This window comes from Notolepis coatsorum (genome assembly GCF_963971535.1).
Source record: "Notolepis coatsorum genome assembly, chromosome: 15".
NCBI lineage: Eukaryota > Metazoa > Chordata > Actinopteri > Aulopiformes > Paralepididae > Notolepis > Notolepis coatsorum.
In genome coordinates, this window is record NC_140179.1 from 39,968,461 (window position 1) to 40,112,639 (window position 144,179).

The 144,179-nt window shown below is 44.1% G+C and overlaps 1 protein-coding gene across 2 annotated transcripts; it reads right to left on the reverse strand.

Moving 5' to 3' along the window:
- Positions 1–31,599: 31,599 nt before the first annotated feature.
- On the reverse strand, positions 31,600–107,126 carry rassf8b (Ras association domain family member 8b). Of its 2 annotated transcripts, none has more exons than XM_084330362.1 (9): positions 107,020–107,126; positions 79,924–80,094; positions 51,551–51,901; positions 50,822–51,030; positions 41,835–42,038; positions 41,059–41,133; positions 38,796–38,918; positions 36,097–36,202; positions 31,600–34,873 (listed from the first exon to the last, which is right to left on the reverse strand). In XM_084330362.1, exons 2-9 carry the CDS (start codon positions 80,033–80,035, stop codon positions 34,758–34,760), a joined length of 1,296 nt encoding a protein of 431 aa, XP_084186488.1. In that variant the 5' UTR covers positions 80,036–80,094; positions 107,020–107,126; the 3' UTR covers positions 31,600–34,757. The 2 variants fall into 2 exon arrangements, with proteins under 2 accessions (XP_084186488.1, XP_084186489.1); XM_084330363.1 differs by lacking the exon at positions 107,020–107,126 and adding an exon at positions 106,943–107,012.
- Between the last annotated feature and the right edge of the window lie 37,053 nt (positions 107,127–144,179).

Here is a 144,179-nt window from a genome sequence, read left to right on the forward strand (position 1 = left end):
CATATGAAACATATGTGTATTTTCTTTTTTTTTTATCCACTTTTTCTCCTCATTTTCTATTTTTCTCCCATCCCAATTTCGTATTTCCAATTCTTCCCTCCCCTGTCTTGAACGTTGCTAGACTATGCCTCCCACTGGTTGGCTGTAGTGAGGATAGAAGCCTTGCATCACGTGTCCCCTCCGGTACACGAGGAGGCAACCTGTCGCATCTTTTCACCGCAGCAGCTCGAACTCTCAGTGGCGAGGAGTAACGCGTGGGAGGCTCACGCTGCCCCCGCTACTTCCTGTTTCCGCCGCACCGGCGTCACCAAACCGATCTGTAGGAGTCGCTGTCCACAACGTCCAATCCCCACCCACCGGCTTTCCCACCCTCTAACACTGCCAATTGTGTTAGTATGACGGCCGGCCAAGCCGGTAGCAACGCAGAGAGCTGGGCTCGATACCAGCATCTCCTGTGTTAGCATCTCCTGCCTTGCCCACTGCGCCACTCAGCCGCCCCATATGTGTATTTTTTGTAAGAGCTTCAGTGTCTCTGAACCTGTTTCCTCTCGTAGCCCACAGCTCTTTAAGACCGTAGTCTACAGCTCTATAAGACCATAGCCTACAGCTCTATAAGACCATAACCTACAGCTCTATAAGACCATAGCCTACAGCTCTATAAGACCATAACCTACAGCTCTTTAAGACCGTAGCCTACAGCTCTATAAGACCATAGCCTACAGCTCTATAAGACCATAACCTACAGCTCTATAAGACCATAGCCTACAGCTCTATAAGACCATAACCTACAGCTCTTTAAGACCGTAGCCTACAGCTCTATAAGACCATAACCTACAGCTCTATAAGACCATAACCTACAGCTCTATAAGACCATAACCTACACCTCTATAAGACCGTAACCTACAGCTCTATAAGACCGTAGCCTACAGCTCTATAAGACCATAACCTGCACCTCTATAAGACCATAACCTACAGCTCTATAAGACCATAGCCTACAGCTCTATAAGACCATAACCTACAGCTCTATAAGACCATAACCTACAGCTCTATAAGACCGTAGCCTACAGCTCTATAAGACCATAACCTACAGCTCTATAAGACTGTAGCCTACAGCTCTATAAGAGCATTAAAAACCCACCTGGACACAGATTATCTTTAATCTGAGTTATCTGTGCTTTTTTTTTTTTTACTCCATAAGTAATTCATACTTGTCTGTCACTTAGTCTGACAGGGCTGCTGTAGGCTCCCGGGCGTTCTGGAGGAGGGAAAGACACTTAATGAAAGTTGCATGATGGGAGAAAAGGCTGTGTCAAGACCCCGGGGCTGTGGAGACGGCCTGTCACTCCTGAAAACAGGACAAACAACAACACTGTAATAACAGTGACATTTACAACAGGCGTCAGATATCATATCCAATTTCTCCTCCACCTCCTTAATTCCTTTTTAATTGCCTTTCCACGTTGGTCCATGAATGAGACTGTCTCTCCTCATTTATGAACAGGAGGAGATGGGACAGAGGAGTGTGTGTGCGTGTGTGTGTGTGTGCACGTGCGCACGCCTTGTGCGTGTGTGTGTGCGTGTGTGTGTCAGGAGAGGAATGTCAGATATTACAGGTTGTCGGGTAGATATTACAGGTTGTCGGGTAGATAATATTATGGGTTGTCGGGTAGATCAGAATCAGAGTCAGAATCAGAATCAGAAAGGTCTTTATTGCCAAGTAGTTTTCATATACAAAGAATTTGATTTGGTCATTTTTGGTGCAACATTAACCCACGCAAACATGCAAAACTCCATGAAGAAAGCATTCCCCCTCCCAGAGACCTTCTCACTGCGAGGACACTGAGCCATGTAAGCGAATCCCATTCATGACGCCATTTCACGATACTCTTTAAACTGTGAAAGTTGAGTGAGTGAGTGAGTGAGTGAGTGAGTGAGTGAGTGAGTGAGTGAGTGAGTGAGTGAGTGAGTGAGTGAGTGAGTGAGTGAGTGAGTGAGTGAGTGAGTGAGTGAGTGAGTGAGTGAGTGAGTGAGAGCGAACTCACTGGAACTCCCTGATATTCTATCAGTGAGTGACTTGACTCCTGGCGTGGCCCGGTGCTCTGAACAACTTGGCACCCTGAGAGTTCCTTTCATCCAGCAGGCTGTGAGCCGCTTAATCAAAGACCATCATTTCCATAATTCATGGATGCCCATCTGTTTACCAACGCTGAACGCACCGCTGCCCAGCGCCCAGGAAACACATGCAGGAGAGCCGGCCAAGGGGCCATTTAATGACAGCTCTAGCCTCTGTGTGTGTGTGTGTGTGTGTGTGTGTGTGTGTGTGTGTGTGTGTGTGTGTGTGTGTGTGTGTGTGTGTGTGTGTGTGTGTGTGTGTGTGTGTGTGTGTGTGTGTGTGTGTGTGTGTGTGTGTGTGTGTGTGTGTGTGTGTGTGTGTGTGTGTGTGTGTGTGTGTGTGTGTGTGTGTGTGTGTGTGTGTGTGTGTGTGTGTGTGTGTGTGTGTGTGTGTGTGTGTGTGTGTGTGTGTGTGTGTGTGTGTGTGTGTGTGTGTGTGTGTGTGTGTGTACTCATCTCGCCACTGAACACACACGCATGCGTGCACACAACCCATCTTCTGGTCACACGATAATTTATTCTTAAATACAATCATTTAATCCATGTAAGGCACTGCATTTGTATTGTAATTTGGGAATGGTGTGCAGTGATGTCATTTTATTTCCATCATCGATTGTCCGTTTCTACTGGATGTCGTACAGGAGAGGTTCGGGATACAACTGTCTCTCACACGACGGTAATTCCCTTGAAAATCCCTCTTCTCTCCAATCCAACGGATTTACCGCAAAAGTGTTACGTGTCAGACCACCACAGGATCACAGGGATTTCCTCGTGATAACATCGAACAAGTCTGATCTCTAATCACAAGAACCTGCTGCGCCTCAGTGATTGTTGGCAGAGCTTAGGAAAGAGGTTTTTCTCCCAAATATTGCCTGAGAGGTTTAGAGGAGTTTGAGGAATCAATTTTCACACAGCGTTTAAACTTTATACTGAACTTTGAACTGGTAGAACTGTGTGTTGTATTGATTCTTCAAACTACTCTAAACCTCTCTCAGGTAATATTTGGGAGAAAAAGACATACATGCTAGGTTTCCTATACCGTTGCCCTTGACCAAGGTACTGGTGTTACAACTGGAGCTGGTCCCTTGACCAAGGGGATTAATAAAGGTACAACTTAAACGTATAACTGTCTGCCCAGTATCATGGTATTTTATGGTAGTTACCAAAATTATGGAAATACTATTGATATTACCATTAGTATCATGGTTTAGATTAGATTATACGACAGTATTATTTAAGTACAAAATTGGTACCATGGTGCATGGCCATAAATGAACAAGGATCCTATTAAAGTGAGGAAGGCCCTGTGCTCATTCTAGTGTAAACAAACCACTTAGCTATGCAATGCAACGTTGGAGAGAACGACTTCCAGATAGATGTACTGCTGCAATGTTATATAAAACATACAAAACAAGTTGTATGAACACGCCAACATAATAGGGAGATGCAGGTCTTCCCTATATGGTAGTACAGTATGGAGACATCTTGATTCAAGATTCAAGCGGTTTATTTGTCACATACATACCAGGGCATACAGTGAAATGTGGGTGGCCATGCCCGCTTTGATTGTGCAATAATACTAAATAATAAAATAGACATAATAGGGCGGCTGGGTAGCGCGGTGGAGAATGCACTCGCCTACCACCGCAGAGACTCTGGGATCTAATCCAGCTGTCAGCGGTACCCCCGGCTTGGTCAGTCGTCCCTACTAACACAATTGGCAGTGTTAGTGGGTGGGAAGCCGGCGGGGTATGTGTCCTGGTCGTTGTAAACTGCGGTTCCTACTGGTCGGTCGGGGGCGCCTGTTCAGCAGGGAGGGGATCGGGGGGAAATAGTGTGAACCTCTGCACGCGTTACATTCCCCCAGTGAGAGTCCTCGCTGTCAGGTGAAAAGAAGCGGCTGGCTGACTCCACATGTATCGGAGGAGGCATGTGGTAGTTCTACACCCTCCCTAGGCCGACAGTGGGACAATGCGCGCAACGACCAGGAAGGGAATTGGCATAACGACTAAATTGGGATGGGAGCAAAAATACAGAAAAAGTGAGAACAAAGAAATTATCAAAAATACATAGAAAATTGACATAATAAACAGGTACTAAATAGTACAGTATGGAGACATCTTGTAATACAGTATGGAGACATCTTGTCTGTATGGTAGTACAGTATGGATACATCTTGTAGAACAGTATGGAGACATCTTCAACTATGAATTGAAAATGGGGTACCCTGATGTAAACAAGACAAACGTCTTTCTCTGGTCTGCATCCCCTTAACAATTGTGTGTATTGAGCCGTACTGTATTGTACCCATTCTGCAATCTATTAAATAAAGTTTTCATTCATTCATTCATTCATTCATTCATTCATTCATTCATTCATTCATTCATGGTAGTACAGTATGGAGACATCTTGTAATGCAGTATGGAGACATCTTGTAATACAGTATGGAGACATATTGTAGTACAGTATGGAGACATCTTGTAATACAGTATGGAGACGTCTTGTCCGTGTCACTGATGGAGCCACAGAGTTCTTCATGCTCACCTGGACACTCCATGAACAGGTGATGTTAGAGGGAGCGTAGATATGGGGTGGGAATCATACGATATGATAGTATCACGATATTGTATCAAGATATTGTAATATTGCAATATATTACCTTTTTTCAACAGCAAATTATGTCCCCAACAGAAAACTTTTACATCTGCAATATAAATATTAGGGCTGACCCCTATTAGTCGAATAGTCGACTAATCGATCGAAAGGAGCCGTAGTCGACTGCCAACCTTAGTCGAATACAAAAAAATATATATAGAATCTTTTTTTAATTTTAATTTTTTGTATCATTCTTTCCAAAAGAAAAGAGGCCTAGAAGCATGGCTAACGCTAATGGCACGCATACCAGAGGCTAACTGCCTAAGAAAACAGGCACAGAGGCACTGAAAGAGGATTTCACCCATCTAATGAACACACTAGACTAGACAAATATCAAGATGTATCCATCAGTGGACCAATGGCATGCTTTTGCAGAGGACAAGAAGCCTTCTGTCGCCTCCTTCAGACATTAAGCACCCCACAGCCCAAATGGAATGATACAAAAAGAATTATAATAATTATTATTAAAGAAATATATATTTTTTTTTCAATATTTTCTTTTTTTCATAGTCGACTAATAGTCGACTAGCGGCTAATTTCGGCCAATCATAGTCGACTATCCAAATCCTTAGTCGGGGACAGCCCTAATAAATATACTGTATATGCTTTATCTATAAGATAATGTTTTCAGTCTGTTCACCTCATTCCAATCATTGTATTGTAGTAAAATGGAATTGTCAAGAAAAAAAAATATATAGAGATACTTGGCATCACCCTTTTGATATAATATATATGTGTATCGATTTCCCCCCCACCCCTAGCATAGAGCACGTTTGGACAAGATCTGTACACCCCTGCCACATCGCCTGTTTGGGGGTTTACAAATGTGCATGCTTACACTCACACACCGATGTAGGTGCACACTCACAAACTATATAAATACAGTATTGAACATTGAATTGAAGGGAGTATGGTCTGATGCAGATGGTCGGATAACTATAGCTAAGATTTTACACAAGAACAGGAAAATAGCGCTGGTAGCGGTATACGCCCCAAATGTATACAAAGTTACTTTCTTCACTACACTTACCAGAGTAATGTTAGACCTTCCCGAATACTCATTTATAATTGGTGCGGATTTTAATGCCATTTGGAATCCAAGGATGGACAAATCAAACCCCTCCTTCTCCAACGAACAAAAAAATGCATCTAATGCATTAAAGGATTGGTCGAAGATTACAGGTGTAAATGACTTATGGCGATCACTTAACCCCACGACCCGGAAGTACTCCTGTCGATCTGCGAGACATAACACATTATCCAGAATAGATTACATTTTTACATCCCCGAGACTATTTGATAACTACGATGTGGAAATGATACCCAATGCATTATCAGATCACTGTTATTTACTCCTAAAAGGAACATTTGGTATACTATTGAAGTCACAAAGGCTTCTGTTCTGGTTCTGATAAGATCAGAACCGGCTGGATCGTCCTCTGCGTTGTGAATGGTTCCTGTAACTGAGGGGTACAATTCCCTGACTGTATTGATAAGTATGGTATCATTAAACCACTACCGCTTTATGTACTTTAATTACTGGCCATACAGTACATGATATATAAATATGATGAACACTTCCCACAATAAATCGGTTCCACACAAAGTTATAATTAAGTATTTATTGCAGCAAAAGGTACATAATATACTTCTCTATTATACTTTGAATGCACTTGTAAGGCAAAGGAATGTGCGTAGGCAAATCAATAATGAATGTCCATTCTCTGGTTACGCAGGAGGTAATTATACGACCTGAATCTTAGGGAATTATATCTATGGTGCACTGGTCATATATAGCGGGAGATACTGAAGGGTCCCACCGGTTGTAAGCCAGCAGGGGTAGAGGATCTGTCGGTAGTAGAGAGTCTGGTCAACGATGACTAAGGAGACTCCAAGTACAGGAGACGGTGCAATAGTCTCTTGATCCACAGACGAATACAGCTGTTCTCCGTAGACTGTAGCTCCACAGTGAAGAAAGCTAGCCTGCCTCAGGCTCTCTGAGGCGCAGACTCGACGTGGCTCCTCACAGGGTAAATCCCACACACGTGTAGGCGTCGGCGATTCTCCGCTCCATAAATCACAGGACCAAAACAAATATAATCCAGCCGTAAATGGCTATGCAGTCGTCGGGTAGATTAATCCAGTGTACATGTCCACACGATCCTCGTCTAGGTCTCCTCGGGTGAAAGCGCCATGAAAGCAGCCCAGCCTGGATAAGCACTCTAGCTGGTACGAGGAAGCGTTGGTGATGCTGGTCACTGTAGAACTTTAGCCGCACGATACACTATACACAAATAGACTATTACTGACTTAATAGAAATATGTCGCACTCAACGGTATAGCGCCAAACTCTGACAATTCAGTTATTAATTCGCACGCGGTCTCAATGCTCTCTTTGGGGCCAAACAGGCCATACTTCACCGCACGGAGTATCGTGGGTGAGGCTTCAACTTTAGTTCCTAAGTGCTTCTGTATTCACCTGCGCCATATTTATATGCACGGCGAACAATCTAGTGCCAACCTCATTTCTGTCTCGTATTCCTGGGCAAGGCCGGGCATGTACAGACATGTCTTGACGGTGGCTTTGAACCTGACTCTGGAGGCATGGCCCTGGCGCCTGTGGACCGCTGTCCAATAGGAGAATGAAATATTATGGTCTGTACTAGGCTAAAGGGATATTCCGTGTATATGTACAAGGAATATACAAGGGATATCAAACGATATACAAATACTATGCAATATATATCAATCAATAAATATATATATTCGGTTTAATCTGATCCTTTGTAACAGTTCCCCTAAAAACCTTTGTACTTTCAATAAGACCAAATGGTCTTTGTTTGACGACCAGCGGAGCAGCAGGAGAAATGGAGGAGAAGGTGTACTGACAGCTGTTTAATCAAAGTTAAGAGTGTATACAAATTACAATAAAGAACACTATAAAAGATTCAAGGTACCGGAGCCCTATGCCGCTCGCCCTTCTAAGAAAGCAGAGTTGATAAGTTGTTGGTGGTCTTTGTTCTCTGGCTGATGAACAAAGCAGTCTGTTTTTCCCTCCAAAAGTTATTTGTCTGGTGATCTCCTCTGCCGCGTCGTCCGCTGTGTGAAAAGGTAGGTGTGTTGTCTTGGTGGTTCCGTTTCAGAGTGTCCTCCCACCGTCACAACACCCTCCTTATATCAAAAGCCTGGAGTCTCTGCGTGATGTCATCAAAGTGACGTCAGCAGCTGTGTTCCTCCAATCACGGCCTCTCTACGTTTGAATTTGAAATAGGGGGTTGTCCTCAATAGGCCAACCCCCGCTACTTTGTTTAAGACCAGAGAATAGTTTCACTTTATATCTAGCATAATACTTTGGTTGTTGAACCCCAAGATATATTACATAAACACAGAGATATCATAATTGAACAGTTTATCTTGATGCTACATGAGGCCTAATCATTCTTTTAACTTACATCAATATCTCTTTTATACAGTTAGTATTCAACACATTTAAGTATTTTCCAATGTAGATTCAGACGTGGCCTAATTTCAAACTCTGTGATTCCCCGTCATACCCATGTCATATTTCATATCATTTAATTCAGAATTATTACCACAATATAAACAGGCCCATTTGTAGTTCATATCAACCTAATCTAAGTATAGTAATAGACATTTGACAATGTACGTTGTGTTAAGCAAGGCAGGAGACAGCCAGGTGGTCACATGAAAATGCCGGTGCGTCTGTTGGGACACCCGATACTTCTTTAAAGTGAGATAACCAACTGTTCTCAGGGAGATGTTATCTCTGGTTTTACATAGAACTGGCCGACCTGCGTGACCAGTATCCTGTCTGTCTGCAGCTGCTAACAGTTAAATGCAAATCACCTCCTGTGGTGCTCCCCCGGTCTCTGTCAACACACACACACACTCTCTAAGCTTGTCATCCTCTTCAAATCAGGTTTAATGATAACCTATTTTTGATTGACATGTTTCTACAAGACTAAAACACATTAGTTTCATTTGAACACCAGTTTCAGGCAACATATGTCTATCTATGGTTACCAAATACTACCACACTATCAACCCGAGCCCCAAGATGGCGATTTAACTCGATGTTGCTCAATAACAAGGAATTCATTACACAAATCAAAGAAGCTCTTACGGTATTCCTTCGGATGAATGCGAATACGGTGCAGGACCCCAGAATATTATGGATGACGACAAAGGGAATGATCAAGGATTTCACTGATAGCTTTTCCTCCCAAATACGCAAGAATCAATGCTCAAAACTAGCTGAACTGGAAACGCTTTACTCAACGTTATTTAATTCTTTACAATACAACAACTCGGTTCGACTGGAAAATCAAGTCAATATACTAAAAAAAGAGATTAACGCCATATACAGACAACAATCTGAAATGCAAATACGTAGCACAAGACAACAGCAGTACTCCCAAGGTTCCAAACCAAGTCACCTATTAGCTATGCGATTAAGAGTCAACGCAAAATTTGCAGATATAACTACCATTAGAGCACAACAAGGACTTGTTACAGAACCCAAAGAAATAAACACGACATTCAAAGAATTCTACTCCAACTTATACAAATCAGATACGACCTTCGATCAAAACAAAATGGACACATATCTTAATCAAATTGACCTCCCTAAACTTTCAGAGGATGACGCTAAACAGTTAGAAACACCAATCACACTAGATGAACTTAGGGAGGCCATATCTGAAATGCAAAGTGGTAGGGCTCCTGGAAGAGACGGTATCCCACCAGAAATGTACCTCTCTTGCTGGGACATAATTGGACCCTTATTACTAAATATGATTTTATACTCAGTCAAGGAGGGGAACTTCCATAAGAATGACAATATTGCACTCATAACAGTCCTCCTTAAAAAAGACAAAGACCCCACCGAGTGCGGTAGTTATAGACCTTTAAGCCTCCTCGGAACAGATATCAAATTGTACTCTAAGGTATTAGCCATCAGACTACAAAAGCATATGACGTCTTTAATTCATCCGGACCAAACTGGCTTCATAAGAGGCCGCTTGATCACTGATAACATAAGACGATTACTACACGTACTAGATGCTAACAAGGAAGACAACACACCTAAGGCGATACTGTCCCTGGATGCAATGAAAGCTTTTGACAGGTTGGAATGGTCGTATCTATGGGCAGTATTAGAAAGGATGGGGTTAGGAAAAGGATTCATTGATATGATTAAAGTATTATACAAAGACCCATCGGCCATGATTACAACAGGTACAATCATCTCCGAAATCTTTCCGGTATCACGTTCTTCCAGACAGGGTTGCCCTCTTAGTCCCGGACTATTCGATCTATCACTAGAGCCTTTAGCACAATATATAAGACAATCCCAATCCATAGAACCAATCATAATCAAGGGCACACAACACAAAATTAGTTTATATGCGGACGACGTAATACTGTTCATGCAAAACCCCAACACCACATTGCCTCCTCTTCTCAAGTTGATTGAGGACTTTGGAGATTTATCGGGATTTAGGATAAATTGTCCGAAGTCGGCCTTCCTCCCACTTAACGCCCCTGCAAAAAGAAATATACCCCTCCCAAAAGAGATACCGATGGTAAAACACTTTAGATGTTTGGGAGTTGAAATATTCCCTACCATAAGCCAAACGGTGAAGCACAATTACATAAAAATCCAAAACAAAATCAAATACGACCTTGTCAGGTGGTCAAAACTTAAAAACTCAGTACAGGCACGGATATCAATAGTTAAGATGGACGTCCTACCTAGAATCAACTTCTTCAGCTCAATGCTACCGTTACCCCCTCCAAAGGGTTACTGGAAAGAATTACACTCCTCCACATACAAATTTATTTGGAATAACAAACCACCACGTATAAAAAGATCCACCGCACAGAGAAACAAAGCAGACAGAGGTATGGCATTTCCAGATTTCTACCACTACTTTAAGGCGTACACTTTAAGACCACTAACAACATGGTTTGATCCCCAAGCATTAGTATCCTGGAGAAATTTAGAAGAAAATATAGTAGCTCCACACAGGCTGAAGGGCATAGTATACACCAAATTATCAATTAAGCAATGCGAACGGAAATTTGGCCCCATAATCACTCATGCGATCCGGATATGGCGTGAAACACAAAGAAAATATTCTACCCCACATAAATGGCATAATCATACTCCCTTATTCAATAACAATGCACTCTTGATTGGAAAACAACCTATAACATTCCCTAGATGGGAAAAGCAAGGCATACACTCATTAGGAGACGTTTTCAACAAACAGGGTTTTTGTAGTTTCAATGAAATACGCAAAAAAAATTATCTCACCAAGTCCACATATTATTTTTACGCACAGTTATTGGCATGTTTGAAGGCTCACAGTGTTCCATTAAGGATACCAATTGTACACCACAGATACCACAATTTTTTCTATGAAAGAGAGACATCGAGAGGTTTTGTTTCAGATTTGTATCATCAATTACTAACGGCCTCGTATGAAACCCTCCATCTAGACTCAGTCTGGAGGAGGGATATACCAGACCTGGAGACAGACTTTGACTGGCAAGAGGCCTGGGCAAATGTACGACTTGCATCAAGGAACCCGGACCATCAACAAATCAATCTTAACTATATTCACAGGACATACTTAACTCCTATAAGACTGAACAAAATGGGTCTTAAACAAGACTCCAAATGCTCCCTATGTACAAATGGGGACGAAGGGACATTTATGCACATGTACTGGGACTGCCCACCAGTTAAGATATTTTGGAAAGAAGTGACCCAGCAATTATCAAATATCTTAACTCTGGATATACCTGTACACCCCTCTGTATTACTGCTGAATGATGTCTTTGAACATGCAGTACCTCCACAGCTAAAGAGATTGGTTTTATCCGGTATCACAGTGGCTAAAAAGCTGATAGCATCACGATGGTTTCAACCGGAAAAAATTTGCCAGAAGGTCTGGGCCCTCATTCATCAACGTGATTTACGCACAGATATGTGCTTAAGCTGTGCGTACAACCATTTCTAAGCAGAGTGTGGGATTCATCAATTTCAACTTGAACTTGACTTCGTGCTTATATTTACGCACAGCTCGGACCATGCGTACCTGGCGCCCGTTGGTAGAATATATTATTACAACAAGGAAATGAGCTTCTGTGCATTAGTTTCAACACTGGCATGTTCTGTATGAACCGTAATTCATTATAGTTCATTCATTGTAAAATAGCAACAGTAGTGTAATTATGGTCAAAACCCTATAAATAGCATTTGGAATAATAGATCTTTCTCTCAGAATGAATGCAGCATGGTTTACATAGCGTTATCGGAATATACGGGGTGTACTGACTGACTGCGCTCCGCGTAGCTCAACTCGTTATTATTTTGCGCACAGACCGCAGAAACACGGGAACGTTTTGATTATATTTAAAAGGCTTTACGTTAAACGAAACAAGTGGAATTTCGAAGCTGTAAGCAGAATACAAGTCATATGAACACCCACGATATAGTGTTCTTCCCCCTTTTTACTGTATAAGAAAGAATAAAAAACGCATTGCAATGACACCAGATAGTGGACAGACTATGTAAATATGATGATGGGATTCAAGTTCGCGTTTTTGTTGATCATAGGCATGCTGTCAGAGTATGATATCTTAATCAAACATTCTAGAACATTTGTCGTCACAGATCATGTCATAATAGAACATAGGCTACATGGCATGGTCCATCGTGATATTGAGTAGACTGTTATTATACTGTACCGGTACCACCCATTGTGACAACAGCCTTGTGAGCTCCCGCACACAAACATGATGGAATTCAAGTTCATGTTTGTATTGATCACATAGGCAGGCTACACATGGCGTATAGGCTACATCATACATGGCAGTGCGATTCATTGTTCTTGTATGCTCTCGTATTATTGTTTATATAGGCTACCCAATACTGACATCAAAATAGATTGTATGCCTCTAGAAATCATATGCAGCAGGTAGAAAATTTACGGAAAATCCGTCGCGATTTGGAATAAAATTGAGGAGAACTTTAATCCCTGGGTATTAATCAAACAAAACGGGAAAAGGCAGTCATATTCCAGCACGGTCTTTATTAGTGTTTGCACTGCCCAGGCAGCAATGGTTAATAGATATCATATCCGACATCACCGTACGTGTACACGTCTGTCAGCCTGTCACATAACACGCTTCCCTCAGCTTAGTCCATTTTTCCACATTTCATGGGGGTATTCCATTACCGTATATGGTTAATCGGGGCGGTTCTGGTATGCAAATACTTAAAACAGTGCACGAGCTCAAACGTAGGATCAAAGTCATATTTATCAAGACAGGTGTGCGTAGAACCTGTGTACGCACGTGTGATAAATCCCGTTTTTTTTGTGCATGCACAGATTCTAAATTCTGTGCTTAAGTATGGAAATAGAACATTTTCTACGTCACGTTGATGAATGAGGGCCCTGGACTCTTACATATCTCGATGTGATTTATCAAGAAATATCTACAGCAAGAATTTTGGGTCTCAATGAATCCAAAATGACAATGTGGTTAGAAGTGGTGGAGAGAATAAAAGCTAGCATATAATGGTAGTGTCTGGTTAGGAACAAGTTATAATGGTTGGATTATCCAATGGGGGGTCTGGGAGGGGGGGGGGGTACGAGCTAGAGCATATGTGTGTAGGTTTTTAGATAACAGGTATTCGGGGTATATCCTGTATAAGACATTTGACTAAATGGTAATTTCATTGGATATGCACTGTAATTAATGCTTGTATATCTTATCGTGTGTTGTCATGTTTGTTTATATGTTTGTTTAAAAAATAATAAAAAAAATAAAAACAAAAAAACAAAAAAATACAGTATGAACTGTATAATTAAATATTCTGTTGTTTTTCTTTTTCCTTTTTTTATCTCTGTAAAACTCTCCAACAAACCACATTTTGTGTGAAAGCATTTTATAAATAGATTGAACTCTATTTGGTTTGACATGTGTAATGGGAAATATTAAAGGACTAAACGATGAGCCGTTTACAAATCATTCTGAGTCATTATTAATAATAATAGGAACGTTTATTTCACCGTGGCCACAATGAAAGGACAGTTTACAGTCAGAGACAACATGTTAACACAGTAGCGTCTGGCCATAGACTGACCCAGAGCGCTGTTCACACGTATGTTAAATACACAGTTGTCAGACATAACATAATATCAGATATGATGATGAAGGTTAAAAAAAATGGTTCTCAGTCACTGGAAGCAACAACAAAGAAGTTATGGCTGGGGAGATGTCGGAGTCTTCTTAAAGAGACATACACACATTAACCAGTCAAGCTGGTCACACTGAAAGTCACGCTGTATAACATGATATCTCAACACAGATCTATAAGGACATGATAATATATTCCACGACACATGTTAACACTTTGATTGCCCAACCCAAGTTTTTTTCTGGACATAAAATATCAGTGACTTTCAACATGCAATCCTTGAGAAACTGTCCTTCTGTGAACGGCTTTCCTGCTTTGGCGATTAAACCCGACGGGCCCGGTACCGGGCCGGGATTTATTTCACATCATAAATAGATCAATACAGTCCGTATTAAGGGGTTCACTGACCACATAACTTGCTTGACGGCACAATGGAAACCTCTCACAGGCAATGTCACTGTGGTACTTTATCCTCACCACTGTAAATACCTAACCCTAACTCTGAAAGAAACAATATTACCTAACCCTGAAAGAAAACCATACCTACTGTAACCCTAAAATAAACTACAATACCTAACCATGAAAGAAACAATAATACCTAACCCTAACCATGAAAGAAACAATAATACCTAACCCTGAAAGAAACAATATTGCCTAACCCGAAAAGAAATAATAATACCTAACCCTGAAAGAAACAATAATACCTAACCTTGAAATGTCATAATCTGAACTATCGCCTCAGGAACAATCTGAACTATCTGAACACAGACTATCCTCTGCCACCCTCTGGCGCTCTGTTTGCGGTACTGCAGGCGATTGTCAGGAGCCTGCTGACTGTGTTTTCTATTGTTTTCCCCCTGTATCTGTTATCGGTCCTGTGTTCTCCCCAGTATGTTCAGATTAGTGGTCTGCAAGGGCCTTGAAATGAAGCCCATGCCCAGCCCGAGCCCGTGAACTTCAGGCCCTGCCCGAAAAGAAGCCCGACTGTAAATAACATTTTAAGCCCTAGCCCGAGTGAAAACCAGAAAAAAAAGAAGAAAAAATATTAGACTTAAAATGTATTTTTTATTTGTATTTGTTTTAAATATTCGAAACACGGTTTTATATGAACTTAATAAATAAACAAAAACGAAAATCAATAGGTCTACCTAAATAATGCATATCACGCTGAAAACTAAGAAGCATTTACATAGCCTGTTTCGCTCGTATTAGAATGCCGTCCCAGTGGCGTCTATGCTTTTACCAACGTGTTCGTGTTTCCGGGTTCCCGTTTCCGGGTTCCCGTTTTGCGCTCTGATTGGCCACTGACCTACGCTAGTACGCCCCCCTCGCTATGAGCGTAGAGAGAGAAATATTCAACAGGAAGCGATTTGCGAGTACAATACACCATCACGCCAGAGTGGATAAAGAAATGCTCCAGAAATGAATATGCATAGGGAAAGGCTTAACGAGTCAGCGCGAGAGCGCACACACAAAAGCACACACGCATGATATCTGATTTATTAATGCCAAATAATGGACGACGACCGCAATTGGCACTTGAAAAGTGTAAATGATGGATTAGTCAGTAACAATTCATGACAGCTTCTATAGCCTACTCAGTCACTATACAAACAAACAGAAAACAGAAATCAGATTTCGAGCAGAGCAACATTTATATAATGAAAGCACAACAGAACAGGGCAGCAGCGACCCCACACCAGCAAATAATAATAAATCGGACTCACCACTTCGCTGTTGATGTCAGCAACGCGTTGAACAACATTAACAAAACTTCGCCAACCGGCTACATACATCCAAGAACAAATTAAAACGTTCGCCAACTGGCTATATTCCAACTTCAAACAATGCCACTTCGGTCCGGTTCATTTGTTCATCATCCACCTGAGAGCTTCATCACTGTTCTACTCCCCTCGAGTTCTCCCTGCGGGCTGCGGTAATTACATCCAAATGTTTCCAAAAATGCAGCGTTCCCTTTACTATTTTATCTGTTAACTTATACATCTTGACTCCTCAGACACATGCTTTCACTCTCTGATGACAGCACTACGTTACGCGAAAATGAAACAGAAACTTAAGGTTATCCTATAACCCTAGTTATATGAGTATAGCGAGCGCGCAAAAGAAAAAAAGAAAAAGGGGGTGCTGCCCGGCCCGGCCAAGCCCGAATTATTTATTTAAAAAGAAAGCCCTACCCAGCCCGAACACGTCGGGTCGGGTAGGGCCCCGTCGGGCTCGGGCAGGGTTGCAGTGCACTAGTTCAGATGTCCTAGTCCAGCCCTGTGTTCCCTGTGTATATTCTTTTGTCCTGGTCTAGTCCTGTTTTCCCAGTGTTGTTATGTTTACAATGTTTAATCCCTGCCTGGCTCAAGACCTTGCTGCCTATTATTTTGTGTCTCTATTTATTCCTGCCTGTTAGTTTAGTGTCTAGTCTCTTTTCCTTGTATTCATGTGTATTGATATTCATGTGTCCTAGCCTGTCAGCCCCCAGCTGTTCCTTGTCAATTATAATTAGTTAACAGTGCTGCGCCATTGTTTCCTGTTCCAGTACCCTTCCGTGCTGTCCTGTCTACCCCTGTATCCTGCCGTGCTATTCTGTATTTCCCCGTGAGTCCTCTCCTGCTTCCTAGCCACACTTTCCAGCACAGCTGAGGTTTTTGTTTCCATGTTTGAAGTTCGGTTATATGGTCGTACCTACTGTACTACATGAACGAAAACAAAGCACCCGTGCACTTGACCAGGCCCCGCCCCAGTGACCTCCTATAAGGCACCAGGCGTGGTCATACTCGCCCTTCCTCTTTTTCGTTTTCCATCATGGACGTGCTTTGCATCCCATGTAACTAGCTGTGATGAAGTTTAGCTATCTGCCTAACTCGCGTCCAGGTAGGATCTGCGCCACTAGGAGACAACCGAGTTGTGTATTGGCGCAAGGGGCAGGATATCTGGGTAAACGTTGTTGTTTTCCCGGTTATCCTGGAGCGTGCGGCTAACGCTATGCTATATGCTGGGTTATTGTTTCTGTTTTTGATTCCCCGCTGAGGGCTGTCTTTCTAAAAAAGGTCTTCCCTCCTCTTAACACTTTCAGTGCCACTCACGAGATTTCTCTGGTTTTTTTATAGGTGGTTGCATGCCACTCACAAGATTTCTCGGAATTATTATTTTTTTTTTTTTTTGCGATCTGAAAAATTATTGCATCACCCGAGCCTACCCGAGTATAGCCGAGGGGCGCCGGCGATCACTGTGGAAAAAAGCGCCCCCTGTCGTCTCCCAGATGACATAAGTGATTTTGGAATGGACTCAATGAAAATGAATGGGGAAAAAAATCCGGTACTCCACATTTTCCAGTTCACTGATCCAGCCGGGGTTACTAGAGTTCATTCTGGAGCCTCAGATCCCCGCGGATCATGGAGTTCTACTGTATCGCGTTGGATCCATACACGTATCGATTTTTTCGAATGGTGATCAGGAATTGGAATATACCAGTTGGATACCATCTGATGTCAGGTAAGGACTCTATGTTATCAGTGGTAGGATAATCAGAGTAAGTTTGATGAAGTTATAAGCTGTTTTGTGAAATGTCTTCTTTCGGTTTCACTGTAAAAGTCCGTGAGGAAATCAACGGAGCGATTATCAGTGCGCGGCCGTAATGTGCGTGCGTGCACGTATAATATTGATCATCTAGCGTTTATTTGAAAACGATTCATAAAAAGGCAGACGAATATCAACGTTGTGGAATATTCCACTAAAAGACGATTTTCATAGAATGCTCCAGAATGAGCTGTTTTTTATATCAAAACGGGGGCTTTTCTAACTGCTCTGAAACGGCAACGACGCGATAAAAAAACAATCTGCCTTCACAGCACTGACTGGAAAATAGTCTTTGATAATGCGATGGGCAGATTAGACACATAGCCATAATTTAAAACATAGATTAGGCGATATTAACGTTAACATTGGCGCCGATGGTGGCATTCAAGCGGTAAAACGGAAAACCAGGCGTGGCGCTGAAAGTGTTAACCATTCATGCTGACGGTCAATCGGTGTCTACTGTTGGGAGTATTGACGGGGGCTTGTTTACCTTTTTCATGGGTGAATGGGCTGAGGCCTAGGGCTGGTGTGCTTTTTGTGAATATTATTAATGGTATGCGGGACTGGTGTTCTCTGGTCCGCATTCCCTTAACGTTGTGTGTATGGGCTAGCCCATTCTACAGTGTATTGGTGGTGTTTTAGTTCATTTATTCATTAAACCCTTCATGGGTGCACACCACAGTGGAGGTTGCTGGTTGCAACCACCACTGGTGCTCCGTGTTTATGAAGCAGGTGGCATCAGTCCTTTGCGTCTGGCATGTTGAAACAGTGCCCGTCCCGGCCGACGCCATGAGGTGAGTCGGCCCGGCGGGTGGCTGGTGGGCTGTTAAGCCTATACCGCCACGGTATAGAATTAGCAGCGATTAGTAACTTTGTTCGAATTGCTGTTTAAATGCTGTCTGGTGGCGGGGCCATGAGGGCCAGCCGACGTCGAAACATCGCGCGAGGTTTTTGACGTTATTAGCTTTGACCTAGCCGCAAGCTATAACCGCAGGGAGGGCTAGGATGCTATCAACGCTTGTTTACAGACATCTTGGTTGGATTAGTCTCCCTTTGAGGGGGTGAGAAGTTAAAAAGAATGTTTCCCTCCTCAGGGCTCCCTTCTCCGCAGAGGATCTTTGGTCTTCCGCTGGAGCGCGGGCGGTATTTGACCTAGGCCCCACACCGCCTCACGCCGTGCAGCCAGAGGTGAGTACACGGCCTCGCCAGCGGCTGTGGCGAGGCCCTTTACCAGTGGCCATGTTTCCCCTGCCTGAGGTACCCTGGGCTCAATGTCAACAGGTGTCCACAAGGCCGACAGCCTTGGCGGCCGAGGGATCGGCTACATTGGATGAGCATGCCCTAAAAAAACGTCGCTGTCCGGCTGTGTGCAGCCCGCTCTCCGGTCACTCCTTCCCCCAACACCAGCGGAAAAGGTGCTCTGATTTGTTTCCTTTGGCTGCGGGCCGCGTGTCTTCAATGAAGCGCAGGCGGCCCCACGTTCGCTTCTCATGGGGACAGGGGCTGACACCCAGTTGATGGCTGAGACTGGGTCTGTCCGTGAGAATGTTGTGCTGTCAAGCGGCTCCCACACCATAAGCTGTGTTTAGTTGAGCCTGGTGTTATGTCTGTCAACTACAAGGGTTGTCAGCAGGGGGGCTCGAGACTTTTTGAGGCAAACAGTGCGGGCTTCCCCGACCTCGCCTTCGCCAGGCCGGGTATCACGTTGGTGCCTCCCACTCCCGCAAGATCGGCAGTGGTCTGGCAGGCGCACGTGATTTGGGTGGTAGTAATATCACTGCAGGGCTAAGGTGTGTAGGAACCCATGGGGGCCTCACACCTTGCATGTCCAGCTGCAGAACAACTCCTCAGCATGTTCTGCCGCGTCCTAAAAGTCTGTGCCGACCAACTGGCCCCGGTATTCACTGACATCTTCAACCTGTCCTTGGAACAGGCTGTCATCCCCACCTGTCTGAAGAAGTCCACCATCATCCCTGTACCCAAAAAATCTACGCCCGCTTGCCTCAACGACTACCGCCCTGTAGCCCTCTAGCCATGAAGTGCTTTGAGAAGCTAGTGAAGGGCTACATCTGTTCCTCCCTCCCCATCAACCTGGACCCTCTGCAATTTGCATATCGCCCCAACAGGTCCACTGAGGACGCCATAGCCCATGTGCTGCACACAGCAGCATCACACCTGGACAAGAGGCAGGGGAACTATGTGAGAATGCTGTTCATCGACTACAGCTCAGCATTCAATACCATAGTCCCCTCCAAACTCATAGCCAAGCTCAGGGACCTGGGCTTGAACTATGACCTCTGCCAGTGGGTCTTGGACTTCCTGACGGGCAGACCCCAGGTGGTAAGAGCCGGCAACTGCACCTCCTCATCCATCACGCTCAACATAGGGGCCCCCCAGGGCTGTGTTCTGAGCCCCCTCCTCTACTCCCTGTACACACATGACTGCGTAGCACAGCGGAACAACAACACCATCATCAAATTTGCTGATGACACAGTAGTGGTGGGCCTGATCTCTGCCAACGACGAAAGGGCCTACCTGGAAGAGGTAGAGAACCTGTCACAGTGGTGTCAGGAGAACTGCCTCTCCCTGAACGTCAGCAAAACAAAAGAGATGATTGTGGACTTCAGGAGGTCGGGGGTCAAGGACTACAGCCCCCTCAGCATCGACGGGGCACCGGTTGAGAGAGTGAACAGTTTCAAGTACCTCGGAGCCCACATATCCGAGGACTTGACATGGACCACACACATTGACAGTGTTGTGAAGAAGGCACGACAACGCCTCTACTTCCTCAGGCGCCTAAGGAAGTTCCAAGTCAGTCAGAAGATCCTTAGGAACTTCTACTCATGTACAATAGAGAGCATCCTGACCGGCAACATCACCTCCTGGTTTGGGAATAGCACTGCACAAGACCGTAGCAGACTACAAAGAGTGACACGTTCAGCCGAACGCACAATTGGAGGGGGGCTTCCCACCCTCCAGAACATTTACAACAAGCGGTGCAAGGGGAAGGCTAAGAGAATTATTAAGGACTCGAGCCACCCGAACAACTGCCTCTTTGAACTGCTGCGGTCAGGCAAGCGATACCGGAGTCTTAAGGCGAGCACAGAAAGACTCAGAAGAAGCTTCTATCCCCAGGCCATCAGGCTGCTAAACGAACAATAAACACTATGCAACAACCATCAAATGCACACAGCACACACACCCACACTCACTCAAACAAACAACACACTGCAGCATCCACTCTCCACACTTTAGATCACACAAACACACTTTACACTTTATATTTATTGATAAAGGATTTGCACTACAACTCGTACACCTACTGTGAATTGTACCTAAATTGCACCTCGTCCCATTTCTGCCTTGCACTATATAGTATTGTATATTAGTACACTGCACAGTATTGTATATTGTATGGTAACTCAGTTACGTCTATTCTGCATCGAACATTGTACATATGTCTAAACTGAACACTGTGACCTCATTTTTTTTACTTCTAATTTTACTATGTTATTTTATTTCATACTTATCTTGTCTTGCACAGTCTCTGGAGCGTAACAGTAAGAAGCATTTTGTATAAAAGTATTCTGTACTTCTGTATGACAACTATTAAAGAAACTTGAAACTTGTTCAGTGGGGGAGCTTTTCTCACCTAGTATGATGTCAGCTTCCCCCGTATCAAACCGGCCCTTTCTGTCGGGGTCCCCCCCTTGGGTGCGATTGCCTCGTGGGTAGTGTCAGGGTCCGATGTCCCGACTCCACGGAATGCTCTGCTCGCATGTTTAGCGGGTCCAGGGTTGGCTACGCACAGCGGGTGGGACCGGGCCGCCTATCTACAGTTCCAAATGGCGGCGGGTGCGTTTGGGAGTATCATCACATATGGCTACAGCAGTACCATATGTCGAGGTGGATGGAGAGAACGCTGAGGCGGGGACTTGTGTTTACACAACCCCACCCGTTTTCAGGTTTGGTACAGACCCTATTGTCAGGGTCACCAGCAGTGACAGCTCTGGTCTACGAGATCCAATCTCTGTGGGCGAAGCAAGCCATCGTCGTGGCATTTTCCTCCCGGTATTCTCTGGTGCCCGAGAAATCGGGAGGGGGGGGTGTCAGACCCATGCTGGACCTGTCCCATGGGAAGGTTCAGCATTTTGGACCGTCTCCTACCTGTTGAACACTGTCAGGTGGGGGCCTGGTTCTCCTCCATAGACCTGTAGGATGCGGTTTCGCATCCCCGATCTTCCATCCTAGGGCTTACCTACGCTTCCTTTTCAGGGTTTAGCGTATGAGTACCAGAGGCTGCCGTTCGGCTTTTCTCTGGCTCCCCGCATCTTCACCAAGTGCGTGGAGGCCGCACTGGGGCCCCTGCGTCGTCAGGGGTTACGAAGTGTATTCTGCCCTGACGACGTTCTGGTCCTTGGCTGTAAAGGTGGATCGTCAGGTCTCATACCAGGCAGGTGGTGGAATTCCTCACCAGCCTGGGGTTTGCTATAGACTGGAAGTAGAGTACTCCTCTTCCCAGTCAACGGGTGGAGTACTATGGGCATCCTTCTCAGAGCATGTTATCGACACGCTCGGGAGGTTCCGTCCTAGGACGGTTATGGCGCTGTCCGTGATGGGCCTGCTCGGTATGATGGCATCTGCTCATTCCGTGGTCCCTCTTGGCCTCCTCTTCACCTCATGAGGAGGATACGGAGGTGGTTTTCCAGTATGGAAATAGACCTGGTGAGAGGCAAGTGGAAGCGGCTAAGGTTCCCGTGTCAGTACTGGGGGACCTCGCCCTCTGGGGAGGGCCTGGGGCCCTCACCAGGGGGGTCCCCATGGGCAGTAGGCTGTCACACGTCACGGTTTTCACCGACGCCTCCCTCACTGGGGACGCGTCAGGCCAACGCAGTAGGGGGCAGCTGGCAAGACCATGCTGCCCGGTCTGCGCTACGTTCAATGTGTTGGTATTGAAGGCGGTCCTTCTGGTCCTCAAACAGTGTTTTGATCAGGACGGACAATACGACGTCAGCGTCGTATATCGACGGACAGGGAGGAGTACGCTCCCCCCGTCTGCACCGGGCGGCGGTCGGCTGGCTATGGGCGTTCTCCATCTGCGCAGCCTGAGGGCTCTCCACATCCCCGGCAGGGTGAATGTGGGTACAGGTGTGATGTCGCGGGGCGGTCCTCACCCTGATGAGTAGGGATTACGTCCGGACATAGTCGGGCAGGTCTGGGACCGATGCCGTGGCCACCTGGGATTCTGTACGTTTTTTCCCCCCATACATCTGATAGGTCAGTTGTTGGTGCGGATACGTCGGGAGCGCAGGACCTTGGTCCTGTTCGCGCCGGACTGGGGTACAGCTGTGTGGTTCCCGGTCCTGATCCAGCTCTTGTTAGCCCCGCCGTGGCCTGTTCCTTGGTCGTCGCGGGCCCTCTCTCAGGCGCACAGGTCTCTGTGTCAGTTCCCTGTGCTGGGCCAGCCTCTGATGGTTTAGCTGGTGAGAGGGTGAGTCTGGAGAGGATGGATCCTTCTGTGGTCGACACCATCCGGAACGCGCATGCTCCCTCCACTATTGCGGGTTACGCAGGTAGGTGGCGTATTTTCCAAGAGTGGTGTAAGGTGGGGGGCTAAGAACCGGTGTCCTGCCCCCTGGACGCTGTCCTTTTCCTTCCTTCAGTCTATTTTGGATAGACTGTCGGCTTCGACGGTGAGGGTATATGCCGCGGCTATATCCTCTTGTCATGAGGGGTTTTGAGGGCGTTACGTTGTTCAGCCACCCTCTTGTGAAGCGTTTCCTGCTTGGCGCTCGGCGCCTTAAGCCGGTGGAATGTTCTCTGTCTCTGAGTTGGGACCTCCAACTGGTCCTCGGCCGGTTGTCCGAGGCCCCGTTTGAGCCTCTTGAGCAGGCGTCTTTGGAACAGCTGTCTTCAAGACTGCATTCCTGCTGGCCATCACCTCCGCTAAGCGCGTGGGTGAGCTCTGTGCTCTCTCGGTGCGGCCTGAGTGCTTGTCTATTCGTGTCAATAGCGCTGCGACTCTGAGGCCTAATCCAGTCTTCGTGCCAAAAAATATCCGGAGCTCTTTTCGCTCCAGGGATATTGTGGTTCAGGCGTTTCATCCGCCTCCTCACGCTGGTGAGTTAGCTGCGAGCCTTCACCTGTCGTGTCCAGTCCGGGCTTTTGGGGTTTACCTCAGCCGGACTCAGGACCAATGTTCCCTCTAATTTTTTTTCGGTCTGAGCAAACACTCAAACCTCCTGAGCAGACATCAGCAACTACTGAGCAACATACATCACCTGCTGATTAACCGGTTAGTTGATAAGCGGCGGTTTGTAAAAAATCTGATCATCTTAATTTCCCTCAATGTCTAACATAAAAATATATAAATTTTTCTGATACACCGAGAAATAATACAAAAAGGCATATTATATTCCTTAATCAAATATTTATTTGACCATTGATTGATGATACAGATCAAAGTCCTTACTTTGGCGGCAGCGGTGTGAGTCGCATCACTAACTTTTGTCTTTTTAGGAGGCTGACTCGTCATTATTTTATTAAGTGAATTATAATGCGACTTCAAGGGTGACCATATTGTGATTTTTTTTTAAAGAGGACACTGCCTTCAGCCTCAAGATACTTAATGATACTCAAAGTTTACTCAAAGATGCCTTATCATTATAATATATTTAAAGTATGCCTTCTCTGTATGGATATAAAATTATTGTTTATATTATTTTATATAACAAAATAATATCTCACTATAACCAAAGTTACTCAACATGCTGTATTATGCCTAAAGATGTGCGCGGGAGCGTTTTGCCATGTGCGCGCGCGCACGGGCGCAGCTTAGGGGGAACATTGCTCAGGACCTCAGGGCTACCGATCAGCTCTTTGTTTGTTACGGTGGCTCTCGCGCTGGTAAGGCACTGTCGAAACAGCGCCTGTCACATTGGTTGTGCGAGGGCATTGCCCTTTGCTACACGTTGGCTGGGCTGGCCCCCCCTGGGGGTGTCAGGGCGCACTCCACTTGTGGAGTGGCGGCCTCTGCCGCCTTGTTAGGGGGGGCCTCGGTGGAGGACATCTGTGCTGCGGCCTCCTGGTCCTCCCCGGGTCCCTTCGTTAGGTTTTACCTCATGGACATGACTGGGGGTTCTGTCTCCCAGGCGGTTCTGTGGTCTGGGACCTCCCCTGCGTCCCGCCCTTCGGTGGATTAGCAGGGATGTGTGGGTGTGTGCCACGAAGTGATGTGTCACACGTGGTCCCGCCTGTGCTGTGCGTTTTAGGGGTTTCTAGTTCCCTCTTTTTCGCACTTGGGTGGAGTTGAGTTCCGCCCCCTCTTCGCTAGGAAGGGGGGGTGACGGGACTCCCCTCCCCCCTGGTGGTAGGGCTTGCGGGTCCTCAGGGGGTACATTTGTCGGTCCTCGCGTCTGCTCTGTCCCAATATCTCGATATGGCGAAAGAGCGAGATGCGATTCGCCAGTACGACCATATAACGATAGGTTATGTATATAACCTAGTTATATGAGTACTGGCTGAGCGTCTCCCTCTTAGTGCGCCCTGAGGTCCCTTTTTTCCTGATGGAAAACTTTTCCCGAGGAAGGGCGAGTATGACCACGCCTGGTGCCTTATAGGAGGTCACTGGGGCGGGGCCTGGTCAAGTGCACAGGCTTTGTTTTCGTTCATGTAGTACAGTAGGTACTGGAGATGAGGTATATCTCGATATGGCGAAAGAGCGAGACGCTCAGCCAGTACTCATATAACTAGGTTATATAGATAACCTATCGTTTTGTTTGGTTCCCCTGTAACTTGTATCCTTGTGTCTTGCTCAGTAAAGCCTATTATTTTGGAACGTCGACTCATTGCCTCGTCTCTCTCACCCTACACTGTCCTGCGTTTGAGTCCTACACCTCTCCTAAACTCCCCATTACGACAGAAAAAAACAATAATACATAACCCTGAAAGGAACAATAATACCTAACCCTCAAAGACACAATAATACATAACCCTGAAAGGAACAATAATACCTAACCCTAAAATAAACAATAATACCTAACCCTGAAAGGAACAATAGTCTATAGTCCATCTATAGTACCATTTCACTAACAATCACCTTTAATAAAAAAAATCTGGATCATATTAGTAAAAGTCCAATCTCTGTGCAGGGTTCAGAATTCAAAAAATGTCAGATGAGATAAACAGGTCATACCAAGAGCTTGGTGTCGAGCAGGACGGAATCCTAATTCCCAAGGAGAAAGAGTCCTCACTGTTAAGCCAGTTTTGGACCATATCCCTCCTGAATGTAGAAGGTAAGATTTTCTTTAGTATAGCGGCACAGGGCGGCTGGGTGGTGTAGCGGACTAAGCGCTCGTCACCAACGCGAGAGACACTGGTATCGAATCCGGCTGTCAGCGTTGCCTCCGGCTTGGCCGGCCGTCCTGTCCCAGTGCGCTCGTCCGAGTGAGAGTCTGCGCTGCCAGGTGAAAAGAAGTGGTGGGCTGGGTACACATGTGTCGGAGGAAGCATGTGATTGTGATAGTCTCCGCCCTCCCAGACCGACGGTAAGGGGTAGAGTGCGCAACGACCAGGAAGGGGATTGGGAATTGGCATAACGACTAACATTGGGAGGGGAGAAAAACGGAAAAAGAAGGGGGGGGGAAAGATAATAATAAAAAAAAAAGTATAGTAGCACAGAGGCCAGCAAACTACCTAGAAAGCAGGAATCCCAGGGTTTGCTGGATGCATAGAACACACAAGCATGATATGGCACCAGATTCAATCAGCCAAGATGGAGAATAGAGATTTAGATGGGGTATTCTTAGACCTGGCAAATGCGTGATTTGTAGTGTGTTTGATTGCCTGGGGTGATTGTACTTGGTGAAAGTATACTTCCAAAATATTATAATGTGTTTTAGTACTACAGATTTTACAACAGCATGGCACAGATTAGAGATAGGCATTAGGGTGTACTATTTCCCCACTAACATTCACAATGGAAGTAATAATTCAAGCAGGGTGGGCTGCGCCTCCCACCAATTAGGGCTTACATGGATGACATGATATTAGTGACCAGGACAGTGCCTTGTACAAAAAGGTTACTAGAGAAGTTAAATGATGAAGATTAAGCCTTTCATTGACCAGAGGGAAGGTATAGTAGCGCAAAGGTTTTTACGTAGATGAGGAGGCAATTCCATCTTTAAAGGATAACTCCACTATTTTGGGAAATTAGCTTATTTAACATCTTCCCTGGAGTTAGACAAGAAGATACATACCTTTTTTGTCTCTGTGCGTGCATTTTAGCTTTGGGAATAGACGCTCCGTTAGCATAGCTTAGCTTCATCACTGGAAGTGAGGCAGGACAGTAGCCTTACAGTGCCTTACAGTGTATTGCAAGGTCTGACATTGACCAAACTTGATATGCATGACCTTGGTGGGCTCTAGGTCAACTCCTGCAAAGGGGGTCAATGTCAGACTTTGCAATCAAAAGTTAGGGGGCTAATAACCCTTGCCATAATTTCAGTGCGCCCCCTAACTTTTGATTGCAAGGTCTGACATTGACCCCCTTTTCAGGAGTTGACCTAGAGCCCACCAAGGTCATGCATATCAAATTTGGTCAATGTCAGACCTTGCAATACACTGTAAGGCACTGTAAGGCTACTGTCCTGCCTCACTTCCAGTGATGAAGCTAAGCTATGCTAACGGAGCGTCTATTCCCAAAGCTAAAATGCACGCACAGAGACAAAAAAGGTATGTATCTTCTTGTCTAACTCCAGGGAAGATGTTAAATAAGCTAATTTCCCAAAATAGTGGAGTTCCCCTTTAAGGGACAAGCCAGTGAAAAGATTGGATAGGTGGTATAATGAGGAGTTGAATGATAGTGAACAGATGGAACAACTTAGGAAAGATGTTATAGGGGCATAGGAAGGATGGATTGATTGATTGAAAACTTTATTAACAGATTGCAGAATGGGTACAATACAGTACAGCTCAATACACACAATTGTTAAGGGGATGCAGACCAGAGAAAGACTTTCGTCTTGTTTACATCAGGGTCCCCCATTTTCAATTCATCGGGACATATATGACATACATGACATACAGATAGACAGTACTGCTACATCTATACATTTATGACATACCAGATTTGCAAATACAGTACTGTTTGTGATACAAAAAGAGTCAAGAAAAGGGAGTATATACATTTGACGTAGAAACTGTACATTGGAGGAGGTTGGGTGGGGTTCCCTCCCCCATCTCTCTGAGTGCCCGTCTCCTGGCGCTGACTAAGGTGATGGATGCCTCGGGGTCTTGGCCAAGATTGTAGTGACTGCTCTACATGCACCTCCGAGGCCTTGGATCAGTTATTTACCGTCGTCTGTCCGTAGTCCTGTCAACTGATTAACAGTATTAACAGACTGTTAACAGATTAACAGTCAACACGGTTTCATTGCTGGGTTAAGTACTTCTATTCTATTCACATAATATGCTTACTTCATATATCTACTCCATTCACATATATGCTTACCACTTGTATCTATTGCTATGTCCGCCCACTACAATCACATGAGCTGTCTAACGCCTGTCCCGTCTCCCTGTCCCCCTATGACTTGCTGTCCTGAAGTGCTGACCGAAGTGTCGGACGTCCCGTGATGAAGGCCGGGAAGTTGCGACCCCCTCTGCGTGCCCCCCTGTCTCCGGAGGTCTCGTAGTGGTGACCGGAGTGCCGGACGTCCCGCGATGATGTCGGGGAGTTTGCGACCCTCTCTGCGCCGCCCCCTATCTCCCTGTCTCCGGCTGTCCCTGAGCAATGACCGGAGTGTTGAATGTCCCGTGACTAAGACGGGGAGGACGTGACCCTCTTTGCGCCACCCCTGTGCCTCAAATAGATCCGCTATCAGCTCTATCTTTAATCTTTCAAAATGTTCAGTTGCTATCGCTATTAGCTCTATCTTTAATCTTTCAAAATGTTCAGTTGCTATTGCATGCACTCATCTGTGTTTCACTACACACATGAGTGCATGCTTACCAACTGTCCGTCTGCAACACTACTATCACCAACATCTAAGAAGGGAGATCCTCCCTTGAATGGCCCTTCTAAGGTTTCTCTCCTCCACATTGCCTGTGGAGCTTTTTTCCCTATTGTTAGGTTTTAGTGAGTTTTTCCTTACCTTTGCGTATGTCTGGGAGTGCTTGCATTCTTTCATTTATTTGCATTCATCTAAAAATGTTTGGACCTTATGGTGTTCTTGTTCTGTTCTTGACTTATTGTTATGTTTTCTTCTTGACTTGTTTAAAGAAGACCTGTACGGCCCATGGGGACATTAACGTGTGTTGTCGGGCCTTATAAATAAATTTGATTTGATTTGATTTGTGTGGGGGGGGGCTGGGTACATTGGGATATTGACAACCATACTGGGTAATTTACATTGGAAGTGGTTGGGGGGGGGGGGGGAGAAACACTGTATAAACAAGCAAAACTGTACATTGGGGGGGGGGGGTGGTATTCACTCACCTTTGGGAAGTATTTTGATATGTACATGGGTACCTTGGTCGTTATGTTGTTATCAGCGAGCCATATGCAGATTTTGCCAAGTTCCGAGCTGAGGGTTTTTTCAACCTGTAACTTGTTCTGGTCAGAGACCAGCAGGGCTGAGTCGTCCGCAAACCGGAACAAGTTGCAGTCACAAGCTGACGACATGTCATTTGCATAAATTAGGAACAGTAGCGGTCCTAGTATGCTTCCTTGTGGAACACCACAGCTCACTGTGAGGGGGGGGGGGATAGGGTACCGTTTACCTCCACCATCTGTTCCCTCCCCTCAAGGTAGGATTGGAGAAGTTAGGGCTTCCAGGCAAGTGGAAGTTATGGTGTTTGCAGTTTGGTTTATTCCCTAAGTTGATGTGGCCATTGTCAATTAAGTGCCAATATGAAAAGATAGAAAGGCTTGAGAGATGGTTAATTTGTACATTATGAAACTAACTAGTCTAACAGAGTTTAAGTGTGTGAAGGTGAGAACAGAGTTATTGCTATCAGGGAGCAAAGATACAGTAGTAAGTTAGTCCCAAATCCAACTAGAGGGAGGCTGAGCTCCTACTGTAAGACACATGGAGCATGTTGGTGCGTCTTATGTCTATGTCTCAATAGAACCATAGGATTCAGGCAAAACGGCCCTTTATTTGCCACCATGAAATGCTGAATCTGAGGTATAAACAATCGTATCATATTTGATTGATTGATTGAAAAGTTTATTAACAGATTGCAGAATGGGTACAGTACAGTACAGCTCAGTACATACAATTGTTAAGGGGATGCAGACCAGAGAAAGACTTTCGTCTTGTTTACATCAGGGTCCCCCATTTTCAATTCATCATATTTATGATGATGACAATCATAATGTCATCATTTGAAACAATCGTGTCATATGATGATTGATGACAATGAATGATGTCATGTTGATGAGAGTTCATGGATATCTACATCTGAGCTTATCTTAATAGTCAAGACTTTGCTGCCATCCAGTGGTCAGACTAGGTCACTGACCACTGGATGTGCTTATATCCTTTGTGTAAAGCGCTCTACATGCTCAAGCATCTGCAACGCGACTGCGCAACTGCAACACAAGTTACAACACACCCTGCGACGCGACCATGGACGCGACCTCTGCAACCGTCGCAGAGTGTGTCGCAGAGGATGTTGCGTCACAAAAATCTAACCGAGCGACTGCAACAACACAACCGTTGCGTTGATGTTGCGTAGCATTGATTCGTTGGTTAGTGAATAGTTTAGTTGATTTTTTGTTGTTGTTAACATGAACCAATTACAGGAACGCTTATCAGAAGAAGTCAGAAAACACCAACATTTATATAACAGAGCATCAAATGATTATAAAGATAGTAATATGACCATGAACTCATGGAAAGAAATCGGCGAAACTATGGGGATGGACTGGGTCGATGCAATGAAGGAATGGAAAAAAATCCGTGACAAGTTTGTCCGAATCAAGAAGAGGACATTGACCCAAAAAAGTGGAGCTGCAGCAGGCGGGAGTCAATGCAACAAGCCTACCTTCTATGTCATGATGTCCTGGCTAGAGGTGTTTATTAAACACCGGGAGAAGGAGACCAATTATCCGGAGGTAACGTTAAATACAACTTTTAATTACTAACGTTAGCTAGCTCGAACGCAAGCTAACTAAATAGCTTTGTTTGTCTGGACTATCATGCTAGCTAACATACCCAACTAACGATAATGACATTCAGAATGTATTAACATAGCTTGAAGTGAGGACAGCTCCTGGGTTCAGCACTTGACGCGAGGACAGCTGTAACATAATTTTTTACAATGAACCTCGTCTGACCTCGTGTGGCGGCATAAATTACTACAATAATAAATAAATAATAATAATACATCTATTTACATTACATCAACAATGTATTTTGCCATGACTCTTTCTTTCTGGTGTAGTTATAGTAGCGTATACATTCTTGTCATTACAGGAAGACCTGACATCACTAGGGGTCCTCAAAGACGACTTCAAACTTGAAATGGTAACAAGTTAACAGTTGAGGTACTCAAAAAACTGAGCGCCCTCCAACCTAACAAGGCCACTGGCTATGACAACATCCCCTCCAAATTCCTCAGAGACTCAGCAGCCACCATCACCCCAGTCATCATACACATAATAAACCTCTCCATAAAACGGACACGTCCCCAAGGACTTCAAAATTGCGAGTGACCCCCCCTGCACAAAAAGGGCAGCAAATTATTATCGTATGTCACAAATGTAACAGTACTATACATGTCATCATGTATGTCCCTATGCCATAAATGTCATGATGTCATGTATGTTGTGTATGTCATAAATGTCACTATGAATTGAAAATGGGGGACCCTGATGTAAACAAGACAAACGTCTTTCTGTCTGCATCCCCTTAACAATTGTGTGTGTATTGAGGAGCCATACTGTATTGTAACCATTCTGCAATCTGTTAAATAAAGTTTTCATTCATTCATTCAGACAGACATCTCAGCAGGGACAGACACAGACATCGCAGCAGGCCCAGACACGCCAGACGCACCACCAGAAACAGAAGACCCTCCTGGCTCATCACCGTCTACCAACACAGAAGATCTGGGCAGCCTACCCGCGACCTCAACCCCAAAGCGGAAGAGATCCATGAAGGGCAATGTGGGGGACGACCCCTTCACCAAATGCCTGGAACAGCTAAACCAAGACCGGGGGCAAAGGGAGCAGCAGCTTGGTGACTTGCAGAAAAGTGCAATGAAAGAGAACGATCAAGTTGGCCAATTTTTAAATTCAATTGGTGGCTTAATGCGAATGCTGCCGGGAAAAGAAATGATTCTGCTACAAGCAAAGATCCACCAAATGGTGTATGAGTCTGTCCAGTTACACACCTAGCTCCAACACACACACACACGTCACACTCCTGTGTGATGATGAATATATAAAATATGAAATTTTGTTTCCACAGCGATTGACAGATCAGATATACGTCACATGTGGAAAGAGAATTTTATCATGACCTTTAACATCCAAATATAAAACAAGCTGTTATTCATTATAAAGTATTTCCAACTGTATCTGAATTTATTAGACAAAGCATATAGACATTTTCAGTGGAATTCCGTTGCCAAGGGAACAGCTTGGCCCAAGTGTATTTCCTGTCAGCTGTTGCAAACACTGCAACAGGAAGTAAACATGGGCCCATTTAACATGTTTATGTCATCAAGTTTGGAAAGGTTTCTACAATACATATAGACAGCTTTCTGATGATCAATCAAACCAAATTATCTGATGAGAAGGTACGTTTCTTTCATTCATACTTAACCCTTGTATGGTGGTCATGTTTTTGTTACTCACCCAATGTTCACGGGTCTGGTGGACCCACAACATTATTGGCATTTTAAAACAATGAAGCCATAACAATTAATGTAAAAATACTTAACAAAATGTTAACTTTATCTCAATTACAAGCTAAATAAAAGTGCTATTTGTTTTCTGTGATAAAAGAAAAAAATCCATTATAATCAAGACATGAATGGAATCTTGAAAAATATAAATGAAACGAGGTGATTGGCGGCTGGGTGGAGCAGCGGACATTGCGCTCGTCACCAACGCAAGAGACACCGGGTTCGACTCCGGCTGTCGGCGTTGCCTCCGGCTTGGGCCAGCCGTCATACTAACTCAATTGGCAGAGTTAGCGGGTGGAAGTCGATGCGTGGTAGTCTGGACGTTGTGGACAGCGACTCCTACAGGTAGGTTGGGGACGCCTGCACAGCAGAGACAGGAAATGGCGGGGGTAGTGTGAGCCTCCCACACGTTACACCTCGCCAATGAGAGTCCGCGCTGGCAGGTGAAAAGATGTGACAGGCTGCCTCCTCGTGTACCGGAGGGGACACGTGATGCAAGGCTTCTGTCCTCCCTACAACCGGCCAGTGGGGGGCATATGCGAGCAACGTTCAAGACGGGAGGGAAGAATTGGCACAGTGGAATTGGGATGGGAGAAAAATAGAAAAAGTGGACCCAAAAGAAATTTAAACAAGGTGATTCAAGATGGAGGCAGACAGTGAAGATACACCGTGAACCTTTTAGTAAAATTTTTACCATATTTACTTGTTTTCACCTAAATAAAACATAGTTTGTATATAAATGTGTAGGGGGGAGGCAAAGTGTGCACTCAATGAAAATTTGTTCTTCGCAGAAAATGAGCCAAGGCCAATGAGTCTCAGGTTAAAAAAAAGAATTAATTGTATAGTTTATCTTTTAGTCAACATTGAAAACACCACACAAGGGTTAAAGACAGTAGAGGTTCTTTCTGGTGATATCACATTCATACAAGTGCAAATACATGAGCTGTTCCAAAACATTTATAAACAAGACTTGTACTTTTGCTTGTCCGAGGGGTTCAAACTCTATTCAGATTTGACCAATAAAACATGCAGATTATAAAAAGCCCATACATTGTTTTCATGAAATATGAGTCGATAGAACCACTGATGTGAGACAACAGAGCGGATGAGCGCAGCTGTAGTCGTAGCAGCTTCACGATTATGACATCAGTTAGCGTGACGTTTAGAAATCACCTGAAGTGGCCAATCACAGCTCGCCAAATGCTGGATTTGAGTTGTACTGTATGCATATAGTCTACAGTAGCTACTTTGTGTTTTTTTGTTACTGGAAAATGTAGAAATATTGACACAGCCTCTGGATTTCAGGTTAAATCATTAACGCCACAGTAAGGCAGTAGGATATGGCTATGATTATATCATAGGTCTCAACCAGGTGTTGATATGTATATTTGTCTGTGTGTGTGTTTGTCTGTGTGCGCATGCGTGTGTACACAGTATGCATATGTGTGTGTATATGCATGTACTGTATGTTTGCGTGTGTGTGTGTGCAAGTGTATAGGTATATGTACTGTGTGTCTGTGAGTGTGTTTGCATCTGTATGTGTCAAAACTTCATCCTATTACATAATGACTATATACTGTCAGTACCATCCACATATCATTTACACAGTGCAAAAAAACACAAATCCTTCATAAGCAGTTTCCCTCAAGACCAGATCCTTCTCTCTGGACCAGATCCTTCTGTCTAGACCAGATCCTTCTCTTCTAGACCAAATCCTTCCTTCAAGACCAGATCCTTCCTTCAAGACCAGATCCTTCTCTCTAGACCAGATCATTATATCTAGACCAGATCTCTCCAGACCAGATCATTCAGGAACATGTCAGTTTCCACTCAAAGCAAAAATCCAAACGCTGTAGTTTCATTAAGTCAGAGCAAATTCAGCTCTGGTATTACATGGTGTTTGTGGAGGTTAAAGTATGCATCGACCCACGGCCCTACATACACTAGACTACTAGAGGTATGACACGTCAGGTGTTCAGTACGGCTGTGTTCCTCTGTGATGTCTCCTGGGAGGACAAGGTATGACATGATGTCAGGTGTTCAGTACGGCTGTGTTCCGACACCTCTGATGTCTCCTGGGAGGACAAGCAGGACACGAGTCCAGAAACTCTGGGTGTAGAAAGGAACGATGATAATGTCACATATTCCCAGGTGTGAGAAGGATAGACGTCCTCTGGTTGAACAAAACTTGTTTTCCTGGGATGGAGGCGATCAGGGACGGGCTCTCTGGGGAGGAGGAGAACGAGGAGGGTCAGACGTAGATGCCTTCTGGGTTGAGGCTGGACGTGACGGAGCTCTGGAGGGTGCGGAGGTCACTGGGGAGGAGGCGAGAAGACCCCAAGCGCTTCAGAGAACCAGAGTCCAGCTCTAGAACAGAAGAGGTGGAGGAGAACGAAAACGATGTGTCATTAATCATTTAGTATAATTAATTTAAAAAATGAGTCTCAGCTATGTTGTAATTTTTCAAAACGTAGACACTTGCAAATGTGCTGCTGTGAAAATGTGGCGTGTGGAGACTTGGTGACTAACATGAGTTAGTGATGGTTCACAATGTAGTATAGGACTCCCTTCTAATGAAGGCTGTAACCCTATGTAGTGTGGAGGTCCCGGTATTTTAAGGATGGGTTTCTTTAGGTCTGTGCATGCCAGTGGTTGAGATATAAAAGTCTGCTGGCCTTACCAGCCGCGTCTCTACATTTCGTAGCTCCATTTCTGCAGACCCCTCTCTGATTGGTTGAACTCCATTTCTGCAGACCCCTCTCTGATTGGCCACTACGCCCATGTGACCGCGGCAGTGCGAGAGAGCTGCAGTGCGGAAATAGGCTGCATTCTATTGCCATTCTCTGCGACAAACTAACCTTAACCAACTCCGAAACAGCGCCTAAACTTAACCCTTCTAACCTTAACCAACTGCGAAACAATGCCTAACCTTAACCCTAACCTTAACCAACTCCGAAACAATGCCTAAACTTAACATGCCTAAACTTAACCGGCGAAAGAATGCACGTAAAAAAAAAAAAAAAGAGAGAAATTGAAGGGAATCGAACTCGTCACCAACGCACCGCAGGATCCACAGCAAGGCGGCAAACCAGTTGAGCTAGTCGTCGACCTCGATAACCTTACGCGCACCTCCCTTGCGTACCTTAGAGAGAGGCTTCGCTCAACCAATCAGAGAGGGGCTTCGCTCAACCAATCAGAGAGGGGTCTGCAGAAATGGAGTTCAACCAATCAGAGAGGGGTCTGCAGAAATGGAGCTACGAGCTTACCAGCCTCAACAGCTGAGAAGACTATCCTGTCATGTTGAGGATACCCACTAGATGGCGGTACATCCACACTTATCTCAGTACTGTCCTGCTGCTGTACTGTATGTAGATTCCTGGGTTTGAACAAGGCCCTCGCCACAAACTAAAATGTGTGTGTGTGTGTGTGTGCGTGTGTGTGTGTGTGTGTGTGTGTGTGTGTGTGTGTGTGTGTGTGTGTGTGTGTGTGTGTGTGTGTGTCTCTGTCTGTCTGTCTGTCTGTCTGTCTGTCTGTCTGTCTGTCTGTCTGTCTGTCTGTATGCATGCGTGTGTGTGTGTGTGTGTGAGTACCGTGGGCAGGCAGCACGGTAACCTTGGTTCCCGTCTGTTGAATGAACTGCTGAAGGTTCACCTGCCTCAGCTCTCTGGTCAGCTGATCTAGCTCCACCTCCTTCTCCTGGATCAGGAAGAGGTTAAGAGAGAGGGAGTGAGAGAGGGACAGAGAGAGAGACGTAGGGGGGGGGGGGGGGGGGGGCGTGATTACATATGCACGCCGCATTTCTCGGAGACGCTCTCTGATTGGCCGACGCCTGTTTCTACACTGGTTAAGTTTAGGCACTCTTCGAAGTTGGTTAAGGTTAGAGTTCGTCTTAGAGCGTGACGGCAAGTTCTTTCGACGGTTAAGCTTAGGCACTCTTTCGAAGTTGGTTAAGGTTATAGTTTGTCTTAGAGCATGGCGATAGAACGCCAGGTAGTTTGCAGGCTGTTTGACGAGGAAATGGGCAAAGACACAGCTCGTCACGGATTGGGCAAACGCGTCAGTGGCCAATCAGAGAGCGTCAGTCAGTGCCAATCAGAGAGCGTCTCCGAGAAATGCGGCGTGCATATGTAATCACGCAGTGGGGGGGGGGGGGGGGGAAGAGGGAGGGAGGGAGAGTGAGAGACAGATATTTTGAGTGTCTAAAGAAGCGCTATATAAATGCAAGTAATTATTATTATTATATATAGAGGGAGATAGAGAGATGGAGGGAGGGAGAGAGATAAATAGATAGAGGGAGAGAGACGGAGGGAGAGAGAGTGTCCGGACTTCTCATGCAGTAGCACCAAAAACCTGTTTGTCACAAATACCTTTTGGGTGTGCAAGACTTTTGATGCATTGTATACAATCTTTTTATTTAAAAAATCGAACCCTAACTAACCTTACTGTCATGCACGTGTCCTAATATACTAACCCACACTGTAGCACTCAACACTTTGATGAACATTGTTACTCAGCTGATAGAGTTGTGCCCTTCCTGAAAGTCAGCTAAAAATCTAAAAGTGTCAGCTAAATGACTAAATGCAAAAAAAAAATCTAAAAGACTTTACAAATAATCTAAATTTTAACAAGGATTGTAAGATTATATTAGATAGAGCTTCTATTGACTCTCAAAATGTTATTGTCAGAAAACAAGTGAAAAAAAGGACTAATAATGAGATCTTCATTGGAACACTGGAACACTTTTAAGACCCCATACGAGATAAAATTACTAGTTAAGATAGTTTAAGATCTGTTTATACCTCTGTTCAGGCCAGATGGGTTGAAATACACATGTTATGTAACTCAAGGCGTGGGAGAGAGAGAGAGAGAGAGAGACTACTTTTATAGGCCCCTCTCTAATCGGCCAAAGAATGTCATAACACCCCACCCACCTACCCACCCCCCCTCCTCACACAGACCCCCTGCCCACCCCCTCCTCCCACAGACCCCCTCCTTCTCTCTTCTCATTACCACACACACCCTTCCCTGGACCCAGCCAGTATATACAACAACAGTGAGTCAAGCAGGGATAGCAGGCTCAAAAGCAACAAACATAATGTAGTCACGTGGTCGGTTATCAACATGGATATTATGATAAGGTCTTCTATACACTTATTGGTTCCTAAGAATCTGGAGCTCGGTCATCTTTTGTCAAAGTTAATTTGTTTTGGTTGTATTCCTGAGTTGTGGTGATTGATTGATTGATTGATTGATTGAGTGAAAACGTTATTAACAGATTGCAGAATGGGTACAATACAGTACGGCTCAATACAAACAGTTGTTAAGGGGATGCAGACCAGAAAAATACTTTTGTCTTGTTTACATCAGGGTCCCCCATTTTCAATTCATCAAGACATTTATGACATACATGACATACAGATATACAGTACTGTTTCATCAAGACATTTATGACATGCAAGACATACAAATATACAGTACTGTTTCAGAGAAAGAGATCATAAAAAAAATATATACATTCGAGGGGGAAGAAACTGTACATTGGCGGGGGTTGGGTGGGGGGGTGTTTGGACATTTACCGGGACCAGTTTCTAATTGCAGCCACCCGTAGGTGCTCTTTGAGAGCGGTTTTGAAGGAGGGTAGGGATTCACATTATTTTACGGCTGTGGGTAGGGCGTTCCACATTGTTGTGGCATAATTGCGAAATGTGTTTAGTCCCTTGTTTGAGCCGAATCTGGGTTGAACATGATTTGTGGAACAATCATAGTCGTAGTACCCTTGAATGCGTGCTCCTATTAGAGTCTTCAAGGTATTCTTGTTTCCCAGAGAGGAGATCCGGTACAATCTTGTTCGTTGGTTGACTTTTTTGATTACATTGGTTGCCATTTTGTCACTAGGTGACGTGTTGGAATGACGTGATGGATAGAAAAGAAACTAGCAGAGCCAGACCTGCTCAACTCCCCTGGAGCCACAGCCTTTCGCTTTTCAAACCAGCTGCAGCATGAGAACTGGAGTGTGAGGGGCTGTAACACTAAAGATGGCGGCAACGACAAAGAATTTTTATGTTTAAATAATAATAAAAAAATATTAAAATGTTTTCTTATACTAATAAAATATATCGACAATTATCGATATCGAACGATATGAAAAATGTTATCGTGATATATCGTGATACAATTTTTGGCCATATTGCCCAGCCCTAGCAGAGACACACCAGCGATGTAGAGCAGAGACGCGTCAGTGCTGTTGACAAGCCAAAGCAGCAGTGGATGAATCAGAAAACAATCAAACCTGCAGTCTGTTGCCAGCTTGTCCCAGCGAGTGCTCCAAGGCCCGCCAGCTGCTCTCCAGGTGAGTTGTGTGTTGGTTCTGGAGGTCCAGTTCAGCCTCCACTGAGCCCAGTTTGGCCAGTACCTGACACACAGGAAGTGACACGTTAAAGACCTCATAGTTTGGCCAGTACTTGACACACAGGAAGTCACACATTAAAGACCTCATAGTTTGGCCAGTACCTGACACACAGGAAGTGACACGTTAAAGACCTCATAGTTTGGCCAGTACCTGACACACAGGAAGTGACACGTTAAAGACCTCAGTTTGGCCAGTACCTGACACAGGAAGTGACACGTTAAAGACCTCATAGTTTGGCCAGTACCTGACACACAGGAAGTGACACGTTAAAGACCTCATAGTTTGGCCAGTACCTGACACACAGGAAGTGACACGTTAGAGACCTCATAGTTTGGCCAGTACCTGACACAGGAAGTGACACGTTAAAGACCTCATAGTTTGGCCAGTACCTGACACACAGGAAGTGACACGTTAAAGACCTCATAGTTTGGCCAGTACCTGACACACAGGAAGTGACACGTTAAAGACCTCATAGTTTGGCCAGTACCTGACACACAGGAAGTGACACGTTAAAGACCTCATAGTTTGGCCAGTACCTGACACACAGGAAGTGACATGTTAAAGACCTCATTGTTTGGCCAGTACCTGACACACAGGAAGTGACACGTTAAAGACCTCATAGTTTGGCCAGTACCTGACACACAGGAAGTGACATGTTAAAGACCTCATTGTTTGGCCAGTACCTGACACACAGGAAGTGACACGTTAAAGACCTCATAGTTTGGCCAGTACTTGACACACAGGAAGTGAAACGTTAAAGACCTCATAGTTTGGCCAGTAGTACCTGAGTCCTGACACACAGGAAGTGACACGTTAAAGATCTCATAGTTTGGCCAGTACCTGACACACAGGAAGTGACACGTTAAAGACCTCATAGTTTGGCCAGTACTTGACACACAGGAAGTGACACGTTAAAGACCTCATAGTTTGGCCAGTAGTACCTGACACACAGGAAGTGACACGTTAAAGATCTCATAGTTTGGCCAGTACCTGACACACAGGAAGTGACACGTTAAAGACCTCATTGTTTGGCCAGTACCTGACACCTGTATATTTTCCCCAACGGAGTTTCACTTCCACGTTCGGTTTGCGCGATCTGATTGGCCACTGACGTTTCTCTCAGCGTCAATCGCGTTACTCCTAACAAACTGGTTAAGCTTGGCGACTCTTTCGAAGTCGCTCTCTTTCGAAGTTGGTTAAGGTTAGGGTTAAGGTTAGGGTTAGTTAGGGTTAGGGTTAGTTGGTTAAGGTTAGGGTTAAGGTTAGGGTTAGGGTTAGTTGGTTAAGGTTAGGGTTAAGGTTAGGGTTAGGGTTAGTTGGTTAAGGTTAGGGTAACAGCCTGCTGGCGCGATTGTTAGGAGTAACGCGATTGGCGCTGAAAAAAACGTCAGTGGCCAATCAGATCGCGCAAACCGAACGCGGAAGTGAAACTCCGTTGGGGAAAATATACACGCGTACCTGACACACAGGAAGTGACACGTTAAAGACCTCATTGTTTGGCCAGTACCTGACACACAGGAAGTGACACGTTAAAGACCTCATAGTTTGGCCAGTACCTGACACACAGGAAGTCACACGTTAAAGACCTCATTGTTTGGCCAGTACCTGACACACAGGAAGTGACACGTTAAAGACCTCATAGTTTGGCCAGTACCTGACACACAGGAAGTCACACGTTCCTCATCTGGATTCTTTAACCATGTAAAGATACTGCCTGTAGCCCTCGAGTTCAAGTAACGGTAAGAATGGAAATTTACTGGAGCCTGATTGGTCGCAGATTATCAAGAACGATGTGGTTGTTTTTCATGTACCAATTACTATAGAAATACTATAAAAGAGTACTATGATAAACCATACATGGTATATGGTATTCCTATGGTAAACTATATGCTACATGACATCTCTATGAGCATGGTATTTCTATGATAGAACACATAGATACATGGTATTTCTAATATGTACATGGTATTTATATGGTAAAACATATAACAGCTATAATGTTATTTCTACGGTAAATCTCACCATCCTTTATATTTCACGATATAAATACTATGGAGAAACACGTCATCCAGACGGTCTCCTGTTCACTCATATGAACTAGCCGGTGCCATGGTGCCATGCCCCAACCCACAGGACCATATACCTCCTCCTCATTGGCCTGCTGACTGAGCTCCGCCTCTTGCTGTAGCCGCTCCTGCTCTAGCCCCGCCTCCATGCTCTACGGAACAGGAAAGAGAGAGAGAACAGAGGAGGGAAACGGAGGACAAGTTGCTTTATTCAGAATTGTACAAACACACTTCCAGTGGGCAGACTGTTTAAACCTATTATCTATCGGTCTCTGTTCTGCCGCTCCTCTGACACGTCCCCCGACATCCAATCACATCCTGCCTGACAAGCCCACAACCCTGGCAGTGTTAGTGCCTTGCTCTACCCATTGAGCTACACAGGTAATGGAACCTCTAACCCTGGCAGTGTTAGTGCCTTGCTCTACCCATTGAGCTGCACAGGTAATGGAACCTCTAACCCTGGCAGTGTTAGTGCCTTGCTCTACCCATTGAGCTACACCGGGAATGGAACCTCTAACCCTGGCAATGTTAGTGCCTTGCTCTACCCATTGAGCTACACAGGGAATGGAACCCTTAACCCTGGCAATGTTAGTGCCTTGCTCTACCCATTGAGCTACACCGGGAATGGAACCGCTAACCCTGGCAGTGTTAGTGCCTTGCTCTACCCATTGAGCTACACAAGGAATGAAACCCGTAACCCTGGCAGTGTTAGTGCCTTGCTCTACCCATTGAGCTACCCAGGGAATGGAACCCATAACCCTGGCAGTGTTAGTGCCTTGCTCTACCCATTGAGCTACACCGGGAATGGAACCTCTAACCCTGGCAGTGTTAGTGCCTTGCTCTACCCACTGACCTGTATGCTGGCTAGATACTCCGGCAGCCGAGCCTCACACTCCTGCGCGCGGCTCTGCAGCTCAGCCAATTGCTCCCGTAGATGCCTGTCGCTCTCCTGCTCGATGTGGAGCTCGTTCTGCCAGAACTCCTCCTCCTCCGCCTCCGCCTCGTTCCTCCTCACACGCTGCTCCATCAGGAGGAGCTCCTCCTCCAGCGCGCCGCCCTGCAAGAGGAGAGGTGTGGTGCGTTTAGCCATTGTGACGTCATTATCAGGGCCTCCGAGTGTTATAGTGTTGTATATCCACCAGACCTCAGAGTGTTATATGTAGGGATGTCCGATATTATCGGCCTACTGATATTATCGGCCGATATTGGCATTAAAATGTAATATCGGAAATTATCGGCATAAAAAAATAATAATAGGAAGATTTAATATTTTGTTACATTCATTTAACCTTTATTTACCCAGGCAAGCAAGTAAGAACAAATTCTTATTTTATTTATTGTGAAAAGTATGCATAATGTTGTGCTTTGGGGGGGGGGGGGGGGGGGGGGGGACCCCCCGCATATATCGCTATCGGTTGATATCGGTATCGGAAATTAAGAGTTGGAAAATATCGGTATATCGGATATCGGTAAAAAAAAACAATATCGAACATCCCTAGTTATATGTCCACCAGACTCTTGAGTGATTTATAGTGTTATATATCCAGACCTGAGTGTTAGTGTTATATATCCATGAGACCTGAGTGTTATAGTGTTATATATCCATGAGACCTGAGTGTTAGTGTTATATATCCATGAGACCTCAGAGTTATAGTGTTATATATCCATGAGACCTGAGTGTTATAGTGTTATATATCCAGACCTGAGTGTTATAGTGTTATATATCCATGATACCTGAGTGTTATAGTGTTATATATCCATGAGACCTCAGAGTTATAGTGTTATATATCCGGACCGAGTGTTATAGTGTTATATATCCAGACCTGAGTGTTATAGTGTTATATATCCAGACCTGAGTGTTAGTGTTATATATCCATGAGACCTGAGTGTTATAGTGTTTTATATCCATGAGACCTGAGTGTTATAGTGTTATATATCCAGACCTGAGTGTTATAGTGTTATATAGGGATGCCCCGATCACGTTTTTTGCCACCGATACAGATCACCAATCGTCGTGAGCCATATCGGCCGATACCGATCCGATACCGATCGTTTTTGATTAAAAAAAAATAAAGAATTATTTTATATACATTTTTTTATTTTTTTTTTATAAAATATATATATTATATAATTAGACTTGTACTTGTATTATCTGCGAGACATCGCCACCACGCAACAAGCTCCACTGTCTGTGTGTACTCTAGTAGCCTCCAGCTACGGCCAGGATTCTCCGGAGCTGCAGCTAGACCCTATACTCGAGTATTGATTGATTGATTGAAAAGTTTATTAACAGATTGCAGAATGGGTACAGTACAGTACAGCTCAATACATACAATTGTTAAGGGGATGCAGACCAGAGAAAGACTTTCGTCTTGTTTACATCAGGGTCCCCCATTTTCAATTCATCATAACATATATGACATACATGACATACAGATAGACAGTACTGCTACATCTATACATTTATGACATATCAGATTTGCAAATACAGTACTGTTTGTGATACAAAAGTGTCCAGAAAAGGAGTGTATATACATTTGGCATAGAAACTGTACATTGGAGGAGGTTGGTTGGGTGGGGTGGGGTTGGGTGGGTTGGGTGAGGGCTGTACATTGGAGGTAGGGGGGGGGGGGGGGGTTGGGAAGGGGACACACACACATTTTACACTGTACATTGGAATATTGACAAAGCCTTACTTGGTCATTTACTGTACAACTAGGTTAGGACATTTGTAGGGGCCAGTTTCGAATTGCAGTCTCACGTAGGTGTTTTTTGAGAGTGTTTTTGAAGGTGGGTAGTGATTCACATTCCTTTACAGCTTTAGGCAGGGCGTTCCACATTGATGTGGCATAATTGCGAAACGTGTTTAGTCCCTTGTTTGATCCGAATCTGGGTTTTACATGATTTGTGGAGCTCCCTCTGGTGTTGTGATCGTGGTATTCACTGACCTTTGGGAAGTATTTTGACATGTACATGGGTACCTTGGTCGCGTAGTGTATCTTGTAGACCAGGCCCATTGCAAGTTGCTGTACTCTGTCGTCTACTCTAAGCCATCCTAGGTTGTCAAAGTGGGCAGGGGTGAGGTGGGTTCTAGGAGTCAGGTCAAGTAGTAGTCTGACTAGCTTGTTTTGAGATGTTTGTAATTTGTTTTTTAGTGCCTTTGAGGTGCTTTGGTACCATGAGGTGCAAGCATAGTCGTAGTACCCTTGAATGAGTGCTCCTGCTAGAGTCTTCAGGGTATTCTTGTTTACCAGAGAGGAGATCCGGTACAAGAATCGCGTTCGTTGGTTGACTTTTTTTATTACATTGGATGCCATTTTGTCACAGGAAAGATTAGCCTCTAGGATGGAACCCAGGTAGGTAATTTCATCTTTCCTTGTGATAATATTGTCACCCACTGCAACCGAGAAGCCGTCGGTCTTGCTGAGTTTGTTATTTGAACCGAAGAGAATGGACTCTGTTTTGCCCATGTGTAATGATAGTTTGTTGTCGGCGAGCCATATGCAGATTTTGCCTAGTTCCGAGCTGAGGGCTTTTTCAACCTGTAACTTGTTCTTGTCAGAGACCAGCAGGGCTGAGTCGTCCGCAAACAGGAACAAGTTGCAGTCACAAGCTGACGACATGTCATTTGCATAAATTAGGAATAGTAGCGGTCCTAGTATGCTTCCTTGTGGAACACCACAGCTCACTGTGAGGGGGGGGGATAGTGTACCGTTTACTTCCACCATCTGTTCCCTCCCCTCCAGGTAGGATTGTATCCAGCTCACTGATAAACTATCAAAACCAATTGCTTTTAGCTTGTCAATCAGAATGGTGTGATTGACAGTGTCGAAGGCCTTTTGTAGGTCCAGCATGACCATGCCGCAGTATTTGCCCGCGTCCACCTCTTGTTTGATGTGGTCGTTCAAGTAGAGAAGGCATGTGTCAGTGGAGTGGGATGTTCTGAAGCCAGATTGGAATTCGTAGATTAGATTTTTTTACGCGAGGTACTTTTCGATCTGTTCGTATACTATTTTTTCCATGACTTTCGAGATGGATGTAAGGATAGAAACAGGGCGGTAGTTACCCGGGTCTAATTTGCTGCCCTTTTTGTGCAGGGGTGTTACTCTCGCAATTTTGAAGTCCTTGGGGACGTGTCCCTGTTTTATGGAGAGGTTTATTATGTGTGTGATGACTGGGGTGATGGCTGCTGCTGAGTCTCTGAGGAATTTGGAGGGGATGTTGTCATGGCCAGTGGCCTTGTTTGGTTGGAGGGCGCTCAGTTTTTTGAGTACCTCATCTGTAGTTACTATTTCCAGTTTGAAGTCGTCTTTGTGGACGCCTAGGTTCTTGTAGTATGCTACTATGTGTTCTACCCCATACTGCCCTGAGTGGGAGGGTAGTTTGTTTACCAGTGTTGTGGCTATGTTTGTGAAGAAAGTGTTTAAGTAATTGGCTACATCCAGCTCGTCTGTGATGAGCGTGTTGTCCGTCTTTATGTTTATGTTTGAGAACCTGGTTTTGAGTTTTTTACTGCAGCCTAGTTGATTGTTGAGTAATTTCCAAAGTTCACGTGGTTTATTTTTGTTTTCCTCGGTTTTGTCATTGATGAAATTTTTTTTAGCAGTTTTGATCATGGAGTTTACGTCATTTCTTAGTCTGTTTCTTTCTAGTTTGAGTTCAGTCACGTGGTCTTGGAGTTCACTGCTCGTGCTTTTGGTAAGCTTTGACTGACTTTTACGAAACTCAGAGCATTTTTTGTCTCTGGCTTTCATAGCGGTCAGTATTTCAGTGTGCATCCATGGCTCAGCGCGATTTTTTACCCTGGTGGTTCTTAGGGGGGCCATGTTGTTTAGTATTGATGAAAATTTGGTTTTGAAGCCAAGCCAAGTTTCTTCAACCAGTGTACCATTGAGTTCATCTGACCAGTCCAGACTCTCCAGACTCTCCTGCAGCTACGGCCAATAGGGGATATCTGCAGAGCCACAGAGCCCAGGCGTGGAGGGGTTTGAGGCGGGGCTTCGTGGCGTAGACAAGTATTAGTGGCCTGGACAAGTATTTGCACTACTGCGCATGCGAATGAGGGGGGGGGGGGGGGGGGCTCTCTCGCTCGCTCCCTCTCTCGTTTACGACACACATACACAACTTAACTTTCGTCTAGTTTACATCAGGGTCCCCCATTTTCAACTTAACTTTCGTCTCATTTACATAGACAGTAATGTTACATCTAGACATTTATGACATACCAGATCTACAAATATACAGCACTGTTTGTGATACAAAAATATAGTAATAATAGAGTATATACATTTGAGGGGGAATACATTTACATTTAGTCATTTAGCTGACGCTTTTATCCAAAGCGACTTACAAGTTCTGTACGACAAGTCATCAGGAAGGGCACAACTCTATCAGCTGAGTAACAATGTTCATAAAGTGTTGAGTGCTACAGTGTAGGTTAGTTTATTAGGACAAGTGCATGACAGTAAGGTTAGTTAGGGTTAGATTTTCTTTTATTTTAATTTTTTTATTCAGATAATGGTTGAAGAAGTGCGTCTTTAGTCGACGGCGAAAGATTGGACGGGTTTCGGCTGTCCTAACTGGGGTGGGTAGTTCATTCCACCATTGTGGGGCAAGGACTGAGAATAGGCGACTTCTCTTTGATGACCCTCCCGGAGCTTGGATAGGAGTAGGAATAAACTGTACATATACAGCACTGTTTGAACCTGGCACACAACATACTTCAGAACTTGTTCTGCCGGCGCAGTGCGCGCACACCACACTGTGAGAAAGAGTTAGGAAAAAATTGACTCTTTATACTCTCACGTGCTCCAGTCCACATGCATGCGCACACACATTGCGCACTCCAACACATACTTGTCCAGGCCACTAATACTTGTCTACGCCACGAAGCCCCGCCTCAAACCCGTCCATGCCTGGGCTCTGTGGCTCTGCAGATATCCCCTACTCGCTACGGCCAGGATTCTCCAGAGCTGCAGCTAGACCCGATCATATTCAACAACATGCCCTCAGCTCGAATACGCATCGAATGAGTGTTATAAAACATTGATATCAGGAGCTATCTGTGGCTACTGCTGGCCGGCTATATAACGTTGATACAGCGCCTCTGTGAACTATTTAGTTCAGTGGGACATTTCGTTTTGAACAGTGAGCTGGCGTCAGCTAACATGAGCTAGCTGAGGTATCATACACGTCTCTACTATACTTGCTGGAGTGTTTGTTGATGTCAGGAGCTATCGGTAGCTGGCCGGCTAGATACCGTTTGGTTAGACAATGCCTCATCATGTATTGGACTGGAAGTGAATGGTTGACTGGGTCATTTTGTAACGGTAGCTAACGTTAGCTAAGGGAGACGCCGTCCTCCCGTCCCACTAGACTAGACTACTAGACCCGTGTTTACATGCGCGCGGGAGGGGCTGGAGGAAGGAGCAGACGCCGCACAGCTCCCGGTGTCTGAGACAGAACTCAGCGAGACGAGCGAGTGAGATCGGTTTTGACAATCGGCGAAAATAAAGCATTATCACCAATCACCGATCGCATATTTATACTGATTATCGGCCGATAACGATCGGTGGCCGATCGATCGGGGCATCCCTAGTGTTATATATCCATGAGACCTGAGTGTTATAGTGTTATATATCCAGACCTGAGTGTTATAGTGTTATATATCCATGAGACCTGAGTGTTATAGTGTTATATATCCAGACCTGAGTGTTATAGTGTTATATATCCAGACCTGAGTGTTATAGTGTTATATATCCATGAGACCTGAGTGTTATAGTGTTATATATCCATGAGACCCGAGTGTTATAGTATTATATATCCATGAGACCTGAGTATAGTGTTATATATCCATGATACCTGAGTGTTATAGTGTTATATATCCATGAGACCTGAGTGTTATAGTGTTATATATCCATGAGACCCGAGTGTTATAGTATTATATATCCATGAGACCTGAGTATAGTGTTATATATCCATGATACCTGAGTGTTATAGTGTTATATATCCACCAGACTCTGAGTGTTATAGTGTTATATATCCAGACCTGAGTGTTATAGTGTTATATATCCATGAGACCTGAGTGTTATAGTGTTATATATCCATGAGACCCGAGTGTTATAGTATTATATTTTGTAACGGTAGCTAACGTTAGCTAAGGGAGACGCCGTCCTCCCGTCCCACTAGACTAGACTACTAGACCCGTGTTTACATGCGCGCGGGAGGGGCTGGAGGAAGGAGCAGACGCCGCACAGCTCCCGGTGTCTGAGACAGAACTCAGCGAGACGAGCGAGTGAGATCGGTTTTGACAATCGGCGAAAATAAAGCATTATCACCAATCACCGATCACATATTTATACTGATTATCGGCCGATAACGATCGGTGGCCGATCGATCGGGGCATCCCTAGTGTTATATATCCATGAGACCTGAGTGTTATAGTGTTATATATCCAGACCTGAGTGTTATAGTGTTATATATCCATGAGACCTGAGTGTTATAGTGTTATATATCCAGACCTGAGTGTTATAGTGTTATATATCCAGACCTGAGTGTTATAGTGTTATATATCCATGAGACCTGAGTGTTATAGTGTTATATATCCATGAGACCCGAGTGTTATAGTATTATATATCCACCAGACTCTGAGTGTTATAGTGTTATATATCCAGACCTGAGTGTTATAGTGTTATATATCCATGAGACCTGAGTGTTATAGTGTTATATATCCACCAGACTCTGAGTGTTAGTGTTATATATCCACCAGACTCTGAGTGTTATAGTGTTATATATCCAGACCTGAGTGTTAGTGTTATATATCCATGAGACCTCAGAGTGATAAGTGTTATATATCCATGAGACCTGAGTGTTATAGTGTTATATATCCAGACCTGAGTGTTATAGTGTTATATATCCAGACCTGAGTGTTATAGTGTTATATATCCATGAGACCTGAGTGTTATAGTGTTATATATCCATGAGACCCGAGTGTTATAGTATTATATATCCATGAGACCTGAGTATAGTGTTATATATCCATGATACCTGAGTGTTATAGTGTTATATATCCATGAGACCTGAGTGTTATAGTGTTATATATCCATGAGACCCGAGTGTTATAGTATTATATATCCATGAGACCTGAGTATAGTGTTATATATCCATGATACCTGAGTGTTATAGTGTTATATATCCACCAGACTCTGAGTGTTATAGTGTTATATATCCAGACCTGAGTGTTATAGTGTTATATATCCATGAGACCTGAGTGTTATAGTGTTATATATCCATGAGACCAGAGTGTTATAGTATTATATTTTGTAACGGTAGCTAACGTTAGCTAAGGGAGACGCCGTCCTCCCGTCCCACTAGACTAGACTACTAGACCCGTGTTTACATGCGCGCGGGAGGGGCTGGAGGGAGGAGCAGACGCCGCACAGCTCCCGGTGTCTGAGACAGAACTCAGCGAGACGAGCGAGTGAGATCGGTTTTGACAATCGGCGAAAATAAAGCATTATCACCAATCACCGATCACATATTTATACTGATTATCGGCCGATAACGATCGGTGGCCGATCGATCGGGGCATCCCTAGTGTTATATATCCATGAGACCTGAGTGTTATAGTGTTATATATCCAGACCTGAGTGTTATAGTGTTATATATCCATGAGACCTGAGTGTTATAGTGTTATATATCCAGACCTGAGTGTTATAGTGTTATATATCCAGACCTGAGTGTTATAGTGTTATATATCCATGAGACCTGAGTGTTATAGTGTTATATATCCATGAGACCCGAGTGTTATAGTATTATATATCCACCAGACTCTGAGTGTTATAGTGTTATATATCCAGACCTGAGTGTTATAGTGTTATATATCCATGAGACCTGAGTGTTATAGTGTTATATATCCACCAGACTCTGAGTGTTAGTGTTATATATCCACCAGACTCTGAGTGTTATAGTGTTATATATCCAGACCTGAGTGTTAGTGTTATATATCCATGAGACCTCAGAGTGATAAGTGTTATATATCCATGAGACCTGAGTGTTATAGTGTTATATATCCAGACCTGAGTGTTATAGTGTTATATATCCAGACCTGAGTGTTATAGTGTTATATATCCATGAGACCTGAGTGTTATAGTGTTATATATCCATGAGACCTGAGTATAGTGTTATATATCCATGAGACCTGAGTGTTATAGTGTTATATATCCAGACCTGAGTGTTATAGTGTTATATATCCAGACCTGAGTGTTATAGTGTTATATATCCAGACCTGAGTGTTATAGTGTTATATATCCATGAGACCTGAGTGTTATAGTGTTATATATCCATGAGACCTCAGAGTGCTTGTTATATATCCATGAGACCTGAGTGTTAGTGTTATATATCCAGACCTGAGTGTTATAGTGTTATATATCCATGATACCTGAGTGTTATAGTGTTATATATCCAGACCTGAGTGTTATAGTATTATATATCCAGACCTGAGTGTTAGTGTTATATATCCATGAGACCTGAGTATTATAGTGTTACATATCCATGAGACCTCCAAGTGTTATAGTGTTATATATCCATGAGACCTGAGTGTTATAGTGTTATATATCCATGAGACCTGAGTGTTATAGTGTTATATATCCATGAGACCTGAGTGTTATAGTGTTATATATCCATGAGACCTGAGTGTTATAGTGTTATATATCCAGACCCCTGGTGTTATAGTGTTATATATCCAGACCTGAGTGTTATAGTGTTATATATCCACCAGACTCTGAGTGTTATAGTGTTATATATCCAGACCCCTGGGAATGAGACAGAAGTGTGACTGACCTCATCCCTCTCACCGGCAGCCTCCTCCCAGTCTCCCAGCTCAGACTCACAGCTTTGCAGACGGCTCTCCAGAGCCCGGAGCTTATCCTTCTGGAGCTGTACCAGGCAGCTGAGCTCCCTGCCTGGGCTTGGAGGCACAGAGGCTACAGCACCACCACCACCAACAACCCTGCTTAGGGTCAGATTCACAGCCCGCTGCTGCTGCTTGGCTGGGGTTAGATCATAGATGGAGGGATGGAGGGAGAGAGACAGGTTGGGAGGGAGGAAGGGATGGATGGAAAAGAGAGAGAGAAAAACCAGAGGAAAGGTATACATTAAAAGACACTTGTAAGGTGTAATGCCATCAAACAGCGACCTCTAAACAAAAGAGCCCCAACTTGGTATTGCACTTTGTTTACATTTATTTTGTTTTGGTCTGATGTGTGTTGGAATTCTGCCAAAAATTCACAGTTCAAGTTACTATATAACTATAACATGGTTAATATTTTATAGTAACTTATTAATGTGAGATTCTCCAGACCTCTCCAGCCTGAGGTGTAGCGATAGCAACCCGTCCCCCTGTCCCCACTCAACTCCAACGTCAGACCAAAACAAGAAACATTTAAACAAAGTGAGCTGTCTGACGGTATTAATACAGATTCTACCTCTAAATGTGTTAAGGTCTGTGCATTTGATCAACTTTCAGGGGTGCTTCTGCTCCAAGCCCATGTTAATTAAATCCTCTCATACCGTCAGAGTCGCGGCTCTTCCCAAACATCTCCCTGAGGCCCCTGGCCCCTCCGGTGAACGTCAGAGACTTGCGCTTGGGCTCCCTGCGTTTCAGCGAGCGGTCGGCCGGCGAGGGGCGGAGCTTGGCCAGAGGGGGGAGGCTCTGGCGGTAGAGGCCACGCTCTGGGACCCGCGCCTGGCCATCGGAGGTGGGCCTCTCGCTAAGCGACGGGCCGGTCCGCTGCAGGACCAGCTGGACATCGCTGGCGTACTGTCCCCACTTGTTGAGCGACACCACAGGGTTCTCGTGAGGCGCCAGGTGGCGCTCCGTCTCCCTCCACTTCTCGATGAGAGTGTACCTGCCTGTGCGGCCTGGGGAGAGAACACAGTCAACTGGACCAGTGGAACACGGTTGCAACCACGTGGCAGCGCCACCCTGGGTGTTAACTCCTACACACACTCTGCTTCCTGAATACCCTGGGTGTTAACTCCTACACACACTCTGCTTCCTGAATTCCTACTGTTAGGCTTGTATATTAAAAAGGACCATACCATTCTGTATATTACTATACATGTATATTAAAAAACCATATGGGTCTATATATATATATATATATATATATATATATATATATATATGGTTCTTTAATATACATATATATTTCCGCCATTGGTGTCACCGTGCATGCGCACCAGGGCCCTCATTCATCAACGTGACGTAGAAAATGTTCTATTTCCACACGTAAGCACAGAATTTAGAATGCGTGCACGCACAAAAGAAACGGGATTTACCACACGTGCGTACGCAGGTTCTACGCACACCTGTCATGATAAATATCACCTTGGCCCTGCGCCGAGGCTCGTGCACACTTTCACGTATTTGCATACCAAAACCGCCCCGATTAACCATATACGGTAATGGACACCCCCATGAAATGTGGAAGAATGGACTAAACCAAGGGTGTTGTACACTGTCGGATATTATATCTATTAACTTCCTAAAAGACCATTGCTGCCTGGACACCGCAAACACTAATAAAGACCATTAACCACTGTTTTGCCGTTGCCTGTTAGTGTCATTAATGCATGCTGGAATAAGAATGCCTTTCTTAATTTATTTTTAATATTAATAATTATTATAATACAATAAAAGACAGCTCCGTCTTTTAATACACATATATTGTACAGTAACGTCAAATAAATACTACAGTCCCCGCTGAAATAAAGGTTCTGCACGCACATACCAGCAGTGATCTACAGCATAAAAGATAGCCACTTTATAATACTATTCTGAGTAGATAATTCATCTGTATCGCAACGGAGTCACGGATCTGGTCGGGGCAGGTAGCATTATGTCGGGAAAATCCTTATGAAATAAACAAAAGTGAATTAAAGAATTTAAAAACAAAGTTTAGCATATTAAATCGTTTTATAAGCTTTCTGAGTAGATAATGCATCTGTATCGCAACAGAGTCACGGATCTGGTCGGGGCAGGTAGCATTATGTCGGGAAAATCTTTATGAAATAAACAAAAGTGAATTAAGGAATTTAAAACGAAGTTTAGCATATTAAATCGTTTTATAAGCTTATAGCTTTTTTCGTGCTGATTTGAGAAGGGTCCAGCTGCAGAGCCGGAGAGCAACTCTCAGGGCCAAGATAGCACTTATACTATTTTGAGAGAGACAGCAGAGAGACAGACAGACAGACACTGTTCCACAGTGTGTGTGTGTGTGTGTGTGTGTGTGTGTGTGTGCGTGCGTGTGTGTGACTACTAGTCTAATGGTAGAGACTCAGCCCCCCCCCCCCCCCCCCCCTCTGGACCACCTCCTAGTAGAGACTTCTAGGAAGAAGACGAAGATGAGGATTAAGGCGAGACACTGCAGGTGAATAGGCAAATATACTTTTTTTGTTGATTTTGAGATTTTGTTATATTTTGCTTCCTAAACATGTCTTCTATGAAACTAGTGAAAATAAAACGTCAATAACACACATTTAGTTGTTCATTTTACTTCATTTTGCCTTATTGCATCCATAAATGTCCACATATTTAATGGGGAAGTGCCTCATTTGCATATATAAACATAAATTTCAGAAAACTTGTCTCTACTAGGAGGTGGTCCAGAGGGGGGGGGGGGTCTCTACTGGGAGGTGGTCCAGAGGGGGGGGGGGGGTCTCTACTAGGAGACTAGTGGTCACACACACACACTGTGGAACAGTGTCTATCTGTCTGTCTGTCTGTCTCTCTGCTGTCTGTCTCTCCGGCTCTGCAGCTGGACCTTCTCAAATAAGCACGGAAAAGCTTTTGAGCTCATAGCTCCAATTTGGGTCCCAAATTGCGGTACAAATGAAGGAGGTGTCTCGGGTAGTGGACTCTAGTTAATATTATGTTCTCTCTGCAATTAGACTGCCCCTCATTCATTCATTCATCCCTATCTGATGCTATCTCTGAAAACAGTTCCTGCGAGCGCAGTCAGTGCACCCGATAACGCTATATATATAAACCTGCATTCATTCGGAGAGAAAGACCTATTCCACATGCTATTTAGGGTTTGACAATAATTACACTAATATCGCTATTTCACAATGAACTATAATGAATTACGGGGGTCATACAGAACACGTCAGTCAAGATTATTTCCGCGTTGAAACTAATGCATGCAACTGATCTATGCCGTCCGTCTGCAGTCCCCATATTCTACCACTGGGCGTCAGCTACGCATGCTCCGAGCTGTGCGTAAATATAAGCACGAAGTCAAGTTCAAGTTGAAATTGATGAATCCCACACTTTGCTTAGAAATGGTCGTACGCACAGGTTAAGCACATATCTGTGCGTAAGTCACGTTGATGAATGAGGGCCCAGGCATTTGCGCATGCGTGGTGACGGCGGTGACACCAATGGCGGAAATAGACAGCTCGCTCTGTAAGTACCACTCGTTTTGTAACAATGATTTAAACTGTTTATTAGCAACTCCGAGCTTCCAGACCCCACTGTAAAGCTGTGTTAAACCCATATTGTACGCTGGGTATCTTTGAAATTCATATATGATATATTTTTGACCCAGCGCGCTCCATGTGATCACGCATGGTACCTTAAGTTGCAAATGGTCGCAGTCTAGGTGAAAGTGACTGCGGTAGAGACCCAGGCTCGCTCGCAGTCACGAAAGGGGCTAGTAAAATTGTTGCCAGTCTCCGTGACCTGCAAGATTTCAATCTACCGGACAAATGAGATTAATTCCGGTCATAGTTTATTGAGCTTTAAAACAATTGATAGGCAGGCTATATAAAGAATGTCATCCTCAAGGCATGTAGATTTATAATATTATTACTTAAAACTAGGCTACTTTTGCGTATACAGTCATTAATATATTCCAAATAAAATAAGTCCCTCGATACTCCGTGCTGCTGCTGACTTGAAATAAAATAGACCGCGTATGTGGGCAGTCGGTCCGACACTAAACAGCAGTCTGTTATAATCACATTTTTATGAGCTAACGAATTCCGTTATATTGGACATTTGTATTAATTATATCAAGCGAAGAACTGATAAAGCAGAGAGACGGCAACATTATCGTGGTTTGCGTGACGACTCTCTCCACCTCGCAACGACTTATTTGCAAAGAGTATGGCGCTGCAGAGCAGCTGATTTAGCTGTTATTGGCTCTTTTCTGGGGACCGCACAGCAGCGCCCCCCACCCAACATTGGCTGAAAATGGCTGAATTGGAGTACTGCTGGAATACTGCATTGTGCTGCTGTTGCTCTGGCTCTGCAGCTTCACAAAAGTTCGCACACCCAGCACTAAGCTCTCGCTGACAACGTCGTTGTCATTATTAGAAGCAACGAGGAAACAAATGTAATGATCGTTTCGTTCATCGCATAGGCTATTTAATTTTAGCCTATTTTAATACAATTCAAATAATCAAATTGTGCTTAGACTCAGGGAATTATTTTCACCGGACATTAAGACCGGAGAGATTAAATATGTCGGACTTCAACAGATTTTGCCGGTCAAATACCGGTAATTACCGGCTAACGGAAACGCTGATGTATGACTTAGTCCACATTGCAGCCGGCTTGTGGGAGGCAAGAAACAGCGTTCGAGACAGGGGAGGGTTGAATTGGATGATACGAAATTGGGATGGGAGAAAAAATTGAAAATGGGAGAAAAAGTGGATAAAAAAAATTATAAGTTACGGTGAGACTAATTCATGAATGAAATAAAGTTGCGGAAGGAGTGGCTTCACGCAACGGGATACAGGCAAAATCCTACTAGTAATTCTAAATAAAGCCTCCGCCGATTGCTTGATATATAAAGATGAGTAACGTGGGGAATCAGGAAATAAACTTTGAAATGGATGCAGCTGGCAATCAAACTGAAACGGAGAATGAACTTGGCAAAAGGCAGTCTAAATCCACATTTGAAGCTTTGGAGGCAAAAATCATGTTATTGCATAAGGAAAGGAATTCTGGACTAAAACAATTGTGTAAACTGGCTAAAGAATTGGATCAAATGATGGGTTCAAATGAAAACATTTCTCTCATGCAAATCAAGCATGACATGTTGTGGAAAGTGTATGGTGAAACTACAAGGTTGCATAAATCATTAAAGCCTTTATTGCCTGATGATGAAATGTCCAAACAAACGGAATGGTTTCAAAGTCACATGCATAATGCTAACCAGATAATTGACAAAATGGAAAAATGGGTGCTTGCAAACAGGGAGCAATGCACGCCCACACATGTTGAGGATCATGAAATCAGTGATGTGCCCAATGTAAATGAGGTTGTGGATGGTCCAAATAACAATGCTGTGTCACATGCAAATGAGGTTCTGGATAATGATGGTTCAAATTTCAATGCTGTGTCAAATGGAAATGAGGATGTGGATAGTATTGGGCCAAATGACAGTGTTTCTAATACTGGTGGTAAATCGAATGTGTCACGTCACGTGGTAGCTCTACTAGAGACTCAATGTCTTCAAATGTTTCTGCATGTATCCTGGCACAGGCAGAAATGGCTGCACTCCTGATAATGGAGACGGCATTAAAGGAAAGTCATGAGCTTGAAGCCCAGGAGGCACACATAAAGAAAAGAAAGGAATTGCTTGAAGTACAAAGTCAAATTGATGCTCAGGCAGCCAAGGTTACTGTCCTCAGGAACATAGGATCCGACATTGAAAGTAGAGTCACAGATGGAATGAACTCATATGTGTCAAAAGAAAAACCTGCTTTCAACCCCTCTGCTGTGCATTTCATTCCACAAACGTCAAGCTATCATGTCAATCATCCACCAACAGGAGGGAGTAAAACTGCTATGACAATTGATGCACAGCCAATGGATTCAATACGGGAATACAGACTTCCACCAACAGGAGGCAGCAAACCTGCAAAACCAACTCTATCACATCAGAACCCATACAACCAGTACAATCCACACACAGGAGCTGCTAAAGCCATGCCATTACACTCTCAGCAGCTACAGGTGCCATACAATTGGTTCAGTACTACAGCCACAATGCCAATAGGAACAGGGGCACGGTGCAAGTAAACCATTTCACAAGGAACCAGAACTAAACTGTATGCTCCAAATCTCAACGCAAGCATGCCACAAAGAGCTCAACATCTACATCACACTGTACATCCACCACAGCAATCCATCCAAAACAGTGAGGACCAAGGCAATATTTTCACAATCATGCAGAAGCAAAATGACATCACAGCATTACTCGTGCAACAGCAATATTCCCTATCACTACCCCCCAGGGACATACCAGTCTTTGATGGAAACCCTCTTGAGTACAACACATTTGTTAGAGCTTTTGAACATGGAGTAGAAGGAAAAGCTGCTAGCGGTGTGGACTGCCTGTACTACCTGGAGCAGTACACTCAAGGGCAACCTAGAGAGCTAGTGAAGAGCTGCCAACACATGCCATCTGACAGGGGGTATCAAAAGGCCAGGATGCTTCTACATGAACGTTTTGGAAATGAGCAGAAAATAGCCATTGCATATATGGAGATAGCATTTGGATGGGCACCTGTGAAATCGGAGGACATCAAGGCTTTACAAGCATTTTCATTATTCCTACGCATCTGCTGTAATGCTATGGAGGACATCAGCTACATGTCAGAAATGAATATGCCATCAAACATACGTGAAATAATCATGAAGTTACCATACAGACTGAGAGAAAGGTGGAGAAACATTGCTTTTAAGCATCAGGAGAAACATCACTGTCAAGCAGGTTTCAGTGACGTTGTCAACTTCATTGAGAGACAAGTGTCTATTGCGTCTGATCCACTATACGGGGACATTCAAGACACTGCCGTCTCACTGTCAAAATTTAAGACTGGAAATAAAGCATCACAGGGACGCATACAGGAGAAAGGAAGCAGTTTTGCTACATCTGTGGCATCTGTTGACTCTGAAAATCAACAAGAGAGAGACTTACCTGATACACCAACAAGAGGATCCTGTCTGCTGTGTGAAGAGGGCCACAGATTTGAAGCATGCCCCAAGATGGAGAAGAAGCAGCATTGTAGGGCTGGGCGATATGGCCAAAAATGATATTGCGATATATTTTGGCTATATCGCGATACACGATATATATCGCGATATTTTTACATTTCCTCTAAATCACTTAAAAATGCTTGATTTAACCCTTTGATGCATATAGTCACGCCAATATGATGATTATAATAAGTCTCTGCAACATATGTTTGCATTATTAAACCATGAAGATGCTTTAAAAAATAATTTAATGAAAATGTACTAAGAGTAGTCTACTGACACACTAATAAAAAAAATTATTTACATCTAAGACAATTTATATAAAAACTCTTGGGTGCCTAAGACTTTTACACAGTACTGTGTTTTCTATCCACTTTAGCCAAACACACACACACATATGTATATATATACACACCCTACTGTGAGAAAATAATAATCACACACAAAGGTATAATGGCATATAGCAGACTTAATGATTTTAGAATATTTCAGATAATGAAATTAAATGTTTATATCATCAACTATCCAGTTAGTATTTATACTGTCTGTAACGTTTGGCTACTTTAAATCATTGAATGTAGAGAGAGAGCGAGAGAGAGAGGGGGCGAGAATGAACAAGAGAGCCAGCCCCGCCCCCCTCTGGGTTTGTTCTAGGTTCGCATTTTGATCGTCTAAGCTGCCGTAGGTGATAACGTCACACTCGAATGTAAACAGGAAGAGATGGAGATGGAGACACACGGAGATGGAAATTGAATGATATACAGAAACGAATAACTAATAAATATGAAATTATGTTTAAACTGCTGTTGTCAAGCGTTGTCAATATAACCCACCCCATTTCCTCACGAATGGAACTAGTCTTGTGGAGTCCGCTTTGACCGTTTACCAGGGTTAGCAGCTATCGCTAGTTAGCTTAGCATAATCCTAATGGATACCTTGGTTAGCAGCTACCGTTAGCTCATTGCTCGTGTCAATTAAATTACATGTTATTAAAGGTCCGCGCTGGTCTGTCTAATGAAATTACAACCGCAACATTATATCGCACTGTACAGCCCTGACTACACTAACGTTAGCCTATAGCTCCGCCGTCCCTTCTCGAGGAAAGCACTGAGAGTGTCTCTCGGCCGCGGGCGGCGCCATATAAACTAAATACTCGATGTTCGCGATATAGTACAGTACTACATCTCGGGTAGAACAATCCGCGATACATCGAGTATACTCAATATATCGCCCACCCCTACAGCATTGTGACAAAATTAACTTTCTAAAAAGGAAGGGTGCTTGTTTTGGATGTCTATCTGTCGGGCACATAAGTTCACAGTGCCACAGTAGGCTGTCTTGCAGGGTATGTAACCTGAAACACCCTACCATTCTCCATATTCATGAAAGGGAATGGAAAGAAATAAGATCACAACAAAATGACACAAGATGAAAACGGAACAAGTCAAGTCACCACTCCCAAGACCTGTGGCCATATAGGGGCCGGAGCACAGGATTGCGTTTTGTCTATTGTGCCTGTGAAGATCAAGGCAAAGAAAGGCAGCACAATTTTAAAGACTTATGCATTCCTAGATCCCGGCAGTTCATCCACGTTCTGCTCTGAGCAACTGATGAGGAAGCTAAATGTGAGAGGAAGGAACACTAGATTCCTAATGAAAACAATGAACCAAGAAAGCTTTGTCAACAGTCATGTCATCTCAGGACTAGAGGTCGCTGCACTAAATGGTGACACCTACATCGAGTTGCCTTATGTGTACACACAACGTAAGATGCCTGTGACTCGCAATAGCATCCCACGACAGGAAGACTTGTGTGCTTGGCCATACTTGAACACTGTAGAAATACCTGCTATCGATGCTGATGTGGAGCTGTTAATTGGAACTAACACTCCAGAAGCAATGGAGCCATGGGAGGTGATAAACAGCAGGAGTAGAGGACCTTACGTTGTTAGAACCCTTTTGGGATGGGTTGTCAATGGACCATTGAGAGGAGGCAATGAGAGTGGGATTAGCTGCCCCACAGTCACAGCCAATCGTATCTCCATTGCTCAGAAAGATCATTCAAAGGAGCGGCTTTCAAAAATCAAACCTAAGGACAAGGACTGGTCTTCTGGGAAAGAGCTGCAGAGAACTGCGAAGGAGGAGAAAATTAAGAAAGCTAAAGAATCCACCAAGGAGAAGCCTGTCAAGGAGGAGAGGGAGAAACCTGTAAAAGCTGAGAAGGAAAGGACCCTCAAAGAGGAAGACAAGGAGGAAAAACCGAAGGCTCACAAAGAGGAGAAAAAGAAAAAGTCTATGGAGAAGTCCTCCTCAAAGGCTGACAGGAAAAGTGAACAGAAAAAGGAGAAACATCTGCAGGTGCACAAGGAGCAGAACACCAGGGAGGAGAAGGAGAAAACTAAAAAGGAGAAGGCACCAAAGGAGGAGCCGAAACATGAAGGCTACGACGTCAACAACCGTTTCCTGAACATAGAAGATACCAAGCTTAGTGCCTCCGATGACCACCACGACAGGTGGGCCTCAGACCTCTCCTCCGATTCCTCCCTCTACGGGGACGACAGTTGGGACGGTCCCGTGAAGGAGTATAAGGAATACAAATCCCACAAACGCTGTGTAGCTAAGTTAAGTGATTCTCCAGGCCTTTCTGACTCCCATAGGAAAGACTCAACACCTGATCAGGATGAACTGGACCACTTCCCAACAGAAAAAACAAAAGAGAAAGACCATAAAGAGAAGAAGAAGGAAAAGGCCATACTTGACACGGGTAAAGAGAGGAGGAACACAAGGAACCTAAAGACAATGTCAGTTGACTCTAAAAAAGAAACAGAAGCTGTTGGACAAGAGGGATGCCAGCGAGGAAAAGACAAAGACAACAGTGGCCAAAGGACAAGAGGAACTTTTTGCAGGAGACGTATTTCATGGTAGCGGACTTGATTGATTGATTGAAAACTTTATTAACAGATTGCAGAATGGGTACAATACAGTACAGCTCAATACACACAATTGTTAAGGGGATGCAGACCAGAGAAAGACTTTCGTCTTGTTTACACCAGGGTCCCCCATTTTCAATTCATCAGGACATATATGACATACATGACATACAGATAGTCAGTACTGCTACATCTATACATTTATGACATACCAGATTTGCAAATACAGTACTGTTTGTGATACAGAAGGAGTCAAGAAAAGGGAGTATATACAGAAAAGGGAGTATATACTCTAATGCGCCTCATGGATTCTGGCTGTCGGGCAAGGTACTGCAAACCTTTCCTGACAGACATGGCCTTGTGCAGTCTGTGAAAGTCCGGACCAAGTACAACATCCTGGAGCGACCCATCACAAAGATATGTCTTCTATTGGAAGCTGAATAGACTGAAACCCATTTTCTATTAGTGGGGTTACCAACCCTATTGGATTACCTGAACATTATGAGTTGAATACTGATGTGGACTATCTGCTTGGCTACAATAATTTGCATCTGTTGAAATTGTTATGTTTTTAGTAGCAATTAGGGGCCGGCGTGTTGTAGGTTTAGGTTACAGTTTAAATACAGAGTTTATGTTATGCTTTGCTTTTTCCACCCTGCAAGCGAAAATAAAACTTTTAAGTGCACTCAACGAGAATACCTGATTTACTATCAACAAGCACCACGCGTTGGAAAGAGCTTCGTACCATATTCCCTCACTGGCATCTTTTTGTTGTTTGGTTGCCCTTATAATTACTATATATGTATATTAAAGAACAATACCGGTCTATATATTACTATATCAGGGCTGTACACTGCAACGAGATGATCGCAAATTGCCCCTTAATTTGGCCCATGCCAAAGTGGAAAATAATATTTGGGAGCAACCTTGCGAGTAGTGATTTCAACCCTTCATTCGCATTTCACTCCTAAATTATTCCATAGAAATTGGATAAATTTTTTTTAAAACATTAGCCTACAACCAGGGCTGTACAGTGCGACATAATGTCGTGGTGCTATGAAAGAATCTGTCGGCAATGAATGAACTTACTGCGATCGCCGATAGCCTGAGTGAAAAAAATATTTGCGTGGAGTGAATCTGGGTCAAGCTATATACTTGGTACTTGTAGTCTATCATGCGATTAAATACCATGTCCCTGTCTGCGTAGAGTCCATACATCCAACACCAAATCCCAGAATTCCTAGGGAAACGAAACTGAATGTGGCATCTTCCTTTCAATAATAATATGGGCTATTGCATCGCCAAAGAAGAACTTCCTTTCAATAAGTTTAAGCTGCTAATTTTGCTCTGCAAGAAGAACGGAGCGGATATCAGTCCATCTTATGACAACCACGTCCGATGTGGAGAGATGATAAGAGACCATAGCAGGGTTTCCGTTAGAAAAAATTGTTGCCGGCCTCAGTGTCCGGTAGATTTCAATCTACCGGTCAAATGAGAGAAATTCCGGTCAGAGTTTATTGAGCTTAAAAACAATTGATAGGCAAAAGAATGACAACAAAACAAAAGAATGACATCATCAAGGCATGTAGATTTATAATATTTTTACTTAAAACTAGGCTACTTTTGCGTATAAAGTCATTATATTCCAAATAAAATAAGTCCCGAGACTCGTGCTGCTGCCGACTTTAAATCAAATAGGTGTCTGTGGGCAGTCGCCCGACATTAATAAACAGTCTGTTATAATCACATTTTTATGAGCTAACGAATTCCGTTATATTGGACATTTGTATTAATTATATCAAGCGAAGAACTGAGAAATTTGACAGAGAGAGACGGCAACATTATCGTGGGTTTTTGCGTGACGACTCTCTCTCTCTCCACCTCCCAATGACTTATTTGCGAGAGTATGTCGATGCAGAGCAGCAGATTCAGCTGTTATTGGCTCTTTTCTGGGGACCGCACAGCAGCGCCCCCCACCCAACATTGAATTGAAAATGGCTGAATTGGAGTACTGCTGGAGTACTGCATTGTGCTGCTGCTGCTCCGGCTCTGCAGCTTCACAAAAGTTTGCACACCCAGCACTAAGCTCTCGCTGACAACGTCGTTGTCATTATTAGAAGCAACGATGAAACAAATGTAATGATTGTTTCGTTCATCGCATAGGCTATTTAATTTTAGCCGATTTTAATACAATTCAAATAATCAAATTGTGCTTAGACTCAGGGAATTATTTTCACCGGACATTAAGACCGGAGAGATTAAATATGTCAGACTTCAACAGATTTTGCCGGTCAAATACCGGTAATTACCGGCTAACGGAAACGCTGGACCATAGCCGATTAAATTAAGTCGGATCTGGCAGTGATGATTGACGGGGACACAACGTTCAGTTCAGCCATGCATTGGGTGAGTCGCCCAGTTAGGACGTTTTTCATTAAATACTGTCTACTTAAATTTCCCTCCGGGGATCAATAAAGTATCAACCTATCTATCTAATAATGAGACAATATGCAAATAAGATAATACTAATAATTGTCACGGTTCCCCGTATATGAAATGAAAGTGGCTTGCAACTTACTGCTGATAAAATCACTGTTTATTTCTCGTTTTGCATAGTATTACATTCCACTTCTATAAACAATCAAAGTCCTACCGTAAGAGCCTCATACGGGTCAATTAAACCTTTTTGATTAGTATTTCCTTCGAGCTAAGTTGAACTGAACATTTCACTGTCAAAAGCGCAAACTTAAAACAAGGTTGCGTCGCAACACGGTTTTCAAAATAAAGGTCACATATACAAATACCTCTCAATTCTTATAAAAAAAAGTCCCGGATATACATAAACATTAATTGGCATAGATCTCTATAAACGGCCCAACACATTGATCACTTTAGGCACACCCTGAAACCAGTAACATCACAAATATGAAGCGGGTAATTACCCATAAAAATAATAAACCTTACATGGGGTTATTTACAATAATAATAATTCATTTGATTTCTAAAGCACTTTTCATTGTGAAACAAAGGTATGCAGAGTTTCTTGTCCTCCTGATTAATGCAATGGTGTGTGTGTTGTGGTGATCTCATTCAAGGAGCACTACAAGTGTGCGCACACACACAGTTTGTTGTTTTTGTTCTACAGTATTAGTGATTTACACACTTTCTCAGTTGGTTCATTATAAAAGATACAAACCTGAAAACAAACGCACTTAAATGTTAAATAAAAGGACCACAGTAATGAGGCAGGAGGAACATATTTTTTTAATAATGGTAAAATAGTTATTAAAAAATGTGCCCCTAAAAATATGTTTTGCCCCTAAATTTCTCATTTAGGGGCAAGTGTGCCCCTAGTGAAAAAGCTTAGCGTACAGCCCTGTATATATGTATATTAAAAGACCATACCGGTCTGTATATTGCTACAGTATATATGTATATTAAAGAACCATACCGGTCTATATATTACTTATTAAAAGACCATACCGGTCTATATATTACTATATGTATATTAAAAGACCATACCGGTCTGTATATTGCAATATATGTATATTAAAGGACCATACTGTCTAATTTAGACATATCACCATTACTGGAGATCTCCCCTGTCTTTAACTAATGTCTTTAACCTACTTTACTAAAAGCAACACACATGGATGTAAAAAGGGGTGGGAAATACTTGAGTCGTTTGAGTATGTGACTCACCCTTGTGACAACCATTGGGTTGTATATTGTCTTGTCCCCAGCGTTACTGTATTCTCTGCTACAACAAGACATTTGAATCCCCATGTTGAACATTCACTTGTCAACTTCCTGGGTGCACTTGTTATTAACTCCCGGGGGCTCCTGATTGATGAGTGGATCCGAATGGCTTGTAGTAGTAGAAACAGGCCAGTCCCTCGGGACCTCAAAACACTACAAGATAAAGAATGGAGCTCATTCACAACTCTCCCGGCGCGGTGGCACAGTGGTTAGCACTGTTGCCTCACAGCGAGAAGGTCCTGGGTTCAAACCCCAGCAGGGGGTTTCCTCCGGGTACTCCAGTTTCCTCCCACACCATAAAAGACATGCATTCTAGCTAGGTTTTCTTCCTGCCATTGCCCTTGAGCAAGGTACTGGCATTACAACTGCTGATCCCTAATAAATAGTTAGTAGTAATAGGATGGGTAAAATGTAAAAAAGAAAAGAAACATTTATTTAGGTTAAATTAGGGCTGGGCGATATGGCCTAAAAATAAAATCCCTGATTATAATTTTTTTAATCCGATTTACGATTTTAATCGATTTTCTTCTCTTGAGAGCTAAAAAAAGAAAACATTGTTTTTATTTGACAAAAAAAGTATCAAACCAAGATGAATGTCCCTATTGGGATTGAAGTGCAAACCTAACTTTCACCAATCTTCACTTAATTTTTTTTTAATATATATATAAAAGGTTACTCTTGATCAAACAAAGATGAATGTCCCTATTGGGATTAATAGTGCAATAACTAGCTTTTTCACCATACTTCACTTAACATTCAAATGAATTTCCCTATTGGGATTAATAAAGTGCAAATCGAACTTTCACCAAACATCACTTTTTGTAAAATAAAAGGTGACTCTTAAAAAAAAAAAAAAAAAAATGTATCGATTTAAATTTTTCAAAATCATCCTAAATCATTCATTCGAATTAATCGATAATATCGATTAATCGCCCAGCCCTAGGTTAAATTAATAAAGGTTAAGAACACCATACAGTAGGTAGATTCCATTCTCTCACATCATACAGTAGGTCAGGGGTCACCAACCTTTTTGAAACAGAGCTACTTCAAGGGTACTGAGCCGTACGAAGAGCTACTTGTTTGATACTAACTTCCTGAATAACAAAAGTTGCACAGATCACCTTTTAAGTTTTAAGCCTACAAAGACTTTCTGGTGCAGTTTAAAGTCACCATCATACATTACCTTTGTGTGAGAATACAACATTTGACTTAAAAAAAACACCCACTGGAAAAAAAAACTTTATTTAGGTGTTTTGAACCTCCATGTGAAATATGGTTCAAATACACCTTTTCCTCAGTGAGTGACAGCCATTTATTTGTATATTGTTCTGAGTGTTTTTTTTGCAGACGTGAACCCCCCCCCCCCCCCCCCACACACACACACACACACACACAAAGGCTCCTCCATCATATAGCTCTCCTGCTTTTCTGTTGTCCCTCTCTGCATCATATCCAAATAGCATAGTTACACATGAATAAAATATTTCAAATCTTCATTACAGCTGCACAATAAATGATATAGTTGTCAGACCACTTCAAACCATAGCTTCAAACGCATCAAATCCTTCACTATGATCGTCATCATCACTGCCCCAGCATTTATATTTTCTGGATCATCCTCAACAAGTTCCAATGATTGTTGAACATTATACCTCTTTATCTTTTTGACACAAGGGACAAGCGCCTCTCTATCCTCCATTGCATGCAACCAGCGTGTGTCTGTCTGACGGCCCGATCTGCGGAGCGCACTGGACTATTGAGAAACGATAGGAATTTTCCATTGGTTCTCCCAGCCCATGTGACCATTTCTAGCATTTCCATTGGCTATAGTGACAGACAGATATTATGTTATGTAGATGGATACTGTGGATTAGATGCAGTCTGCATTCTAAGAGAAAATGACCAATCTAGATATTTCAAGATTCTATGCGACGGAGAGATACACTTTACATTTTGACGGAGAGAGAAATTTAAAGCAACACATTTTTTTTTTAAATGTAGCTCCATGGTTAGTACTATTTTTAGAACATGCCTTGAGTATGCCTCACATGGTCCCTGCGGGCAGATTCAACTCTAACACCATGCAGTAAGTAGATTCAACTCTCTAACACCATGCAGTAAGTAGATTCAACTCTCTAACACCATGCAGTAGGTAGATTCAACTCTCTAACACCATGCAGTAGGTAGATTAAATTCTCTAACATCATACAGTAAGTGGATTCAAAGTGAGGAGGTCAGCCCCTTTTCCACTGCATGGTACCTACTCTACTCTACTCAGCCTTTTCGGTTTTCCATTACCAAAATTTGCGGATGGTACCTGGTACCTGGGTACTTTTTTAGTACCTGCTTTCTAGAGGTTCCAAGCGGGTAGAAGTGATACCAAAAAAGTGACGTGAAACACTGCAGATCACTGATTGGTCAGAAGAGAAAAGCGTCACACGTTGGCGCGTCTGCACAAAAACAGAAACCTGCCATCTTTAATGCCTCGCGTAGGATTCATTATTTGTTTGCAGCAGGAACAAGTGCAATAAACAAAAAAGGATACATTCACTGTGTATTCTGCCTCATTTATTGATGAAACAAAACCAACATCAACACAATTTACCACCGAGCGGAGAGTTTAGTCTCACAAAAATATCGCTGATTTGTTAGCTTACGTGCTAATGTGATTGCGTTTTACCATTATAATAGTTAGCATTGTGGCTAGCGTACATAGCGTGCAAAGATCCAATATAACTCGCTATTGATTGTTTGTACTAGTAACGTTAATGCTAGTAGAATAGACACAACGTGAGGTAATCATCATCATCCATTTTAAACAGGTTATTACCTAATGCTAACGTTAGTAGAATAGACACGAGAGGTAACGTTAACGCTAGTAGAATAGACACGAGAGGTAATGCTAACGTTAGTAGAATAGACACGAGAGTAGGCCTGCCGCGATAAGCAATAAATCGATTAATTGCCGCGATAATTGAAATTAATGCAATGATTTTGACGGGCGCGATTAATTGCTATTTGCGCGTTTGTTTTAATGAGGCGGAACCAGTGCCCCTTGTCAGTCACTGTCCGTGTTGGGAGGCGGGCCGCTGGCTTTACTACAGAGCAGAGAGCACAGCACAGGAGCTCCGTGGGGCAACACCACATAGCTTAACTACATTTCTCAATAGTGTTGCTCCTTTTAACCAAGTAGCGTTATTCGTAGTGTAACGTTAGCGTTTTAACGTTAGTAGCTAACGTTAAAACTAACCTAAAGTTAGTTGTTCACCAACAATCTCAACATTTGTTTTATCATTAGCTCATGTCGATCTACTAGTAGCATCAGCAAGCTAACGTTAGCTGGCCCCAGTCCACTAGCAGCATGTCGATCTACCAGCAGCATCAGCAAGCTAACGTTAGCTGGCCCCAGCCCATTAGCAGCATGTCGAAGTAGTAGTAGCATCAGCAAGCTAACGTTAGCTGGCCCCAGTCCACCAGCAGCATGTCGATCTACCAGCAGCATCAGCAAGCTAGGATAATCACAACAATACTTCCGGTCCGCTTCAAAATAAAAGTCTAAAACACCGGAAAAGACGGAGCGGTGGGCTTCAAAATTAAAGTTTTGGGAAATAAATTTCCCAAAAAAAAATTCTCTAACCGGTCGCAATAATATCGCTTATCGCGATATTTTCGGGGGCAATTAATCGCCCAGCAAAATGTGTTATCGTGGCAGGCCTACACGAGAGGTAACGTTAACGCTAGTAGAATAGACACGAGAGGTAACGTTAACGTTAGTAGAATAGACACGAGAGGTAACATTAACGCTAGTAGAATAGACACGAGAGGTAACATTAACGTTAGCAGAATAGACACAGCGAGAGTCTGGTTAATGTTATTGATTGATTGATTGAAAACTGTGTTTTACTCTGGCTTGCTCCAAGCCCCTCACGGACATAGCTATGCTCACGGAGCTCTCATGCTGTACTCCAGCGGCCCCGCCTCCCCACACGGAGACAAACTGAGTACTACCTGCAGTGGAAAACGAACAAAGTACCAGGGCCCTCATTTATCAAAGTTGCGTACGCACAGATATGTGCTTAACCCGTGCGTACGACCATTTCTAAGCAAAGTGTGGGATTTATCAATTTGAACGTGAACTTGACTTTGTGCTTATATTACGCACAGCTCGGAGCATGCTTAGCTGACGCCCCGTGGTAGAAGATCGTTACTGCAGACGGAAGGCATATGAGCTCCTCAGTTCATGCATTAGTTTCAGCGCGGAAATACGCTTTCGTGCATTACTCCCGACACTGGCGCGTGTTCTGTATGAACCGTAATTCATTATAGTTCATTGTGAAATAGCGACAGTAGTGTAATTATAACGGGCTCATGCACGAACAGTACTAAATACCTATATGTCCCTATGCCATAAATGTCATGTATGTTGTGTATGTCATAAATGTCTATATGAATTGAAAATGGGGGACCCTGATGGAAACAAGACAAACGTCTTTCTCAGGTCTGCATCCCCTTAACAATTGTGTGTATTGAGCCGTACTGTATTGTACCCATTCTGCAATCTGTTAAATAAAGTTTTCATTCATTCATTCATTCATTCATTCATTCATTCATTCATTCATTCATTCAACAAGAGGTTGGCTTGCTTGTTTGGCACGGGGGGCAGACGCAGAACACCCACCTCCAAACGCCATTAAATATTGTTTCAAATAAAAAGCGACATACTATTATTTTGTGTCATGTTTCCAAATAAGATTGGCCACAACGGAATGCTTTCTACTTCAATTTGTTGGTTAGAATAGATTACCTCACTCCGTTGAAACTTCACTGAGCTCCTCACACAGACATGATAACAACAACAACAACAACAACAACAACAACAACAACAACAACAACAACAACAATAATAATAATAATAATAATAATAGCTTCATTTTATATAGCGCCTTTCAAGAGACCCATGCAAGGTCACTTTACATAGATAGGGGGGGGAAATAACAAAGTAATAAACATAGTGGACAGACTATGTAAATATGATGATGGGATTCAAGTTCGCGTTTTTATTGATCACATAGGCATGCTGTCAGAGTATGATGTCATAATCAAACATTCTAGAACATTTGTCGTCACAGATCATGTCATAATAGAACATAGGCTACATGGCATGGTCCATCGTGATATTGTAGACTGTTATTACTGTGCCACCCATTGTGACAACAGCCTTGTGAGCTCCCGCACACAAACATGATGGAATTCAAGTTCATGTTTGTATTGATCACATAGGCAGGCTACACATGGCGTATAGGCTACATCATACATGGCAGTGAGATTCATTGTTCTTGTATATGCTCTCGTATTATTGTTTATATAGGCTACCCAATACTGACATCAAAATAGATTGTATGCCTCTAGAAATCATATGCAGCAGGTAGAAAATTTACGGAAAATCCGTCGCGATTTGGAATAAAATTTAGGAGAACTTTAATCCCTGGGTATTAATCGAACAAAATGGAAAAAGGCAGTCATATTCCAGCACAGTCTTTATTAGTGTTTGCGCTGCCCAGGCAGCAATGGTTAATAGATATCATATCCGACATCACCGTACGTGTACACGTCTGTCAGCCTGTCACATATTTCTCCATAACACGCTTCCCTCGGCTTAATAAATTTTCCACATTTCATGGGGGTGTTCCATTACCGTATATGGTTAATCGGGGCGGTTTTGGTATGCAAATACGTGAAAGTGTGCACGAGCCTCAGCGTAGGAGCAAGGTGATATTTATCATGACAGGTGTGCGTAGGACCTGTGTACGCACGTGTGATAAATCCCGTTTTTTTTGTGCGTGCACACATTCTAAATTCTGTGCTTACGTGTGGAAATAGAACATTTTCTAAGAAAACTTGGTAAATGAGGGCCCAGGTACCTAAAGCGAGTAGAGTAGAGTAGGGTAGAGTCGAGTAGGTACTAGAGTTGGCAAAATAATAGAATTCAAGCATGCATGTGCGTGTGTGTAAATGGCTGCTTTTTTATATAGCGCTTTATCCAAAGTGCTTTACAATTTGTTACTTACATTTTACCCATTCACTCACACATTCACACACAGATGGTGGAGGCAACCATGCAAGGTGCCAACCAACCTGCTCATCAGGAGCAATTAGGGGTTAAGTATCTTGCTCAAGGACACATCGACACGCTGCCCGGGAGGAGCGGGAATCGAACGGGGAACCTCCGGATTGCCAGACGACTGCTCTACCTCCCGAGCCACTGTCGTGTGTGTGTGTGCGTGTGTTTGTGCGTGTGGGAAAGCACATGTGCCTAAGTGCATGTGAGCTTGCATATGTGTGTGAGCATGTACATACACAGATAAGAGCCTAACATTGTGTCCCCATCACGACCAATAAAGACGCCCATAAAAGGCACACATTCATCACCAGAGCTGAGGCCTGCAGCAATTCACATCAAAGTGTCTCGGTCGGGACAAAAGCCCCAGGGCAGACAAAAGACGCTATAAGTCCTGCTTCAGTGTCTCTGTGAAAGACTTATGTCTCTGAGACATCTGTGTCTGTTACACTGGTTCAGTGGTAAAGGGGAATATCACCCGTTTTAGGAATTCACACTCGTTCTTCCTGTGCCCCAGGACAGTTCAGTCAGTATGTTCTTCCTGTGCCCCAGGACAGTTCAGTTAGTATGTTCTTCCTGTGCCCCAGGACAGCTCAGTCAGTATGTTTTTCCTGTGCCCCAGGACAGTTCAGTCAGTATGTTCTTCCTGTGCCCCAGGACAGTTCAGTCAGTATGTTCTTCCTGTGCCCCAGGACAGTTCAGTCAGTATGTTCTTCCTGTGCCCCAGGACAATTCAGTCAGTGTGTTCTTCCTGTGTCCCAGGACAGTTCAGTCAGTATGTTCTTCCTGTGGCCCAGGACAGTTCAGTCATTATGTTCTTCCTGTGCCCCAGGACAGTTCAGTTAGAATTTCAGAAATCAGAGAGAAGAGTACACAGTAACTATAGTGTGCTATAGATAGCATTTTTATATAGAGTAATCTTTTCATTTTGTCTTCTTTTTTTATAATACATTCACAGAGCTTTTAGAAAGGTGTACAATAAAAGTATAAACAATTATTGATTAAAGATTTAGGTACTGTAGGTCCAAAATGAATGTTGTTTACATGTTGCAGGCATGTATCCCCTCCCTAGTTCCGGTTTCCCCACGTGGAATGCACCCGATTGGATTTAATGACATGCTGGTGCTCTAGTGCAACATCTAGTGGCTGAATGGTATCTATTGCACCTTTAACATGGATGGGATGTTCCGTAAACACTGCAAGAGCAACGGAAACGCGAAGATGGACTTTGTCATACAAGGTATTCAGCTTGTAGAGAAAAACAGGTGGAAATGTGAATATAAACACAAGGGAGCCATTAACTGGAAAAGCCTGTTGGAGACATTTAATTGAACCATCAACTATGAGAGGGCAGGGCAGCTAGGTGGTGCAGTGGGCAAGGCACTCACCACCAATGCTGGAGACGCTGGGTTCGCGTGTTCGAATCCAGCTCTCCACATTGTTTTCAGTTTGGCTGGTCGTCCGTACTAATACAATTGGCAGTATTGGAGGGTGGGAAAGCTGATGGGTGGGTCCTGAGCGTTGTAAACAGAAAAATACTCCTACAGTTCGGTCTGGGCGCCTGCTCAGCAAAGGAAGGATTTGGAGGGAGGTAGTGTGACCTTCCACACGTTACACTCTCCCAGTGAGAATCTACGCTGCCAGGCTGGCTGCCGGCTGGCTGCGCATGTGTCGGAGGATAGGATGAGTCTCCGGCCTCCCGGACCAACAGTAGGGGGGGTGCGCAACAACCAGGAAGGGAGTTGGGAATTGGCATAACGACTAACAGTGGGATGGGAGAAAAAATCTGAAAAAGAGGAGGAAAAAATAAAAAAAGATATAAAAAAATAATAAAAAAAAATTTAAACTATGAGAGGGCAGCATGGTAATGGGAAGTGTGGTATCAAACGGAAACTGGAATATTCTTGTTCCCAAAAAGCTTAGAATGCCTCCGATTCTGATCCACACACCGAGAACGTATGGAATGGAATGAACAGATTCTATACGACAGGTCATAGATGCAGGCCGTACCAAGAACTACTGTATGTCTTTGCAACTGTGCGCCAAGAATACTAATGAAGTTCAGTCTGTACTTTACTATGACTTGTCTAGTTCCACACCTCATTTGTGATGTTCAGAATCTCTCCTTCTACCCGGTCGCTTTTCATTTGGGTGCAATCTATCATCTCTGTTGTCTCTGAGGAGCCGGCTGCCAACAGGGTACCGAGCAAAACACAGCAGAGGTCCCCGGAGAGACCGTTTTATAGGACACAACATCATTTACACCCCATCAAAAGGCGATACACAGCTCCCTGACCCCCGTACGCAGAGTGTGGTGGAGAAAGGAACATGCTCTCCTGGATTTTCCTTGTCAAACTAATCATTAGATTAAAAGTCATGAGAAAGAAAAGTGCCCTCAACCCCTTCTTTAATTAATGTTCCAGAATCCTTTTGTCCAATAACAGATGATCAGGAGCAATACAAATAGTTGTGAACCTGTTTTTCATGACATTGGTATCTGCGTTTTCCAGTTTGGCTCAGCAACACAGATGCTTGGTAGTACCCTAAACTTACTTTGCCACTGGGCTTGGTGATTGATGGCCCAATGGCTAGGCTCTGCCCATATTTGGGCATCCACTTTCAGGCGCACCTGCCGCTAGAAGGCCATCAAGACCAGCTAGCCAATCACGACGCGATGCACATGTTGAGGAGAGTGAGCAAATAGGGGCCAAGGACTTGCAATAAGGGGTTAAAAAACAAAACAGTTGTTGCTCTTGTTCAGCAGCTGGTACAGGCGAATCTGGATCAACAGGCCAGGCATGAATACAAGAGCAGAGGAAACAGACATCATCGATACAAGCAGAGATCCAGAGGCTGGCCTCTAGCAGGCGTGAGGAAGGACACGCAGAGACTCTGCCTAACCCCGGACAGTTCATCCCCAAACTGACAGAGCATGAGGATGTACTGTAGAAGCCTATCTCCAAGCCTTTGAGTGAACCGCCAACTGAGAGGGCTGGCCAGAGGAGAACTGGGGGGGGGGGACGGGGGGACGACGACACTACTGGCCCCCTTCCTTTCAGGTAATGCGCAAAAAGCCTACCAGGACCTGCCACTGGAGCAAGCAGACAACTATAACAGGCTAAAACAGGAGATTTTGAGCCGCTATGGCCAATTGGCCATAGTCTACAGTTCTGTGCGCAATGCTTCCATGACTGGGCATATGAGCTCCAGGCCTCCTCGTGCGACTTAGTCAGAGTAAGCTGAGCCTGGTTAATAACTGACCCTGGAGGGCCCACTATCTTGGAAAGAATTGTTATGGACCGCTTCGTTAGAGCCCTCCCGTATGACACAAAGAAACATGCGAGTCAGGCGGATCCCCGCTCCGTGGAGCAGTTGGTTAACATTGTGGAGTAGGGGTGGGGAAAAAAATCGATACATAGTAGTATCGCGATACTTTGCGTGGCGATACTGTATCGATATTTAATTATTCATAAAAAATAAATAAAAGATTTGAATTTTTTTTTGTATAAGGAAGTTGCATTGTTCATTTCAATACCTGTAATAGTACAGTAGTCCACACACACATGTGCATTCAGTTAAGTTGGAATATGACTAATACAAACAGTTCAGTTTGTCAGGTACATGCAACACAGATTACAGTGTTTACATCTGTCTGCTTGAGAAAATACCATGTTCTGCAATAGAAATGATTGAAGTGAGATGAACAGACTGAACTTTATTTTATTAGATAAAACATGTTGACAAAGTTTTACTTTGCAATTGAAAAAAGGTAATAAAAAAACGTTGAGAAAAAAAAAATACTCAGCGTATCGCAATATATTTAGTATCGCGATACTATCGTATCGTGACGCAAGTTTCGCGATAGTATCGTATCGTGAGGTCTCTGGCGATTCCCACCCCTATTGTGGAGGCACACCAAATTACGAGCCAAGCCCAAGGGGACAGGTAGAGGGCACAGACCCGAACTACCCCCGGAGAAGGCCATTGTTTGACCGGGACCAAGGCGCTGTTATGACTGTGGCGATTCCATTCTCAATTTATGCTTTATGTCTCGAGTCATAAAGGAAATGTGCAAGCTCATGAAAGTGGAACAGCTGAGAACCTCCATCTACCATCCACAGACTGATAAGTTATGCGAACTTTTTAACTCAACGCTAAAAAGCATGCTGAGAAAAGTGATGGAAAAGGATGGGAAGAATTGGGATCTGTTGTTGCCCTTTCTTTTTTTTTTTTAATCTTTTTCCCCCTCCATTTTCCTCCGATTTTCTCCCATCCCAATGTTAGTCGTATGCCAATTCCCAATCCCCTTCCTGGTCGCTGCGCACTTACCCCCCACAGTCAGATCATCTGGGAGAGTGGAGGCTATCACGTGCTTCCTCCGACACACGTCCAGCCAATCAACCGCTTCTTTTCACCTGGCAGCGCAGATCCTCCCTGAGAGGGCGTAGCATGTGGAAGGATCACACTATCCCACTCAGGTCCTATCCGCACTTAGCAGGCGCCCCAACCGAACTGTAGGAGTCGCTGTTTACAACGACCCGGACCCACCCCGCCAGCTTCTCCCACCCTCTAATACTAATAATATTAGTGTGAACGGCCAGACAAGCTGGTGACAACCCCGCTCACAGCTCCGGGGTTGGTGACGAACGCAATCTCCGCTACACCACCTAACCGCCCCAGTTGTTGCCCTTTCTGATGTTCTCTGTGTGTGAGGTCCCACAGGCTTCCACTGGCTTCTCTCCGTTTGAGCTGGGTATGCATGCAAGCCGCGGGGTCTCCTGGACATCGCAAAATAGATTTGGGAGGAGCAGCAATCACCCCACCGGTCTCTCATAGAGCATGTGCAGGTGATGAGGGACAGAATGAACGCAATCTGGCCGGTGGTAAGAAAGCATATGCAACAGGCACAAGGTGCCCAGAAGCGCATTTATGATCGGGGCGCACATGTTACTTGTCCTTTCAGACAAGTTATGTTTTTGTAGGTTTTTATAGATTTTTGACCATAGGAAGCCTATACAGCCATAACATGTTAACATATTAAAGAAATGGCATGCCCGGGATGTGTTGCCCCCCCCCCCCCCCCCCCCCCCCCCTGTGGCCCAGCAGGAAACGGAGTTACTCGATGTCCCCATCGGAGAACAACGGTCCAAATATGAATTCGGGAAAGCACAGATAATGAGATGGACACTAATATCTTTATTACACCGATATTCATATTATTATTCAGGATTTATTTTTTTATGTTATGAGCTCCATTGACGCAGCCTAGGCGCAACATCTGTTAGCCGTCAAAAACAACCCATCGGGACTGCCGTCAAAACTACCTTTAGGACCCGTGGACTGCCCTGTCTCTTCGTTTGGACCCACAGAAATATTAGTAATCACATTTTTAAAGTTGTGCGTCAAATGAGAAAGGCGTTTTCTTGAGGTTTCTCTCGTATCTCTGCTGCTCAATGACGAGCAAGGTCTTCCCTACATCTTCAAAAGCCTAGAAAGCTTGTCTTAAACCGTCATCATGAGTTATGCGTGTAGGGCTGTCTTAAATACTTCGAAGCTTCGTTCGATGGGCATGGGATTCGAATATGAAAATAAAATTTGATTATGTAAAGAAAAAAAAAGAAAAATAAAAATCATAATATGATTTTTTTTCTTTTTGCAAAATCAACTCTGCCTCTCTTTGTTAATTACAACAAGCAATGCTGTTTGTTATTTAAGATGAAGTCGGACTCGGCACTGACAGATTTGTGTTCATTGTGCTGCTTTTATAAAGCCTCAAATGACAGCTTACAATATTTCATGGAAGCAAAGTGTTTAGTTTGTCTAAGATTTAAAAAGGTTTAAACTTTACAGCACTGACAAAGTTGAACAAAGTGCTGTACAAGTCCCACAACATAAAAGTAAAAAAATAATAATTTAAAGTAATCTTTTTTTAAATATTTTTAAAATTTCGAAGCTTCGAATTAAAATCGAATCTCGGCCCCGAAGCTTCGAATTCCAAAAAAATATCGAAGGACAGCCCTATAAATATCGAAGGTCAGCCCATTATGCGTGTATTATATTTATTGCGTGCGCACCTATTTCAGAACCAACCCGAGATGCACAGCATGCTTTCTGCCTCTCATCTCCGTTACTACACTAAGAGCAGCCTTTACTTACGCCAATTCCAGGAATATGATTTATAGATATCATTTATCTTTTCAAAAGTTGTCCTGGTATTACAAATGCAGTTACTGGTAAACAGAGATAATTAATAAAAACGTTTGATCTCAAGACACGCATCATTCCAAATATTATAATAAGATATTTCCAATTCTCCAAATCAAGAAGAAAACTAATGACTATAAGTATAATTTGAAGGAGGACATGATGGTCATGTCAGTTTCACTATCAGACACGGAAAACTATGTTATGGAACCTGGGCGGCATCTGCTCGTGGAAAATAGCCCAGAAATGTCATATTTATCATTCTTTTGTAAAGAATGTGTAAACGAGACGTAAGCATTTTTTTTTAAGATTAGTTTCTGACGCTCATAAGTATCATGCTTAAACCTTTTCTGCTCTATAAAGCTGTTTTCAGAACATCACACAAATATTAGATTAAACTTTATTGTCAGAGAACAACAAAATCTTGGGCAGCCTCTATAGGCTGCGTAAAAAGAAGACACCTGATTTAGCAGGTGAGGGAAGGTGGGGTGTGCACAAAGGGCTGCTGTTCTACACTCTTAACAAAAAGGGTGCTAAATAGCACTAAAATAGGCAAAACACTTTAGTGCAGGGGTCTCAAACTCGCGGCCCGCAGGATGATATTTTGCGGCCCCCTACTTGACATCAAAGTTTAGTGTTAGTGCGGGTTAGAAGTTTTATTTATTTGATCACTTGTAGGCTATCATAGCACAGGCTCATGACAGCAACGTTACGTTAGTGACTTGGTTGAAACGTGATTCCGGAGTGATATCAAGTAAAGTGGAAGGCAAATGCATCCTCGCTATCTCCTCTGCGAGCAGTGCTCTGTCCGGCTGCACTGCCACTGTCTGTCTGTGTACGGGTCTGGTCCAATCACATTCAGCGTCCCGTCAGAGTTTCTCCCCCCCACCCACAGTCTGCGAATCAGAGGCAGAGTAGGGCGGGTCTTCACGGAATGCGTGTCGTCTCTTTCAGTCCGAGTCAGAGCAGAGAGTTGACAGCGCATCTACAGTAGCCTCGCTCCCAGTTTTTGTTAAACGGAGTGCGTTGCGGTGGCGATTGAATGGAACTCGGTTGACTCAGATCATCTTTAGCCTCGTAGGCATATTTATTTCTCAGGCGGGGCGAAATGCAGTCGTGGTGCCGCTATATATATATCAACTATATATATCAACAACAATCAATAACAAATAATAGACCGGAACAGGAATGCGAAGGAGACGTCAGTGACGTCACGTACTGGACATACTACATCGCCCTCTGTAGAACACAAATGAGTAAGGGCGCACATAATAATACATTTAACAGTTTTATCTCCGTGAGATAAATGTAGCTAGTTTCACCAGCAGGCAGGCAGCAGAAAAATATGGGATCTTCAAAGATGGCCAGTAAAAGAAAAGTCGACTGCAATTCAAAGGTGAATGGACTGAAAAATATGCATTCATCCTGAGTCCAGCACCAAACCAATGTGACTAGTAATATGCCAAGAAACGGTAGCTCTTGTGAAGAGTGGTCATTTGAAACGCCACTACGAAACAAAACAGTTATTTTGATTCAACCTTCCCTCAAAATTCAGTGCTAAGAACCACACAAATAAATGGAATGAAATCATCATATCAAGCTGTAAGCAGAATTATTGTTAAATCTATGTCACAATGAGAAAAAGCGACCATGGGTGGCATGGGTGTTGGCTAAACACAAGAAGCCATTCTCTCGCTCTGATGCATACATAATAAAATAATGTATGACTGAAGTGGTGGAGACCATGTTTGAAGGCAAAAAAAAGCAAATCCCCCTCAGATCGCACAGCAACCAGAATAACTGAAATACTGGCTGGTGATTTGATTAAACAGCTTTGTGATAGAATAAAAAAAAGATGCACAGTGCATTTCCATAGCTGTATGTGGATGAGTCCACTGACACCACTGAGAAGCCTATGTTCTGAAGAACCGTTCATGTTCTGAAGAACCGTTCATGTTCTGAAATGTTATTGCCAATGCTAAATATTGAGAAGATTGGATCAGTTGTACTTTTTTTTTTGAATACTTGAAACTCTTTTTTTGTGGAATATTTGATGCGGCCCAGCCTCACCCAGACTCTACCTCCAGCGGCCCCCAGGTAAATTGAGTTTGAGACCCCTGCTTTAGTGTATACTATTACTGTTATGTAATACTGTTTATAAAAATAAATTTCATATTTCTGATTGTTCAATGTCCTCCAGTTAAAGGGGTCAACTTTCAGTTCATAAAACTTAATTTAGTTAAAAATAAGAATAAAGAGAGAGAGAGAAAGTACAGATGACATTATATGTCAATATTAAATCAATGTGATGCTTTGAAGGCACAACAATTGCATTTCCAATGAATATTGAAACTAGACGTTTGAAAGATGTTCCAGATTTAACGTGACTTCCTTTAATCTAATGTTAATTTGTAAATGTTATTACATCTGTTCCCATCTTATAATAATTTTTTTGGGAGGGGGAAATATATATAAAAATTATTTTCTTTCTAAATAATAATAAGCTGGTATAAACCACGGCCATTTCAAAATCCGAATACAGATACAGATAATTATGTTGGTTGAACAGATACAGATACAGATAATGACGTCTCTGCACACCCCTAGTTGGTAGTACCCTAAACTCACCAATGGCTTGGTAGTATCCTAAACTCACCAATGGCTTGGTAGTACCCTAAACTTACCGACGGCTTGGTAGTACCCTAAACTTACCGACGGCTTGGTAGTACCCTAAACTCACCAATGGCTTGGTAGTACCCTAAACTTACTCTGCCAACGTAGTACCTTAAAACTCACCAATGACTTGGTAGTACCCTAAACTTACAGATGGCTTGGTAGTACCCTAAACTTACAGACAGCTTGGTAGTACCATAACTTACCGATGGCTTGGGCGAGGGCGATGACCACTTCCTGGCACGTGGTGAACTCTGTGACCCCACACACAATCCGCTGAACCCCGTCCACCCACACTTTGAGCTCCATGGCCTTCATCCAGGACACCTCACTCCTCCGGCCCGCAAGGGGGCGCTAATGTTATTCTCTTGACCATCCTAGAGCAAAGACAGAAAAGAGACAAAGAGAATACATTAGATAAATACGTGTAGTTCTACACGTACGGTAACTTATTCCATGACTATAGTGACAGCTGACCAGAAAGTTTCAGAATGCAAGTAGAGATGAAGCCACTAGCTTCTCAGTCCCCTGACTGGTACATACATCTTGGAAGTAGCCACAAAAATATGAACATTATGACATCATTATAAACCATCTGACTGGTACATACATCATAAGTAGTCACAAAAATATGAACATTATGACATCATTATAAATCATCTGACTGGTACATACATCATAGAAGTAGTCACAAAAATATGAACATTATGACATCATTATAAAACATCTAACTGGTACAAACATCGTAGAAGTAGCCACAAAAATAAATAACATTATGACATCATTATAAAACATTTTACAGACATCATGACTACACCACAAGTGTTAACAGAACAAATATTTTGCAGTGGGCTAACAACACTACTGTACTGTAAGTACAGGAGAGTTTAAATATCGACCGCAACTTCAGGTCTTTAGCAGCAGTTTAGTACATTGATCACATACTGTCAGAGAAGCGTTTTGCTGCAGTGTCTCCCCTCTAAAATGTTTCTCGTCTGACTCTGCCAGCTCTCCCCTGGTCTCGTGCTCACAGCACCAGAGTCATTTCAAACTGCTGACACAAGCACCTCGACAGCAGGGCAGTCATTACCAACCTGGCAACGCAATGACAGCGGGCCAACGCAACAGCACAGAGCAGAACTGTGCGAGAGCAGATGCCTAATGTTCAGGCTTTCAGCTCCCCTATTGGGCAGAGCCATCCTTCCCCCTGATTGGCCCATAAGCAATGTTCTGGTCCGTGACTTCAGTTTCTGCCCGAGATCTCCCCGAACCATTTAGAACCGTGCCATCTTGACCACAGCTACAATGGATGTCCCATTACCCCTGCTGTATTACCACAGGTCTCCCCCCAGAGACCTTCTGCTACCAAGATGACACACCGCCCCGCTCCTCTGGAGGCATTTGGGCGAGGCGAGGCCTGCGCCAGGCAGGGGGAGCTGAGTGATCTGTAAAGCTTGGCAGTTACTGCAGAACCCCCCATTAAAGCCCAGTAAATGGGAGCAGTCCAATCTGTTAGGACCCAGTGGGATGGAGGGAGAGGTGAAAAAGAGGTGTGGGTCGATGGAAAGAAGAGAATAAAAGACAGAATGAGGGTCAAAACAACAGGGAGAGGTGGATGAAGAGAGGGAGAGAGTGTGGGATGAAAGGGAGAGGGCAGAGGGAGAGAGAGAGGGCAGACAGTAGACCCAGACACAGCTGGTCGAGGCAGGGAGACAAAGAGGCAGGTTAGTGAAGAGAAGCGTCTCTGTGTGGCAGAAAAAACATGGGATTCTATAGCATCCGACATTGCTCGCTGTACAGAACAGGACTACGGGGAGCAAATGTTTCCCAATCGGATAGAATTTCAACACATCTAACCTTTACATACTGTATAACCCTCACATGACATTACATTTAGCCATCACGTCAGCAGGAGGGGTACGTCTCTGGCAGCTAAGGGTCAGTGGTATAGTTTATCAAACAGTGTCAAACTTGATTGCTACACTCTCTGAGTGCATAGTAGTATAGACATATTAGGATAGTAAACTTCACATTCTAATGTTGATGTCACAATAGCAATCTGGCAACTGAAAGCTATGGGGAGTTTTAGAATTCTTAAGATAGAAGAAAAAACACTCCAAAAAACGTACACCAGAAAGAGTTAAATTCTTCACACAATCCAAAATGAAATAAACTACGGTAATTATATTTATCTTTTTATAGTTAACATGATAGACGGAATACTTGTTTATTTAATGTATTTGTCCATGTCTTCTGAGAAATCAGGGAACAAAACCTGTTGTCCTTGTAAGATTCTCTCCTCGTCTTGTTTTCAACATCTGTCTTAAGTTATATGTAACTGAAACCACTCCTCAGTCCACAGTCTCTGTCCACTGCAAAACAAGTTGGATTGCAAGTAGTGATACACTGAGAACGATACTGGTATGTGATATGAGTCTGATACCAGGCTAAAACACTGATACTGGTACAGTATGTGATATGGGTCTGATACCAGATTAAAATACTGATATGGGTCTGATACCAGGCTAAAACACTGATACTGGTCTGGGATATGGGTCTGATACCAGGCTAAAACACTGATACTGGTCTGGGATATGGGTCTGATACCAGGCTAAAGCACTGATATTAGTATATGATATGAGTCTGATACCAGGCGAACATATGGCATCAGTATCAGAGAACTTCCTCGATAGTAAAATTGATACCAAGAAACATGCAACATGACTGAAATCAAAGCAAAATTACTTGATTTTCTGCACTTTTAAACACATAGAAGCAGGATAGAATTTCTCCATTAGAGAAACATGATATTTTATCTCATAAATCTTTGTCCAATGACCCCAAATGGATGGAAGTCTATACTGATCAGTAAAAGCCATGGATCGGATCGAACAATACTTAAAGGAACACGCCAACATTTTGGGAAATTAGCTTATCGTCTTCTCCAGAGAGAGACAAGAAGATACCGGTTTCCTCTGTGCGTTCAGTAGAAAGCTATGCACAATGAATGGAAGCGCACATGACCAGTTAGCCTTCGGGAGAGGTGTTAGTTGGACAATGCCTAGGCTAACCGGTCATGTCCGTTTCCATTCATTGTGCTAAGCTAGGCTAACATGCAGCCAGATAGCTTTCTACTGAAACTGAAACACCCTTGGAAACACCCTTGGAAACTGGTATCTATCTTCTTGTCTCTCTCTGGAGAAGACGGTAAGCATTTCCCAAAATGTTGCTGTGTTCCTTTAAAGCTTGTTAGGACTCGGGACTTCCGGTATGCCAGCAGAGGGCACAGACGCATAAGAAGCCGAGCTCCCGGGCGAAGTGAATTTCAAACACTTAAGAATTCAAAGAAAACATTCAACCAAGACAGAAAGGTAGATGAGTGGGAGAAAGAAAGGGAAGGACAGAAAAAAAAAAAGGAAAAAAACATTCAATAATTCGGAAAACGAGATGACAAAAGGAACCGACACCGAAGCTAACGCTCCCGCTAGCTTAAACAACCAGAAGCAGGCCGCCAGCGTGCAGTCAGGACATGAGCCGAGCATGGTCCAGGTGGGCATAGTTGAAGCGATAAAATAACTGAAAACCGACTTAAAAGAAGAGCTCAGGAGAGTTAGCAAAGACATAAAGGATAAGCTCGATACTATCGCATCTGAGATACAGAGCCTAAATCAACGAGTGGAGGAGGGGGAGAGCCGAGTGGAGAAAATGGAGGACTGGATAACGGAGGTCTCAGACGCACTCAGAGCGAGTCTAGAGCAACACCGAGTCGCACAATACAGGTTAGTTGACCTGGAATCCAGGGCGAGGAAGAACAACATCCGCATATTCGGGATGGAAGAGGGAAAAGAGGGGGACTCGGTTCCAAAGTTTATCGAACAGTTTCTCAAAAACGAGTTATTGCTCCCACCGGACATAGAATTCAAGCTGCAAGGAGCCCACCGTGCACAGGCCACGAGACCAGCAGAAGGCGCCACGCCGAGACACATTATCGTTATCTTCCAGGAATACCTGACCAAGGAGCTGGTGTTGAGAGAAGCATGGAAGAAGGGAAAGATACAAATGGGCAACAAGACAATCTATTTCAACCATGACTATGCAACTGAAATTGTAAAGAAACGGAGGGAGTACAACTGTATAAAAAAAGCACTAAAGCGCTTCCAGACTCCACACTCCAGCATGAGGATCCATTGGGACACCGGAGTCAAGACCTACACGAGCGCAACCGAGGCACACAGCGAGCTGAAGAGGCGAGGCATTACGGTGGAAGAAATGGAAGGGGAAAAGGAGAGATGGAGGAGAGGGAACGCTGAGGCGAGGAAAGCGGGACCAGACACCGGCACCAGCACCAGGCAGGCAGAGGGGTCGAGTAGCAGCACTGAGGGCGAGAGAGAGGCACAGCGAATACATGAATCGTAAATAACAATGAGTAGAATTCTTCGGACCGGCCATGATGGCCGTGGTAATGTTCAAATAAGCGCCCGGGAGGAGCGAGGTATTTTTTATTAGCATACGTTTTCTTTAGTGGTTAACGTTGGATTTAAGGGATGGAGGGGTTTCAGTTGGTCACCTTGTCTCACACCCTTAGCGAAGGGCCCTCTCCCTACGAGGGGCTCTCCCTCGCACTTACAGATGGGATAAATACCGAAGAGGAGTGGGTGTTCCACCCTCGTTTGTAGGTCACTATGTGTGCTAAATGTTATATGTTTAATGTCGGGAGAAAATGTATGGTAAAGGGAGCCGCTAATGTATGCAAGAACTGGAAAATTAATGTTGGGAAACCATAACTTGAAAATGGCGTCTTTAAACGTCAACAGTCTTAGTAGAATTATGACAAAAATCAAAAGAGAGAAGACACAAGTGATCTTCCTACAAGAAACACACATGTCAAAAATAGAACATGAAAAGTTAAAAAGTTTGGATATCGAAATAAATGTTTTAGTTCTTGCAAGAATAATAGGAAGAGGGGACTGGCAACCCTGATTTCAAACTCTCAATTTTGAACTGATAAAGGAGAAAAAAGACAGAGAAGGGAGGTACTCGATAGTTAAATGTAAAATAGACAATGTAATGATAACCCTAGTGAACACATACACTCCTCCAGAGAACGACAGAAGATTTTTCAAACTCTTATTTGACACAATAGCCTCAGAGGCGGAAGGGATGCTGATATGTGCAGGGGACAGGAATACTATACTGAACTATTCACTAGACACAACAAGTAAATCCAGGCACAACTCTCAGAGATCAAAGGACTTAAATATTTTGATCAAGGAAACGGGGATGATGGAGATATGGAGAAGCTTAAACGCAGGAGAAAGGGATTATACTCATTACTCTGCAACACACAAGGTACACTCTAGGCTAGACTTCTTTTTAATAGATAAAAGAGAGAGACACAGGGTGGTGAGTTGCACGATAGGAACGGCAGATATCTCAGACCATAATATGATATATCTGACCATACACTTGAACAACAGACAACGAGACACACTCTGGAGGCTGAACTTGGGGATTCTGAATGGGAAGGACCTTGTGAATCAGATCAGGAAGGAGATAACCGAATCTATTAAAAATAATGTGGACAGCCGAGTGAAACGAACCATCCTATGGGACACAATCAAGGCAATTATGAGGGGATACCTAATCTCAAAAACTGCACACTTGAATAAATATAGGCAAATGAAATATGTCCAATTACAGAGAGACCTGAGAAAACTCGAGCACCATGTGCAGGGAGGGGAGGGGGGGGGGGTAACAGGGAACAGATGAAGGGTACACAAAACAAACCTTCTATGAATCAAGCCCAAGGGCAACCAAGATCTTAGCAAAACGACTCAGGGCCCAACAGAGTAGACACTTTATCCACAAGATTAGGGAACCCCATCAGAAGCGACTTATGAAACGGAAGAAATTCAACGTATTGTAACGTTCGAGGTTCCAACGTTATAGACGACTCTCGAGGCAGATTGGTAGTTCTCAGTGCACGTCTTTATTCACAGTTCTCCATTACAGGTTGCAGTATCAGGCTGGAGTTACACCTAGGGTGTTTTCGTTTCGTTTTTCAGATGAGTTTCGCTTTTCCAGGTGGCAACGTAGTGGCAGCAGAGTTAGACATTCGTTTTGCCTCCTGAGCACAGTGATGTAGTACAATGCCAAAGCAGTAGATGGCAGTAGGTGGCGAACATGAAGGCAATTTTCAACCAATCAGAACTTGAATGTGCCAATACACTTCCTGCAAAGAAAATGTCAACAAGCCGCCATCTTTAAATGCCTATGCAGCACTTATTTTTCAGCAAAGTGTAATAAAAGTGCAATAAACAAAACGGATACATTCACTGTGTGTTCTGCCTCTCATTTGTTGATGAAACAAAACTAACATCAACACAAGTGACCACCAAGAGCGGATAGTTTAGTCTCAAAAAAGATCGGCGATGTTGTTAGCTACATTGTTAGCTACATGCTAACGTGAATGGAATATGCCAGTATAACAGTATAGCATTGTGGCTAGCAGCTAACGCTAGCTCACGTTAACCAGCCAGCACCAAACTGATGATATCGGGAGCTATCAGTAGCTAGATAACATTAGAGACAACGCCTCATGTATTAAACAAAAGTGAATAGATGACTGGGCCATTTTGTTAATGCTTGTTAAGATTGAAAGAGGAGCTTGAGCTAACAGGGTCTGATAGCTTTTGTTTTTGATCCACTTTTTCTCCCATTTTTCTATATTTTCTCCCATCCCAATTTCGTATCATCCAATTCAACCCTCCCCTGTCACGGACGCTGTTTCTTGCCTCCCACAAGCCGGCTGCAATGTGGACTAAGTCATACATAGCACAAGTCCCCTCCGGTACTTGAGGTAACAGCAGTCGCATCTTTTCACCTGTGCAGCTCGATCTCTCAGTGGCGAGGAGTAACGCGTGGGAGGCTCACGCTGCCCCCGACACTTCCTGATTCTACTGCGCAGGCGCACCAACCGACCTGTAGGAGTCGCTGTCCACAACGCCCGATCCCAGTTTCCCTCCCCGTAATACGGCCAATGTGTACTGTATTACTGTGGACGACCAGCTAAACTGAAAGCAAATGTGGAGCGCTGGGCTCGAACTGACGAGCCCAGCGTCTCCAGCATTTCGTGGCGAGTGCCTTGCCCACTACACCACGTAGCCGCCCAACAGGGTCTGATAGCTAACGCTAGCTCACGTTAGCCAGCTGCTCATGCAATCGGTAATGCTAGCAGAATGAATGGATGTAAACTTTATTTAACATATTACATAATGGGTAAAATACAATACGGCTCAATACAAACAATTGTTAAGGGAATGCAGACTGTTGTAGCTTGGACTGGGGTCCTTATAACAATAACTTGACAACACATGGTAGCTGCAGGCAGCTATTTGGGACAGCTCTGTTGTCACCGGAAGGGCACGCAGATGGTATCTACTGCGCATGGGCGTTGAGCAACAACGGCTCCGCGCAGATTACACGACACGTTGTCGGCGAGTTTTTGGCGTTATTCCAAAACGGAAACACAATTTAGCGTTTTCAGTAGGGCCAAAACGTTTCCTGCCAAAACGGCATTTCTATCTAATAGGGACAGCAAACGTATTAAAAAAACGACCACAAAAACACTAGTCTAACCATGGCCTCAGACTCATTGCTACCATTTCCCATGCCCAGAGAGAGAGTGCACGCTGGGTGCCCCACCCACTTATACCTCCCCAGGTCAGCCCGTGCACTCTCGACTCTGTCAACCCGCGGCTGGCGCGTCCAATAGGGACGCCGCCAGCGCCAGGATGGCGGAGTGTTGAGTGACAGCTCAACTGACCAACCGACCCAAATCCCAGGGTCGCTACACTACCCCCTCCCAACTAAGTCTCTCGCTACGAAAGACGAACCAAACTCACCCACAGTCAACCAGATTTACTCTTTTCTTTTTTTCATTCAGTATAACCCATTCATCCGTCATAGTCTCTGCCGCACCCCAGCGAAGGGTGAGGACACGTCGCTGTGTCCTGGTGAAGAGGGAGCACTCCCTGCCTCACCGCTGGGTCTTGTTCCGGGGAAAGCACTCTTCTGTACGCACCAGAGAGTTCCAAGTAACCGTGGCTCTGCATCCGGCAGCGAGTTCCATGTCCCCATGGCTCTGTACCATGCGGCAACCCTCTCCGTCAGGCCCCAGGAGACGACAACCACCAAATACTTCTTTGGTTCCAGGTTGCTCGCGTCCTCCTGTTCCCAGACCGACAGAGAGACGCCCTCCCACAACAGACAGTCTTGCTTCCCACTAGCTAGTGCTAGCCACGTTAGCTTACGTTAGCTCCCGTTAGCCCGCACGAGCCCACGTTAGCTCATTCTCCCCCGACACTTTTAATGTCCATACTTCGCCGAATATCCCACTTCAGACACCAATGTAACGTTCGCGGTTCCAACAATATAGACGACTCTCGAGGCAGATTGGTAGTTCTCAGTGCAGGTCTTTATTCACAGTTCTCCATTACAGGTTGCAGTATCAGACTCATTGCTACCATTTCCCATGCCCCGAGAGAGAGTGCACGCTGGGCGCCCCACCCACTTATACCTCCCCAGGTCAGCCCGTGCACTCTCGACTCTGTCAACCCGCGGCTGGCGCGTCCAATAGGGACGCCGCCAGCGTCGGGATGGCGGAGTGTTGAGTGACAGCTCAACTGACCAACCGACCCAAATCCCAGGGTCGCTACAGTATATTCAAAGAATACTATGAAAAGTTATACTCACAACCCGAGATGGAAAACGAGGAGAAAATTGTACAGTTTTTATCATCCTTGGATCTCCAGAGTATAGGGAAAATAGAGAACAAAGCCCTGATTTCCCCCATCACTAGGGATGGGTACCGAATTCTGTACTTTTAAAAGGTACTTACCAAAACACGTCGGTACTACCGAGTATCGATTCACGTGAGATAATTTTTTTTTCTTTTTTTTTACACTTTTTTTTCAACCTTTTTTCTTTTCATGTCAACGTTCACACGCACAATATACGCTTACCTAGGATTTGACTTGATTCAACAACAAAGCAGTTGGGGCAATGACAAGCCGAAAACTGTTGAAAGTGTAGTTATTTGAAGTTTGGATTTTTTTTTTAAACGACTGAGGTAGGTAGATTACATTTTTAGAGACTAAAGTACCAAAAAAAGGTACCGTTGGGTACCGGTATCGATTCACAGGTACCGGTACCGTATCGGTTCAAATGTGAACGGTACCCATCCCTACCCATCACGAAGGAAGAACTAGACATAGCCATAGGAAGACTGAAATTACGAGCTGTTCACATCCATACTAACTAGGAGAATGGAGGGTGTCCTCCCTGACCTGATTCACGAGGACCAGACAGGGTTTATAATAGGCAGACAGACACAGGACAAAGATGCACTTTACATGTGATAGAACAGGTGGACAGCAGCCTTGGTAAGTTTAGACGCGGAAAAGGCCTTCGACAGGGTCAGATGGTCCTTCCTGTTTAGGGTATTGGAAAGATTTGGATTTGACGATCAATTCATCAGCTGTATAAGAGCCCTATACGACAATCCAAATGCCAGAGTAAAGATCAACGGTAGCTTGTCGGACAGATTCAAACTGTTCAGACTGAGGGACGCGCCAGGGATGTTGGGCAAGCCCGCCCTATTCGCGATTTTTGTAGAACCATTAGCCCAAGCCATTAGAGAAAGTAAAGAAATTAAGGGTGTTAGAATAGCAAGGGGGGACCACAAGATAGGCCTCTTCGTGGATGATATTATAATATACCTCCAAAACCCAAACCTGACCTTCCCCAAGTTAATGACCATACTTGATACTTAATGATTATGGCTGGATGTCAGGATACAAGCTGAATGTCACGAAAACCCAGATTCTCACCTACAACTTCTCACCCAGTAATGGAATGAGGAATGAGTACAAACTACAAACTGAATTGGGAAGCTGAATCAATGACTTACCTGGGAGTGATTATCACCAAGGATATGTGCAAATTAGAAGCAGCCAATTACAATAAGATTAATGATAAATTACAGAAGGATTGGTCGAGATGGGCTACACTACACTCATGATGGATTTCAGCACCAGAATAGAAGTGATCAAAATGAATATATCTGCCAAGGCTGTTGTATCTCTTCCTCTCACTACCGGTCAAGGTCCCCGACTCCCAATTCATAGCATGGGACAAACAGATCTCTAGGTTCATATGGGCGGGGGGCAGACCTAGGGTGAAATTCAAAACATTGCAAATTGAAAAAGAGGGAGGAGGCTTGACACTACCTAATCTAAAGGAATACTACTATGCAGCCCAGCTGAGATACGCCGTTTACTGGTGCTCAAGAACATACAGGGCCAGGTGGAAGGACATAGAGACACACCTAGGATGTGTCCAATAATGAATCCTGAAAAATGGGTAAGACATCTACTTATGCAAAAACGGAAAAGGTTTCTAACTGAAAATGTGAAAAAGTGACTGTGAAAAGGAAATGGAGAATGTTTGTGAAAATGATGTAAAAAAAGTGACGTTGGAAAGAAAAAGAGGAAAATGAACAAAAATAAAGAGTTATATAAAAAAAAAAGCTTGTTAGGACTCAGAATCAGTATCGGCAGTGAATAAATTATATCATAAAGAGACATCCTTGTAGTTCAGGGTTTGATATCATACAGAGAGACATCCTTGTAGTTCAGGGTTTGATATCATACAGAGAGACATCCATGTAGTTCAGGGTTTTATATAATACAGAGACACACTTGCCTGACATCTACAGAAATTAATTATTAATATTATCCATTTAAGGGTAATATTGACCGCTAAAGGTCCAAAGGGTTTGCAAGCCTTAGGAAACATCAATTTATCTATCTGCATTTTGTGTTCAGTTGTACAAAGTAGTGACTTCATAACCAAATGTCTCCTCTGTGGTTGTGTATTTGCATAACACTGTTAGAGAAGAGAAGAGAAGAGAAGAGAAGAGAAGAGAAGAGAAGAGAAGAGAATAAAAAAATATGTGCAATGTTCAAGTTCAAGTCCAGTTCATCTAGCCTTAATGAGGATGCTCAATAAAGCGAATGACTAATGTAATATAACCCACACTATTAATTATCATAGTTGTGGTAAATATGTCATAATGAAGATGGTTATTCAATAACATTCATCCTGGTGGTTTATTTAGTGAGGCCCAGATGAATTTCACACCTCTCTCTCGCTCCCTCCCTCTCTCTCTCAGTGTGTCACACACGCACACACTCACACACACACACACACACACACACTAATGTGTTGTGAATTCATTCATCACTCCATGGTAGAATTAGCATGACTCTTTCAATAGAGTAGTGATAGAGACATATAAACAGACAGAGAACAGAGTTTCAATAGAGCAGAAATAGAGACAAATAACTATTCAAACTCAAAGATTCATAAACATGACACTCAACTATTCAAACTCAAAGATTCAGAAACTATTCAGAGTCCAAGAAACTCAAAGATTCCTACTAGAGATGATAAAGGATGTGACCCTGAATTCAAACCTGGATCACAAGTAAATAGCTTGTAGCTTATTGCTTATAAAGTTTGTGTTTACAAGGATAGCTACAACCACAATGACGTATTTCAAGCAACTGCCTGTTGTGTTGTATCACAGTACTTTAGCTAATGTTAGCTACTTCTCAACACCTGTTATTGAAGCAGGTTGGTACATATACATAGGGGTTAGGTGCCTTGCCCAGGGGAACTTGGGTAGTACTGGCACTGTCAGTACCGGGAAATTCAACCTGCAACCCTTGCCCTGACCTGACCACTAAAGTTCAAGTTCAAGTTCGTTTTTATTTGTCACTATTATAATATAATGTACATGTACTCTTCTACAGTGAAATGCTTGGTTCTATATGAGCCCCTGAGAATGTGCTTCATACAGTAAAAAAGTAGTAAAAGAGGAATAACACTATACAATACAATATACAAGCTAAAGTACAACCCAAGTACAATCAAAGTACAGTGAGTAAAAATGCAGACAATGAGGTACAAAACGTTAAGGCAAGGTGCAAATGCAAATGAGGTATGAATGTAGTGCAAATCTCTTCAATAAATAGATAAATATAATGTAGTGTTAAAGTGTCTAAACTAAAGTGAGTGTTTGTTTACTTTAAAGTGAGTGTGTGCATGTGGATGTGTGTGCAATAAGTGTAGATGGATGGTTGGGTTCATGGTGTTACATAGAGTCATTGAGCATCCTGGTGGCCTGGGGAGTGGCGATCAAGGCATTCACATATAGTCCAGACATGGACACGGACTGGAGTCTGCTGGGGACGGCGCCGTGGACAAAAATTATGCAACAGCAGACATGTTCTCGTAGACATGTCCATGCATCACTCAATGTTTCTGTCTTCACGTACCTACAGTACCCATCCTCACATATCTACCCGTCTCAAAGTCACCATTTCTGTCCTCACGTACCTACCCATCCTCACATATCTACCCGTCTCAAAGTCACCATTTCTGTCCTCACGTAGCTACCCGTCTTCACATATCTACCCGTCTCAAAGTCACCATTTCTGTCCTCACGTCCTCTACCTGTCCTCACATATCCTCACATATCTACCTGTCTCAAAGTCACCATTTTTGTCCTCACATATCTACCTGTCTCAAAGTCACCATTTCTGTCCTCACGTCCCAACAGTACAGTACAGACAGCTGAGGAGACACTGGCTGTCCTCACGTCTACAGTACAGACAGCTGAGGAGACACTGTCTGTCCTCACGTCTACAGTACAGACAGCTGAGGAGACACTGGCTGTCCTCATGTCTACAGTACAGACAGCTGAAGAGACACTGGCTGTCCTCACGTCTACAGTACAGACAGCTGAGGAGACACTGGCTGTCCTCACGTCTACAGTACAGACAGCTGAGGAGACACTGGCTGTCCTCACGTCTACAGTACAGACAGCTGAGGAGACACTGGCTGTCCTCACGTCTACAGTACAGACAGCTGAGGAGACACTGGCTGTCCTCACGTCTACAGTCCGACAGCTGAGGAGACACTGGCTGTCCTCATGTCTACAGTACAGACAGCTGAGGAGACACTGGCTGTCCTCATGTCTACAGTACAGACAGCTGAGGAGACACTGGCTGTCCTCACGTCTACAGTACAGACAGCTGAGGAGACACCGTCTGTCCTCACGTCTACAGTACAGACAGCTGAGGAGACACTGGCTGTCCTCACGTCTACAGTACAGACAGCTGAGGAGACACTGGCTGTCCTCATGTCTACAGTACAGACAGCTGAGGAGACACTGGCTGTCCTCATGTCTACAGTACAGACAGCTGAAGAGACACTGGCTGTCCTCACGTCTACAGTCCGACAGCTGAGGAGACACTGGCTGTCCTCACGTCTACAGTACAGACAGCTGAGAAGACACTGGCTGTCCTCACATCTACAGTCCGACAGCTGAGGAGACACTGACTGTCCTCACGTCTACAGTACAGACAGCTGAGGAGACACTGGCTGTCCTCACGTCTACAGTACAGACAGCTGAGGAGACACTGGCTGTCCTCATGTCTACAGTACAGACAGCTGAGGAAACATTGGCTGTCCTCACGTCTACAGTCCGACAGCTGAGGAGACACTGGCTGTCCTCACGTCTACAGTACAGACAGCTGAGGAGACACTGACTGTCCTCACGTCTACAGTCCGACAGCTGAGGAGACACTGGCTGTCCTCACGTCTACAGTCCGACAGCTGAGGAGACACTGGCTGTCCTCACGTCTACAGTCCGACAGCTGAGGAGACACTGTCTGTCCTCACGTCTACAGTACAGACAGCTGAGAAGACACTGGCTGTCCTCACGTCTACAGTACAGACAGCTGAGGAGACACTGGCTGTCCTCACGTCTACAGTACAGACAGCTGAGGAGACACTGGCTGTCCTCACGTCTACAGTACAGTACAGACAGCTGAGGAGACACTGTCTGTCCTCACGTCTACAGTCCGACAGCTGAGGAGACACTGGCTGTCCTCAAGTCTACAGTCAGACAGCTGAGGAGACACTGGCTGTCCTCACGTCTACAGTACAGACAGCTGAGGAGACACCGGCCGCCCTCACGTCTACAGTACAGACAGCTGAGACACTGGCTGTCCTCACGTCTACAGTACAGTCCCGACAGCTGAGGAGAGACCTTGTCCTTCTCCACCTCTAGTTATTATACTTTAAACTTCTCTGGACAACAAGGCTGCTGAGTTATTGAGCACATAATCTCACACATATCACAGCACTGTAAACAGTCTGTAAAAACTCATTCGATTTAACATTGAGAGCTTAAGAGTGTGTCCTTCAAGTGAAGCCAGCTGGTATGGAGGACGTTATTCCATATATTAAAGTACAGCTCAGTAGATTATGAACACTGGAGGGGAAAACATTATACATGAATTAATGAATAAAATGAAAAGGAAATAGCATAACCTTAAAGGTCAGTGAGGCATTGTGTTGTGAAAATATCACCTTTAAGCTAGTAAGGTGTTTTATATACTAGGGCTGCTCGATTATGGCAAAAATCATAATGGACTATTATGTTGGTCAATATTGAGATCACGATTATTTAACACAATGATTCATTGACTTTGTAAATGTCATTTACATGTATTTATCGAGTGAATGTCCTTGAACTTTAAATATAATTAATCTGAAAAAATAAAACATGACCTGGCTAATCATTTTGATACCATGTACTGAATATGGATTGTACTGCTGCTGCATATAGGGGCCTACATCAAAATGTATCAAGAAATAGACAGCAGACTATATAATACACTATATATGTGCAGAGTGCAGACAGATAGTTAGATGTACATCAAACGATAGTCCTATCGGTATCACTGTTCATATATTTAGTACTGTATGTGCACATCTATCACTATTCATATATTTAGTACTGTATGTGCACATCTATCACTATTCATATATTTAGTACTGTATGTGCACATCTATCACTATTCATATATTTAGTACTGTATGCACAACTATCACTATTCATATATTTAGTACTGTATGTGCACATCTATCACTATTCATATTTAGTACTGTATGTGCACATCTATCACTATTCATATTTAATACTGTATGTGCACATCTATCACTATTCATATATTTCAATGTTAGCAGCATGACAGACATACAATATGGCCTTGAAGGGAAGTGATCCAATATTGGATCAACATACTGTAACACCAAAATTACACTTCGTTCTAACCACCTGAGCCAAGCTGCACCAGGAAAGAAAACGACCTCTGAAAAGTCTAAATAAAGTATGATATATCTTTAGTGTTGAATACATGATGTATTACAAGAGTAAAACTGGAGCCCTGGAGCACTGATTGAAACTAGAAACATGAGTCTCTGTGATGCTCCTACCCTCCCACCACCTACCATACAAAGACACCTCCTCTAAGAGTTGGTTCACTTTGTTTCAAATTTCAGATTATAAACAATATGCAAACATGTCTAACTAGTTATTGTAGAGGTAATTGTTTCTTCTCAAAACTATCCAGTGCGGCTGTAACTGTTTCACACGCAGCCTGCTAGCAAAGCAAACTCAATCACAGCCAGACTAAGCAATAATTACAGTTGATGATGTAATCAGTAGGATCTCTTTAAAGGGCCAAAGAGGATGTATTCACGGAAACGGGGGTGGGGGTTGGGGGGTGGGTGGGGGGGTTCTTACAAGTGGTTTACTAACAAAGGAGTTCACTGGCGAGAACGGACCGCCCACATGGCTACCGTTGGCATGAATGGATGCAAACAATCTGTCGCCACAGCAACAGGGCCCTGGCTTTGTGCACAGCTGACTGCATTGATTGGCTGGCAAGGTCTGGGAAAGACGACCAAACAGTCCCTAACAATTAAGGAGCAGCTAGCTTACTTTCTGCTCCTCCCTGGGGAGGTGTGTGAGTGACGTGAACCTGCTTGGTTTATAGAAGGCAAGACCTGGGCATCTAAAAAGGCACATCAAGAACCTCACTTCTAAGAACCTCACTTTCAACAGACAAATAATCAAAACTGTCACTGTTTCCCATGTATTAGTCAAATACATAAGGAAACCAAATCCAATTTGCCATGATTCTGTACGCTTAAGTCTGTACCAAAAGCCATGAGATTCAAAATCTCTTTTCCAAGGGAGACCTGGCCAAACATGACACAAGTGGCTACAGTACATTTACATTTACATTTAGTCATTTAGCTGACGCTTTTATCCAAAGCGACTTACAAGTTCTGTACGACAAGTCATCAGGAAGGGTACAACTCTTACAGCTGAGTAACAATGTTCATCAAAGTGTTGCGTGTTACAGTGTAGGTTAGTTTATTAGGACAAGTGCATGACAGTAAGATTAGTTAGGGTTAGATTTTATTATAATTTTTTTTTTAGATAATGGTTGAAGAAGTGCGTCTTTAGTCGACGGCGAAAGATTGGACGGGTTTCGGCTGTCCTAACTGGGGTGGGTAGTTCATTCCACCATTGTGGGGCAAGGACTGAGAATAGGCGACTTCTCTTTGATGACCCTCCCGGAGCTTGGATAGGAGTAGGTCTGAGGCGGCCAGAAGATGCAGAGCGTAGGGGTCTTGAGGGTGTGTAGTTAGAGACCATTGACCGGAGGTAGGCGGGAGCGGTTCCCTTTGCTGCACGGTATGCTAGGTCGGCCTTGAAGCGGATACGTGCAGCAATACAGTGCAGTGCAGGTCCCCAGCGAGCAGTGCGTTGCAGTAGTCGAGGCGGGAGATGACTGTTGATTGGACGAGGAGTTGGGTGGCTTCTTTTGTCAGGAAGGGGCGGATCCTTCTGACGTTGCTCAGGAGGAATCTGCAGGTTCTGGTTGTCGCTGCGATGTGAGCAGAGAAGTTCAACTGGTCGTCGAGGACAACACCAAGGTTCTTGGCGGTCGGGGACGTGGTCACAGCTGCATTCTCGACTGTGACAGTACACACCATGGAAACATAAAACAGACAATACAGTACAACAGCTTACAATACGCTATATCACAAGTCAGTCAGGATCAGAAACAGGAGCAAACATTTAGCATAAGATCGACACTCTTCTTTTTCTTTCGGCTTTTCCCGTCAGGGGTCGCCACAGCGGATCATCCGTTTCCATCTGTTTCTGTCATCTGCGTCGTCCTCCGTCACTCCCACTGCCTGCATGTCCTCCTTCACTGTGTCCATAAACCTCCTCTTGGGCCTTCCCCTCCTCCTCTTTCCTGGCAGCTCCATCTCCAGCATCCTCCTCCTGGCCCCTTTAAATGTCCTAACACAACCCCCCCCAATGTACAGTAAATGACCAAGTATGGTCTTGTCAATATTCCAATGTACGGTTTTGCTTGTTCAGTTGTACAGTGTCCCTCACCCACTCCTCCTACCCAACCTCCCCCCCCAACCTCCTCCAATGTACAGTTTCTATGTCAAATGTATATACTCTCTTTACTGGACTCTTTTCGTATCACAAACAGTACTGTATTTGCAAATCTGGTATGTCATAAATGTATAGATGTAGCAGTATGTTGACTGACCCAGTCCTACAGAACCAGCACATTGACAGAAATAAATGACAAGCTGACCCGACATTAAGCACTGTAATGACGGAAATGAACGAGTCGCTGAAGCACACTGTGCATCATGTCTGTGCAACCCAATGGAGAATACAAACTCGTAACCTTTATTTTGCGCTTGCGTTTGCCATATACATATATACTGCAAAATAAAGGCCTTTTTTCGTTAAGGTTTTTTCAAGTTAGATTAAGACCTTGAGTGGAATCCCGTTCTATTCACATAACTGTATTTGTTTATTGATGGCGCTTTGAAAGCTACACAACACAGGTACAGTCTATTGCTCCGATGATGTAGGGTAACCTGGCGTAAAATCCTCTCTTGGCCTCGGCCTGCTGTTATTATTGATATATGGATATTGTATGATAGTTACTTTTAGATAATGGTTGAAGAAGTGCGTCTTTAGTCGACGGCGAAAGATTGGACGGGTTTCGGCTGTCCTAACTGGGGTGGGTAGTTCATTCCACCATTGTGGGGCAAGGACTGAGAATAGGCGACTTCTCTTTGATGACCCTCCCGGAGCTTGGATAGGAGTAGGTCTGAGGCGGCCAGAAGATGCAGAGCGTAGGGGTCTTGAGGGTGTGTAGTTAGAGACCATTGACCGGAGGTAGGCGGGAGCGGTTCCCTTTGCTGCACGGTATGCTAGGTCGGCCTTGAAGCGGATACGTGCAGCAATACAGTGCAGTGCAGGTCCCCAGCGAGCAGTGCGTTGCAGTAGTCGAGGTGGGAGATGACTGTTGATTGGACGAGGAGTTGGGTGGCTTCTTTTGTCAGGAAGGGGCGGATCCTTCTGACGTTGCTCAGGAGGAATCTGCAGGTTCTGGTTGTCGCTGCGATGTGAGCAGAGAAGTTCAACTGGTCGTCGAGGACAACACCAAGGTTCTTGGCGGTCGGGGACGTGGTCACAGCTGCATTCTCGACTGTGACAGTAACCATGGAAACATAAAACAGACAATACAGTACAACAGCTTACAATACGCTATATCACAAGTCAGTCAGGATCAGAAACAGGAGCAAACATTTAGCATAAGATCGACACTCTTCTTTTTCTTTCGGCTTTTCCCGTCAGGGGTCGCCACAGCGGATCATCCGTTTCCATCTGTTTCTGTCATCTGCGTCGTCCTCCGTCACTCCCACTGCCTGCATGTCCTCCTTCACTGTGTCCATAAACCTCCTCTTGGGCCTTCCCCTCCTCCTCTTTCCTGGCAGCTCCATCTCCAGCATCCTCCTCCTGGCCCCTTTAAATGTCCTAACACAACCCCCCCCAATGTACAGTAAATGACCAAGTATGGTCTTGTCAATATTCCAATGTACGGTTTTGCTTGTTCAGTTGTACAGTGTCCCTCACCCACTCCTCCTACCCAACCTCCCCCCCCAACCTCCTCCAATGTACAGTTTCTATGTCAAATGTATATACTCTCTTTACTGGACTCTTTTCGTATCACAAACAGTACTGTATTTGCAAATCTGGTATGTCATAAATGTATAGATGTAGCAGTACTGTCTATCTGTATGTCATGTATGTCATATATGTTATGATGAATTGAAAATGGGGGACCCTGATGTAAACAAGACAAAAGTCTTTCTCTGGTCTGCATCCCCTTAACAATTGTATGTATTGAGCTGTACTGTACTGTACCCATTCTGCAATCTGTTAATAAAATCTTCAATCAATCAATCAATGTACCCCACCTCCCTCCTCCGCACATGTCCAAACCATCTCAGTCTTGCTTCTCTCACTTTCTGCCCGAACTGCTCAACATGGGCCGTTCCTCTGATGTAGACATTTTCGATTTTGTCCAACATTGTTACTCCCAGAGAGAACCTTAACATCTTCATCTCTGCCACCTCCAGCTCCGCCACCTCCAGCATAAGATCGACACTGATTTGTTTAAAACGAGTTCAAAAGGAAAAACGTGATCAAGCTGAAGCTTTGACTGCAGTTCGTTCCAGGACCAGGGTGCAAGATAATCAAATGCCTTTTTACTAAAGACAGTGTTCTGTGCTACGTGTATATTTAACTCTATAACAGTACATTTGAAATTACATTAGTCTCTGCCACTGAATTAGAAAGCATTTAATGACAAGTATCCTCTGCAGTGAATCCATCCCAGGGCCCTCATTTATCAATAATGGGTAGAAAGTAGGGCTGGGCGATATAAGGATAAATATCGCGATATATTTTAATAATCGATATCGAATATCGAAATAATTTTTTTTTTTTTTTTTTTTTTTTGCAACAGGGCAGTTTTAAAACCAGAGACAGTGGACAGACTTGTCTTTTTTGCCTGCAACTTAAAGTAATGGCTTTGCTTGTCCAAATGACAATACTGACCAAATTGAGATTTCTTTTTCTCTTGTCCGTTTATTTTGTTTGCTTTCTAATTTAAAATACAGTTTGAAACCGTCTGTACACAGTAGGCTATGTGTGCTAGCAGAACTAGACTCCAGTCACGAGTCACGGTGCACATGTGCGGTCACTGCGGTGGTTTGTCCACCAAAAAAGCGCCAAAAGATCGAAAATAAACTAGCAGAGCCAGAACTGTTCAACTCCCCTGGAGCCACAGCCAGCAGAGAAGCCGGTTTACTTTCGCTTTTAAACCAGCTGCAGCCTGAGAACTGGAGTGTGAGGGGATGTAACACTAAAGATGGCGGCAATGACAAAGAATTGCTGCAAAATAAACATACATATGTTGTTAAAAAAAAAAAAAAAAATGTTTAATACTTATAACAATTCGATAATTATCGATATCGAGAAATATGATAACATTATCATATCGTTATCGCGATATGATTTTTTTCCATATCGCCCAGCCCTAGTAGAAAGTGTTCTATTTTCGTTCCTAAGCACGGAATTTAGAATGTCTCTACGCACAGAAAAATCGGGATTTATCAAACGTGTGTACACAGGTCCTACGCACACCTGCAAGTACTCCGTGTGGACAGTGTTGATAAATACCACTTGTTCTACGTAGGGATGCACCGATCCGATATTGGTATCGGTATCGGCCACCGATATCAGTAAAATAGCTGGATCGGGTATCGGTAAAAAAAGAAATATATCGAATTAAAAAAAATTATATTATAAATAAGAAATAAAATAAGAAATACCCATTCAGTACATTTATATCTATGTGTTAATTTGTTACATTTAGTTTCACTAAGTTAGGAAAGTAATGTTTTAAGTCAAGCCTGATGTTGCCTTGCACAAAAGAATGATCCCAGTCTCTTCCACACAGTGACAGTGAGGCATACAGTTTATTAATTGAATGAATGAAGTTTATTTTCTGTCTTTGTTTACCACAAATCAAAAACACACTTGTGATCCTTTACAATTCTTAAAAACAAAATATATTTTAATAAAAAAAATAAAAATAAAATGGTATCCCTAGTTCTACGCTCCGCGCTCGTGCACAATTGTAAGTATTTGCATACAGAACCGCCCCTAATTAACCATATGGTAATGAAACACCCCCATAGAATGTGGAAAAAATGGGCTCTGCGAACTATGAGAAACTTCACTGAAAGAGCGAGATTGATCAGAGGTCTAACCAACACATTTAACGTATACAGCATTTTCCGTTGTGAACAATCTTATTTGGAAACATGACACAGAATAATAGTATTTAGCTTTTTATTTTGAACAATATTTAATCGTATGATTATAGATATTTCTAGAGAATAAATAAATCCAATGAAATTGTCAATTTCACAGACAACTGCACTGAGGAGGAGGGAGCGTGCAGACTATCTTCGGTGCGCCGAGAGCCAAGGATGTTGACTGACCCAGTCCTACAGAACCAGCACATTGACAGAAATAAATGACAAGCTGACCCGACATTAAGCACTGTAATGACGGAAATGAACGAGTCGCTGAAGCACACTGTGCATCATGTCTGTGCAACCCAATGGAGAATACAAACTCGTAACCTTTATTTTGCGCTTGCGTTTGCCATATACATATATACTGCAAAATAAAGGCCTTTTTTCGTTAAGGTTTTTTCAAGTTAGATTAAGACCTTGAGTGGAATCCCGTTCTATTCACATAACTGTATTTGTTTATTGATGGCGCTTTGAAAGCTACACAACACAGGTACAGTCTATTGCTCCGATGATGTAGGGTAACCTGGCGTAAAATCCTCTCTTGGCCTCGGCCTGCTGTTATTATTGATATATGGATATTGTATGATAGTTACTTGGGGGCAGCGTTTCCGTTAGCCGGTAATTACCGGTTTTTGACCGGCAAAATCTGTTGAAGTCCGACTTATTTAATATCTCCGGTCTTAATGTCCGGTGAAAATAATTCCCTGAGTCTAAGCACAATTTGATTATTTGAATTGTATTAAAATAGGCTAAAATTAAATAGCCTATGCGATGAACGAAACGATCATTACATTTGTTTCCTCGTTGCTTCTAATAATGACAACGACGTTGTCGGCGAGAGCTTAGTGCTGGGTGTGCGAGTGCATGTGAAGCTGCAGAGCCAGAGAGGCAACGGCACAATGCAGTATTCCATCAGTACTCCAATTCGGCCATTTTCAGCCAATGTTGGGTGGGGGGCGCTGTTGTGCGGTTCCCAGAAAAGAGCCAATAACAGCTAAATCAGCTTCTCTGCAGCGCCATACTCTTTGCAAATAAGTCGTTGCGAGGTGGAGAGAGTCGTCACGCAAACCACGATAATGTTGCCGTCTCTCTGCTTTCTCAGTTCTTCGCTTGATATAATTAATACAAATGTCCAATATAACGGAATTCGTTAGCTCATAAAAATGTGATTATAACAGACTGCTGTTTAGTGTCGGACCGACTGCCCACATACGCGGTCTATTTTAGTTCAAGTCAGCAGCAGCACGGAGTATCGAGGGACTTATTTTATTTGGAATATATTAATTAATGACTGTATACGCAAAAGTAGCCTAGTTTTAAGTAATAATATTATAAATCTACATGCCTTGAGGATGACATTCTTTATTCTAAACTATGACCGGAATTAATCTCATTTGTCCGGTAGATTGAAATCTTGCAGGTCACGGAGACCGACAACAATTTTTTCTAACGGAAACCCTGCTTGGGGGTTGGGGAAATTACGACATCCAACACTGCGTTTTGTTCCACACTCCAATTTGGGTCCCAAATTGCGGTACAAATCAAGGAGAATGTGTCTCGGGTAGCGGACTCTACTTAATATTATGTTCTCTCTCTGCAAATAGACTGCCCTATCTCTGAAAACAGCTCCCCGTGAGAAGTATTCCTATACCGCTATAAACAATGCTGAATTCATTCAGAAAGACCTATTCCAAATGCTATTTTTAGGGTTTGACAATAATTACATTAATGTCGCTATTTTACAATGAACTATAATTAATTACGTGTCATACCGAACACGTCTTTGTTGGAACTCTAATGCATGAAAGCTTATTCCGTCCGTCTGCAGTGACTGCAGTCTTCCTATTCTACCGCTTGGTGACATGTACGCACGGTCCGAGCTGTGCGTAGATATAATCTCAAGCACACGTTCATGTTGATAAATCCCACACTTTGCTTAGAAATGATCGTACGCAGGCGGTTAGGTGGCCGAGCGGAGATTGCGTTCGTCACCAGCCCCGGAGCCGTGAGCTGGATTCGCCTGTTCGAATCCAGCTCACAGCTCCGGGGTTGTCACCAGCTTGGCTGGCCGTCTGCACTAATACAATTGGCTGTATTAGAGGGTGGGAGAAGCTGGCGGGGTGGGTCCGGGTCGTTGTAAACAGCGACTCCTACAGTTCGGTCGGGGCGCCTGCTAAGCGCGGATAGGACTCGAGGGGGATAGTGTGGTCCTCCCACACGCTACGCCCTCTCGATGAGAATCCGCGCTGCCAGGTGAAAAGAAGCGGTGATTGGCTGGACGTGTGTCGGAGGAAGCACGTGGTAGCCTCCACTCTCCCAGATGATCTGACTGTGGGGGGTAAGTGCGCAGCGACCAGGAAGGGACTGGGAATTGGCATACGACTAACATTGGGATGGGAGAAAATCGGAGGAAAATGGAGGGGGAAAAAGACAAAAAAAAAAAAAAAAAAAAATGATCGTACGCACGGTTTACGCACATATCTGTGTGTACGCAGCATTGATAATTGAGGGCCCAGGTTTCTAGCTGCAGTGGAGCAGCAGCCACAGTCCAGCGCCCAGGCAACCAGCTCCAGCTGTAAAGGCAGTACCTTGGTCAATAACAATGGCAGGAGTGTGTATCAACAATAGCATGCATATCTTTTGTGGTGTGGAAGTAAACCGAAGGAAACCACGCGAACACAGGGAGAACACAACACACAAGAAAGCCCCGGTCGGGGTCAAACCCGGGTCGTTCTTGCTGTGAGGCGACACTGCACCGCCGTACCACCCAGACCAACCCAGACCCAGCCAGACCCACCCACTGTGGCTGATAGCTGAGCGGTCAGAGCATCGAAGTACAACCCTCAACCTCCTCCCTTCTGGTCACTATTACTCCATATCAAGCATATTTAACCTACAGGTCTGCTAGCTGTCCTCTTGATAATACAGAGCTGTAGAAGAAGAGTTGACTACATGTCTGCTAGCTGTCCTCTTGATAATACAGAGCTGTAGAAGAAGAGTTGACTACAGCTCTGCTAGCTGTCCTCTTGATAATACAGAGCTGTAGAAGAAGAGTACAGCGGTAACTGTGTCAGTCGGCAGCAGGCTTATTTAAAGCTGGAATAAACCAAAACACCTGAGGGACAAACCAGTGTCCTGCTCACATGAGCCTTAACCACCAACGTCAGCCCAGTTAAACACACACACACAGAGAGAGAGAGACACACACACGCATACACACACAATTGATGTGCCTCCAAAAGAAAACAACAAATGACTGTTGTAATGACATTAACAACAAAGCAAAACAAAACATGAGTTGGTTGTTTACGTACATGTAGGCCTACAGTATGTCAGTCGTTAGCTACAGCGTGGTCAGTATGTGTCAGTCATTAGCTACAGCGTGGTCAGTATGTGTCAGTCATTAGCTACAGTGTGGTCAGTATGTGTCAGTCATCATTAGCTACAGTGTGGTCAGTATGTGTCAGTCATTAGCTACAGCGTGGTCAGTATGTGTCAGTCGTTAGCTACAGCATGGTCAGTATGTGTCAGTCATTAGCTACAGTGTGGTCAGTATCACAGTATGTGTCAGTCATCATTAGCTACAGCGTGGTCAGTATGTGTCAGTCGTTAGCTACAGTGTGGTCAGTATGTGTCAGTCGTTAGCTACAGCGTGGTCAGTATGTGTCAGTCGTTAGCTACAGCGTGGTCAGTATGTGTCAGTCATTAGCTACAGCGTGGTCAGTATGTGTCAGTCATTAGCTACAGCTTGGTCAGTATGTGTCAGTCATTAGTCATATAACCAAATTATCTGTCACAGAACCACTATGTTGGACCAAACCAAATGATCTACCCCTGTCATAGAACCACTGTGTTGGACCAAACCAAATGATCTACCCCTGTCACAGAACCACTGTGTTGGGCCAAACCAAAATAATCTTCCACTGAACTGAACCCAGTGTGGAATTTCACAGCCTCAAAAGTTGAACCTAATGAGCTTGGTGGCAGTAATAAGCCTTTAGTCCTGTAAGACCAGAGGCTTAGTCTGACCAGGAGGTTTGTGTGTGTGTGTGTGTGTGTGTGTGTGTGTGTGTGTGTGTGTGTGTGTGTGTGTGTGTGTGTGTGTGTGTGTGTGTGTGTGTGTGTGTGTGTGTGTGTGTGTGTGTGTGTGTGTGTGTGTGTGTGTGTGTGTGTGTGTGTGTGTTTTACACAGCCTGATCAAATCTGATTATTTTTAAATACAGTCTAAATACGGAACAGCCAACAACGGAATCTGCTTTTACCTGTTCAGACAGCGATGACAGATAAAGTCTGTTTCACATTGGTAAACATAAAGTATGTTTGAGCTTTGAGTATAGATGAAGCCTCTGTGTCAAGCCTAGAGTGACAGATGGCTAGATGGGACGGTTCTGAAAAACACTTGCTGCTCTTGACACGATGTAAAGGTTTATTATGAGTGGGAACTTACAGTAAATGCAAACATGTTTGTCCCCAACAGCCTAATGTACCGATATTATAATTACAATCCGTCATTGAATCCCATTTACTCCAGAATTAAACAAGATATGACTTTGAAATTCCATTCAAATTAATTAGGGATGGGCAGTTATTTGTTGATATGAGAGTAAAGGTGGACACTACATTGTGTGAGTACTATTATGAGTAATGTTACATTTAGCAGGTCAATCTGGCCATGGGCTTCGCCATGTTATGATTGCAGCATTTTTATTGTGTGCTAAATGTGCCTTTGACCATCTGACAATATTAAACACTTGAAAAATATCCCTTTAGTTTAAAAAAGGTACATTTTGAACAGATAAGAAATGTGCAATTAATATGAGATTAATCACAGTTAACTATGGACAATCATGCGATTAATCGTGATTACATATTTTAAATCGATTGACAGCCCTAGTTTCTATGTATTTACTAATAAATAGAAAACAGTCAGTTATGATTATTAGTTTTAGTGAAGGGGAGGATGACAGAATCATGAGTTTCATGCAAACCTTTTTTTTGGGTAGTTTGGTGAACCATTTAACCAGAGAAAACAAATCATAGAATATTCTAATACTGATGTGCCTTCAAACGTCCCTAAAATGACTAGACCCGTTTGACACAATAATACTCCTGTCAGAATAGATCTCAGCGATGTGCAATATTTTGCTCAAGAACATAACACTTTCCAGAATAATCCTTTAGTTTAAAGCATCCTTTATGTTAACGTTTAAACTTATGTTAGTAAAAATTGGGAGTTAAAAACTGAGAAAGTTCCAAACAGCTGATTTTCTACAAGTCTCTTCTGTCATGTGTGAACGCCGCCTAAACCCCCAAAACTAGAGGGTCAATGTATCCCAGAGAGCATCTCTAGTCAGCAGTGTTAACCAGTGACTCATCATCCACCCAAAATAGTGACCTCACTAGTCACTTCCTGTGATGTCATCAATCAGGTATGCTGCTGTACCCAGAACTCATAGGCTACTAAGAAACTGACACCATCTGGAGATTGAGCATTGTTGTTGTAGCCTATTGTACAAAAAGCAACGCAAATCAATGTTTCATTCATAAATTGGTTAACTGCCAATCTGCCATCTATTCTTTCAACATCTCAACCATCTTCGGTGTTCAGTTGCAGTACAGGCTACTGGTCTCTACAAACAGTGGACTCCTTATCATCCAACTACCAGAATACACGTAGAAACAGTAGTATCATGTCTACATATTAATGATCTGTGTGTGTGTGTGTGTGTGTGTGTGTGTGTGTGTGTGTGTGTGTGTGTGTGTGTGTGTGTGTGTGTGTGTGTGTGTGTGTGTGTGTGTGTGTGTGTGTGTGTGTGTGTGAGATATTTCACGTGGAACTATAAATAGTCTGTCAAACCCTGGTGTGAAATCAATATCGCCTGCCTGGTCTAGCAAAGGCATTCAACAAAGCTTCGCTTAAATTACGACAGCTTTCTACATTTGGTTGCCTTATTACACAAGTTATTTGAGCCATAGTGACCGCAAATCTACTGCATGGTCTATCCCAGTAGAACCCACTCTACTTACCTCTATTTAAGCGGAGGTTTCTGCTTGTATAATCTCTGCTTCAGCTTTTAGAATTTACTCTGGAATAATATATATACCTTTTTTTTTAATCCGCTACTTTCCACCCCGTGTTTCCAGGTCGACTCGAGTATAATACAGCAGACAGCGATGGTCCAGCTGCTGACGTGAGGAGACCGGCTGCGACTCAATGCGTCTATGTGGTCAAAGTTTTGCGCTCAGCGCACAATCACGCGTGTAAAACTGTAAACATGCGTCCATTCATGATGCGACCCACTGTACTGCAGCTCTGCTGGTGATCTGCTCAGACTGGAGCTGAACTGGGACACCGCAAGGCATCATGGACCGGTTAAAGCTGCAATGCACTTGCTTGCCACAGTGGACTTGTTTGTGTGTGTGTGTGCGCGTGCGCGCGTGCGCGTGTTCGTATGTGCGCGTGTGTGTGTGCGCGCGCGTGCGTGTGTGTGTAGGTGTGTGTGTGACTGTGTATGTGCGCGTGTGTGTGACTGTGTGTGCGCGTGCGTGTGTGTGTGTGTGTGTGTGACCGTGCGTGCGTGTGTGTATGTGTGTGCGCGTGCGTGTGTGTGGATGTGTGTCGCGTGTGTGCAGGCTCCTTGAGATTTCGCCTACTCAATCAGTTCTGGAGAACAGCAATGTCAATAAAGCTGATTTGATGGCAGATGACGCCGGTGTTTAGTTTGACCTACAGAAACCTACTATAGGACGAGAATATATATAATTGTTCAGTCCCATCCTATGAAAGACGTTCCTAACGAGCCTCTGGGTTCTGCTCTCCCTACTACCTAACGACAGTATAGCTATTAATCAGTTTATTGGCTAATTAAAGAAAAAGACTAAATATTACAATATAAAAAAAAATCATTTAAACCTTTATTTAAAATCGTATGTTCCTGAGGTTTCTCTTCAACACAGAGCCCAGTGGATGAGGCCAGTTACAGCTCAACTGCCATCTGCCTGCATAGCAAAGAGCATCAATGATAAAAGTGGTCTATAATTGCAGGGCGGCTACGTGGTGTAGTGGGCATTTGGGCAAGGCGCTCGCCACGAATGACGGAGACGCTGGGCTTGCCTGTTCGAGCCCAGCGCTCCACATTGCTTTCAGTTTAGCTGGCCATCCGTACTAATACACATTGGCCGTATTAGGGGGTGGGAAACTGATGGGTGGGGATCGGGCGTTGTGGACAGCGACTCCTACAGGTCGGTTGGTGCGCCTGCGCAGTAGAATCAGGAAGTGTCGGGGGCAGCGTGAGCCTCCCACGCGTTACTCCTCGCCACTGAGAGATCGAGCTGCGCAGGTGAAAAGATGCGACTGCTGTTACCTCAAGTACCGGAGGGGACTTGTTATGGTTTGACACCGACCCCAAACGCAAACGGCACAGAGAGAGTTGTTTCAGAGTTAGCCAAAAACTAGGGCTTGTTTATTTTACAGAATAGCAGAAAGAACTTGGTTGAAAACAGAAACAGACTGGGATACAAGCATTTGAGGAATGTTGCTGCTCTGCAGCTTCTCCCGGGGAGGTTACGTCTGAGGAATCTGTCAGTGACGTCAGAGCCGCTCTGCAGAATCCTCCCGGCAGTTCTCCGAGGTGGTAGCGGAACAGGGAGAGAGAGAGAGCGGGTTAGCTCAGTGAACAGTTGGGAACAGACAGGTGACAGGTGAAGTGACTTGTCCCAAACAGATAATCCAAGTGACAGAATCTTCGGTGTGAATACACACAGTGAGCAATGTCCCAACAATAATCCAAGTGATAGAATCTTCGGTGTGAATACACACAGTGAGCAATGTCCCAAGTCAACAATAATCCAAGTGATAGAATCTTCGGTGTGAATACACACAGTGAGCAATGTTCAAACAATACTGAATCCCAATGAACAATCCAAAAACAGGCAAAGGGTGAGAGACAGACTGAACAAAAAGCAGGATCTCTTCAGTGTTTACACACACGAAAAATGATAGAGTCAAAAGACTGTCTTGCAAAAACTCACCAAAGCGCTGTGCGTAAAGCGAGCAGATCAAACAGGGCGAGCGCTTCGTAACGGGGAACGGGTTGTCCAAACGGAATACACCTTGAGAGTCCTGGGAGGCAAAGCACAGGGAAAAGCAGGCAACGGAAGGAACGGCAAATGCAGAGAATATATCAGAACGATCCAACAACACTTAATGGGGAATCAGGGTATATATAAGCAAAAGGAATGCTTAATGACAAGCTGTGACAGCTGCGGGATGAGATTGACAAGCGTGTGGTTGGGGGAGCACCAATCAAACGGCGTCTACAGGAAGAAGCGTGTGAAGAGGAGAATGCAATTAATTAACCGAAAACTTAAAGGAACAGAGCGAGTAGGTGAGCAGCGGACAAAAACCTCACAGGACCTGTGCTATGTATGACTTAGTCCACATTGCAGCCGGCTTGTGGGAGGCAAGAAACAGCGTTCGTGACAGGGGAGGGTTGAATTGGATGATACGAAATTGGGATGGGAGAAAAATATAGAAAAATGGGGAAAAAAGTGGATAAAAAAAAAAAAAAGTGGTCTATAATTGGATATTATACAACTGTTGTTCTTAGACTAATGCCAACACAGAAAAGAAGTTCAGGGAGAAATAATTATAACAAGCGTCAAATAAGTATTTTGAAATGCATCGTGGTGGAACAAATGATCACCTCAAAACAATTACTCACTTTCAGAAATAACATCACATTCCTCCCTCAATACGTTATGAATACAAAAGTGTTTTATAATATATAGTTATAAACTACTAGTGTACAAAATTTACATAGAAAACTCTACCTGAACAAGCTAGGCCTCCTGCACGCTACACCTTTAATCATGTTAATGACACCTCATGTTAGCACCCTTAATCAGGTTAATGACACCTCATGTTAATGACATCCTAATCATGTTAATGACACCTTTAGTCATGTTAATGAGACATTTAGTCATGTTAATGACACCTTTAATCAAGTTATTAATCATGATTATCATGAATATCCTGGTGAATGTTTTGTGAATGTTCTCCATAACATAACATAACGAAGGTTATTCTATAACCCTAGTTATATGATTACTGGCAAAGTGTCTTGCGCCGCCTATTGGACTATTGCACGCGCCTATTGCGCACACTGAAAGAACTTTTCATGCACCTTACATCTACCTAGCCACGCCCACTTCCGTAGTATATAACCAGGTGTAGTGGCCATACTCACCCTTCCGAGTCCAAATTTCATGTGAAAACAGGCTGGGGTCCTCAGGGCCGCAAAAGAAAGGCGCTTTGCCAGTAATCATATAACTAGGGTTATAGAATAACCTTCATTATCTTTCACACTGGCTTCACGTTTTGCTCCGCCTATTGGACTAATGGGTGAAGAGCAAGCACGTAGCCCCGATAAATGTACCCCCTGAGGTCCCTTCAAGACCATCGAAAGCGGGGAGGGTCCTAGCCCCACACTCATCCTAACGAGGAGCATAAGGATAGAACACCAACACAGTGCGTATCAGGGTGCAGCTTCCTAAAACGCACAAAATGTGAGTAAACCGTGCGTAAAACCACAGTCTACATCACACATCCCAGCCATTTACAATAACAGCAGGATGACGATGAGGTCCCATCTCTAAGGACCGCATGAGAGACAGAGCTCTCAATCCTGTCCATCAGATAGAACCTGACAAAAGGACCCAGGGAGGACCACCGCAGCCGCAGCGCAAATGTCCTCTACCGAAACCCCTCTAAGCAGGGCAGAAGAGGCTGCCACACCAGGAGTGGAATGTGCTCTGATACCCGCAGGGGGAAGCTGTCCAGCCAAGGTGTAACAAATGGTAAATGGTAAATGGCTGCATTTATATAGCGCTTTTATCCAAAGCGCTTTACAATTTGTTCCTCACATTTTACCCATTCACTCACACATTCACACACCGATGACGGAGGTGCCAACCTGCTCATCGGGAGCAATTAGGGGTTAAGTGTCTTGGTCAAGGACACTTCAACACACTGCCCGGGAGGAGCGGGAATCGAACCGGGAACCTCCGGATTACCAGACGACTGCTCTACCTCCTGCTCTACCTCCCAAGCCACTGCAATGCCCTTGCTCAACCAATGCGACAGGAGTTGTTTTGACAGCGCTTACCTTTTTAGGGCCACCGTGACAAACAAACAGTTGACTGGTAGCCCTGAGGTCCCATGTGCGCTCAAGACATATTGCAAGTGCATGAATATAGGACACAACAGGTGAAGGCTCCTTCCCACCTCACCTGCGTGAGGGGGAGGGTGGACAGCCTTTAGCACAATGTCCCTGGAGCGATAAGAGCCCCGGATATTCTTTGGCACAAAGGCTGGATTGGGCCTCAGAGTAACACTGCTATTACCCCCCATATAGACAGGCACTCTGGTTGAACCGAAAAAGCGCATAGCTCACCCACACGTTTAGAGGAGGTGACGGCCAGGAGAAATGCAGTCTTAAACGACAGCTGATTCGATGGCGCACACTCGAGTGGTTCAACAGGGGCACCCAAAAGTCTAACTAAGACTACTTGGAGGTCCTGTTAGGGATTAGCCTATCCCTCGTGAATTCTTAATTGATTTGCCAGTGGACCAGTCGGCCGAAAGACGAAGCGGAGACAGAGTATTTCTCAAACGGAGCTTTTATTCATTAGAGAAGAAGACAGTTACCCCGCGCGGGCACATCACCAGAAGAAGGAGGCAGAATGTCCATATTACATGTCATTTTATACACTCTTGATAAAGGGGAGGGGGGTGTGTGTGTATGTCTCTGTGTGTGTATGTATGGGTGTTTGTGTGGTGTGTGCTTGTGTGTGTGTGTGTGTGTGTGTGTGCTTGGTCAGAAGAAGGGGGGCTAATTGGTTCCAGATGTACTCAGGGAGCCCCTATTCTCGAGAATAACATCTCCATAACTCAAAGGGGCGTGACAGCTTGTGCGCATGTGTACGTGAGTGTGTGTGCGTGTGCACGTGAGTGTGCGTGCGTGCTTGTGCGCCGGCCAGTCGTCAGACGCAAGCATCAATAGGAGATCTGCTTCTGGGTGCATGTGTGGGTCTTGTGTGGGGAGAGGGGTCCTGTGTGTGTGGGTGTGTGTGGAAAAAGCCTACAGCCAGAGGTCATCAGGTCACGCCACATGCAGGGGGAGAGAGACACAGAGAGCAGGGTGCAGCCTAAGCACAGATATACGATATTACCAGGCATCAATGAACTAAATCTATCAGTCCCAGCTTGGGGACAAATTACGTTTAATAGGCTTGAGACGCAGTGCGCCCAGCAAAAACGTATCACAAGAGGGCGGCTAAATAGCGGCTTGCTCTCAAAGCCTCTATGACATGAAGATATAGCCACAGCATACACCTTCACTGTCGCAGCTGAGAGCCTATCTAGGATAAACCGAAGGAAGGACAGAACCCTTTCCAGAGGACATGAAATCGGGTCCCGACCCTTAGCCCGACACCACTCTTGAAAAATATGCCACTTCCCTGCATAAACAGCGGTAGTGGATGGAGCACGTGCTTCTCCGGATGGTAGTAATCACATCAGCGTTAATACCTATATCCTTTCCAAATTCAACCACCCAGCAGCCATGTCATCAGGCGCTTCCCCAGGGCAGGCGGCCGAAACACCGAGCTGCGTGCTTGAGAGAGGGTTCCCCGAGACCACGATAGGCCATGGCGGAGCCACTAAAAGTTTAATTAGAATGGGAAACCAACAAGCTGATCCAAGATCCGTCGTAACCAGGATAAGAGTCCTGTGTTCCCGACATACCCGCTCCAACAACTGGTGTATCAGATGGATGGGGGGAAACGCATACAGTATTCCGTGTGGCCACGGGTATACAGAGAAGGCATTCACTCCCAGAGGGAGGTTGTCCTTCCGACTGACTGCGAACCACAGGGGGCACTGGTGGGACTGACTGCTTGCAAACAGGTCCACAGTGGCCTCCCTCCTTGAACTGATTCCAGATCAGTCTGACTATGTCTGGATCCAGTCTCCACTTGTCTGGGTGGGGACCTCCTCATGACATTAATAAGTCTGCTCCCACATTCTCTTTACCAGACATGTGGAGAGCCCTCAGGTTGTGCAGATTGCCAGATGCCCATAGCCAGAGCTCGACTGCTGCCTGGTGGAGACGGGGGGAGCGCACCCCTCCCTGTCTGTTCACACAAGCCGCCGATGTCATGCTGACTGTCCTGACCAGGACGTGCCTGCTCCTCATGAGAGTGATAAGCTCCCTGAGGAACAAAGGCACTGCCTTCAGTACCGATACATTGATATGTAGGGTAGACAGAGCAGGCCAACTGCCTCATACCCCGTGAGGGAGGCGTTGGAGAAGACTGTCACGTGAGATGTGACGCTGCCCATGGGGACACCTCTGGCGAGGGTACCCGGCTTTCTCCAGTGGTTGAGGTCCCCTATCACCGATATAGGGACTCTCAGGCGCCTCTACCCACAGAGTGGGCAGACGCCATCCTGCCATGCAGGCGCATTACGGACCAAGCCGTAACCGACCTGCCTGCGAGGATGAAAACTCCCTGAGTGCACCAAGGACATCTCCCTGGCACCACTCCGAGAGAGTTGCCCTCATAGACTTTGACTTTAGGAGTAAATCCAAATATTCCACCTGCTGGCTGGGAAGAGGGGTACTCTTCTTCCAGTTCATAGCGAAGCCCAGACTGGATAGGTGTTCCACCACCCACCTGGTCTGGGACCTGGCGGCCTCCTCTGATGGCTGAGGACCAGTATGTCGTTTATAGTAGAATAAAATCCTTATTCCCTGCCGACGTATATAGGTCCTAGCACGGTCTCCATGAAGCACTTGGTGAAAGTGCGGGGGGCCAGAGAATAGCCGAATGGCATCCTCCACGAAAGAGAAAGCGCAGGAATTTCCTGTGAGGAGGAAAACCGGGATGTGAAAATACGCATCTTTCAGATCTATGGATGTGAACCAGCCTCCCACCCTGACTGCAGGCAGCAGGTGTTTGACGGTCAACATTCTGAACGGTTTCACCACAATCAACAGAATTACTGGAGATAGGTCCAGTATGGGTCTGATTCCCCCCATTTTCTTGGGTACCAGAAAATATCGGGAGTAGACACCTCATCACGTCCTCTAGTGGGACAGTAAAAATTACCTGCTTCGCCAACATAGATTGAATCTCGTCGGCCAGGGCTGTCGTGGCCGCAGCATCTGACAACAGAGCAGGGTTCAAACCCATGAACGAAGGGTGGGGCTGGGCAAATTGCAACATGAGCCCCAATCTCAGCGTTCTCTCCATCCACCCCATCCTATTGCACTCGCATAACCATATGTGGCAAAAGTCACAAAGCGGTCATGCGCCTAGCTGCCGCTGACCTGCTAAGAACTGTGGATAAGATGTCCCAGTCCCACCCACCGTGCGCTATGGAGATAGCCGCACGCAAGGGGGACCCCGACAGAAAGGGAGGGTTAGAACCTGGGCAAACATCACATGTCACAACAGCCTCAGAGAGGAGATGACGCTGGTCCCCATAATAGCTAGGTCCGCTTAACAGAAAACTGGGGATCACTAGCTCTGCGGCCCAACACAGTGTAATTATTACTCAGAATATCCTGAAACTGTAGCACTGTGATGGCATCATCACCATCTATATTACAGGCACCCTGCAATCTACACCCACTGTTAGGTCTGGGCCGGGGGGGGGGGGGGGGGGGGGGGGCTGGGAAGACCCACAGCATGCAACACCACGTAGGGTCGCACTGGGGTCTACCGCTGGCGAGCGTATTCAGGGAGAGCCTGATTCACTCTGCCATAATGCTTCACGTTAGAGTTTTTGCAATTAAGACAAACTTAACTTAAGCCCAGCAAGGGAAGACTTTGACCTTACCCAAACTGATAGCCTTATGTAATGTACCCTAGGCTCTTTGGAACCCTGAGAAGTAATGTGAAAATTGCAAAGTATATTATCACTCTTCCATAACAACAGACGTAGACTTCATACAGGTCGTTGGGGTCTCTAAGGCTACGTCTGATCAGACAAGCCACAAGAGCCACCACGACTCAACTCAAGAGGGAGGGGTCACCAGATATCTCCCTGTTTCGTGCGTTTGTTCACTCCTAGTAAATCTGTCACATGACAAATTCCCGACCTGGCGAGGACGGACAGAACGCACCATCAGCCCCGGTCCACCTAAGGACCTGGGAGGCCAGCTGACGTTACACCAGAGAGAAGACCTGGCCGTTTGCTATCTTTTGACATTGGTAGCGTGGCCAGACAGTCTCAAGGGAAAAACAGAGCCCCTAGCCATGCTAGGAGATTAAATGGCGAGTAGACACAGCAGAATGACGGGGCGATCCTCTCTGAGAGAGGACACACACATCATGTTTACACAAGCACACACTGGGGTCTGTCTGTGTTTCGGGAACACTTTTAAGCGTAAGAATAAAAGTATTCTTATTTTATTGAATGGGTAATGCCGTTCGGCCAAACAGACTTTCTCAACTTTATTGCCAAATATGATTTAATATTTTGTCAAAAAGGAAACATTACTCACACATTCGTATCGCCACGATTGCCCAGGTGTGTAGAGCGGAGCAGTGCTCTTTGTGCTGCTGGTCGAAAGATAGTCGCTCTTTCCCTTGGATGGGGCGGTAAAGCTCTCTGGAAGCCTGGAGGCGCATCCGACGTGGATTACAAGTCGAGGCAAAAATGCCATCCTAAGAGGGGGGGTTTTGAGGAGAGGAACCTTCCTCACCTCCTCCAGGGATGACTGCTCTAGCCAGAGATGCATGTGAAACATCATGGCTAGGGTCATCGTCTTCCCAGAGGCTACAGCCTACACTGTGTTAAGTGCAGTGTATAGCCCTGGAGGCCCGGGCAAGGGTCTCGGCATCTCCGAGATCCAAGACCGCATTTCCCACCACCACCTTTGAAAAATACGATGTATCACTGGACGCACCTCTTCTCTCTGAAAAATTCGACCAATGACACACACGCGCAGCAGCGGCGTTGGCTTTATCCGCCAACCCGCCACTTTACGCGCCCATTTACCTTAAAAGCTTCTGATCAGAGCGCACATCATCTTGGGCAAAAGACAGAGGCAAGCAGCGTATCAAAGCGTGCCCACCGGTCTAAAGCCCCTAGACCCAGCCTCACACCTGTGCCGTTTTAAGGACAGGTAGGGCTCTTTTCAGTTTTTATTTTTAGTTAAAAACTCCTCACATTTGACACAATCTCATGGTGACATAAGGGTCATATGCACAGTATAGCGCCTGATCAGGGTGTGTATTCTCCCTAGGGAGCTCAATATCACATGCTGAGGCCGCAAGCGTACTTCTTTAGTTATGTTGTGCCATACAAACAGCATCAAGTCCCACAGAGCTGGCTGCACTCCATACAAACAGCATCAAGTCCCACAGAGCTGGCTGCACTCCATACAAACAGCATCAAGTCCCACAGAGCTGGCTGCGCTCCATACAAACAGCATCAAGTCCCACAGAGCTGACTGCGCTCCATACAAACAGCATCAAGTCCCACAGAGCTGGCTGCGCTCCATACAAACAGCATCAAGTCCCACAGAGCTGGCTGCACTCCATACAAACGTGCCATATTCCATATATACTGGTGAGTTGGATGTTTTATTAGTTGATTTCATTTTTTTTCCTTTCTTTTTTGTCAACACTTTGATAGAGAAAGGTGTAGGGCAGGCTTCTCCGCGTGTATTCACATCCGTCTATTAAATTATGTTCAAATGTGTTGTATATTTCTAATCAATATCTAAGGTTATTTACAGTACAATGAGGTTGCTTATCTGGAAAGGAAGAAGGATCATAATTGATAGAATGGTCTCCTCATCTGACTTCAAATATAGCCAGTAGGGAAATAAGCTTGTGCAGCCAGACAACAGCGCTATAGTTTAAAACTCATGCTTTATTTTGCCTCGGGGCTCAGAGTGAATTAGAAGGTTGCTTTTTACATACAAGGATTATTTCATAGTCAGTGATGGGAATAACGGCGCTATAAGTAATGACGTTACTAACGGCATTAGTTTTTTCAGTAACTAGTAATCTAACGGATTACTCTTCCAATCTCAATAACGCCATTACCGTTACGGCAAATAAATGCGGCGCGTTACTATGAATGAACCTGTTTTTCTTTCATCAGACAGATATCTGCGCTGAGGGGCAATAATGTTCTTCCTTGTTTAGTGCGCAAATTCTCCACTCATCTCCTCTGCAAGCACTGCTCCACTGTGTGTGTCTGTCTACTCTGGTCCAATCACATTCAGCGTCCCGTCAGCGTGTCTCCCCCCCCACCCACAGTCTGCGAATCAGAGCAGAGTAGGGCGGGTCTTCACGGAATGCATGTTGTCTTTCAGCGGGGCGAGTCAGAGCGAGTTGACACCGCATCGACAGGTAGTCTAATCTGCGTGTACTGTAGCTAGTAACCTCATTCCCAGTTGTATCCCCGTGAGATAAATGTAGCTAGTAGCCTAGTTTCGCCAGCAGGCAGTTAGTAGAAAAATGTGGCATGTTCAAAGAAAGTAAAAGAAAAGTCGACAGTGAAAATCGCTGCAATACAAAGCTGCATGGACTAAAAAATATGCGTGCATGCATCCTCCCAGCACCAAGAAACGGTAGCTCTTGTGAAGAGTGGCAATATGAAACACCACTATGAAACAAAACACAGTTATTTTGATGCAGCCTTTCCTCAGAATTCAGTGCTAAGAACCACAAAAATAAATGGAATGAAATCATATCAAGCTGCAAGCAGAATTATTGTTAAAAAAATGCACATGCATTTCCATAGCTGTGGATGAGTCCACTGACACCACTGAGAATGCTCAGTTGCTGGTGTTTGTGAGGTTTTAGTGAGTTTGTCTGTGAGAAGATTGGATCAGTTGTACTTTTTTTTTGAATACTTTAAACCCTTTTTTGTGGAATATTTGATGCAGCCCAGCCTCACCCAGACTCTACCTCCAGCGGCCCCCAGGTACATTGAGTTTGAGACCCCTGGTTTAGAATGATTCGATTAGATTCTTATATCTGTATGTTGTGTATGTCATAAATGTCATGAATTGAAAATGGGGGACCCTGATGTAAACAAGACGAAAGTCATTCTCTGATCTGCATCCCCTTAACAATTGTGTGTATTGAGCCGTACTGCTGTACCCATTCTGCAATCTGTTAATTAAAATGTTCAATCAATCAGTATATATTTGTTATTTATTTTTGGTATAGTGCTTAACAAGCATAATTTAATGTTGCCCAGTTGTGGCCTGTTGAGGGGCAATACATATCAAAAGTTCCAAAACATCTATTGTATTTGTATGATCCACTATATAAACATAGTAATTATAATATCTACATACATGGCATTTGATTGGAGGCTAGTCTCACTTTGTCCCACAGCAACATTAAAATAGTTTAGATTTGTGTATGTTGTTTATGTAAAAAAAAAAATGAAAGTAACGCAATAGTTACTTTCTGAAGTAACTAGTTACTTTTATAATTTGTAACTGAGTAAGTAATTTAGTTACTTTTTGGAAGAAGTAACTAGTAACTGTAACTAGGTACTTTTTAAAAGTAACTTGCCCAACACTGTCATAGTACATCAAACATGTTTGTACATAGGCTTAATAAGGTTTGCACATCAAACCTAGTATGCACATAAACAGTAGACATGGTTATCAAATGAAATAGAGAATCTTACTGAGCATTACACATGAGTAAACCTGGTTTCAGATATTAAGGATTACACTAAACTTAAACAACAATGGTTTTTCCCATGTATTTACTCACATGCAATCAGCAGTCTGTGGGTGGGCAGTCGTGAGAGACACAGACCCTAGGGGGTCTGGCCTGTCTCTCTAACACTGCGTTCTCTGTTATATACCCTGATATCCACCAATAATAGCAGTCTAGTAGTACGTTTTGGTCCAATCAGGTTTGTCTTCTGGGAGGGCGGTCCGCCCCCCCCTGTCTTCTTCTTGTCGTGTGTTCTTCCAGTATCAACAGAGGGGGGGTCTTCATGTGGCCTTTTTGATGACTGGACAGTTTTAACACTAAAACCTTTTCTAATCTGTACCTTAAATGTAAGAAGTTACATATGTATTCAGCATTAACCCAATGTGGAGTTTGTCTATATTTTAATACCAGATTTCCTATATAAAGTATCACAAGCCTGCTTTTTCCCAGACTGAATTTATAGTTCTAAGGTTTAGATTCTAGCAAGCTTTACAACCAGAGTGAAATAGCATTATTACTTAAATAACCAGTTTGACATTCTAAATGATATTCAAATACCTTTGATCTACTAAGTCAGTTTAATTAATATGATCTTGTTTATGAATTAGTTTCCATGAACCTTTAGCAAAAGCAAGTTAGGTCTGTGTTTCTCTGCCTGTAATCTGTTAGGCTATCTGCTGCTGAACTCTGCTCCCAGCTGAGTGTGACTACATTTACATACAGGCCTCAGTCACACGCGTGGGGGTTGAGTGGCTGTTTCCTGAAGTCTGCTAACAGTTGAGTAATCTGTTTAGAGTGGGGGTTGTCTGAAACCTCTCCCAGCATGTCACACTCCGCTTCAGCAACACCAGGCTTCTTGCATTTTGGTTTTCTATTTTATACACACATATTAGTTATGAAATACACAGTCAATGTTACCACAAATGGATATCTGAATCCAATATCAAAATAGTCAGACACTGCAACAGAAATAGTTATTATTCGCACTTCTAACCGTTTCACTGTGGTTGTGATCATGTACCTATTTTATAACAATGAAGACATGTAGCCTGTTGATGCAGGATGAAGAATATTATAAAGTGAGGTGTGTGTGTGTGTGTGTGTGTGCGTGCGTGCGTGTGTGTGTGTGCGTGCATGTGTGCGTGCGTGCGTGCGTGTGTGTGTGCGTGCGTGTGTGGGGGGTAAACTTTTACCAGCAAATTCAGTTTCCGCTCAGTGCTCATGACTGACTGAATTAATCCTGACAGCTGGACATGTTGCTGAACAAGCAGAAATACTGATGAATTATCTCTCTCTCTCTCTCCCTCCCTCCCTCCCTCCCTCCCTCCCTCCCTCCCTCCCTCCCTCCCTCTCTCTCTCTCTCTCTCTCTCTCTCTCTCTCTCTCTCTCTCTCTCTCTCTCTCTCTCTCTCTCTCTCTCTCTCTCTCTCTCTCTCTCTTCTCTCTCTCTCTGTTCTGTCTCTTCTCTCTCTCCCCTCTCTCTCTATCTCTCTCTACCTTCTTTCTCTCTCCTCTCTTTTCTGTCTCTTCTCTCTCTCTCTTTCTCTCTCCTCTCTTGAATGAATGAAAAGTTAATTTTTGAACATGTATTCTTTACATTCCTCTAAATAAATCATAATATCAAGCTTTGTCAAAGAGAATAATCAGAATGAAAAAGAAATGATAAACAAAAAGTCAAGAGCAATGTACAGTAGTTAGTTGAGATGTTCAAAAAATGAGTAGAGGGAAGCTAAGCTTATTGATCCCTATACCCCTTACATTAAAATGTTTTCCTCCATTAATTTTACTTGATATAACATAATTTAGTATAATACATTATATAATATACATTTTACTATAGTACAAAGATAGTAGTACTCTGTCTCTCTCTCTCTCTCTCTCTCTCTCTCTCTCTCTCTCTCTCTCTCTCTCTCTCTCTCTCTCTCTCTCTCTCTCTCTCTCTCTCTGTGGTGTTCTGAGAGGCGTTGGTGGAGGATGTATAATGTGATCCATATTATTTTCTCAAACTGATGAAAACTCTGATGCTTAAAAACCTACAAGACTTTTAAGAACTTACAAGATGTTTAAAAACCTTAAACCTACAAGATCTTTAAAAGCCTAAAAGATAATCCTATAAGGTTGTGTAACATCGCGGCCAGGTAGTGCAGCGGACTAAGCGTCTGTCTACCACCGCAGAGACAGTGGGATCGAATCCTGCTACGGTACCTCCGGCTTGGTCGACCGTCCATACTGACACAATTGGCAGTGTCAGCAGGTGGGAAAGCCAGTGGGATGGGTCCTGGTCGTTGTAAACAGCGACTCCTACAGTTCGGTCGGGGCGCCTGCACAGCAAGGGAAGGATCTGGGGGAGGTAGTGTGACCTTTCCACACGTTACACTCCCCCAGTGAGAGTTCGCGTTGCCAGGTGAAAAGAAGCGGTGGGCTGGCTACACATGTGTCGGAGGAAGCATGTGATAGTTTCCGCCCTCCCAGACCGACGGTAGGGGGGGGTAAGTGCGCAACGACCAGGGAGGGGATTGGGAATTGGCATAACGACTAACATTGGGATGGGAGAAAAACGGAAAAAAGGAGGGGGAAAAAGATTTAAAATATTTTTTTTTAAAAAAGGTTGTGTAACATCACTATGGATACCTGAGACAGACTAAATTAGTTCACGAAACAAATACATGCTGAAAACTATGACTGTTACATCATAATACAATATCACTTTAACTCTTAAGCCCATCAGCAGACCGCAAATGACATCACACCATAAATCCATCTCTACAGACTGTATGAATTAATGTTGCGTTTTCTTTTCAAATGTAGCCAAGAGTAAAGACCCTAAACCAGTCAAAACAGCAGTCATAGTGTATATTTTCAGCAATACGTTTGTTTACCAATAGGTTAAAGTGTTATTAGTGAAATAAGAGTTTTGGAAATGTATTCGGAAACAGTCGAATATAGATGCTAAGAACCGCCATTTTGTTTGTAGTCATACAAATAGGAGAGGAGACCCAGGGCTTTCGAATGGCGTTGGAAAAAAAATGTGGTCTACTTTTTTCTCATCCTTTTTCTGTGGTTTTTCTTCCATCCCAATTTCCTCTCGTGCCAATTCTCCCTCCCCTGTCTTGATCGTTGCTCACATGTGCCCCCCACTGGTCGGTCGTAGGGAGGGTAGATAGATACTATCGCATGTCCCCTCCGATACATGCAGAGTCAGCCCGCCACTTCTTTTCACCTGCCAGCGCGGACTCTCATTGGCGATTGGCGATTTTTAAGGGCCCTTTTCGGGCGGGGGGCCCCCTTTTTATGCTTTTTGGGGGGTTTTGGTGATCAAATATTGAATATTGAACTATAATAATCAGTGCAGGGGCTCACTTATCCTTGAAAGACACTTTTATCACTGACTTAAAAGGCCCATACATCTCCATAAATGTTCTGGGGGGAGGGAATAAGTGCTTACCCTACAGACCCCAAGAAGTGCTGTATATTCTGTATTGTTTAATATAAATGCATTTTTTATTCCAATCCCGATTTGTATTGGAGATTCCCAAATCCCATCGGACTTGACTTCTTCGTGTCCCTCAATGAGTGTAATACCAGCATTCAACTGTATGCGCCACAGCGGTTGTAGATCCTTTACCTATAGGCCTACTGCGAGGGGCATGTGGGCTGGCTTGAGTTAGACGCGTGCTTGAAGAATTCAATGTCCAGAGTGCTCGTATCATTTTCGATATGCCAATCCTTTTATTGACCATTATCAACCAAAAAATATATACAAAAACTCTTTTTTGACTAATAACACTGAGCGCCGACCTATACGGCACATCAACACGAACACGACAAGACACGGTCAAAAACTGTATGGCTATTCCCCTTGCGCACCCGGGGCTCGTCACCCACTGATCAGTATATATGGGTAACCACCCCCTGTGGTGGTTGCCATGGTGACTGATAATGCCAAACCTCTGCACCGTGAGTTAAAATAAAACTAAATAAACAGAAGGGCATTTTGGCTGCAACACACCGGCCCCTAATTGAGAATGGCAGGAGACCAGGAACAATTCAAAATAATATTTACATAATGGAGCCAATAAATTTATACAAAAGAACTCAAAAAACAATTCTCTGAATTAGAAGCTTTAAATTGCAGCTACTTGAAGCAAGCAAAGTTTAGTTACTGGTCTATTAAATTGCAGCTTCTTGAAGCAAGCAAAGTTTAGTTACTGGTCTACACTCGTGCAGAACGCACCAGTCCTTTCCTGTTGGGATAGGTCTCCAGGACTCTTCCAAGTAACCAGGAACCACATGGGGCTGTAGCGTCTGCGATCAATACAATGTCTCCAGGGACAAGACTTTGTCTCTCCTTACTCCACCTCTGCCGCTCCTATAGCAAAGGTAAGTATTCTCTCAGCCAGTGTTTCCTGTTCCACTTTGTCTGCATCCTCATGACTCCGTTTCTTTTATGACTCATCTCCAATAGAGTCTTTCGTAGTTTCAGGATCCAAGCAACTGACCTCTTCAACCTTTTCTAGTTAGAAAAGTAGGTGATCAGTTGGTGTGTGGCACTTGGTGCATCGACGATTACTGCATTGATGTTGAGATCCTTTTTGACCTCAGGGTCATCAGCAGAAATTGTTGTACTCCAAGATACCATCTGGCCACTCTTTCTCTGGTTTCCAAAGAAACTCAGGGCCCTCAATCCACCTTCTGTTGGTCAGTAAATCATCCACCTTAACTCCCCTTGAAGTTTTGTCAGCAGGGTTCTGAGTGGTATGAATGTACCTCCACTGCGTGACATCAGATGTTCTTTGGATGGCAGAAATCCTGTCTCGGAACTTCTCTTCTCTCCCAAACCCCCTTTTCAGTCCAAGGATGCGTTGCCTAGCAACAAACTGATTGTTTGGCAGAGACACTTCTTTCCTTTTAAAGGGAAGCTCCAAGGTGTAATGTCCGTCCTGAAGTTTGCATAAATCAGTCATGATTTCCATGAACTTCACATCATTCCTCGACATTTCCTCTTTGCCTTCTGATGACCTTTCATTAAAATCATGGTCCTCCAGATTAGTTATAGAGATCCTATTAACAATAGCAGCGGGGTAGACACTTTCACTCCGCTGCTCACTGTAGCCTGAAAGGGGACCATTAATGACCCACCCCAATAGGGTCTTAATGGCATATGGCCCATTTGTTATGGTTTTTCAACAACCCCAATAGCACGGCACAGACAGGTAGTTCAGAGTTAGCCAAAAACCAGGGCGTATTTATTTACAAAACAGAAATGAGCGAAAACAACTAAAGCACAAAGGGAGAATGTTCTTGGCAGAGTTGTCTGCGGCTCTGCAGCTCATCTTCAGAGCAGAGATGGCACTGTGGCGTTGCGCCTCTGACTCTGCGGCTCTGCAGCTACTTGACGATCCACTCGGGAAACAGAGAGAGAGATAATGTCAAGACGAGCGAACGGAATACAATGCAGTCCAGAATTGTTTAGCTGAGTCAGTAACAACAACAAGCGGCTCCTCTTCAGTGTTACCCAAACACACAAAAAACAGAAAGGTCCAGAGTCCAGGAAAATGCGACAAAAAAAGTACGTTCCAAAACTCACCAAGGCACAATTGCGCAAAGCGGTCTACGAGGCAGAGATCCAACGGATGGCAGAGCAAAGCAACAGCGGCGACTTCCATAGACTTCCTGGAGAGAAACAGATGAGGTACAACACGGGAGGAAACAAGCAGCAGCCAGTGGTAATCCAAAACGACCCGACACAGAACGTTAGGAACACCAGAGTATATAAGGGCTCCACCGAGCTGATTAGAACTCACTTCAGGTGCACGAAGGTAATTGGTACCTTGAAGCGTGCGGAATCGGACCAATCCTCACACCATTGCCACGACTGTTCACAACATCCCAAGGTTCAAGCATTTTGGAGGCATTGGTACCTATCAATAACTCCACATCAGCTTGAATCCGAGGAAGGACAACCCCATCTAAGTATGGCCACTTAGCCAACTCCTCTTTGCTAATGATGTTACTTGTGGTTACGGGCATCCTCTTCTGGGTGTAGACCTTGGGCAGGTCATAGAACTGTTTCCCAGTGAGGCTGGAGATCTCCAAGTCTGTCAGCATGTAGCTGGACACAGATGCCTTTGGGCCCATGGTATGTAAGCTGATTTGTGTTTTCCTTCCTGTAAGGTTCAGCCTTCTCATTAGGGTTTCTGAACAAAATGTGTCAGTGCTGCCTGGATCTAAAAATGCATATGTTGTAATGATGTTGTCTCCCTTGCTGGACTTCACCTGTACAGGCAAGATTGACAGAGCCCCATTGCTGCTTCCGGACCCTGTTTGTCCACATGTCTGCAAAGAGATCTGTGCGTTACTCACCGAAGGTTTCTTTGGCTGGTTTGTGTTGCTTGCTCTCTCCTTCTGATTTATATGAAGAACACTGGGATGGTTTTGGCTGCACACCTTGCAAGTCAAGCGCTTCTCGCAATTCCTGCTAAGATGTCCAATGCGAAGGCAGCCAAAACAGATTCCTTTATGCTTTATAAAAGTAATCTTGTCCCTGTGTGTCTTCTCCTCCATCTGAGGACATTGATCCAGAGTGTGGTTTTTAGAGCAACATACACAAGTGTTGGTGTTGTGAGCACATGCATTTCTTTGGTTTGCAGGGGTTTCGATAGTAACTGTGGTTGCAAAACTGTCTCCTGTGAATTTGGGTTTGATTTGTGACTTCATTCTGCTCATGTTCATAGGTTTACTTCCTGTACTTGGTGGTGTATTTTGAATGTCTCCGAAGACTGGGTCTGAGACAATCTTTACCTGGCGCTCAATGAATGTGACAATATCCATGAATTGTGGTCTGCGATGGTGTTTTTCCATTATCGAACATACAGAGACTCTCCAATTCTCTCTGAGCTTGTATGGAAGCTTTGAAATCAATACTTTCATGTTCGCTGGCATATCGAGTTCCCTCATGTACTGCACATTCTCCATAGCATTACAGCACTCCCGAAGGAAAAGAGCATAGGCTTGAATAGATTTTATGTCTTTAGCCTTCACTAGCGGCCAGTTGAGCATCTTCTCCATGTAAGCTGCTGTGATTTTATATTCATCTCCAAAGTGTTGTTCAAGTAGGTACTTTGCCATATCATAGCCTCTGTCTGGAGCCATGTGTTGACAGCTACTTTACGCACAAGCTCTTTAGGCTGACCCCTGGTGTACTTCTCCAAGAAGTACAAACAATCACCTCCGTTTCTCGTGTTCTTCTCCACACAATGAACAAAGGCTCTGACAAAGGTTCTGTACTGCAGAGGATCCCCATCAAAATATGGAATCTCTCTTGGTGGCAGTAAGTGAGTGGTTTGCTGCTCCACTAGCATTGCTGTTATCTCATTTTGTCTTTTTAATAGGTTGCATACAACTGAGGTTTCATTGCTTTGAGGTGAAATTACAGTTGGGGTCGTTAGCTGCACAGGAGGGTCCACGTGAGTTGTATTGTCCTATGCTCCATCCCAAGACACATGTTGTCTTTGTAAAGATGGCGGTTGTGTTTGAATGAGAGTTGGCTGTAACAGCATAGATTGTTGTTTTTGCCAAAATGGGGGCTGTTGAATGGGTGTTGGCTGCATCAAGTGCATAGGTTGTTGTACAGTATTTGCCAGGGTGGTGGTTGTTGAATGGGTGTTGGCTGCATCAAGTGCATAGGTTGTTGTATTTGCCAGGGCGGTGGTTGTTGAATGGGTGCTTGTTGCTGTTGCATATAGCTTGTGGTTTCCATAGTGATGGTTGTTGCACATATGATTGCTGTGCAGATGGTTGCTGCAGTTCTGGTGGTTGCATAGACGGTTGCTGTGGTAGTGATGTATATTCTTTTGCATGAGGATTGAGAGTGACTGAGGGTTCCTTTAACCTTGTTCCTTTCCTGTAGTAGGAGTCCATTCCATCTGACTGTGTGAGTGAAAGAGCTTGATGACTGGGGGATTGTAATACTGCTAGTCTTGCGTTGCTAGCTGCCAGTTGTGCATCAAGCTCCATTGTTTCCTTTTTCTTTTTCAGGATCTGTTCCTGCTCCTCCAGAGCGTATTTAAACTCCTCCAGAGTGTGTTTATCCTTTTTCAGGATCTGTTCCTGCTCCTCCAGAGAGTGTTTATCCTTTAACGCTGCAGCGCGAATCACAAGTGAAGCTCTATCTGCCTCGGCCTGTAAGCGAGCTGCTGAGGTAGAAGATCTGCTGGACCTGCTGGTACCAGACCTTGTGTGACCTTTGTGAGCATATTTTTTACTTCCCACATTAGAAATGCTGTCATTTGGATTAATTAGATTTTGCACGTCCTCCTCATCTTTATTAACACTTTCCACATTAGAAATGCTGTCATTTGGATTAATTAGATTTTGCACGTCCTCCTCATCTTTATTAACACTTTCCACATTAGAAATGCTGTCATTTGGATTAATTATATTTTGCACGTCCTCCTCATCCTCATTAACACTTTCCACAGTTTTGGTAATTTTTGTCCATGCATTCATGTGATCAATAAAGTCATTGATCATTTTGGCCTTGAACCAAATGTCATGTTTTCCCCTTTCCTCGGGAGGTACTATTGGCAACAGAGCCTCCTGGTTTGCTGCTGCTTTCTTGCATATGTGGAGATATTGCATAAATGCGCATTGCACCTCCTGTTTGCATCCACTTTGCATTAACCCCAAAATCGTTTTTTGCAAGTTAGAAGCCTTGTTAAATTTAGATTTATGTAATTTATGTAATGTGTCAATTTTATCCAATAGGGCTTTTGGTGTTAATTTGCTCTTGCGTTTTGTGACCTGTTGTGCTTCGGTATCAACATTGTGTGTGATTTGACCTGTGTCCACCTCGGACTGTGTTTTAGCCACTGTGGGTGTGGGCTGTGACTGTTTTGCAGTCCTTTCAACCAATGAAGGTTCTTTACAATGCGTTTCAGCCGTGGCGGGCTGTTCAACCTGCATAACGCTAGACTCTGCTGGATTCTGAACACCTTTATCAGAATCCATATCAGCAATATAAGACCACCAGATTCAGTATGAAACGGTACCTTTGGTTAAACCACAATAAACAAAACCCACAGTTAATCATCACATGGTTAAACGTTTGAACCAAACCTTAAACACACACATACACACGAACGGGTTGCGCAACCATAAAACCACCAATGTATTGGAATTTCCCTTTTTATATTTTTCTCAATTGACCCTGTGTGCACACATTTGTTTTTTATATGGCCATAAGATATACCTGGTAGCGCGCTACATACCTGTTCGTTGCGCAGTGCTGTCGGGGCCGTTTGACTTTATTCTTTGAACTTCGAAAAGTCTTCAAACAGCGCTCCTTGTCCGAGCACTATTCAACTTCAAACAGTGCTCCTTGTCCGAGCGCTATTCAATAAACTGCTTGCTTGCAGGACAGCTCCCTGGTCCGTCCGCTCGTCCTGACGATGCTGGGCAGCTCCCGATCCGTCCGCTCGTCCACACGGTGCTGGGCAGCTGGTGGTCCGTCCGCTCCTTGATGGTGCTGGGCAGCTCCCGATCCGTCCGCTCGTCCTGACGATGCTGGGCAGCTCCCGATCCGTCCGCTCGTCCTGACGGTGCTGGCGTATCTTGGTCCAGATTGTCCACGTTCCGCGCAATTCCAAGCGAAACGGTGAACCAAACAGTTGTCACTAATGTCTTTCAGCGGCCTCAGAAATCAAAACACTGTCTCGCTGATCAGCTGTTGAATCATGAGCGCAGAGCGCGCTGTCTCGCTGATCAGCTGTTGAATGAATCTTGAGCGCCCAGCGCGATTATCCTCGTCTTCCAATAAATAACAAAGGCAATTGTCCATTTCAAACGAAGAGCCTCAGTTTTTGACTAATGTAGATCCTTTACCTATAGGCCTACTGCGAGGGGCATGTGGGCTGGCTTGAGTTAGACGCGTGCTTGAAGAATTCAATGTCCAGAGTGCTCGTATCATTTTCGATATGCCAATCCTTTTATTGACCATTATCAACCAAAAAATATATACAAAAACTTTTTACTAATAACACTGAACGCCGACCTATACGGCACATCAACACGAACACGACAAGACACGGTCAAAAACTGTATGGCTATTCCCCTTGCGCACCTGGGGCTCATCACCCATTGATCAGTATATATGGCGGTTGCCATGGTGACTGATAATGCCAAACCTCTGCACCGTGAGTTAAAATAAAACTAAATAAACAGAAGGGCATTTTGGCTCCAACAGCGGTTTCTATCATCATCATCATCACCACCCACACTATGCATAAAATATATAGGTCCGCGGAGAGGCACGCTGAGGAGGCCGTGCAAACTGCAATGGAATATGGGGCATCTCTCCCTTTACCTAATATTTTGATTCTATCCTGACATTTTTCAGTTGGAAGGGCAGTCTATATGCATAACGGTAAAAAAAAAAAATAAAAATAAAAATCGTTTCTTTTTTTTCTCTCAAAAAGGGCACTTTTTTGATGAGGCTCAAAAAGGCAGGTGCTCAAGCACCCCTTGGCCTCTATGTGTGCACGTGCCTGGCCGGCCAAGCCGGAGGCAACACTGACAGCCGGATTCGATGTCTCTCGCGTTGGTGACGAGTGCAATATCCGCTGCGCCACCCAGCCGCCGAATGGCGTTGGAATTTCAAAAAATTACACTACTCAGCTCAAGCCAGCTCCTGTCAATCAAATGACTTGTGGATTAACTTGTTTATTTATCTTATTTTTCAGGATTATCTACCACAAACCTAGGGCTGACCCCTATTAGTCGATTAGTCGACTAATCGGTCGAAAGGAGCCGTAGTCGACTGGCCAACCTCTTAGTCGAATATAATTTTTTTTTTTACAAATAAATTATATATATATTTTTTTTATCATTCTTTCCAAAAGAAAAGAGGCCTAGAAGCGTGGCTAACGCTAATGGCACGCATACCAGAGGCTAACTGCCTACGAAAACAAGCACAGAGGCACTGAAAGAGGATTTCACCCATCTAATGAACACACTAGACTAGACAAATATCAAGATGTATCCATCAGTGGACCAATTGCATGCTTTTGCAGAGGACAAGAAGCCTTCAGTCGACTCCTTCAGACGTTAAGCACCCCCCACAGCCCAAATGGAATGATACAATTTTTAAAAATTTTAAAAATTCAAAAAGAAAATTATAAATATTATACGGTATATATATATATATTTTTTTTTTGTTGACCAATAGTCGACTAATGGCACATTTTTGCCAATCATAGTCGACCATCCAAATCCTTAGTCGGGGACAGCCCGACAAACCTGAACGTTATTGGCATAAATTAGAACGCAGTTTGTTTCTCTACCTTTCTGTGAACGTCTAGCAAAAAACTGCGTTGCAATCTAATAAAAAATGGCAGAGGAATCTACATAATAAAAAAGTAACTGTACTTACAGTAGATTTCATTCACGGTTCTTGCTGCACGCTTGGTGATACTAAATCCAGATTGAACTCTGCCATTGGAAGATTTGTCCCAATCCATAGATGTGTGACTTGATAATAATAAGGTAATTTAATTAAGGCCTGATATAATATAAGGCCTTATATAATATATAATAATATTTCAAATTGTATGTGTCCGGAAGGCAGAATTCAGTACTGTATCTAAAAAACCTTCTGTTTGATCATCTTCCCTTTATTCATTTGCTTAGAGTTTTTGTACACGTGATCTCAAGAAGGTGCTGAATGAGCTCAGTGGCAGTTTTTAATGTCTGGTGAATTTTAGCATGGTGTTATTCACCGTCAAAGAATAATTTTTTTTTTAAGAAATATAATTGATATTCTCCTTTGGTTCATTACAATTTACTCAAGCCTAGTAACAGACACAATATTTCTGACACTTGGAATACATTCCCTGAGATCCATAGATGTCCCTAGATACCAAGAACATACAAATGGACCTTGTAGAAGTGGAGCAATCTTCCATTTACTATAGGTATGCATTTTTAGGCGGATTTCAGAAAATAGGGCTAGGGCTCAATACAGTAACAGGCTCACTAGTATGCAGTATAAGATCCAAGAGCAATCTGAAACATGTGAACATCTGTTAAACACGCCATCACCTCCCAGGAGCACGTATCACACACAGGCCTGTGTTACCAACAGCTGAACCATATGTTGACTGAATCCTGAGATGACGAGATGAGGAACCATTTGTCAAGGCAGAGCATATTGAACCCAATATGCAGACACAAAAGGCAGACAGGTCTCGTTAAAACCCAGTACGGGTGTATTTATTTAGAAAATAGGTAGTCAGGTATCAGGGCAGGAATCGAGTGACACGGGGGGAATCTCGTACAGTCCAGGGAGAGTGTGTGGGGCAGGGTAGTCAGACGGGCAGGGGTCGATAACGTTAACGATAATAAGGGGGAGTAGGCAGGGGCAAGGTAGTCCAACAGGCGAAGGGTCATACACGGGTTCAGGTCCTCATACATTCCGGGAAAAGGCAAGGAGAATGGTCAGGCAGGCGGATGTCAGAACACGTTATCCAAGCACAAGATCAGGGTGAACAGCCAGGTATCGGACTGCGGGAAAGGAGGACAACACTGGGTTAGGCACGGATTAAAGAACAACGGAATAGATCACTCACAAGAGCACAATAAACTATGACTGACTTGGAAACACGAAGTTACGATCTGGCAGCATCATGACATCTGAGGCAGGGTTATATAGTTGACGTAATCAGCCCATGGACGTCAATCAGCAGAGAGAGAGAGAGAGAGAGAGAGAGAGAGAGAGAGAGAGAGAGAGAGAGAGAGAGAGAGAGAGAGAGAGAGAGAGAGAGAGAGAGGAGAGCGAGAGAGAGAGAAGCCTGGCAGTGACAGCGTGTGACACCATTACTGTAATCCTGAGCTGAATTACTTCCTGTATCACGCAAGCACACAGAACACTGATCTAACGTATAGGATCATTGACTCATCAAAACCATGACAATTTATCAGCCATGATTCAGACATAAACACACGCACACACCCAGACCTCTGGCCATTATCACCATGGTGAAAGGTCCACGGTCAGATGTTAAAATTATTAGATGTTAACTGGAAAGAGTTACGACATGAATAAATAACGGCACACCTCAGTTTTTATGAGCTGGCAGCGAGATTTAAATGAGAGGGAAACAGGGATGTACCAACACTGATACTGGTAAAATATCAGGCTAAAACACTGAGATATGGGTCTGATACCAGGCTATGAATGAATGAATGAATGAAAACTTTATTTAACAGATTGCAGAATGGGTATAATACAGTACGGCTCAATACACACAATTGTTAAGGGGATGCAGACCTGAAAAAGACGTTTGTCTTGTTTCCATCAGGGTCCCCCATTTTCAATTCATATAGACATTTATGACATGCACAACATACATGACATTTATGTATGTTGTAGGTATTTAGTACTGATACATTTGTGACATAAACGGTATTCAAATATACAGTACTGTTACCCCTAGATCCTGACAGAGTATATACATATGATGGGGAGGGGACAGTACATTTGGAGGGGGTGGGTGGGTGGGAGAGAAATATCCATACGGCGGGGAGGGAATATATACATGCGGTGGGGAGGAGACTGTCTATTAGGAGGTGGTGGGGGTTTTGGGCATTTACGGTGGCCAGTTTCGAATTGCAGCCTCCCGTAGGTGCTCTTTAAGAGCAGTTTTGAATGTGGGTAGGGATTCACATTCCTTTACAGCTTTGGGTAGGGCGTTCCACATTGATGTGGCATAATTGAGAAACGTGTTTAGTCCCTTGTTTGAGCCGAATCTGGGTTTAACATGATTTGTTGAGCTTCCTCTGGTGTAGTGGTTGTGGTATTCACTGACCTTTGGGAAGTATTTTGACATGTACATAAAACACTGATACTGGTAAAACACCAGGTATTTTGACATGTACATAAAACACTGATACTGGTAAAACACCAGGCTAAAACACAGATACTGGTAAAACACCATGGCTAAAACACAGATACTGGTAAAACACCAGGCTAAAACACAGATACTGATAAAACACCAGGCTAAAACACAGATACTGGTAAAACACCAGGCTAAAACACAGATACTGGTAAAACACCAGGCTAAAACACTGATACTGGTAAAACACCAGGCTAAAACACTGATACTGGTAAAACACCAGGCTAAAACACAGATACTGGTAAAACACCAGGCTAAAACACAGATACTGGTAAAACACCAGGCTAAACTGATACTGGTAATACCAGACTAAACACTGATACTGGTCAAATACCAGGCTAACACACTGATACTGGTAATACCAGACTAAACACTGATACTGGTCAAATACCAGGCTAAAACACTGATACTGGTAAACCATCAGGCTAAAATACTGATACTGGTACAATACCTCTCCCCCCCCCCCTCTCTTCCTCTCACCCCCCCCCCCCCTCTCCCTCCCTCCCTCCCTCTCTCTCTTTCTCTCTCTCCCTCCCTCTCTGAAACAATGCACGTCCGAGCTGTTTGAAGTGATGGAGGGGAGCACCAGGGCCTGGCTCTCGTATTGAATGAATGAATGAATGAATGAATGAATGAATGAATGAATGAATGAATGAATGAATGAATGAATGAATGAATGAATGAATGAATGAATGAATGAATTTATTCACACACACACACGATACATTTACATGTGAGTATCCTCATGTGATAACAATGTCGCAAATTGTGTGCATGTGCCAGGTCTCCCAAGAAGCTATTTAAAGCTTTTGGAGGGAGCCTGATCACAGATACAAACAGAATATAAACAACAAAACAATAACAAAAAAACTAAAAACAAAACAAAAACAATACAGCGTGGGTAGGTTTACACACCTACCTACTAACTGACATATAACAGAGATACATAATACAGACAATTTTATTCCTAAGTTATCATTTTAATTAGAGATATGATTTTAGCAGTTCCTCTTTCAGTGATTTTTTAAAGGTTTTAAAGGTATTAGTCATTTTTAGATTTTCGTCAAGCTTGTTCCAGATCTGTGGACCCCTGCATGCTATGCTTAGGCTAGCACAATTGAGCCTTCTCCTCTTGCCAGATATAAGATGCTTATTTCTTGTGTTGTGGATGTGCAGTGGTTGGCAGACTGGGACAAGCTCAGACAGTCTGTGATTCATGTTGTTGACAACTTGATACATAATTGATGCGTTTTGATGAATGTTAAATTCCGCGAGCCTCAGGAGACCAAAGCGATGGAACAGAGGCTTTGAGGGCGCTCTATACCCGGACCATGACAGCACTCGTAGTACCCTCTTTTGTAAGCTTTCTAGTTTCTTGAGATGGCTGGGGTATGTGTTGCACCATATGACATTGCAGTAATTAATGAGGGGTTCAAACAGGGTTTTGTATAAAGTGAGAAGGGCAGGCAAGGGAAGAAAATGACGTATTTTGCAGAATAAGCCAACATATTTGGACAGTTTAGTTTGTAGATATTTTATGTGGCATTTGAAGTTGAGTGACTCATCGATGATGACCCCCAGGAATTTTGTGGACACCACTCTTGACAGCTCCTTTCCATTTATTTTTATGCACATGTGATGTGTGCGCATCCAATTTGAGTGGAAGACAATGAAATTTGTTTTGCTGAGATTTAGTGATAATTTGTTGCATTTGAACCCGGTGTCCTAACCAACCCCCCCCCCACTCCTACCCAACCCCCCCCCCCCCCCCCCCCCCCCCCCCACCCACCCAACCACCTCCAATGTACAGTCCCCCCCCACCCCCACCTACCCAATCCAATGTACAGTTTCTATGCCTAATGTATATACTCTTTTCTTTCTGGACTCTTTTTGTATCACAAACAGTACTGTAATTGCAAATCTGGTATGTCATAAATGTATAGATGTAGCAGTACTGTCTATCTGTATGTCATATATGTTACGATGAATTGAAAATGGGGGACCCTGATGTAAACAAGACGAAAGTCTTTCTCTGGTCTGCATCCCCTTAACAATTGTATGTATTGAGCCGTACTGTACTGTACCCATTCTGCAATCTGTTAATAAAGTTTTCATTCATTCATTCATTCAGTCCACTTTTTGTAGTTCTGTATTGAGTAGATCTTGTAGCTCGAGTGGATTTTTATGTGACAGAAACAAATTAGTGTCATCAGCGAATATTACTTTGTGTAGAAGTACAGATGAGTTGACAAAGTCATTTATATAGAGAATAAATAGTAAAGGCCCTAGAATTGACCCCTGGGGGACCCCATATTTGATGTCCATTTTTATTGATTTGTGATTTTTTATATCGACGTACTGTTGCCTACCATGTAAATAGCTACTGAACCAGTTGAGAGCCAGACCCCTTATGCCATAATGCTGTAGTTTCCCAAGTAGAATGGTGAAGTCAATGGTGTCAAAAGCCTTTGATAGATCCAGGAAAACGCCCACCCCACAATCACCCTGATCAATGGCATCATGTATTTTTTCTATGAGGTCTAATATTGCCATGTTTGTAGTTCTCTTTTTCCTGAAGCCGTATTGTGAATAGGTGAGTATATCTAGCTTGGTGGTGTGAATGAATGAATGAATGAAAACTTTATTTAACAGATTGCAGAATGGGTACAATACAGTACGGCTCAATACATACAATTGTTAAGGGGATGCAGACCTGAGAAAGACGTTTGTCTTGTTTCCATCAGGGTCCCCCATTTTCAATTCATATAGACATATATGACATACATGACATACAGATAGTCAGTACTGCTACATCTATACATTTATGACATACCAGATTTGCAAATACAGTACTGTTTGTGATACAGAAGGAGTCAAGAAAAGGGAGTATATACATTTGACGTAGAAACTGTACATTGGAGGAGGTTGGGTGGGGGGGGTTGGGTACATTGGGATATTGACAACCATACTGGGTAATTTACATTGGAGGTGGTTGGGGGGGGGGGGGGGCGGGGGGCACACTGTATAAACAAGTAACACTGTACATTGAGGGGGGGGGGGAGGAGACACTGTACAAACAAACACAATTGTACATTGAACTATTGACAAAACCATACTAGGTAAATGACTGTACATTGGAGGGGGTTGGGTTAGGATATTTACAGGGGCCAGTGTATTTGCTTAATCTATTGTACACAACTCTCTCATAGACTTTGGATAGAGCTGGTAACACGGATATTGGACGGTAATTATTAATACTATTTTTGTCACCTGATTTATATATGGGTATTATTCTCCCAATTTTGATGTTTTTTGTCACTACACCATGTAGTAGGGACACATTTATACAGTGAGCGAGTGGTCTGACTATAATATTGGCTATGGCTAGTAGGATTTTGCTGCATATTCCATCAGCACCGGCTGTGCGAGTGTCCTTCATCTTCATGATAATGTTGAATAGTTCATCATGGTCAGTTGGTTTCATGAAAAAAGAGTTAATATAGTTACCTGATAAATACTGTTTAAAAGACACACCCCCGGGATGGCTAATTTTATTCGCCAGGTCTTCACCAATGGATGCAAAGTAGGTATTGAATTTATCAGAGAGATCCTGCTGTGACATGTTTGCAGGGTCAGGGAGCACTGATGCTTTTTTGTCCCTGTTTAGTACTTTATTTAGAACTGACCATGTCCTTTTTGAATCACCCTGAGATGCTATTACCTGATCAGTATAATGATCACATTTGCTTTTCCTTATTAGATGAGTGAGTTTATTTCTATATAGATTGTATTCGTTTCTATTATTTATACTAGGCTTCTTAAGATAATGTTTGTAGAGTTTATTTTTGTGTTTAATGGATGTTAAGATGCCCTTTGTAAGCCAGGGGTTCTGGTCATTTTTACTGCTCATGACAGTCTTCTCGGGAATGGTGTTATGGATGGAGTCTGTTATTTCCAATATCAGACTATCATATGCAGTATCAGGATCACAGGCATCATATAAATTTTTCCACCCTTTGGTCTCCAGGCTTCCATATAGTTGCTGCAGGGTTCTGTCATTTATTACTTTACTTGTTGTCTTACAAGGAGGGGGTGCAAGTTCACTGGCAAGATTTAGAGACAACATGACAGGGAAGTGATCAGTTATGTCAGTTAGGATCACTCCCGACTCCAGCTTGGTGTTTTGGATGTTGGTGATGATGTTATCAATGGTAGACTTGGATGAGTTATTCTAGTGAATATGTTTATAGTTGTGAAGAAGGAGGAAGAGTGCAGTGTATTTATGAAATCATTTTTTATATAATCATCCTTGGAGATGTCTATGTTAAAATCTCCCATTAGAATACAGTTGTTGTTTTTTATGTTTAATGAATGAAGGGTTTCCTCTAACTTGTTCCTAAAGACACAATATTGCCTATGGCAAACAGTTCCATTGCATGGCCATCGGGAGCACCGGGAGTTTTCTGCACAGATACAAATATTTTATTCAACTTCAGCCCTGATCATAACCATTTTTTGTTTTTTTGTAATGTCAGATTAAAAATGAAATACTCCATCCCACTCTTCTGAAAAGAGTTGTTAAATCTGACATTACAAAAAACAAAAAATCCATCAAAATCAGTGTTGTTGCTAATCATTGACACATGCTAGCCTGTAATAATCCCCCCAGAAAAATCTACATTATTTTGATATATTGAAAATATTTCACTTATTGTGTGTTTTTTCTATTTATTTTTTATATAATTTGTGATGCCATCACACACACTGGCATTTAAAATTAAAAAATTTATTGAATATGTGGTGGTTATGATCAGAGCTGAAGTTGAATAAAAGATTTATGAAAGAGAAAGTGAAAGATTGTTTCAACATATTGTAATAAATACGTGAGTTATACCAGTAGCAGGAGAAACTGCTATGTAGCAGGGAAACTGCTATTTATCCAAATGCCCTGAAATAACCAACTGCACAACCGGGGTACAAGGAATAACAACTTTATTAATAGAGGTACCTATGCTAAACAATTATACAGAGGACACGGGATCTATTAATTAAAACCCAATACGAATTTCCCCTCCGAGACATGACAGGGTTTAGCAGAACCAGAGAATGCAGCAGGTATAGCCAGGCGTGAGCGTCCCTTAGGTAAATTATATCACCTCTAAGTTAAGCACACTATAAATTACAGCACTTATATATAGGTAAACCCTTCACCTCTAGGTAGAGCACATATCACAGCACACTTTTATATAGGCAACAACCCTTAGTTTGAATGAGGTACGGTACATACACAATGCACTTACAATAGTCACACACACACACTCTATCCGACCAGCTGGTCCATGTGAATATTTAGGGGGAATAATCGGGCACCATAAAGGTCTTCTGCAGACGTAACTCAGTCACCCTCCAAATGAGGCACGCAAATAGATCAACTGTACACGAATTATGGAAGACTCCCCAGGTCCTAACTACCCCTCCCTTTTGCTTCCCCTGTTCCCCTTCAATTAGTCACACGATATCTAAAATATACCAGCCTGGGCTATATAATAAATAGGGCATAGGACTAGCCAATATGCAGGTTAATTAAGGGCACGATATAATACAGATAATATAACTAGAAGATACACAAGATACCATATACAATATATATATACACAGTAGGCCTATACAGTTATAAAAATAGATCATAATACAAAATCCTATACTAAGTGCAATGTGGGTAACAGTGGACTTAACTCGCCGCACGGCGCGACCCCCCCCCGAGGGTCTGTGCTTGGACCCTGTCCAACTCTCCGGGCGAATGCTCCAGCGAACGGTGGTCCACCAGGTTGTAGTTGACTTGTAACCTGGCAATCGTACCCAGTGTCCGCGAGGACGTTCCGAGTATAATGTCTTTAGGAGCGAGGTAACTCAGTACCCTCTATATCCCGTCCCTATCTGTCTCCAGGAGGGTAAGCCTCCCCTCCTCGCGCTCCTGGAACCTGTGGACGGCTGGCCAAATTGTTTTCATCGCCGGTGGATAACTCTCCACGATCGACCCCACCCCCCGGGCCCTAACAGAGTCTGGTTACCGCTTGTGTGCTCCAACCCCGATATCTGAGTCCCACTGGCTTATCAATAGTCTCAGCGTCTCATCCCCGCACACAATCAGTAACACCTGAGTTCAATAATGACAGCCACTTAGGGCGGTCAGGTGGCGTAACGGAGATTGCGTTCGTCACCAAACCCCGGAGCGGCTAGATTCGCCTGTTCGAATCCAGCTCACAGCTCCGGGGTTGTCACCAGCTTGGCTGGCCGTTCACACTAATACAATTGGCAGTATTAGAGGGTGGGAGAAGCTGGTGGGGTGGGTCCGGGTCGTTGTAAACAGCGACTCCTACAGTTCGGTCGGGGCACCTGCTAAGCGCGGATAGGACTTGAGTGGGATAGTGTGATCCTTCCACACGCTACGCCCTCTCAATGAGAATCCGCGCTGCCAGGTGAAAAGAAGCGGTTGATTGGCTGGACGTGTGTCGGAGGAAGCACGTGATAGCCTCCACTCTCCCAGACCGACTGTGGGGGGTAAGTGCGCAGCGACCAGGAAGGGGATTGGGAATTGGCATAACGACTAACATTGGGATGGGAGAAAATCGGAGGAAAATGGAGGGGGAAAAAGATCAATAAAAAAAATAAAATAATGACAGCCACTTGAGTCCCTGCTCCTGACGTCATTACTCGGCCCATTCACATCACAATATAATACTTTTATGGCGTTTTTGAAGAGGACCATTTAGTCCCCTAATGGTAAGAGTGTAACTTTAAATTATACAGGCTTAATGAAAGTGGAGTTGAAAAAAAAACGATAGAAATTCCAAGATAATTAAAAGATTACACACCTTTGCCACATATAGGCCTATTGGTTACAAACATAATCACTGCAAAGTTATAAAAAGGAATTAGATTCTGATCAGACACAAGGGTTAAGTTGTTGTTCCCTTTCTAATTTCCTCAAAAACATCTAGTCTAGTTAATGTGATCAATATTATTTGACAATTGATGCTTTTTGTTGAAATTTTCAGTCAGTGAGCTCATACTTTGAGCTCATCATTTTATAGTTACAATTATTGAGACAATGCAGTCTTCTGTCTTCGTTGTGCTCACCACACGCAATACACGTGTCACACTATTCTGGCAGTGGCTACTGTAATTATAATATTGTTAATGAAAGGTCTATGTTATGTTATGGAACTATCTTATAAATGGCCTTTTCCAGTGGTTTGCATTGTTTTCAATGTGGGGTTGTACCAACACTGACTAGATGTGAAATTCTCATTCAGTCCCATTGTTAACAGAATCAGGCTGTAGGGCGACAATAATGTGGTTCTATGTCGTTATGGCTTGCTCAGCACCTGTCTGCACTGTACTTCACTTCGTGCACGAGCACTGAATAAAAAATTCCACCATGTACCTTTACATCCCAACATCCGTCTGACCACACCCCCTTCCGCTTACCTTCATAAGCAGGTGTGTGGTCACCTACTCGCCTCCTTCTTCACTTTCACCGCAAGGAAGTGCCTTTGGTAGATCCCCACTTGACGAGGTTGTTAGCTGAAGAAAGTTGAGACGTGTTTACATTGTGCTTATTTTTTTCTTCTCTCATAAATATTCAATAGAAAAATCTAAGTCATAATGTCTACTTCGGAGAGTCGCAGAGCCACTCTCCACCAGCGGTTCTCCATTTCCGCCGTTGTGCGTCCTGGTGCAGGGCTGTTGCCTCTCTCGTGGTTGGCAGCCACGCCCAGTAGGCGTCCGATGGGTAGTTTGCCTCTCCAAGGAGCTGGTGCACCGGTGCCGTCGCCTCTGCGATGGCCTGGTCCTGGCTCTGGTTCCTCTGCTTCCGGGGAATCGTCCGCTGTTGAGCGGCCGGTTCCTTTGGTTCCCGAGGATTTGAGACGCAAACCTTTTGCGTCTGCTCGCTCCCGTCGCAAGATGGTGGCTTGCAGACGTGAACGGCCTGGGTTTGGTGAGTTGCTGGAGCCCAGTGAGGATGCGTCGGTCTCTACCTGCTCGATGGAAACAGAGGATTACATGGTAGAGGCGGACGGGTTCTTATTTGAAGGCCCGGTGGAGACATGTATCCCGCCCGTCCAGGTAACACTGGAGGGGGGTGAAATGTCTCCTTGGGGCGCCTTGTTTGAAGATGTTGGAGAAGAACCTCTGACTCGTCGGCAGGATGCCCTACTATCAGCCACATCGGAGTGTGGCTCCTGGACCAGTAGAATCCTGCTGTATGTGAGGGATGCGGGCTCGGTGGAGGAAAGTCTGCAGGGGGAACTGCAGGCTTTGTTTCCCAAGCTTATGGCGGTGGCGGCAGTCGCAACCGGCGTGCCGCTGCCGCAGCCACTGCCTGTTCCTGTCCCTGATGATCTAATAGGTCATCTCTGGCAACGTCGCCCGGTGAGAGGGGTGGACGTTGTCTACCCATTTTTCCCCTCAATGGGGGCCTATGTTCGTCGGGGCCAGGTGGTGTCCCACATCATTGGCCTCACCCCCGCCTACGTACAAGTTACGCGAGTGGCGGGTTTGGTCGAAGGTATGAGAGAGGGCGTGCCACGGCTTGATAGGCCGATGGCCGCGCTCCTCTGTCCGGAGGTGGTGTGGGAGCCGTTACGCAAGCCGGTTCCTCAAGGGAAATCGGCGAGGCGGTTGGCTTACTGGAGCGACCAGTCATTTATCGCTGGAACACAATCTCTGGCTGCCGCGTCTAACATCGCGCAGCTGGCAAGATTCATGTCCGGGGTATTGACGGGCGGCATGGAGCTGAGTGATGTACAACAAGTGCGCGCCCTGGCAACTCTAACCCAGCGCCACCTTTGGCTGGAGCAGGCCCGTGTGCCGGAGAAGAAGAGGATTCCACTTCTGACGGCACCCCTCTCCGATGCTGGACTGTTCGGGAAGGCACTGCAGTTGATGACCTCGACGTGCAGAGAAATGCAGGAGGAGCGCTCCGTGCTCCAACCTCATTTTCCCCCTCCCGACATCGCCGGTGGAGTCAGACGGCTGCCACGTCGTCGAGCTTCCTCCGCCGTGGCTGCTGCTGCTACCACCGCCACTGCTGGCCCTTCGAAGAAGGCCAGGAGGAGAGAGGGCGCCGCCGCTGCAGCCGGCCCATCAGTGCCTGGAGGAGATGGTAGGGATCGTCGTGACCAGCCGCCGATTGTCTACCGTCCCTCCGGGACTCCCCGAGGTGGCAAATCCCGAGCGGCTCGAGGCGGCAGGCGCCGCTAGACCCAGTGACTTTTTCCCCCTGCGGTCCCCTCTGTTTACCCCTCCCCGGCCCTCTCATATACTTTTGTTCAGAAATAAAAAGTCCCCTCTAAAGGGGGACTGTATTTTTTGTTAACAAACTGTGTGTTTCTTCACCAAACATATGATGAGGTTGCAAAGTGTGAATCTTCACTAGTATGCATTGATAGGAGGGTTACGTTCGTGTTATGAGCTTAAGCAAGGTCTGCAGCCTACACTCGGTTATAGAAAGGTTTTCTACCTCGGCCTGAGACTCCACATGCAGGTAGAGGCTAGTTGTATGGTCTGTTGCTTACACAAGTATTGTTGAGCTACAACACTGTTGTGTTAGTTGCAGTAATGCTCGTATGGACACGTACCACGGCCCGGCCGTTTCGCTCTCTCTATCAGTGTTTTTTTCTATGTATAACATGGATGCGGGTGTAGGATACACACACACACGCGACTTGGTTTTGTTGTAAACCCTGTTCACAGTTATCTGTGGGTGGCGTGCATTGTATTAGCTTGCGCTATTTCATTAGCATTCTACCAAAGGTATCATATGCTAAAGTTGTTGTTGTGTGCAGAGGGGAAGGGCTTGTGAGGGGGTACCAAATAAACCCCTCCTTCCCTCTTCTGATTGGTCAGGGGGGTTTTACTCATCTCCTGTCAGGCCAGTCAGGGCCAAGCCGTTAGGCGACTTGGCAGGGAGGGGGGGGGGGGGCAGGGTTTCCGTTAGAAAAAATTGTTGCCGGTCTCCGTGACCTGCAAGATTTCAATCTACCGGACAAATGAGATTAATTCCGGTCATAGTTTATTGAGCTTTAAAACAATTGATAGGAAGGCTATATAAAGAATGTCATCCTCAAGGCATGTAGATTTATAATATTATTACTTAAAACTAGGCTACTTTTGCGTATACAGTCATTAATATATTCCAAATAAAATAAGTCCCTCGATACTCCGTGCTGCTGCTGACTTGAAATAAAATAGACCGTGTATGTGGGCAGTCGGTCCGACACTAAACAGCAGTCTGTTATAATCACATTTTTATGAGCTAACGAATTCCGTTATATTGGACATTTGTATTAATTATATCAAGCGAAGAACTGAGAAATTTGGCAGAGAGAGACGGCAACATTATCGTGGGTTTGCGTGATGTATATCTCCACCTCCCAACGACTTGGTGCTGGTCATAATGTCCGGTGAAAACAACTCCCTCCAAGCACAACTTGACCACCCGAACCGTACCAAAACAGGCCAAAATTACATTCGTTTCATCGTTGCTCCACCAAGCAGCCGGTCCAACAATGAAAGCTGTTGTCAGCGCGAGCCGGCCGCAGTTAGTTTGCAAGAAGCATCCAGCTGCAGACCCGCATAGCAGCTTTCCAGGTCTGGGGACCGCACTGTGCCAGCAAAGCTGGTGGGTTCTGTGGGTCTGCAGCTGCATGCCTTCCGCAAATCCAGCAGCAAGCTCTCGCTGACACAGCGTCGTCATTACCAGACCGGCTGCTTGGCGAAGCAACGACAATAAACGCAATGATTGTTTCGTTCATCGCATAGGCCACCCAACTCCAGCCCATCCAAATACAATTCAAATAATCAAACTGTGCCCAGAGGGAACTATTTTCACCGGACACTATGACCGGAGAGATTAAATATGTCGGACTTCAACAGATTTTGCTGGTCAAATACCGGTAATTACCGGCTAACGGAAACGCTGGGGGGGGGGGGGGGGGAAGGGTTGCCCTGACTCTGCTCCTATTAACAGGCGTTGAGTGTTGGGTTTCCCCCCGTCATAGCACACGTCACTACGCACGTTGCTGTTGACGATGGCTTCCGTGAGTTAGATCTGTACGTACGATCTATTGTTGTCAAAGTGTCGGGATAGAGCGTAGGACTTACGGGTCCACTACGCTCGATTTATGTGTAACTTGAGTCGGTTGGTCACATGACTCGAAGTTACCATGGCTTTTTCATTCTATGACTCATGTGGGAAGGCTCTCTGGGGAATTTCAGTCTAAAATCCTCTGTGGTAGGGGTGACTGGATGTAAAAATGTGAACAGTTTTTACCCTCAGCTGTGTCAAATGGGATTCATGTCAGTTGGTGCTTCCTTCTTTTTAAATAAAAGAGTGTGGAGTATAGGAAGCACCACACCCTTCTTGTCGTTTCTCCCAGGCGCCTTGGGGATTCAATGAAGGGTCTAAATAGCCTATTCATTGATGTGGTTGTGTCCCGACGCATGCATGGTGCTAGCTCGGGGTGTTTCTGTTAAGAATCATGC

Excerpts from the sequence above, each read along its gene's own strand:
- rassf8b (XM_084330362.1), bottom strand. The coding sequence starts at position 80,035 with ATGAAGGCCATGGAGCTCAAAGTGTGGGTGGACGGGGTTCAGCGGATT. Across the intron at positions 42,039-50,821 it reads CTGCCGGTGAGAGGGATGAG|GGCGGCGCGCTGGAGGAGGA; the intron begins GTCAGTCACACT and ends CTCCTCTTGCAG. Across the intron at positions 38,919-41,058 it reads AGCAGGCCAATGAGGAGGAG|GTACTGGCCAAACTGGGCTC; the intron begins GTATATGGTCCT and ends CCTGTGTGTCAG.